This window comes from Delphinapterus leucas, chromosome 14, assembly GCF_059928025.1.
Source record: "Delphinapterus leucas isolate spDelLeu-1000000601 "Yukka" chromosome 14, BTC_Dleu_Yukka2, whole genome shotgun sequence".
NCBI lineage: Eukaryota > Metazoa > Chordata > Mammalia > Artiodactyla > Monodontidae > Delphinapterus > Delphinapterus leucas.
This window is the reverse complement of record NC_143142.1, coordinates 27,094,295-27,216,766: the sequence shown is the minus strand read 5'-3', so window position 1 is coordinate 27,216,766 and position 122,472 is coordinate 27,094,295. Positions and strand designations below refer to the sequence as shown.

Sequence of the window (122,472 nt, the reverse complement as noted above, 5' to 3'; positions counted from 1 at the left end):
TAGCCACCTCGCCACGCTTTGTTGCTTGGTGAGGTGGGGGCCCCGCCTACCCCAGTCAGACCTGAAACCTCAGCCCTGCACACTACAGCCAACTTCCACTCGGCCTAGCACCAACTGGGTGATGGACAAGGACCTTACCACGGGACCGCCCCACCATCCCCACCTGGCTCCAGCCTTGGAGTCACAAAGATCAACACCTGGAAGTTGGAACTCCAGCCCAAGCTGGGGGAGGAAACCTTTCCCTCTGGAGAGCCTGGATGATGCCATCTGCTGGCAGATGAGACCAAAAGATGGGATGATGGGGGGGTGGGGGGGCGGTCTCTGTGGGCAGAAGGCCAGGAGCCCAGGCCCGATGGGATTAGACCCAAGGTCTCCTGTGTCCCTAGGCTGGCCATGTGTGCTCGTAGACATGCCTCTGCCTCGCTCAGCTCCACGCCTCCAGCCTCTGTGCCTGCACACCTCCGCTTGGCCATCCTGGAGCCGGAGAACAGAAGCAGCTCATCTGGGAAGGGGCAGAGTCTCTGCCCAGGAGAAGAGACCCATGTTGGGGACTCAGGGATCAGATGCATCTGGTGACAAGTACAGAGGCCTTTCTGGGCATGTCAAAAGCAATTCTAGGAGACAGCTTCCCAGGGTCCCAAACCCACCTACAGCACCGACCTCACTTCCAGACACTGGCCTGAGCCAATGGGGCCTGGGAAGGGCCAGCACTGTCATCCTCAGCTCTAACATCTACCTGGCCTGGGCATCAGGATACAGGGGTAGACAAGAGAGGAAAGGTCCCGACTTCCTGGAGCTCTTGTTCCGACAGGAAGACACACAAGAAACAGTCAATCAAAATGCACAGCACATCAGACAGCGCTTTCTGTTACAGAGCAATGCAGAGCAGGGACCAAGGGAGGGAAGACTGCCTTAGACAGGTCGACTGCCCGGGATTTCAGCAAAGACCTGCGGGACACGAGGGGGAGTGCGGTTTGGGTGTCTGGGGAAGGAGCCCTTCAGGCAGAGGGGACAGCGAGAGCAAAGGCCCTGGAGCAGGAGCAGTGGCAAGAGCCAGGGCAAGTGAGGCGAAGGCAGGGGTGCCAGGCAGCAGGGTGAGCCGGGTGTGGCAGGACCCTGAGGACCACCTCACCCTCATCCTCTTCCGGCCTTGTGGCTCTGCCTCCCCACCCACCTGGGGACTGAGGGGCTGTTACTGTGTCTCCCCAAGCCTCAGCTTCCTTGTGTGTAAAGCAAGGTCACAATTTTTTAATCTTGCTTGGGCTGCCATAACAAAGTACGACAAGTGAGGGGCTTAAACAACAGAAATTTATTCTCACAGTTCTGGAGGCTGGACGTCTGAGAGCAGGGTGTCACAGGGCCCTGCTCCCTCTGAGGGCTCCAGGGGAGGACGTGCCCCGGCCTCTCTCCCAGCTTCTGGGGTTCCTTGGCGTGAGGCAGCCCAGCTCCAGTCTTCACAGACGTCTGCCTGGGTGCCTGTCTGTCCCTGTGTCCACGTTTCCCCCTTTTTATAAGGACACCACTCATATTGGATTAGGGCCACCCTAACGATCCCATTTTATTGATTACCTCAGGAAAGACCCTAACAAGATCACATTCTGAGGTATTGGTTGCTGGGGTCCAACATATCCTTTGGAGGGCACACAACTCAGCCCATAACAATAGAAACAAGTCTTGGGCTGCCCCTTCCTCAGGGGCTCCAAGCTGCTAGGGAGCCCAGGGCAGGCAGGGGCAGAGGGGACCATGACAAGTGTGGGGAAGCTCTTCCTGTGCAGGCCAGGGCAGGCAGGGGCAGAGGGGACCATGACAAGTGTGGGGAAGCTTTTCCTGTGCAGGCCCGTCCCTGGGGCAGCGGCAAATATCTGAAAGGCTCTTCAGATGGCTTTGTACCCAGTCCAGCGGCGCCCCACGAGGGCAGACCTGCCTGGCCAGGGCAGGCGCTGATGTGGGGACCCGGTCCATTCCATGGTGCGGGGTGGCCTGCTGAAGCAGACAGAGGGTGTTGGCAGTGCTGGAGCTGGGAGCCTGGCTAGCCATGGCTCAGCTGGACACGTGGGTGGGGGGCACAGGCTGCATCATACTGGGAGCCCCTTCATGCCTGGCTGTGGGGTGGTGAGCAGGAAGGGAGAAGGGACGGAGAGGCAGGTTGGGCCCAGTCAAGGTCTACAGCCCACCCGAGCTGTCACTGCACTGAGAAGGCCAAGTTGGGTCGACCGCCGAGGCGGAGGGAAGCCTGAGTGTCAGCACTGGACACAGGACCCCCGAATGCCCGGCCCCAGCTGGGGACAGGAGCTCCAGGTGCTTGCCCAAAACAAGGGCCCTGGGGTAGGACAGACTCCACCTGCTCTGTTACCTGAAGCCCAGCCCTTCCTGCCATCCCCTGGCCTCCACGGTCCAGCCCGTGTGCACGGCTCCCCGGGGCTCCCACCTGCACCCGGATGAACTCCTGGCTTCCGCCACAGTGCTCAGGAGGCCATGAGCAAAAGGGAAATGTGGAAGAGCCCTGCACCGAGGTCTGGGCCCCAGGAGCTCCTGGGGGCTCCCGCACAGCAGCTCTGGTCATCCTGTCACAGAGTCAAGGGCCTGGAATGCACTGGCTCACCACGGCCTCAGTTTTATTATCAGCATCTCACATTCAAGTACAGAGTCTTATTATGAAGTTTAACTCCCTAGGAGAAGGGAAATGGCAGGGGCAACTGTGTCCCCTCCCTGAGATGGGCCTGCCCGGAACCCATGACCCCCCTGCACAGGTGGAGGCCTGAGAGCCTGCCGAGGCGGCCCATTGCACATGGATGCTCCCTCACAGGATAGCTCCACGCACAGGACCCCTCAGCACCCACAGAACCACCGGACCCACCCAGCAGCCTGTGCCTCTGCTATGGAGGAGGTTTTCCTCATTCAAATGTGGCCTGTGTCCTCTCCAAGAGCAGGGCTGGTGGTCAGGAACTGGCTAGGCCCAGGAGAGGAGGGGCCGCTTTGAAACAGACATCCACTCTTGTTGTCGGGATCACAGCAAGACTCACTGGCCAGAAGCACGTGTGGGTGTTGAGAGGCACAGCTCTGCGTGTCTGGCTCGCATGGGGGGTGCATGCCTGGAGCGTGTGCGTGTCTGAGCATGTGTGCACACATCTACTGCCTGTAACGTGTGCGCGCATGCATGATGGGTGTCACGTGTGCCTTGTGTGAGCTTCTGTGCATGGGCCGGGGGAGGCACAGCACACCTGGGCCTGCCGCACACCTGGCCATGGGCCTCTGTCATGAGGCTGGACCCCGAGCTTGACATGGGGATGCAAACAGTTCACACACATCAGAGGGCTCTGGCCCTGGGGGACGCTGGCCGAGTCACAGGCAGTACCTGTGACAGGGCCTCCCGGAAGCCCCGGCCACACCCAGGTGGGGGTTAGCTCTGCAGCCTGAACTCGTGGGTGCTGGTCTCCCAGCAAGAGGGGTCCGTGCCCAGCATGCTTCGCTCTGTGAAGGTCACGTGCCCATCTGCATCCACAAGGATGACCGTGTTGGTTCTGAAAGAGAGCATGGGGCCTGTGTTCAGCCCGCTGCCCCTGGACCCCTGCACGCCAGTCAGAGCCCCAAATGGATCAGACCAGAGGTGCGAGGGGCCTTGCTGGGCACTGGCCTGGCTCGAGATGGGTCACAAAGAGCAGCAGCCTCTGTCTCGGCGAGCAAAGGGTCCCCTGTGAGGCATCAGGGCCTTGAGCCGCAGGTCCTGCAGGCCCCTGCCCACAAGTCCTATCACCTCCCCTCCGAAACACCCCCAGGCCGCCCTGCCCACCCTCTGCAGCACGAGCCCTGATCGCCCACCACTCTCAGCAGGGTAGGCCCTGGGCTGATCAGGCACTTCCCTGCTCAGAACCCCCAGGGCTCCCAGCACCACCACCGGGGACTGCCCAGACACCTGCAGTGGCTTCTAGACAGGGTGGACGTGGGGAGGAGCTGGGGAAGGTGGGCTCCTCCAGGGACAGGAGGGCGCACCAGCAGCCCATCCGTCATACCTGGTGCCGTAGTCCGGGCAGCGCACACACACAGCTGCGTACTTGCTAAGTATGGGCTGCACGTACTCCCTGCCCTGGTCCTCAATGGCTGGGTCTGGCAGCTGCCTGAAGGACAGAGGAGGGGTCACCACTGGCCGCCCCAAACCTATCCCCGCCGACGCTCAGCCACAGCCCTGCAGCGCCTGAGGAGCCCACCAGCCTCAGAGAGAGGCTGGGGGAACCACAGGGGTCGTTCCGGGCACTTTCCAGGTCAAGGCCTCGAACCTCCATCTAGCCTTTCACTCAGGGCTCCATTGTGGGGGCCAGTCCCTGTGCTGGGGCCACCAGGAGCTTCCCAAGGCCCAGGGACACGAGCTCATGGGCTCTGTCCGGTCAGAGCCGTGCAGGCCCTGTGGAAGGACAGTAGCCGCCTCTCAGAGCTGGGGGGGGGGGGGGTGGGGGCGGGCGGGTGTGTGTGTGTGTGTGTGTGTGTGTGTGTGTGTGTGTGTGTGTGTGGCACAGCACTCACGCCTCTTCGTTGTTGAGCACGTCCAGAAGCTGGGCGGCCAGGGCGTCCTTGGGGAGCGCCTGGCCCCGCTCCACGGCCTCCAGGAAGAGCCGCTTTCCGAAGCACAGCTTCCTCCAGGGCGTCTCCAGCAGCGCGTTGCTTAGCCCGTAGGTCCCTGCAGGAGGGGTTGGCTCGGCCAGGCCAGCGTGGGAGGTGGGGGGGACTGTGGCTGGAACTCCACCCACCCGCCCCTTCTCTACATGCGTCCAGGAACTCGCCAGGCCTTGGGGGTGGGTGATCGGAATCAACAGCAGAGGAAGGTCCGTCCATAAGTGGGGGAGCCCGACGTGGGGGTCCACCTGAGAAGGTCAAGGCTGGGAGCACCACAGCCTGAGGCCAGGAGGCGGCCCACCAGGGTCAGCCGGGGTCAGGGAGCCCACTGACCTTGGCAGGCCCGAGGCGTAGGCCACGTCCCTGGCTGGGGGCGCTGTAGGGGCTTAGAGCAAGTTTCTCAGGACAAGTTCTCAAGAAGAGGCCCAGTCTCAAGGTGGAAAGGCCCCCAGAGCCTCTTCTCGAAAGAGGCAGCAGGGGCAGCCAACCCAGAGCCATGCGGCCTGAAAAGATGCACCAAAGACAGAGAGCCACCACCCTCTGCTGCTACCGGACTCTGGGCCAACTCTGACACGACTACTGCCACTTGGCACTGTGGGGCCCATAGTCACACCGCCAGCCACGGCATCACCGCACTGTATCCATCAGGCACCTGGCAGCCACATGCAAAGAACAGAGCAGGACCCCCACTGCGCACCACACACAAGAGTCCATTGAAAACGTCTCAAAGACCTGAACATGAGAGCTAAAACCAAATAGGGGAAAAGCTACACAACCTTAGATTAGGAAATGACTTCCTAGATGTGACACCAAAAGCATGAGCAACAACAAAAAACCCCCATAAAACTGGACTTCATCAAAATTTAAAATGATGTACTTCAAAAGAGACCAACGAGAAAGGGGAAAAACCCACAGGATGGGAGAAAATATTTGCAAATCATGTAACTGATGAGAGACTTGTATTTAGAATATATAAAACAATTCTTACAATTCAATAACAAAAACACAACCCAATTTAAAAACAAGCATAGGACTTGAACAGACATTTCTCCAAACAAGATACACAAATGACCAACAAGCACATGAAAAGCTGCTCAACGTCATTAACCATCAGGGAAATGCAAATCAAGGCCACAGTGAGACTGCATCATACCCCAGAACAGCTGCGATCAAAAAGTCAGACAGTAACAAGTCTTGGCGAGGGTGGGGAGAGACTGGAACCTCATAAGTTGCTGCTGGGAATATAAAATGGCACAGCTGCTTCGGAAAACAGTCTGGCAATTCCTCAAAAGGTTAAATAGTTACCTTATGATCCAGCAACTCCACTCCTAGGTCCACACACAAGAGAAATGAAAACGTTTCCCCACAAAAACATATAACAAACGTTCACAGCAGCATTTTCCACAATAGCCAAAAGGTGGATACAACCAAGTGTCCTTCAGTGGATGATGGATAAACAAAAGGCAGAAAATCCACACGATGGAATATTATTCAGCCATAAAAAGGAATGGAGCCCTCACTCACGCTACAGCATGGATGAACCTTGAAAACATTACACAAAGGGAAAGAAACCAGACACAAGAGGCCACATATTGTCTGCATCTGTTTATGTAAAACGTGCAGGATGGGCAAATCCACAGAGACAGAAAGGAGACTAGTGGTTGCTAGGGGCCGGGGACAAGGCCAGTGGGTGTGGTTTCTTGGTGAGGTGATGAAAATGTTCTGGAGTTAGCTTCTGGTGATGGTTGCACCACTTTGTAGATAGAGTAAAAACAACTGAAGGCACACTCTAATGAGTGAACTGTATGACATGCGGTTATGTCTCAATGGAGCTGTTGTTTATTTTTTTAAGGGACATGGATCAGGCGCGGCTGGCTCAGGGATGAAATAGGACGGAGTTCAAAAGAATTCCTTCTAAGCAGCAATTTAGCAGAAAAGAAGCATCTCTAGTCACAGTTGAGGGCATCATGGTGTGGTTTCCAGATGCTTTCACAAAGGCCACAGAATTGCGGGGGAAGGTCTCTGCGTCCTTTTGTGCCTTTTAGCTTCCAATTCTCTCCAGACAGCCAGGGACTCGGTACAGGGGGAAGGCAACCTAACCTGTGTGCAGCCTCATGTGGACCGGGTGAGGCCATGGCCACTACTGGGCACAAGGTACACGAACGGCCGAAAAACAGCACCAGGAGGGAAATCAGCAGGGACCCGGTTCCTGAAAGTACTGGGGTCCCCACAGGAGCAGCCCCACCCTGTGCCACCCGCCAGAGCAGCCTCACCTGGTGCCAGGGCAACAGGCTCACGCTCCCCCCGGTTTCCATAGTAGCAAATGACATCTCCCTTCTCTGTGCTGCAGACCAGAGGGGAGACAGGGTCAGACAGGAGCCACAGGGCGTCCCCAACCCTCGCCGCCTGGCAAACCCCACAGCCCGGGCCCCAGCATTCGGGTGGCACCATCCGTGCAGGCACCGCTGTTGCTGAGCTATCTGCCCCCCACCCTGCCCAGCATCTCTGTGTGTGCCAACATGGGCCTGGCCACACCCCAACTGCCACTTCCCCACGTGGCCCCAGCCTCCTGCAGAGCCCCAGCAACCTGACTCCTGAATCTCACAGCCAGCGCAGGCGCCCTAGACTCGAGGGCCTGCACCTCCCTGGGCGACCTGCTCCTCCCGCCTCTAGGACAGGCCCCTCTGCCCCTGCTCCTGCCCTGCTCCCAGCTGGTCTGCCCCACCCCGGGTGGAGAAAGCTCCCGGCCACCATATCCTCTGGCGACAGGGCCCATGGGTGGCATGGACAGTGTCATTGCCCCAGGAGCCGTCTGCTGAGCCCCTTGCAGAACCCGACGTGAGCCTTGCCACCCACTCTGCCCAGCACTTGGCAGTGCCCGACAACCATGGGGCCCGGGGTCTCTGTACCCAGCTGTGCCTGCACCGCCTTCTCCACCGGGGCACCTCTGCCACCAGACCACAGGGCAAGTGAGGTATGGCTCAAAAACGGGCTCCTCAGCCACAGAAGTGGGGAGGAGACGAGACGGAGGGGCCGATCTGGCCCGTGTGCACCCCCGGCCCTACTCCAGCTCCCACAGCAGGAGCTGGCGGCCCTCACACTGCCCCAGCTTGGATCCCTGAGTCCCCAGGACAGTGGATCTGGGAGGGGCTCGGCCCTCAGGACGCTCCCTGAGCCCACCAGGTGTAATATCCCCAGAGAGGCTGCCACAGATGCCCCGGCTCCCGCTGCCTGCCAAGCCTGCAACCCAGCCCTGTGCGGCGCCTGGGGGCTGCGTCCCCAGCCGGTAGACCCACCTTAGGTCGGCCGCTATGAGGTTGAAGCCGTTGTACAGGTGGCCCTCTGCGGAGACCTTCTTCAGGTAGGACAAGCTATCCACGTCTGAGGTCAGAAACTGAGCCACGAGTTCACCTGCGTCAGGGGACACACGCCCATGGCCGGGGCGGTAGGACTGAGCCCCTCTCCTGGGGAGACTGACGGTCCCCCACGGGACGGCCACACCTCAGCGACCCGGCAGCCAAGGAGGTCGGCACCAAGAACTCTGATTTTGAAACTTTTTCCTGTTGTGCCCCGATGTGGAAGTCCAGCACGAGGGGAAACGTCTTCAGTGGGGACAGTATATGTCCACCAGATGGGCAGTGACAACACGGCAGTCGGGAGCCATGCCATGGCCACAAGTGGGAGCCATATGGCCAGGCCGAGGGTGGCTCCCGGCATTGCCAGCCAGGGGGCTTCAGGGCCCCTCCTTTCGTCACTCCTCCCGTCCCTCCAGGTGCCCAGGAAGCCCTGCCCCCCGCCCCGTACCTCGGCCCCGGGCGTCCCGGTCCAGCCGTGGCTGCAGGTAGTTGGTAAGTGCCGCCAGCTTGCCCCGCGTGTTGATGCCCAGCCACGTGCCGCCTTCCTTGCCTTCCTCCATGTCCAGCCCTGCAGCAACAACAGTGTCACCACCAGCCCAGCAGCCCTTGTGGTGAAACGGGGGCTGGAACACAGCAGTCTGAGGCAGCCCCTGGGGACCATGGGTATGTGGGAGAGACCCTCGCCCGGGACAACACCTGACGCCCCTGGGAACCCCCGGCCCCTGCACAACACATCCTGGTGCCTGGGTGGGCATCAGGCTGGGGGCACAGCACCAGCTCCATCGCAGAAATTGCGCCAGGCCCCAGCCCCGCATCCCGATTAGGTATAGGGACACTGGCTGTCCTCCCTAGGCAGGACCCAGCCCTCGGCGGGCCCTTCACTAGGAGCCCCGCAGGCTGCAACCCTTCATAACCGTGGGCCCTGCCACAGGGCCAGCAAGGCCACTACAGCCCCAGGAGAGTGTCTTCCCAGGCCAGAGGGGCATTTCACTTGACAACTGGAGTGAAAATAGCTAAATCATTAACATATTATTATTATAACAGTAATAAGTTATAATAGTAGAAGAACTAAAAGCTGCAAAGATCTGAAAGAAGCAAAACTGTCCTTATTTGTACAAGATAGGATCATATGTGAAGAAGATCCAAAAGGATCTACAAAAAAAACCTACTGGAGTAAGTGAATACTTGGCACGAACTGGAAAATGAAAATTCAATTAATCATTTACAACAGCACTGAAAGATTTTCAAAACACTTAGGAAAACGTTACAGGAAAGACGTGTGTGCTGAGGGATGGACGTCAGGCAGACCTAGTTAAAGGAGGAGTCTTGTTCCTTGCCCGGGAAGCTCACATGGTTAAGAGGACAGTTCTCCCAGAGTATGGAGAAAAGGGAGCCTCCTACACTGTTGGTGGGAATGTAAATTGGTGAAGCCACCGTGAAGAACAGTATGGAGGTTCCTGAAAAAACTAAAAATAGAGCTACCATATGATCCTGCAATCACACTCCTAGGCGTATACCCAGAGAAAACTAATTCGAAAAGATACATGCACCCCAATGTTCATAGCAGCACTATTCACAATGGCCACGACATAGAAACAACCTAAATGTCCACTGACAGATGAATGGATAAAGAAGATGTAGTACATATATACAATGGAATATTACTCAGCTATAAAAAAACAAAATAATGTCATTTGCAGCAACATGGATGGAAATTATCGTACTAAGTAAAATAAGTCAGAAAGAGAAAGACAAATATAATATGATATCACTTGTATGTGTCATCTGAAATATGACACAAATGAACATATCTATGAAACAGACTCATAGACATAGAGAACAGACTTGTGGATGCCAAGGGGGGGGGAGGGGAGGGATGGAGTGGGAGTTTGGGATTAGCAGATACAAACTATTACATATAGGATGGATAAACAACAAGGTCCTACCGTACAGCACAGGGAACTATATTCAGTATCCTATAATGAACCATAATGGAAAAGAATATACACATATGTATGTATAACTGAATCACTGTGCTGAACAGCAGAAATTAAGACAACCTTGTAAATCAATTGTACTTCAATAAAAAAATAATAAAACAAAAAAAGGATGACAGTTCTCCCCAAATGACCAAGAGGGTGACCATGATCCCAGTGAAGACCCTGTGGGCTGGTGTTTATAGAAATTCATAAGCTGGCCCTGAAGTTCAGGACGTCCACAGAAGTCCCAACAAGCAGCAAAGCCACAGGGCTCACCTCAGCTGGTTCCCAGACTTGCTCAGAGGCTGCAGCACCCGAGCCATGTCAGTGGGACACAAGAGTCCACAACGGCCCCACACGGATGTGATCAACTGACTTTCAGTCAGTTTGCCGTAGTCATGCACAGGCCAGAGGAGGCCCACTGGTCGGTGCTGTGGGGACAGCCGGAGAGGTGGGCGTGGCTCAGTCCCTGCTTTGCACCGCACGCAAAGTTTAATTTGAGACACATCACAGACCTAAGCATAAACCCAAATCAGGAGGCTTCCAGAAGCACACAGAGGAAAATATCTTTACGACCTCATGACAGGCAAAGACTTTGTGGGTAAGACACAAAAAGAACAAGTCACAAAACAGAAGATAAACAGCACTTCATTAAAATAAAATATTCTGCTCACCAAAGGACATCATGAAGAAAATGAGACAGTGACACAATTATCCAGCAAAGGATCCACATCCAGAGCACAGAGGCCTCTGACAAACCAACAACTAGAAAGTGAATGAAGCCTCCAGATCTGGCCAAACAACACAGTCCAGACAAGGAAGATACCACGGTGGAATTTCTGGAGATAAAAACTACAGTGTGTGAGATGAAAAATATGCAGAATGGGATTAAAAGCAGATTAGACACTAAGGAAGAAAAGGTTAGTGAACATGAGTAAAGGATATGGCGATAGAAACCACCTAAAAAGGAGCAGGGACAACAGAGGGCTTTTAAGTGAACCAAGCATAACCGAAGGGCACTGACCACTTCAGATAAACTGACACACGTGTGACTGGGGGGCTGAGGAGAGACAGCAGGAGACGGAGGACTTGAAGAAACAGAACCCAGAGGTTCCTGAACGCCTAACAAGTCCCCAGCAATGCTGACGCTGCTGCTACAATTCTGTGCACGCTGGGCGACGCCAGACAGAGGGAGGGGGTGGACCTTGGGGTCTCCCAGGCCTGAGCCGGGCGTGGTGGCCACGGGCCCACCCAGCACTGCGGTGCAGCAGGGCCACCCTCCCGCTTGGCAGGACGCGTAGCAACGTGCCAGGGGCCGCCTCCAAACCACTGCAAAGGGTGAAGGACTTGAGTGGCTGGGGCTCCCCAGCGGGATGGGCACTGACCAGGGCAGGAAGCGCGGAGCCCAGGGGCCAGGACGGCCAAGGGGCCCAGGCAGGCTCACCCTTCGTCTGAGCCTCCATGTCTTCATCGACAAAGTGCCCCAGCAGTGCCTCCTGCCTCCCTCCCGAAGGATCAGCTCCTCACCCTTCACCTCACCCATCCTGAGCAGCCCCCACTTCAGCCTCCCATGCGTGCCCTGCAGCAGTGACACACACGGCCTGCCCTCTCCCCACGATCCCTTTGTTCCGTCCTAGCCCAGGATGGTCCTGGCCATGCCCACAGGCTCCCCTCGGACCCCCTCCCGTGGCCCAGCAGGCCTGCCACTGGACCTCTGGGGGAGCCATGGCCAGCCTGGCTGAAGTCCCCACACACATGACCGCTGTGCCCAGAGCTCAGGCAGCGGGGGCCTCCCCGCCAGCCCCACCCCGCACTCCCGAGCAAGCAGGTATCCAAGGTCTCCTGAGCAGCTTCTGGTGAGGCCGAGACCCAGCCTCATCCTCCTGCACTCCCACCCTCCTGCACTCCCACCCTGAGGGCCCCACTCACAGCTCTCCCCACCTCCTTTCAGACCCCCACTTTGGTCTCCCCACTCCCATCCTCCTCCCATGCAGCACCACTGCCCGACCCCAGTCCACACTGGAGGCCTTCGTGGATGCTCCAGACGAGCTTCCAGGCTCCGCAGGCAGAGGGTCCTTGGCCCGGCCGACACCTGTCTGCACGTCCTCCGAGTGGCCCCTGCCTGCAGGAATAGGAGCTGCTCCCTCCAAGGGGCCCGCGGAAGCCACCGGCAGGGCAGGCAGGGTGCGGTCACCTCCACTCCACCCCATGGGCTCCTCATTGGCTCCCCCAGCCCTGCCAGCCGGGCCTCTGCCCCCCAAACTCAGGCCACTCTCCCTGGGGCAAGGGGTGCATGTGTCTAACAGGATCACATGCACATACACATGCATGTACACACACATGCGTGCACGCATAACCATGATGCTCCGAGGTGACCGGTCTGAAATCATGCCTCACACGAGACCAACCGCAGCGGATGGTGGATCCAAATACAACCCCCACCTTCCAGCTGCTTCCCCCGGGGATCCGGGCACGTGAAGCTGAGTGGACAGTGCTGGGTGGACAGCGGGGACACTCACCACTGAGGACCTCGTTGTTGTTCCCCCAGAAGTCTGCAGCCCTGGAAGGCCGGTGGTAGAACTCATCCCTGTTGGCGGCCAGGATGAGCCTGAGGAGAGAGCACGGCTGAGGGTCTCGCGTGAATGTGGAAGAGTCACGTGTTTCCTCTCGTTACCAAGACAAAGCACCTTGGTAGGCAGCAACCTGGGCAAGTCCCAGAGAGGATGGGAACCCACTGGGAGGAGGAGATGGGCAGCTGCCGGCTCAGCCCTGCCCGCTCCGCCATGCTGGCTGGGCGGGTGTGTCTTCCTGCCCTTTGGTCCCTCCCCTGAGGACACCCTGTAAGCCTCCCACCAGCGCTCAGGGACTCCGAGGGCTGCTCCATCCCGCGCTTTGGGGTGTCTTTGGGAGGGAGCGAGTGAGGACTTTTCTGTGTTTCACTAGTGTTTTGTATTATGAATCAAATAAGTATTTCTCTGGCCATTAGCAAAGACATCGATGTTTTCAGGGCCCTGGTTTTGAGGTAAGAAAACAAAGTTTTCGGTCAGCTTTGCCATTTAAAATAACTATGAACACAGACGGCGACTGAGTGGGCAGGGTCACCCCACAGGGTCCCGAAGACCCCGGGGTCTAAGAGTGGCCACCGAAGGACCCTCCAAGCACCGCAGGTGGGCACAGCACCTGGGGCCACAGTGGGTCTGAAACCAAGTTCGCTGAGTCAGGGGTTAAATCCTCAGAAGTCTTCAGAAGTACTGTTTGCATCGACTCATTGATTTCATGAATATCGGCTTGTGGTAAAATGTGAATTAACAAAGACACTCACAAAATTGAAGGCAAAACCAGTGCTGGCACCCCAGGGCCCTGGAAGTCTCTCACCTGTGTGCACGTCACCCCCCACTTGTGCCTCCCACGCCACCTTGGCCACAGGCGCTGGCACTGCCAGGGACCACCCTGGAAGCCTCACCACCCTCAGGATGCCTGTCTAGCCTGTGACCTGGCTCTCCCTCCACACAGCTGGCTCTAGGGCTGCGCCAGGTTCAGGTGCAGGGGGCGGGGGGGTTCACTGTCCCTGACACAAGCTGCAGCCGCTCACAGAAGGATCCTCTGCAGCTCCAGCTGCCAGGCCCTGACCTGGACCCCATCCCCTGCCCCTTGCCACGTCTGCCCTGTCCCCCTGGGACCCAGTCCGGGACCCATCCTGGCAGAAGCTGGCTAAGCAGCAGTCAGGAGAAGGACAGCGCAATGCCCCCCCTCCCCGCATGGGGAGACTTGGCTGCGGGGCCTGGGCCCCCCAGAGGGTGCAGTGGCTCCTGTGCCAGGATCAAGCGTCCTCCTTCAGGTGCCCAGCGCCCCTCACCTGCCCGCTCGCCTGACCCCTGCAGTCGCAGGGGACGGGAGGCTGAGCCCGAACCAGGCCAGTGCCGTGGCTTCTGGTTCCCATTCTTGTGAAGACTCCAGAAAGGAAAACTTAGGGAAAAGAACAAAGCGAAAGAGCAGTGCCTCTGTCCTTTTACTCCAACTGCCCATTCGTAGACAAGAAGCGAGATGTTTGCTAATCGCTAGGAGCCTGAAGCGCTGGGTTGCTTTCATCAGAGTCACTGTTTAGCCGAACTGCTGGTGGGCATGATGGTACCACGTGGAGGCTCCAAGCGAGAGGAAGCCCCTCACTCCTCACTTCCGAGTCCCACTCAGCACAGTCATGGAAAGGGTCTGTCACCATTTGAGGGGTGGGTCTGGGCACAGTCAGGGGAGGGATCTGCACACCGCCGGGGGAAGTTTGGCAGCAGTGACGGGTGCACAGGCCAGGGTCCAGTGAAGTGTCCAGTAGTGACGACCTCCATGGAAGCCACCCCAAAGGGCAAGAGCTGGCCCAGCAGTCCCTCCAGGTGGAACCAGTAAAAGCATCAACCTGTGGGTCTAAATGACATTTTGACAAAGAGGGTGGTGACGTGACAGCCATGACAGCACCATACTGACGGGAGTATGCTGGTCTTCTATGCAGCCAAACATCTACACAAATGCGGCAGCTTAAAGCAACGCCCACCCATCATCTTGGCCAGGTGCTCAGCCCCGGGGTGACACAGGTGCTGGTCGGCAGGGTCTCCGCTGTTGCAGGGGTCAGTTCCTTGAAGCCATGTGACTGGGGGCCCTGGTCTCGCCTGCCGTGCGCCGAGGTCACTCGCCTCCTGGAGGCCGCCCTCAAGCTCTGGCCACGGGCCCCTCCAAGGGCAGCAGCTTACTCCCTGAGGAGGGGCTGGTCCCTCTGCGGGCCACCCCGATGAGATCAGGCCCACCCAGGACATCCCCATCCCATGAACTCGGGGTCCCCTGATTTGGAACTTTCATCGCATCGGCAAAATATGGAGGTTCCAAGTGCTGGGCAACCTCAGGCATGATGGGGGGTGCGGTGCAGAGGCCGGGACCCCCTAGGGGCGACCCCAGGAGGGCGCAGCACCTGTGGGTGGGCAGGTATGCAGCCTGGAAGGCAGTTCAAACACAAGGGCGCCTGGGGGATCATGCTGGGCAGTGTCTGGGAGGACATGGCAGTGGGATATGATGGGGGAGGGCTGCCATGTCTGGAGGGATGGGCGCCCCAATATGGAGGGCAGTGGGCTGGTGACATGGGGGTGGGGTGCAGACGAGGGGTCCATGACAGTCACGGCCCAGCCCAACATCAGGCCTGGAGCTGCTCTGCAGAGGCAGTTCACATGTACTCCCGGCCGCACTGGGCTGTCTCCCCTCCCTTCCCACACCCACGAAGGCACTTGGCTGGATAGCCCACAGGACACACGCTCTAAATCGGCTGCAGCCCAAGGAGGGGAGAGAGGCTTCAAGAACCCCACAGGCACAGTGGGGCTGGCCTCATCTTTCAGGAACTAATTCTAGGGAGGCCAGAAAACAGGTTCCCGTGAGACTGGAAAGGACAAAGCCAGGAGCAGCACCGCCCACAGCATCAGAGTGAGGATGTCCCACTCTGTCCTTCAGGGCAGAGGTGATCTGTGTAGATCAATGCTTACACACGGCAGGGATGGCCACAGACCCAGATGGAAGAGTCCTCTGCAATCAGCTGACCCTGGAGCATTACTGACACGGGTGACCTTAGCTCACAAACACAGGTGAAAACAGGTGTGATGTCGAAGGTGCCGGAGCAGGGGACTGTGTGGGTCCCAGGCCCCGGACAGGCTTTGTGGGCAGCGGTGTCCAAATGGACGGCGGCCCTGGGTCTGGGCCTTTCCGGCTGTAGGGAGAGGACCTAGTCTCAATGATGCATGACGACGAAGCGCCACAAAGACCCACTCCACCACCCAACATGAGGACACGGACCAACGCTGCAGGGAGCCTCTGGCACAGCCATCAGAAGACACACGAGGAAATCAACTTGGCGGATCCGTGTGATCCAGGATTTTCTGATTCTGGGTATATACCCAAAAGGACTGAAAGGAGGGCTGGGACAGGTACTTGTACACTAATGTCCACAGCAGCCGAGAAGCAGGAACAGTACAGGTGTCCGCTGACAGGATGGACGCAGACGCAAAATGTAGTCCATCCACGCAAAGGAACATTATCCAGCCTTAAAAAGGAAGGAAATCCTGACACATGTTACAATGTGGATGAACCTTGAGGACATTATGTTGAGTGAAAAAAAGCCAGACACAAAAAGAAAACATATGATGCTACTTCCATGAGGGACTTAGAAGAGCCAAGGTCATAGAGACAAAAAGAAGGAGGGTGGGTGCCAGGGGCTGGGGAGGGGGATGGGGAGTCAGTGTTTGTTGAGGACAGAGTGTCAGTTTGGGAAGATGAGAAAGTTCTGGTGACGGTTACATGACAGTGTGAATGCTTAATGCCGCTGAGCCCTGCGATTAAAAATGGTAAATTTGGGCTTCCCTGGTGGCACAGTGGTTGAGAGTCTGCCTGCCGATGCAGGGGACACGGGTTCGTGCCCCAGTCTGGGAAGATCCCATGTGCCGCGGAGCAGCTGGGCCCGTGAGCCGTGGCCGCTGAGCCTGCACGTCCGGAGCCTGTGCTCCGCAACGGGAGAAGCCACAGCAGTGAGAGGCCCGCGTACGGCAAAAAAAAAAAAAAAAAAAAAAAGGTAAATTTATGTCATGTATACTTAACCACAAACACACACACACACAAAGTACAAATCTTCTCCTGACATCACTGGGTGGGGGGCCGGCAGTGAACTCAGTGATGGGCACTGGGGTGGGGGCAGAAGCTGCTGCATTGCCAGCCAGGGCAGTGACAGCTTAGGTGGGAGGGAGCCCAGGTGAGGACATCCAGGCCTCCTGGCTCTGAGCCTGCCCCCCCGACTCCAGGAGCTGGGGGCCCCTCCTTGGTCTCCGATGGGCCCAGGGTCAGCTCACCAGGCTCTCCTCACGGCCCTGCTGCAGTGTCCCTCCCACAGCAGCCCCACCCCCACTCCTCCCATCCTAGTCCCACATCACATGTGAGAGCTGCCCACCCCGGAGCCAGAAGCCCCTCTCAACCTCCAACGCCATCAGGCTAGGACAACATTTGAGATCAATGCTGAGACCGAGTCCCAGCCCTGGAGCTGTCAGAGGCAGGTCGTGGCAGGACGCAGGCTCCCCTCCTCGTCCCTTCCGTTCCTTCTCACTCCCAGGAGAACAGGGGTGACCTCAGGGCTTGGCTGAATCCGTGAGTAAGAACCAAGGCAGCCATGGACTCGGTGGCCATCAGGCCGCGTGTCCTCACTTGTCAGGAGGAAGGAGTGCCACTCTCAGCGCAGGAGGCGACAGCGCCAGTGATCCATCCACCTGTTGCCTCAGCCCCACTCCCGCCCTTCCCGGGGGCTCTGCAGTGGCTGCGGGTCCAGTTCTGTCAGCAGAGGGCGCTGGAGGGACGCTGCAGGGGGAGAGGCTTCTCTCCCAGGCTCTGGGTGCGGCTTCCCCAGCAACAAGCGCCCGACAGCAGCCAGCACGAGCAGAGCGGGCAGACTTCCAGCAAGTGCCCAGAGAGCTCCCGGCCGCCCAGTATGCCATGGCTGTGCCCCCAGCAAGGTCTGGGTCTCAGCCCAAGGATGAAGGACAGGCTTTGCCTCGGGCACCCTGATCCCACAACAGTTTATATTTCCACGAGTTAGACATTCCCTGCTCGAATCACTGCTCCGGGGTTCTGTCCCCTGGCTGGATCCCGACTCACACGGCATGCTCTGTCGGGGGCTGTTCAGGGCCAACTCCCGGCCCCCAGCATGGCCCTGCTGCCCACTCCCCTGCAGGAAGGGGACACTGGGCACCCCTTGCTCCCCATTTCCCAGCCTGGAATGAGTTACTTCAGCCACACATCAGGTAGCACGGAATCCCAGAAGCCAGTTGAAATGTTCCAGATCTTGAGATGATGTAAACTTCTTAAGCAGTCGCACTAGTGCCTCATCTGTGATTGAGGGTCACATCCCAGCCTCATTCTCCATGTGGATAAATGTCGGTGGATTCCCACCAGGTTGCCGGGGAATGGAGGGGCGCCGTCCAGAGCCAGGGGTCATGGGGAGGAGAGGAAACCAGACCATGTGTGGCCCCTCCCTGGCCTCAGCCTCCTGACTCCTCCAGCTGGTCCCCCAGCTTCCCTGACCCACCCCCCGCACTCTGCCCTCACCACCCAGACTGCTCACTGGTCACAGGCTCGAGCCCCACAAGCCAGGTCTCGCTCCCTGTCACTGTTCTGTTGCCACCTGATCCCCAGTCAGAGGTGCAGGGCTGTGCTGTACCCACGTCATTCCCCCATCCTGCCCACATGGCCACCTTCAGCGGCTCAGTCTTAGCATCTCTGCACATCGACTCAGGGTCCCTGCCCACACTGAGTGGCCACTGTGGGAGAGGGCAGGGCAGGGCCCGGGCAGTGTGTCCCAGGGCCTGGCCTCTGCCCCCGACCCCGCACATGGAGCCCAAACAGGCACTGAGGATGGCGTGTTCCCAAGGCCGAGCAGGATAGCAGATGCAGCACGAGGGGGTTACCTGTACGCATTTTTGGAAACGGGGCGAGGATCGAACTTAAAGAAGATGATGCACATGGGTCCCCAAGGGGTGGCTTGGCTCACACGGGGTAACGAGGTCTGCGGGAGAAGGAAAAATGAGTTGAGTAAATGGCAGACGACAGAACTGCCTCCCAAACCTGCAAAGCTCCCTTACCCAAATGGAACGGGCTCACGACACCCAGACCCTCGCTGGACGAGGAGACCGTGTGTCGGCTGCCCTGACACTCGCCCACCCCTGTAAATACGCTCCTGGGCACTGGTCAGACATTCCCCTGACGCCTGTGACCTCGTTGGCCCTGGATTGTTGGCAATTGCTTCTGGTTCTGGGGTCTGAAACGGAACACTTCCCACCTTGCGATTCACAGGAGGATGTTCCCACCACACTGACCCCGGCTTCAAAGCCATGCCAGCATCGCGTGGTGGGTGGGCGGGTGTGGTGGCTCTGGCCACCATGCAAAGAGAAGCCGAGGAGGGGCCGGAGCCCAAGGCCAGCACCACAGACACAACCGTGGCTTAGAGCCATGCAGTAGCTGCCCAGCGCACAAGGCCTTTGGGCATCCCACCCTCCTCTCACTCGTGCTCACTGGTCTGGCTGGCGCGGGTGGCAGGGTCAGGGTTCACCCCACTATTTTCCCTGTCAGCCCCCACGGGCCCTGCAGGGACCCCCAGGATTCAGCCCTGTGTTCCTCCAGGCACAGATGTGGTGACAGCCTCAGAGGACCAATTTTTGTGGCTGTGCAGCTGAGGCGCTGCCGCGGTGACAAGCGCCATCTGCAGCAGCCCGGGGCGCTAGGGGACACGCACCATGTGAGATGGGCTGCCAGCCGCTGCCCCCCACCAGGGACGCTGGGCCACATGCAGTGCTGATGCCGAAGGGCCCTGTGCAGAAGGGCTCCCCAAGGTGACGGGAACAGGCTGGGTTCCCGCCAGGGCGGCCTGGTAGTGTCCACTGGTGGCCATCATCCCAGGAGTGCCTGATGAGCCCAATACTGGTAGGCAGACTGTTGGGACCAACCTCCCTGGTAAAAGCAACTCCAAACGCTTGAAAGAAGGTGAAAAATCTTAAAAGCAACCAAGAGCTGACAAGGTGGTGCAGGATTTAGCCAACATCTCAGAGAACACAGGAACCCAGAGAGGAAAGAGAGCCTCAGGGCACTGGCCCATGGGGCAAACCGGGCTCTGGTGGCCTCAGGGGTGAGGGAGACAGAAGACACGGCCCAGGGCCGCCCCAGGACAGGGACCTAGGGTGGGGGGGTTGTATCCACAGCCACACCAGGACCGCAGGGGAGGTGCACAGAAGTGGGGGTGGTCCATGAGAAGCTCCATGTGCAGAGCTAGGCCACACCGGGGGTCCAGGGACTTGGTCTGATGGGTGCTTGCACTGGCAGTGCCCCTGGGCACCAGGCAAACCAAAGTTTTCCTCTTCATCACACACTTCCGAGAAGTCTCACAAATAATTTCAAGAACAAAAAGCAGTACAATAGAAAGAACCACATAAAACAAAGCACCACAGCAAGAACCAGCAGTAGTCCCCACACGTCCCAAAAACCAGCCACTGAGTGCAGGAGAAAGGAGCTCAGGAATATCTGCAGGGAAAGGACATGATAAAGAGAAAACGAGGGGTCCACCCAGCACCAGAAAGACCCTTTAGAAACAGAAGCCCCAGGAAGTACGACTTAAAACTTGGCAGACAATGTTGGAGCAGATTAGGCACAGAGAATGAGAACCACCCAGAACGCGGTGCAGGGTGATGGGAAGCACCCTGGGCGTCACAGGGCCGGGTCATCCCACCTGTCTCGTGTAGCTGGTGGGGCTCCCAGCACCTGCCACGTGACCAGAGTCCAGCACAGAAGACACAGGTCCCCCACCCTGAGGGGGCTGGTCTCTCCCAGACACAAGGATGCTCCAGGCAAGGTGTCATCTGTGGCAACCAGGCTGGCCAAGGTCAACGGGAGAAGCCCTGCTGAGATCCCACCGACCCCGGCCCCTCCAGGACAGAGGGCTGCCTCACCAGGAACACACTACTCTGGGCCGTCAAAGGAGGCCAGCATGCCTGCCATCCCCCCCACGCCCAGCCCAGGCTGCATGACCGGCACTGGGTGAGGTCGCCGGCCACCGCTGCTCACAGGCCAGATGCAGAGCCCCCCAACTCGGCTGCAGCACCCTGCCACCCTAGCTGGCCCAGGTGGGTGGCAGACAAGCCCTCCAGAAGGTGGTGGCAAGAAGGGCTCCGTGGTCAGAGGAAGGCTGCCGAGAGGTCTCCGGGCAGCTTGCTGCCAGAGGTGTGGGCGCGTAACCCAGGGCTGCGGCCTCAGTGAAGAGTGAAGACGCGGTCATTGGGAGGGAAGGACCAGAGGAAAGCCAGCCCCTGGGGAGGAGACCATCAGGAACTGCCTTTCTCTCCAATCCCTCACCCCCCACTCGAGCCAGGCCCGCTGCCAACTGGCCCCTCCCCTTCCCGCTTCACTCCCACCACCCCCAGCACCCTCCTTCGCAGGTCCTGTGGGTGCAGGGACCTTCTCCCATCCTGCCCCCACGCAGGCCGAACTCCAACACCCTCTTCGGGGCCTGGCGAGTCCTCCCTGACACCCCTGTGACTTTCGGGGCTCCCAGAGCAAGCCCTGGACACACCACTGCCGTCCCACCACTGCACTGCAGCGGGGCACTAACTGGGGTATCCTGCCTGGGGCGCTCTGCTGCTGGGAAACGCTCCCCTCCTGGGAAACGCTCCCCTCCGCTCCCAAGGCCATGGAGTGGGAAGGTGAGGTGGGGGGAGCAGTTCAACAGGTCCCACTGCTCCAGGTAAACTCAGCGCTCCTCCTCACCAGGTGACACCTAAGCCTGTCAGGAGGAAGTCACCCTGAAGAGCACCTGGGCTGGCAGGTGCCGAGGAAGGGGGGTCGACCGGGGCAGAAGCGCGCCGGCTTTCTAACGCCATCCCCGCCCCGCCCGTCTCCACCTGGAGCCCGGGGTGTCCACACGCCGTCAGAGCTCTTTGGCTGCTGGGGCCGCCATGAGGGCCGGGTGGCCAGAGGCAGAGGCAGAGGCAGAGGTGGGCAGGAAGGTCCTGGGGCCTGACGAGGAGTTTCACCCACAGGCCTCAGCGACCACAGGGAGGACGCCGCCTGGAGATGGGCAAAGCCTGCGGCTTCAAGCGATACAGGAAGCAGTGCCGGCCCAACGGGTGTGGAGGCCGCTAAGGTGACGCGCACACCCTGCCAGGTGTGCGGATGGCAGTCGGATGCCACACGCCTGCCCTCTTCAGGTGAGGGGGCTCCCTCCCTCCCCCTCCTTCCCTCCCCCTCGCTTGGCCCCATGGCAAGCAGGATGGCAGTGGGGGACCCAGGTCAGGCGAGCAGGGCCACCACCCGATGGGGCAGGTGACACACTGACCTGGAGGAGGCCAGGCCCCAGTGCCACGGGGCAGGGGAGGGACAGATGGGGACCCACTTCCCAGGTCGGGCACATCCTGGGCAGGCTCCTCTCTCACCAAGAGTTCAGGTGGTGCCATAGGCCACACAGGGGCTCTGGGGGATGGGGGTGCCTGCTGGCTGCACTCGGGGTGATAGTGTGGGCACATGTGGGGTCTCCTGACCCCTGTACATGCTCTCAGGATGCCCCGGGCACTGGACCTGCCCATCTGCACCCCCTGGCACACAAACGAGCTGCTCCAGCCATGCATGGAAATGCTCAGAAGCCAGCGTGCCCCTGAGCATCCCTGCTGACCCTCCCCAGGTGCGAGCAGCCCCCAGGAAAGCTCACAGTGGGGCAACCGGCTCCGTCCTGGCCACAGTCCTGGAATCACTGTGCCCACGTGTATCTCGCTGGGGGGCTGCCTTACAACTGCCTTGCATACAGGGGTGCAGCCAGGCCCCAGACAGGCCCCCACGGAAGGAAGACCCCAGACGGTGGCCTGGGCTGAGGGGAAGCCTCATGGGCAGCAGTCTGAGGGGGCCTCCCGGGACCGCAGCATGCAGGCTGTGAGATGGCCGAACATCCTGACAAATGCCCGGGGTGCCCGCGTGGCGTGGCAGTGGGTCCCTGGGCCTGGTGGCAGAGAGAAGCCATCTTTGTCACCACCAGGGTTGGGGGGCATGTCATTTTGTGCTCACCGCAAGGCCCCGAAGGAAGGCCCCTGCCCATGGCTCCACGTACTCCACAGATGTATGCTCCATCACATGCACAGGACCCCGCCACCCTGTCTTCTTGCCACCTGGCTGTGCAGTTCGCCCATGCCTGGGGTAGCGGCGTCCCCCACCTGCCTGCTGCTGCCCAGGGCATGTGTGCCTTCTATCCACTCCTGCCATCCAGCTTCCACTCATGCAGAGCAACACAGCAGGGCCCGGCACACACGTTCTACAAACAGGCTGAGGACCTTCCCGACAGATGCCTTCCTGTCTCCCAGGCAGACACCCAGGAGGCGGAATCACTGGGCAGGGGGTGACGCTCTTAGATTAGCATGCCTGGCCGACTCCCTCCAATGTCTGGCGCAGGGGCGTCCAGCACGAGGGGACCCGCCACTGCTCCCCCCACCCTCACCGCAGTGGCAGGAGATGCTCAGGTGGTCTGCTGGCATCCCCCAGCAGCCACTGGCACACCGTGCCAGGATGCAGGGCCTCTGTCCCACAGTGCGGTGGCATTGGGGTGGGGTGGCCCATCCCTCTGCCTGTGCTGCCTCCATTGGAACCCATCGTCCTTCCACAGCAAGTCCCCCCACTTGTACTGCATGGCTCTCGCCCTCCTCATCCCAAAGCAAGAGCCCCTTTCTCTTGATTTCCGTGCATGGTTGCGTTTGGGCTTTGTTCTAGGATGTATCCAGGGTCTGCCTATGTGGGAGGTGTGAGCCACGGACCCCCATGCTTCCCAGCAGACAGGCATGCTGTCTGCCACCACCTGGGCCACGCCCTGGACACCCCACCACTCGGCCCCTCAGCCCCTGAGCTTCAGCACATGCTGTGGTATCTGGAAGGTGAGTCTCCCTCTTGGCTTTTCACATAAGCTTCTAAAACTCCGACTGATCAGGGCACATCAGGCACTGTGGGGCACCCGTGTCCATGAAGTGACACAGACGAGGAAGTCCACAGCCTGGAGCTGGAAGCCAGGCTGTCTGTCCATAGCAGTGTCCACCTGCCTGAGCAGCATGGGGCAGAGCGGGACCCCACCCATGAGAGCACACCACTCGGTGCTTGTACGAGGTAAGGAAGAAGCAAGACTCATGCGTGGGTACAGAAGCAGGGCAGGCCACCTGGCCAGGGGACAATGGAGACCTGCAGGGAGACGTCTGGGTGCTAGTGACGGTGTCCACACCCTGATCTGGATGGTGGCTGCATGCTGGGCTCACGCTGCACCATCCCTGGAGCTGGACGCTGCACACTTCCGGTAGGGAAAACAGGATCATCCACCAGGAAAGCTGCCCATGAGGAGAACAGGGACAGACCCTGCCCTCCTTCCCCGCTGGCTTTGAGTGGCTACTCTGGGTGGGGGGCACTGAGGGGCGAGGCAGGAAGAGCAATTCTCGGGAGACCGGGCAAGGCGGATCCAGCCCCAGCTCAGAGCTCCTCAGAACACGATGGAGCGGCCAGGCTGCCCTGAGTTCTGCACAAGGACCCACACACTCAGGTGACCGCCGGGTGGGGTGGGGGCCCGTGCCCTCGGGGAGCACTTCCCTCTGTCAGACAGAGGGAAGCACGCTGGCCAGAGGCAGTGAGGAACGCAGGGACGCATGCGAGCAAGCAGGAACAAGGGGGCCTGGGCCAGCGGGACAGTGAGGCCCCGGGTCCCAGCAATCAGTCTCCTCTGGCTGTTCCTTAGGGCTCTGGGCAGGGGGTGACGGAGCCCTAGAGTCGACGGCCCCACTCCTTATGCCCAGCACCGCACACATGTGGAGGAACGCGGTCAAGGCTAGCCAGCCTGTCCATCTGGCCTTGAGCAGAGGAGCTGGGCACCCCACCCACCCTGCACAGGGCAGAGCAGGACAGCAGGAGCTGCTCTTTACAAGTGATGTGTGACGTCCCCCCAGGCTGCCAGCAGAGGAGGTAAACACATGGGAACACATTGTCGCTGTTCCGGAGCCTTCGCTGAGAAAGCCCTGCCATCCTAATCATTCCAAGCAGCCCGCCGCCACCCCCCAAACACCGCGCCCTCCTCCCCACCCACGACCTAGAACTCCACAATCTACGCTCTGTCATCTGGCTGATAAGTAGCATTTCACCATGACACATTTTCTATGGCGACACTCTTTCCTGAGATCTTCAAGATGTCTTAGGAGCACTAATTCAGCCTCATACCAAGTATCATTGTCCCTTCAAGGTTCAAAACGGCAACACAGATGAGGGATACAGTGAGCCACGGCGAGCTCTGGATGCTCCGCACCCCGGCCCCTCCTGGCAGGAACAGCTTCCCCACAAGGCGGGGTCCAGCCCGGCCTTATGGCGGCCCCTATGGCTCACATGGTTAATAGGGGAGGAAGGGGGCATTCCCACTAGCCCCTTGAAAGAGGGTGGAAGCAAATACTTATAGTAGGCATGGTCCTGAAGACCCAGCAGAGCCGCCCTGAGTACCAGGAGGTGGGGGCTGGCCTCTTTACTTTTAAGCGTGTATCCATTATTTCTGCAACCTAAAAAAAAAATTGAGAGGGAAAAAAAAAAAAAGCCTTCATCGATACCCTGAAAAGGGAATTCAGTGGTCCAGGGGTGACCTCTTTCTCTCACAGCCCATCACCAAACCCCGAGGTCCAGACCAACAAACTGTCCTCAACACCGGCTGACATGGTGCCAAAGGATGGACCCAGTCCTCACACATCTGGGGTGTCAGTGACGAGTGTGGCCCTATTTGTAGCAGCCCGCCTACCTCCCTGCCCTGGGCTACTGACATCCTCAGAAGCAGCAGCATCCACGGACAGGCGAGTGGGACTGGGAGGCGCCTTCTAGAGCAGCAGCCAGCACAGGAATAAGTCCCCACAACGCCACATGTGACTACACCCAGGGTAAACATGATCAAAGTGACAGCCCAGAAATGAAAACACAAAGAAAGCGTGAGGCAGTAATACGGCTCAGGGGCTGGGCAGCAGGGCAGAGCTGACAGCTAGTGGCCTGGTCTGAGGGGCCTGCATTCTGCAGACACACCAGTAACACACAGCCACAGGACTGCAGGACACATGCTTTTGAAGTGAATGGTCAGGGGTCCAAGGGGGTGGGAGCACCAGGGCAACATGCTCCGCCCACTGGAAGCCCTGGGAACCTGGAGAGGGGGGAACAGAAGCTCTGCTGTGTCCACCTGCCAACACAGCCACCCTCCTGCAGCCCCACCCCACACGAAAGGTCACCCGACACAGGAAGGTTCTTGGGAGAGGGGCTCAGGAGGAGAGGCCAACCCTGGCTCTTACTGACCTTGGGAACACCATTGGCCCTCAGCCTGAGTTTTCTTTGCTGTGAACGGTATCTGGCCAACAAACACTTGCCGTGAAAGGGTGCCCAGAAGACTAAGGAACAAGCAGCAAAAAGCGATTCCCAAGAACTACCAGCTGCAGGCGCCCCATACAGCACCATTACTGCACAGCTGCCGCATGGAAACAGCAACAGCAAAACATCAGTAGGCAGGTCCGCAGTAGGATGGCAGCGGCAGGCCTGGCTGACCATGTGACATCCCCAGTGGAGGACAGACGGGGGCTTGAGCCTCAGGGACCGGTCCAAGGCCAGAAGGCCCACGTCAAATCTGTGGCCCAGAGGCAAGCATGGTAGCTGCTGGGCGGGAAGGCATCTTAAAGCCCAGAGGCTACAAGGCCTTGCTCAGCGTGCAGGCCTGACCAGTCCCCTCCCCTGATGCCCTGGGGGGAAGGTCTGAGTACTGAGCCACCCCAGGAAGACCGTGTCCAGACGCACAGGTGACCTGGCACTTGCTGCCTCCCCGGAGAGACATCAGCTGTCACCCGCAGCAGGGCGCAGGGAGGGAGCAGCGTGACTCAGGGCTCTGGGGCCGTCAGCCGCGTAGCCCACCCACCCTCGCCCCGCGGTGACCGCGCAGCTCCCGGCCGGCCAGTCTGCCCCACCGAGGGACACCGGCCCTGCCTGCGGGGCCCACGCCCCACCCAGGCGGGGACACTGGAAACGCCTTCCAGGAATGGGAGGAACGCTCCTTCGGCCGGGGTTGGCTTGGTCTCCCCGGACCGGCCGCTGGATTTGCATTCACCGCCTCGAGAAGGGGAAACTGAGGCAGGGCGGGCTGTACGGCCGCTTCAGACTCCGCGCCCCACTTCCCGAGACCCGCTTCCCGACTCCGAGCCCCGAGCACCGCGGGGAACGCAGCCGGCCACCCGCCGCTGCCCGTAGTCCACCGCGTACTCACCGCCTCCGCCGCCGCCGCCGACTTCCGGGTGCTGCGCCCGCGCGCCGTAGCCACCGCCCAGGCCCCGCCCCCCCACAGTCTGCGCGCTCCCAATGGGCAGCGTGGCTAGGGGCGGGGCGGCGCGCCGCGAGCCGGAGCACAATTGGCTGCGCGTACCATCGCTCCGGGCTGCACCTCCCGGCGCCCCGCCCCCGGGGCTGCGCCAAGCGCCCGGCTGCGCCTCGTGACCCCTGCAGCCTTCGCAGCTCGTGTGGTTCAGACACCGGCCCTGGGCCCTGCCCTCGAGGACACGTCACCTTCCCGCCCAGCGTCCCGCGCTGCACTGGGCCCTGCTGGAGGCTCTGCGGGGATGCACACTGGTGGGGCCCTGCTCGCCCCCTCCATGCCTCTGAACTGGCCATCTTCCTCATTGCACCCCTGACCCCTGACATCCCTGCCAAACTCAGGACAGACCCTGGACCGGCCACTGCAGCCTTTAACCCGCCTCGAGGCTGTTCTGCAGGGCCGGCCCCAGGATGAAGGGCTGCCGGCTTGATCTGCACCGGGTTACAAGTGAGCAAGAGGCTGGGAAGGGGCACTGACCCGGGCCCTTGCAAGAGGACAGAGTCGTTCACTGGGCTCCCTGCGCACATTTGCCTCTGGGCTGTGTCTGGGGTCTGAGTGCAGAGAAAGTGGGGAGTCAGAGGCCCAGGGCTTGCTCCAAAGTGGGCCCTCAGCAAATAGTTATATTAAGGTTAATAACAATGTGCTAAGTGCTCTAAACCCAGAGTTGCAGGACACAGCTCTCATTTATCCCATTTTACAGATGCAAACATCGAGGCTCAGAGCAGTTATGTATGTCACTTGCTTGAAGTCAAAAGAAGGTGGCAAGTAGCGGTGGCTGGATTAGCTCCACAGCCCTGCGTTGAGGTTGTAGGTGCCCTGATCCTTCCTTGGAGCACTGACGCCCTGTGAAAACTGGGGCTCAGAGAGGGCAAGGGCCTGGCTGGTAGTAAACAGACAAGAGTAAAACCCAAACCTGCATGACACCCCCAAAGGCCCATTCCACCCCACTCTCTTGCCATCTCATCTATGTTCCTCCCGGAACTCAACAAAAGCCCTTTACAGGTACGAAAGCCAAGGACTCCCGACGTCCAAGGACTCCTGGCCAGCAGGCAGCAGACCCAGTGAGACACTCAGTCCTCCCTCCTGCCATCTGGCAAGAGAGTCATGCTGGATGGGTGCCAGTGACCCCCTCCTGGCAGCTGGATCATGCAGTCCAGCCAAGAGGTAGTAGTGTTGAATAAGCAGGACCTGGGGGGCTTGGAGGCGAGTGACCATGCCCTGGGGGATGGGGCAGCAGCTACAGTGGTCTGCCCCAAATCACTGGGCCAATGCCTTAGAGGGGTGGGACACAGACTGGTCAAGCCCTCCTGAGCAGTGCCTTCCCATTACCTGCAAAGGGGGATGCAGCCATGCTTGGGTTCCGTGGAGGTTTAAATCCCACTTTGCCATCGCCCAATGAGATGCATTTGGGTGGGGGTGGTCTCAGGACTACAAGGGGTTCACTGCTACCCCACCTCTAAATACATACATCCAGGGGCTTCCCTGGTGGTCCAGTGGTTAAGACTTCACCTTCCAATGCAGGGGGTGCAGGTTCGATCCCTGGTCAGGGAGCTAAGAAATTCAATAAAAACTTTAAAAATGGTCCACGTTAAAAAAAATCTAAAAAAAAACCATAAATACATACATAGATACATCCTTAGATGGGGAGCTCATTACCTTGTGTGGTCACCCTTTTGATCTCATGCATCTGCAACTGTTGGGAAGTTCCTCCTAATATCTGGCTGAAACCTTTTTCTCCCTGCAGCTTTCCTCACATGCCCCAGGTATGTCCCTACAGAGTTGGCCAGAAGCCAGGTAGAGAGGGCAAAATGGAGGAGACCAGGCTACTGGGCCCTGTGGCAGTGGTCTAGGGGTAGAGACCATCTCTTCTGCACTCTGTTTCTGACCCCCATCTGCAGCCTGGGTCATGGTGGGTCCTCGTGGAACTGGCACTGCCTGCCTGCCCCGACCCTCCGTGCAGCTGGTGAGCCAGCTTGACGGCAGACAGGTCTCTGGAAGCCTGTCAGGAGAGGTGGGGGTAGGGATGAGGGGGGATGGAGGGAGTCCTCACTTGGGCCGATTTTGGTACACAATTCTCCCCTTTGCCCTCTCAGCAGAGATCTGTCCAGCCCCTCTTGCCACCATCAGCAAGTGTGTGGGAAAGGGGTGGTACTGGGCCACAAGGTCATTATGAGAGGAGGGGCTGCAGGAGGACCAGGGCCCAATGCCCTTGAAGAGATCCACAGAGAACTTTGGGCTAATTAAATCCACTTCTAAATATAGGAAAGGGTCTGCCATGTTCTGGAGAGGGACCCTTCATTCTGCCCACCCAGAGCTTCAAGCAATATCCCTGTGCCAGGGTGCCAAATGGCTGTCACTTCTAGTGCTGGTGACACCTCCAGTGCCAATTCCAGTCAGTTGGCTGTGGCTGCCTGGCTCTGAGTGGCTGCTGGGGGTTGATTTGTCATGTATGCCAGGGTACAGGGGAACCCAATGTGGTACCAGTGGTGAATTCTAGCCCCAAATCATTTCCATTTCTTCGTTCTGACCAAGGAACTTCTGGGTGAACACAGTGGACCCCTGATGTGGGTGGATAAGACATGAATGTCTCTCCCCCCCCATCCCCCCAATTAGCACTGTGGTGGGCCATGTGGCTCTGTGCAGCCTTGGGGAATACGGTGAGCTGAGGATCTGGTCATCTCCAGGTGCAACCAGAGCAAGAACGGCTTAGAACCACGCACGAGCCAGGGTCACTGGACAGGGACCCCCTGAAACAAGCCCCACTGGGCAGCATCCACACTGGTGCCCCCTGCACCCCAAAGTTACCTGGAGCTGGCCTAGGGTTGTGGTCCCATTTGTGGTCATGTGTGTGCCCTGTGTCACTGCAGGGACCAGGCGGCTGCTCTCCACCTGGCAGGGAAATGTAATCTGTGCTAAACCCAACTCGGGTGGCTGAGCCCCACAGGGATCCTGCATGACCCCAGGTAGGGTGGAGGAAATGGACACCAGAAAGCGGGGAAAATGCACACACAAACTTCTCCTCCCCAGGCCCAGACCTGTGGCCTTTCGGTGAGCTGCGTGAGGGAGGCCAGTCCCTGGGGCCCTGCAGGATGGGCTGAGCCCACGGTGTCTGTCGAGTTATCCCTGACCGAGGAGGAAAACCGCTGTTCACCGAGGGGTCCCTTTCTACCCTTGAAAAACTGCCAGCCCCACCCACTCCGGCCTCCACAGTGGGAACCCTGGGGCAATGAGGGTGGAAGAGCGCCCGGGCCCCGGAGTCAGATGGACTGCGTTGGAGCCCCGGTGACCTAAAGCTAGTGAGAACCTCTCTGAGCCTCAGTTTCCCGTCTGTAAAATGGGAGGGCAGCAGAACGCTCCCTCGCGGATTGTGGGGAATACACACAACTGACGCTGAAGGGAGGGCGTGGCGCCCAGCGCCGGGCCAACAGCAGGCGCTGGAGCAGGATACCTGGGAACTGGGGGTGGTGATAGAGGCGACCCGGCCCGAGTCCGGCGATGGGGCGTCGGGCCTGCTCCCTTCCCCGCTCGGGCCGGACGGTCCGGGGACGTCCTCCAAGGCGACCGGGAGGGGGCGACCCGCCGGAAGGGGCGGCCCGCGCCCGGGCCTCAGCCGCAGAGGTCCCGGCAGGTGCCCGGGCCTCCGCTACTCCACGAGGGGCCGTGGTCGGCAGAGACGGACATCCAGAGCGCCCAATGGCAAGCCGGTGTCTCCCCGCGCCCGTCCAATCGGTGCTGGCTGCCGGGCCTCCCGACCAATGGAAACACTGGCGGCGGCGGGGCGGGGCGAGGGTCGCCGCGCCGGCAGGCCCTCTTTGCGCACGGGCCGCGAGAGGGGCGGAGGGCTGCCGCGGGCTGCGCTGGCCTCGGGGAGTGAGTCCTGCACCGGTGCGAGCGGAGGCCCCGGGACAGTCACTTGCGCCCGACCGGGGACGCCGCGCGCCGAGGACCCGGGGACGCCCGTCCGGGGCGGGGGCCGCGCTGCGGCGCCGCCCACGCCGCGCTCCAGGTAGGCTCGGGCCGGAGACCGGGGTCGGGGCCGGGATCGGGGCTGCGGGATGGGCAGGGGCCCGAATCGAGGTCCGGGCAGGGGTCAAGGTCGGGGGTCCAGCCCGGCTCTGCTTCACCCGCACCGAGCCCGCGCCGCGGTGCGCAAGACCCCGGACCGACGGGGGCGGGTCCCTTTGTGCGCAGCCTCGGGTTCTGCCTGACCGGCCGTGCGCTTCGGTCCGCGCGCCCCTCAGACCGCGGCCCAACATGAGCCGTGTCCTCCCCCTGCTCGACCGGGCGCCTGGAGCTGGCGCCGCTCAGCCACGGAAACTTTCCATCGGCCGGAGGGGCCCGGGGCAGGGGAACTTTCCTGGGGCGGCGCGCCGCCGGGAAGCACCGGCACGGCCGGGCCGAGAGATGTCCGGGCGCCGCGCTGCTCCCGCCGCCCAGAGGACGAGGGAGGGAACGCTGCCTGGGGTTCCTGCCCGGAGCCCCAATCTGGGTCCCCCTCCTCGCCACCCCTGCGCCCTGTCCCCTGGCTGAGGCGTGTCCCCTCCACTCGTAGTGGGACTCGGCCCAGGCTTGCCGTGGTGTTACCCTGGCCGGGCAACCGGAGATCCCCAACCTTCCTATTTTAATCTTAAATAATTAAATATTGGGTTATTACAGTATGTCACCGTTTCTAACGTCTGTATAACGTGTCCCAGTGGAAACGGAACTTGGGGACTCCAGCGGCCTTTTCCTTTAGACCCAGGTGTGTTTAGGAACAAGGAAAAGAAAAGAACTGCCCCAAGGGTTTCATTCTTTAGGATCGATTCATTTTATAACCTCTCACTCACACCCCTTTCCCGAGTCACCGAGCAGGGCACACGCCGAGTCAGGGTTTATGAACCCAGGGGGTTGGATGGTGACCGGCTTAGCACCTGTGGGGCAGCCTCCCCCGTGAGGACACACACAGGGCTGCACTGGGAACCTCCACTCCCAGGTCCAGGCTGCCAGAGGTCTGCACACCCCAAGCAGGTCCCACCTGTCCTGGGCTCAGTGTATCTGGATCTGGGACAGTGCTGGACCCACAGCAGTTCCCGAGCTGGACCTGGGGTCTGGCCACAGCGTGTGGGGCTGTGAATTGGGCACTCGTGCTTTCCCCCAGCCTTGCCCTGTCCCATCCACAGCACTCTGTCTGTTCCCTGCCGCCCCATACCCCCAACTCTGAGGTCCACTGGCACCTAGCACAGGGCTGGGCACAGAGCACTTGCTGTGCTCAGGACTCTGGTCCTGGCCTGGGGAGGAGGTCACATAAGCACAACCCGGCCAGCCGTCACCCCATTCTCCTCATGGGCACAAGTGCCTGTTGACCAGGTGCCTCCTGTGTGAGCTGGGCCAGCCCTCAGTCCTGCCAGGTTAGAGATGCCCCCCAATCTGGGCTGTGTGCCTCCCCCAGGGTGGCCCCTCAGGGCTCCCTTTGCATCTCCCAGTTTCCATGGGGGCTGCACCTCCATCCTTCTTTGTGCTGCACAAGGATTCAGGTGGGTTCACTCCCCTTCATCCCAGGAGACAGGCCTGGGACCACGAGCAGTGGGATCCTGCACTTCCAAGAGGAGCCAAGAACTGTAGCGCAGAGGGGGGTGGGGACACCAGGCCCAACAGAGCCTCGGCCAGCCCCTAGCATGTGCCCTGGGCTGGCGTCAGCAGAGGGAGGGAGGGGGCAGAGCTGGGGTGCTGTGGGATGCCAGGGAGGCAGCGAGGGGTTCTGGGACCTTCCCCAGCAGTGGCTCGGGTCGGGGAAGACATCTGTTCCCTTGCTGCCAGCTTCCATCAAGACTAGGATGAGGTCTCAGCCGCTCTGCAGGAGCCCCAGAATCAGAGAGTAACCAAGAGAGACTCGGGGTCAGGAATTCCTTCCTGGGGCTTCCCGAATGGGAGAGCTGCACAGCTCAGCCTATTTCACAGGTCGGAAAGAAGAGCCCAGAGCTGGTGGACATCTACATCACCTACAGGGCCCCCAGCCCGGGCTGTGTGTGTGTGAGGCACAGCGCTTACCACTGCCCCAGTGGACCCTGAGGGGCCAGCGGCCTCTAGCAAAGCAGCAACAAGCTGAGTGCAGCCACCAGAGGGCACCCAGGACTGCCATGGCCAGCAAGACTGGCTCCACCCAGCTTCCCCCAGAGGTGGGACCCTTCCCAAGGCACCCGCCAAGGCATCCGCTGGGAGGCTGGAGTTCTGCTTTCTCCAGGCCCCCTGTTCAGGGTGGGGAGCTGGAGAGGGGCAAGGACCCTGGGCAACGCCCCTCAGTACCCTGTGCCCTCACCGCCTCAGTACAGCAGAGGGAGGCCGAGGGCTGGGTGACGGGGTTGTTGAGCACAGGCTCCAGCAAGGACCGTGGAGGTGGGGTCCTCCTTCGGGCGTGTGCCCTAGGCACCTCCCTGGCCCCCATAGGCCATCTTACCACTGCCCAGTGGTCCGGGCAAGGTCTCTGCGTCTGCCACTCAGCGCAGGGCTGTGCCTCTCTCTGCCTCAGTGTCCTCTGTAAAACAAGGGTGCAGCCAAAGTGGTGCCTTTTCAAGATGTGCACAGAGTGACCAGCAGCCTGGAAGGGCACATCAGGATTTGCTGTGGTGGAGCAGGACTCAAGGCTCGAGTGCAGAGCGAGCTCTCAGTCAGGCCGGCCTGACCCTCACCCGGGCTCCTCACCACCCACTGCGGCCCTGAGCTGCCTGCCCAGCATCCCCCCAGCCTGGGCCCTGTCCCTCCGCTGGACTTGGTTTGTGCACATGGGGGCTGCCTCATGCTGTCAGACATCTGTGGTGTGTGCTGTTCTGGCTCTTGGCCAGCCCTTGCAGAGGCCTCCTGCCCCAGTCGGGGACACAGCAGGCCTTTTCAAGGCTGGGGGTGGGTCCCTTGGCCCCGAGGCTCTTGGTGCAGGGTCCTTGGCCAGGACCAGCTCTGAGGGATGCTAGAAAGGGCTCCCTGAGACAGGTACCCCCACCCTCTCGGCACAAATCCCATCAATGCTTCTACCTTCGTATCTCAGACCTGTCCGTCTGTCTATCCATGGCTCCAGGGCTCTTATGAGGTTCTGTTCCCCGCACACCCCATCTGTACAGTGCTGCTGAGATGAGGCACCCTGGGGACACAGACTCCACCTCAGGTCCCACCGCCACCCTGCATCCCCAGACCCTCCCTGCCCCCCTGCTCCCACCGTCCTGCAGGAAGCTCCCTCGGGCCCCCTCCCCACCTGCAGCCCTGCAGATGCCCTCCCGCCCCCCACACTGGCATTGACTCCCGGCCCTCCTCTGCATTTGTGGAGTTATTGGCCTGCTGGAGTCCCACGAGGCGGGAACCACGTTCTTCCTGTGGCTGGATTGGGGGGAGTGTGTCCTAGGGGCAGGAAGACCTGAGTTCAAATCCTGGCCCAGCACTGCCTTGCCTGGACCTGGTTTCCCCATCTGTAAAATGGTGTCCTGGGCTGACCCCAGGCCCCTAGTGAGAGTCACCGAGATGATGGGGCACAGCCAGCACTGGGGAGAGGCTGGCGGTTATCAGGACTGATAAGAAAAGCACGTGGTTTTCCATGGAACAAGGTCTATGTGAACATTTAAGCCAAAAGCAGACGTGCCCCAGAAGCATCACATTCTAAGCAAAAGCTGATCCCTGAGCCTCAGACCTCAGGGTGGGAGCAGCAGGTCCTGCTGTGGGTGGGGAGGGTGCAGCGGGTGGGTAGACTCCCAACCACGCTTCCCCTCCCAGGTGCTCGCTCACACACGTGTACACGCATGCACACACACGCCTGGCTTGAGCTCCCTGTTCTTCCTTGCCTCTGGCCCTGGCATCTTGATCTCCCCCCATGATCCCACCCTGACTTGAAGCCCCTCCCCGTGATGAAGGGGCTACTGTGAGGCAGAGAGACCCACCCGCAGGCCCGCAAATGAGCCATGTCCACAAAGGAAGGTTGGACAGAAGCTTGGAACAACCTGGTAAACACTGCAGAGCCAAGGGGAGAGAGCTTCTGCCACTGTGATCTCCCGGATGTGGCCTCCAGCCTGTCTGTGGTGCCCTGTTTTCCATTTTTACAACACAAACACTTTGGCAACATCCCCAGACCTAGACACAAGGAGAGGGAACATGTCCCCAGACCACTGGCCGAGACAGGAAGCTGCATGGTCCTTGGTCCAGGACTGGGAGGCTGGCTGCTGGCCTAGGAGGGACATGGATGGGGGCTGGCCTCGGGGAGCTTCAGGAGAGGCAGGCAGCCTGTGTCCCAGGGCAAGTGAAGGGGGCAGACCCCTGGGGGCCATGACCCCCTGAACAGGCCAGTGGGATCCTGGTGTGGGAGTTTATCACAGCAGAGCACACCCAACCTCTGGAGAAGGGAGGCGTTATCATCGGCTCAAAATGGCCAGGGTTCTGAAGGATCGTTAACAGCGTAAGCAACGCCCAGGAGGGACCGTGGCAGCCGATGCAAACTGTAGACGTGACAGTCCCAGTGGGGTGGGGGTGAGAACACACACGGTCATGTGCGAGCGGGTCTGTGTTGGAGCACCACCAGACGCCCTTGGGTCAGGGATGACAGTGTCCAGCTGGGGCTCTGGCCCCATGCAGAAGGGACTTAACCCCGCCGGTTGGCTTCACCAGGCGCCCTCTGGTTCCCTGCAGGATGTGGAGCCAGCCGGATGGGTGTCTGAACATGCTGACCTCCTCCAGGGACGTCCCCTCCTCACACGGGTGGTGGGCCGGTGGGTGTGGTCCATGGAGGGATGGACTGTGGCCTGAGTGGTGTGTGCTTCCGGCCAGCCTCAACCCGGGTGGGCACAGGGCCCTGGGCTGGACAAGGCTGGACGTGGGGCCTCCTGCCACCCCTACTTGAGTTCACCGATGGCCTGGGTATGGACCACAGATACCGGCTTGAGGGACGTCTGGCTTGAGGGACAAGCGTGCACTGGGGACAGCCCACCAGGACATTAGCTGGACTGGTCCACACCCTCCTTGACTTGGATGCCTGGCACGGCAGTGTCTGGTGTCGCACAGGCCGTCAGATTCGCTCCCGGCTCAGGGTAGTCCCTGCTGCACCAGGGAGGTTGGAGCTGCCAGCCAGGACAGGCAATGGGCCCACATGCTGCGGCTCCTGGAGGAGGGCACTGAGGCCGGGAGGAGGCTTTGTCTGAAAGGGCCAGATGGCCTCTGGCACACACAGCCACCCTGGGCCACCGTTGGAGTGGGGAGGGGCCGTGACTGCTGTGATCATGGCGAGGGCGCTGGTGCTGGCCCTGCTGCGTGGGCTTCTCTGCTCATCACAGCTCCAGGGGCACGAGGCATGGTGCCCAGGAAGTATAGGAGGGACGGAGGCTGAGCGGTCCCTGTGGCCCCCAGGACCCTGTGTGGTGGGAAGTGAGCCCTGCTGGTACCACTCTGTCAGTTTGCTGTGTTGCCTGATTTGCAGAGTGTGGTGGCCACTTGTGCTGCCCCAGTGCGGGAGCCCAGGCCCCAGCCCGGCCCTCTGCCCCTGCCCCGCCCAGCCCCGTCTCCGTGGGAGGCTCAGCCCACCCAGCCCTGTGGATTCTCAGTGTCCCTGGGTGTCCAGCGCGGATGGCCTGGCCCAGCCAGCACCTTACTTGGGTGGTGGTGAGAAGGCAGTGGCTACAGACTCAGGAGCCTCCAGACGCCTGAGTGTCCTTTGCTGAGGGCTGTAAGACAGGAGAGGGCAGGGGACCTGCTCCTTCCTCTTGTGTTCCACAGGACCTCGGGTGTGGCAACCTGCCAGCCAGGCAGGTGGGAGGACCAAGGTCTGGCCAAGCATCTCAGTGGCCAGGCTGCTGGGCCACACGGGGGCTTGTGGATTGGGATGAAGAGGCTCAGCCTGTGTCCAGGGCTTGCTGGGCCAGAGCACCAGGCCTTGGGACGTGGTGTTGCTGGTGGCACAGGTGGCATGGCATCTGGGGCTTAGGGTGGTAGGTGCTTGCCCCCACCCCCCTAAACTTGTGATGGACCACCGTGCCTCAGATTGGCAGGCCAACCAGACACCAAATGGCAGGTAATGGGGTCTGTGGGAGGCTGCCCACCGCCTCGCCTGCTGTGCCTGCCCTTGCTGCTCTTTTCCTGTCCCTGTTTCTCCCTCCTCCCTCGTGCTCCTCGTTTTCTCCCTGTTTCTCTCTGTCCCTCTCTCTCTGCCTCTTCCTGTTACCCCATCTCCTGCGCTTCTCGAGTCTGGTAACGGACTCTTCGTGTCTGCCGCAGGCACTTACGCACAGCCTCGCGGGCACTGGTTCCACCAGCCTCACCCGGGCTGAGGGAGGCTGGGCCTCTGTGGCCGCGGCCCCCCTGGGCCTCTTGGGGTCGCAGTTGCGCACAGAGTGGGTCCTGCCTTCATCCGTCTTTCTTCAGCCTTTTAATTTTTGCTTATGATGGCTTTCGTGTTCAAAAATTGTTCAAATTTTTCACGTTTTGTGTGGAATCTGTGGAATTCTTCCTCCTTCAATCCTTCTGTTGTTCCATGCGTTGTCTAGCACGTGGCCAGATAAACACACATCTGTCTTCTGTCGGTGTTTCCAGGTCAGCGTCTACACTTGAGATTTCATCCATCTAGAATTTACTGTGACATAAATGTGAGGCAAGGGCTGAACTGTGTTGATATGGTTGTATCTGAACAGTTTCTTGACTGATGTTTTCTATCACCAGAAACTATAAATGTGACATACCGCATCCTCAGGTTCGAGGTGCCTGTGGCCCTGTTAGAAGATCAGGTCAGGGCCTCCCCTTGACCAGCCTCTGTTCTGAAAAGTCACGGGCGGCCTCGCGCTTGCCCTGCAGATGCAAGTTGGTCCATGCAGTTGGGGCCTCCTCCCTGGGACCCCCGGTGTGCTGGCCTGTGCACGTGTGCATCCCGCTCTGGTTTCCCCAGGTCTCCAGCCCCCCTGAGCCTCCTTGGTTACTGAGAACAGGTCCCTGCTGTGGGAAGGCCCCTCAGAAGCCCCCACAGTGATCTGGGCCCCTTTGCAGCATCCGGCCTGTGAATGTGTGACTCCCTGTGGCTGGGAGGGCATGGGCTGTCCCATGCCCGAGTGGCTTTGTCATGCTGTGGGGGGTGAACGGACCTCTTCCTCTAGGGTCACGGGCTTGGCACCCCCAGGGCCTCCAGTGGCAGCACCACTGGGCCAGGCACACACATGCCTGTTTGTGTCTCAGTTCAGGTTGGGTCGGCCGGTCCACCTGCCTCGCAAGCATCTTGCCTGCGTTGCCAGAGAGCGAGGTGCTGGCCCTCGCCTGTGGGCGGCTCTCAGCCAGGCATCCAGGGGTCTCTGTGATTGGACTCGTGGGTCATTCCCTGGGTGGGGGGGCTCAATATGAGAGGCAGGAGTGAAGACCACGGCCCCAGGGATGCCCCCAGCCCCTTCCCACTCTGGAGCACATGCTTCTCAGCAATAACATTCTACGAGGCGGAACTTGGGTTCAGACCTGGCTCTGCACGCCCTGTGGGGCTCAGCACAGGTGGCACTTCGCGCTGGCCGCTGTGTTATTGTGCAAGAGCCATGCCAGCTTCTGGCTGTGCCATTCCTTGCTCAGGGTGTCTCCCAGCTGGTGGTGTGACTGCGCTGCGGGGCCCAGGCCACCAGGAGGGACAGTGCCACGCCAGCCGTGCTGGGTGGTCTGTGCAAGCCTGAGGTGGCCACTGGCCTAGTGGCTCTTGGAGCAGCCCCTGCCCCTCAGCTCACCCCTGGGGCCTCTCCCTGCCACGCCAGCCACAGTCAGCTTCTGGCTGTTCCCTGGCTTGCTGTGCTTTGTTCTGCTGCCTGGACTGGACTGTCAGGCCGCTGAGGGGGCTTTCTTCCCCAGGCCCTGGGCGTCCGTCTCCGTCCCTGCGTGACCTTCCACCGGGGCACCCAGAGTCGTCAGTTCCGCCCTGAGTTAGGTCTTGTTCTGTGGGGACACCCCCCTGCAGCTCTGATTTGGGTAGGCTGAGGCCCAGTTTCTTTCGCCCACAGGGAAGGCTGCCCATTGTCAGGTGGGGAGAAGGAGACACCCCGCCCCCCTGGCACATCTTGCCAGGTTGTCGTTTGCAATTGATGAGTTTGGTATTTCAAATATGCCTTTAGTTAAACTTTTTCTTTTCAAAATATTTTCACTCTCCGTGAAATCCTAATTAGGCCATTCATTCATCTGAATGTACTTGCTGCTCTCTGCATTTTGCAAGATAACGAGGCTTCCAGCGGGCTGCCAGCCAGTCCTCTGGGGCCTTTGCTGTGTGCCCTGCAGGGAGAGGCTGGCGCCCTGTGACACCTGCACCCATGAGCCCTGGGCCGCAGTGCCTGCGGGACACCGAGTGTGCAGATGGGGACACTGAGGCCTGGGGTGGCAAATCGTCTCTGACAGCCCGGGAACTTTGCACGATGTTTCCTTAAGGAAGTAGAGCTGGGTTTACTCTTTCAAGATCCCAAGTTAAGGAAGAAAGGGAAGCACCCTGTTAACAAAGCTGTCAGCTGGTCCTCGCCTGTAGAAGAGCTTCTGCAAACAAGAGACGATAGCTGGGCAGCAGGGTCCTGCAGCTGACATCTGTGCATGGATGACGTCCAGCCCCTCTGGGATGTGGGCAGCTTGGTGGCAGCGTGGACCCTCCTCAGTGCCGCCTTGGGTGTGTCCGGTGAGGGCCAGGCCAGGCGGCCTCCTTCCTGCCCTGTGGAGGGACAGCAGCCTGGAGGCTGGGGCACAGAGCCCAGGGAGAGTGAGTCGTAAAGGCTAGGGTTGACATGACTACAGTCTGCTCAGCTTCTTTCTGGGCAGAAAGCTCAGACCCCAACCCGACCCCGACAGCCCTGCTGGAGCCCTCTGTTGGGGGTGGCTCCTGGCCATTTGTGGGGTCCCTCGGGGACCTCCTGTGCCAGGGGAATTTGTTCCCAGGATCCATTTTCCACCACTCCTGTCTTCCCTCTTGACAACTTTGTGTCCTTTTCTGCCCGTTTGGCAGGTCTGCCTTGGGTTTGCATCCTGCAGCCTGGGGACAGCGTCCCAGCTGCTGTTTAGCTTCCGCCATGTTTTTCTTCAAATCCCCACAGGATCCTCATCACCCATGATCGGTCCTTCTTATAGTTTGTTTCCAGCTCATCAGTTCAAGGCCATCTTTAACCTTTTGAGGGCACATCAGCTGTTCCCTGATGTTTGTGCTGGTAAACGGCAGCTCTCCTGGGTCCCCGGGAGGCAGCAGGGTCTGCCCTGGGCCCTGGGGGCTGGGGCAGGTCTGTGCAGCCTCAGTGTTTCTGTCCAGGGTCCTGGCCCGGCCATGGTCCCCACTCCTGTCACAGAGACACTTTGGTGTGGACTGAGGCTGGGCACCTTCAGGCTGTGGAGCCAGGGCAGGCCCGGCCTCACAGGTCTTGGTGGGGGCAGCCTTGCCAGGTGTTCAGGACAGGAATGCAGTCTGCCCAGAACGCTGACCCCCAGGAGCCTGAGTCCTACCTCCCCCAGCACAAGGACCTGTCAGTAGTGTCAGGTCACCTACCATCCATTTTCTGGGGCAGGTGAGGCCCCACAGGGCAGCCTGGGTGCCTCTGGGGGTGTGTGTGCATGACTTTGTGGGTGGCTGCATGCGTGAGCCTGCGGGTGGATTTAAGGAGGTCCCCAAATTGTCAGCATACCAGCTGCAGTGTTCTGCGTCCTGGCGGGGGCAGGGCACACAGACAAGTCCGATTCCCAGCAGGCTGTCATGGTATGTGGTGTGGGGGGGTGGGGAGCCAGGCAGGGACACTGTGGGGCCCAGAGCCTGCACTGGGTAGGGGTGGGGTGAAGCCCCCTGCCCAGTTCCACTGGGTCATCATTTGCATATAAAAGGCAGGACTTTGCTGTCTGATGGAGGCTGGTGGTGTCTGGACCTGTGTGCCATGGGCACTCCCGGGCTTCAGGAGCACTGAGTTGGCTCCCAGGCAGGTGAGGTGTTCTGGAGCAGAGAGACTGGCATCCAGCTCAGCTTCTGGGAGAGAATGGGAGTTCCCAGGGGCCCTGGGAGGAGCCAGTGCTGGAGGCCACACAGGACCCTGGGCAAGGGCAGACCAGAGGGGACCTGGCTCTTTGATGCTGTGGCTCAGGAGCAACGATGGAACCTCCCTCCACAGGGCATGCTCTGGTCTCTTCCCTGCACTCCCCTTTGATCCATCCAGGGCCAGGTGGCCACAGCTGCCCTGCCTCTACCCTTGACAGCTGGAGGGTCTTCCTGACACCTGTCACCCCCTGGGCTGTGGGTACTGTGCCTGCAGGGCCTGGAGTCTCCCTGCTGGACCCCGGTGTTCCCGATGACGGAACAAGGGACCAGTTTCTCACTCTCACACTTCCCAGGGAACCTCCTTCTGGAAGCTGAGCCCTAGGCCCCATCTTCCTGGATGGCGAAGGCCCAGGCTGGGCTCTGTGGGGAGGTGGACCTGGTATTGCTGACGATAGTCTGTGCAGGCCCGTCCCAGTGCCCAGAAGTGTCAGCAGCTTGCAGGAATGCTGGCGGGGAGGCAGGCGGGCGGGGTGTGGGGGTGTGAGACGGGGCCTCCGTGGGGTGCAGGGGTATCTCATCTGCTGACCATGAGGGGCACTGCCATGTCAGGGTTGGCCCCTTGGCAGCCCCCCACCCCCGGGCCCTGTGTGGATCTGCCCACAAAGGGGCAGATCTCTCCTGGGGCCTGCTGTGCCTCGTGCTGCCACCCGGGGGCTGTGACCCCCAGCCTGGGGGCTTAGTTAGCAAAGCCGCAGTGGGTCACATTGAGGTCACTTGGGGAGGGCTGCCCGGCAGGGCGCCCAGCATGTGAGGGCACTGCAACGTGCCTGGTCAGCAGTGGCCAGGGTGGCATGGGCCCGCAGACTGGGACAGGGAGGGGCTCCATGGCTGCGGTGAGCCTCCCTGACTGCAGGGCCGGGGCACAGATAGGGCAACACTCTGCGGTGGGGGCAGGGAGCTCTGCGCTCGGTCCCTGTCACTGTGCCCTGGACCCACATTGCCCTCAGGGTCCCATCTCCCAACCCCTGGAGTGAGCCCAGCCACAGCGAGGCTCCTTCTTGCCCAAACCTGTCCTGAGGTCCTGGCTGCAGCAAGGCTACCCCAGGCCACCCAGCTGGCTGGCTGTGTTCCCCCAGGGCAGGCAGGCGAAGATGGGGGGCCCTGCAGCAGGGCAAGGCAGGCCCGGATACATGGGCAGCCCCTCAGCAGGCCTGATGCCAGGCCGCGCCATCTGACCCGCTTGCCTCCTGAGGGCTCCCTGTGCCTGCTTCCCACCCAGTCCTGAGTCTGGTTTCCCGTCTGGCAGGGAGTTTCCCCACTGCCAGTGCCTCTTCCACTTATCCAGGGAGAGCATGTTTCTTGTCAAATGGCGGAAAGGCCGTGGGAAGTCCTCAGGCCCCCACAGAGAGCCTCTGCTGGGGCCCTGGGGCTCATCCCAGAGACCCTTCCATGGGCAGCTGGGCAGGTGGTGCTGGGGTGGGTGTCTCAGCCCCTAACCACCAGGCTCTCCTGCTTCATCTTTCTTGGCTCTGCAACCTTGGTGGGGGCTGGGCTGACGAGCCACGTCTTGCCCCCCAGAGACTTACTGGCCACAGGCTCCCAGGGGCTGAACCCCCACTGCCCCTCAAAGGGGCTTTGTGCCACCACAAAGAGGCTCTGTCCCTCAGAGAAGCTTGGGTGTTACCATGGTGACAGAGGGGGCCTGGGAAGAAGGGGTCCAGCGTCTTGAGGGAGAAAGGGTGTTCCAGGCACACGGCACTGGTGCACACAGGCCACCGGCCCTCAGCCTGACCGGACAGCTGCCCCACCTGTGCCTTCGGTGGGGGGGTGGTCCTCGGGGTCTCATGGACCCCTTGGCCCCTGGGTAGGAGCTGGGCTCCCAGGCCCCGGTGCCAGTTGGATCCGTCGGGTTTGGTCCCAGCCTGGCTGTGAGCCTCAGGCTCCGCCTCAGGAACGCCTTGGCTCCTGTGCCCACCCCAGAGCACGGTGGGGTGGGGCTCTGAGCCTGGGCCCTCAGAACTGCCCCCTCGCTGCTCTGCTCTCCCTGAGATGGAGTGGGGGGTTGGGGGAGCCACCTCCCAAAGGGACCCTAGTGGGAGGTATGGAGGCAACAGGCCAGCCCACCCCACACAGTGGGGCACCTTGGGGTTCCCCAGCCTTATGCCCGGGCTCCCCTATTGTGGCCAGGCTGGAGTGGGTAGGCTGCTGGTGTAGGCAGAGGGACCACCAGCCCCAGCCCTCCCTGCCCTGCCCTTGGGGTGCCCCTGGGCTGGCTGCTGCTGTAGAGACTGTGGAGGAGGTGGGTCCTCGCTGCCCAGACCCCACACTTGGAGCCTGTCAGGCATTGCCCTCTGGCTGCAGCTGCAGCTGGAATCTGGGTCAGGTGCAGGAGGGGCAGCCTAGGGCTGGGGGACTGCTGTCCATTGCCATCCCACAAGTCCACCCAGAGAGGCAGGGAACCCGGAGACTTGGAGCAAGTGTCTGTGACCTGCCCTGGCAGGAATCTCAGACTGAGACCCTTTGGTGGCCTCTGGTGGGGGCTCCCTGTGGCTCAACCCCTCCAATGAGGAGGGGCAGCAGCTGGATGCTCACCTACACCTGGCCCACCCTCCTGCCAGGGTGAGGCCTCCTCTGCCATGTCCAGCCTGTAGTTACCTGGCCGTTTCCCAGCCCTGGCCCTGGGCCCAGCCCCAGGCCCTTAGCTCCCAAGACCTCAGGCTCCGTGGGCTCCCAGAAGTGTCCCTGCCTTGACCTGGCTCCGAGCCTCCTGCATCAGCCTCCCCATAGCCCCTGGTCCTCCTGGACCACCAGTCCAGCGGCTCCTGCCCTGGGGCTGACCAGTGCTGCCAGGGACCTGGCTCTCCCTTAGCCCAGGGCGCCCCATCAGTGCAGGGCACGAGCCCCTTGGGAAGAACCGCCCAGACCGTTCCCCCTGCACAGAGCAGTTGTACTCTGTGTGGTCAGTGGGTGCTGCTGGGTGTCCACAGGGACGGTTTGGGGGCAGGAGGAGGTCACTGAGGGGCCATCCCTGTCCACCTCCCACCCCCATGGTGTTGGGTCCAGGTGGCGATAGGGTCACCTCCTCTGCTAGGGAAACCCAATTTCCAGGCTGAATTCTGTTACAGTTCTCCCAGCTCCCTGAAAACCTAGCTGCTTCCCTCAGGTGGCGGGCGGCAACGCCCAAGCCCCTGGGGAGAGTTCCCTGGCCTCGCGCTCACTTGCCTGGCCTGCTGGGGTGGGGGAGGGGCACCTGCTTTCCCATTTCTTACTTGCCTCTCGAGAAGGCAGTAGCTCTGAGAACATGGGTGCGTGCAGAACTTTGGACCTGCTGCAACCTGCGGGCCAGGAGCCCTCCACCCAGAGCACCGCTGCAGCCGACATGCCCTCTTTCCAGTGCGTGTGTATATGTGTGTGTGTGCGCGCGCACGCGTGACCATTTCCACACTCATCCTTCGCACCTCATCTCTGGGCCACATGCCTTGTTGATGACCTTTTCCCACCTCGAGTTGGGGTTCGGTTTTTCCTACTGACTTATATAGTCACCGTATAGATGAAGGATATCACTTTTCTACTGGATGTTGTGAAGACGATCCCAGTATTTTGTTTTCTTTGTTGTTTTCTCCCACTTCCCATATCATGGAAAATTGCAAACACAACAGTGGAGAGTAGTGTGTCGTGTCCCCACGTGCCCGCGCATCTTCCGCAGCAGTGGAGCCGTGTCTACGTGTACAGTCCCACTTGTCTGTCTGAAACGCTCGCTACACTTGAAAAGCAAGCCACAACCACAGCACGTGGCACTCTTTCTGGATGTTTAGAAATGTTTCATTCTCACAAAGACAAGCTGGTCCTTTTTCCTTGGCAGTTCCTTCCACTGCTTTAAGGTCAAGAACGGACTCTTCCCATCCAAGCCCCCCCTCACCCTGCGACCCCCGCATTACACCAACTACGGGTGACCCTGTGGTCCTGGCCGTGGCACAGTGCCCGTCCTCGTGGGCTTGGCCAGAAGCTGTCCCTGTGGCTGTGGGCACCATCCAACCACAGCAGGGGCGGTAGGGTAAAGATGGGCACTTGCAAGGCCTGAACAGTGCTGGGAGCATGGGGGGGACACCGTGCACTCCCAGGTGGGTGGCCTTCAGCACCCCTGCTGCCTACTTTCCTCCCCATCAAGTGGGTGGGGCCAGGGGTGTGAAAGGAGGCCTCCACCCATAGCCAGTCCCCTACCTCCCCTTGTGAAGGTTGGGGCAGTGGGCAGTGTACCAACAAATGGCCGGTGAGGGGTCAGCACTGGAGCCCAGGCCTCCTGCCAGCCTGACCCGTAGGAAATTCCTCTAATTCCTCAACCCAGATTGGACTCTGTCCCATAATTTGATTTCTGGAGCAGGGTTTAGCTGGACTCCTTCTGAGGAGGAGCGGCTGATTTAGCAGGAAGACGCTGAGTGTGGGCATGGTTTCAGGGGAGGGTGGGCATCTCCTCAGTTCCTCCATATGCCTGCACCCTCATGGGGGAGCGGGCGCTGGTCACAGTGGCGCCCCAGCGGGTTTGGGGGCCCCTTCCCAGGAGTGTTTCTCAGCCTCACCCTTGCTCACCCATTCATCCACCCAACTACCCATCCACTCATTCCTCCTGCCCGCCTCCCATTTTCCCCCCACCCTGCTGCCTCCGTACCCACCCACCCTCCCATGCAGCCCCCTCCTGGCAGCCTCCATACGTCCCCTCACTGTTCATCTGTGTCCCTTTCCACCTGGTCTCCTGCCCTTCCATCCCTCCAACCACCCAACATCCGCCCACCTGGGGCCACTCCTGGGGTGCCTAGGCCTGGACACGTGCCCCAGGACAGGCTGCCTGTGTCTGCATGGCACATTTGTCCCTGTCCTCTTCCTAAATCCACCCCATGGGTGACGGGCAAGCGTGGTGAGGAGCGGCCTCCACCGAGGACTCAGGAAGCTGGTGGCTTGGTCTGGGCAGGGGCGGGAGGGGCCTGCCCAGCAGGCAGTGTGGGGCCCTCGCAGGGGAACAGAGGCTGGGAAGGCATTGGCCAGAGAGGAGAGTGAGGGTCACTGAGGTCCCGCACATGGCACTTCCCTGGCGGCCCCCAGGCCTCCCGGGACAGCAGAGGAAGCAAGTCTGGAGCCGACCTCTACCCAGGATCAGCTGGGTAAAGCGTCTTTGAAGTCTCATGGTCCATCTTAAAAATTCATGCATATTTTGCCTTCCGTGTTATCACGTGGGTCTGCAGCCAGCCCACCACCCCCGTGCTGACCACCACCTCTCCCAGCAGGAATTCAGTTCGTTGCTGTTTGATTTGTGTGACAGGTGCTGGGGAAGTGGAGCCCAGCCCTGGACCCACGCTGGTCTCTTCCCTCGATGGGCCTTGATTTCCCCAGCTGTCGCGGGTGCTGAGGGAGTCTCTGTGCTGTCCTTTCACCTTGAAGTGCACCCGCACCCTGGCCCAGCTGGCACTGGTATGGCCAAGCCCAGCGCTGACCCTTCCTTTCCAGGGCTCTGTCCTTGCAGCCGGTTCCCCAGGGGCCCATGAGCAGCAGAGCTGACCCTTCAGGGGTACTGCCAGCCATGCCCAGGCCCCATGTTGGTATGGCCTTGGCGGGCTGGCCTGGGTCAGGCTTTGTGCTGCACATGGAGCCCCCGCGTGGCCTGCGCCCCACCCGCTGCCGTGCGCCTGGGTCTGAGCACACATACTTCTGCTGCTCTTTGCCCACAAAAAGCAAACATGCTGGTCAGCCAGGGAGCAAGTGGTAAGGAAAAGCGCTGGCTCTGGCTCGTCTTTGCAGCTGCCAAGCCCCCACTGCCCCCACCCGCTCCCCGGGGGCCCACAGGGGCAGCGCTGGGCTGGGGCCCGGGCAGGCCTGACTCTCTCCAGACGCTGGGCCTCGGGCGCCCAGGCCCCTGCCCTCAGCCTCCTTCGGGGTCAGGCGTCAGGCACATGGGCCACTTCTGGACACGGAATCTCAGCCAGGCTGTATGCATGGGGTAGACACCGCCCTTGCTCCCAGCCAGCGTGGCTGGAAGTGGAGGTGGGACCACTGGTCTGCAGGCCCGCGTCATCCCCGCACCTGCCTAGGTGGCCCAGAGGCTGCGGAGCAACTTCTCACTCCCTGCCAACTAGTGTGCCAGCTCTGCCGTGCGAGCTGTGTGGCTACAGACAGGTCCCCCACCCTCTCTGGGCCCCAGCGCCCACCTCAGTGAGATGGGCCTGTGCTGGTGCCATGAGGGTGGGGTGAACTGGCATGTGCTTTGGACAGCAGAGGGCCTGGGAGGTCTGAGAGCTGGTCACACCAGCTCTTTCTTTCCTTCCCTTCCCTCCCCTTCCCTTCCCTCCCCAGCAGGCTCTGGGACACCCATGGTCCGAGGTTCTGCTGGGCCTGGCAGGAAGCAGGGAGCCCGGGTCAGAGCCCCACACACCACAGGGAGGGAGCCGGCTGCTTCCGGCCAGCCTTGGATTAATGGCTTTTAATTTAGAATTTAATCAATGTGGCTTCTCTCCAGAGAGCTGGATGCTGTGGTCTGGGAGTGAGTCATGTGATCTGTGAGTGGGGTGGGCAGGGGGCCCACGACGGCCTCTCCAGGCCCCCGCCCTGGCCCCACCCTGACTTGCTCTGCTTTGCCTGCAGTCAGCCAGCATCCTGGTCATGGAGGACTGCAACGTGCACTCGGCTGCCAGCATCCTGGCCTCAGTGAAGGAGCAGGAGGCCCGCTTCGAGCGGCTGACACGGGCATTGGAGCAGGAACGGCGCCATGTTGCCCTGCAGCTGGAGCGTGCCCAGCAGCCTGGCATGGGCAGCAGTGGTGTGGGCAGTGGGCAGCCCTTGTCGATGGCCTGGCAACAGCTTGTCCTGCAGGTAACAGCCCAGGGACTCAGGAAGGGTGAAAATGGCCAAGTGGGGAAAAAATCAAGGGGCCTAGGTGGACCACAAGCCAGCATGCAGTGGCTTACTGCACGACCTGGGGCCTTTGGGGAGGGAAAGAAAGTGGGATTCCAACCCCCTTGGGTATGCAGGGCATCATGTGACAAATGGGCAGGACACAGCCCAACCCTCAGAACAGCACTTTCCACTTGTGTGAGCCCTCAGGGCCCAGACAGCTGGGCAGGGTCTGTTCTGGGCAGCTCAGCAGTCAGCCTGGTGACACTGAGGGTTTTGCTTCCATGGAGTCTCTCTGCCTTCGTTGCCTGCATCAGTCAGTGGGTCAGCGCCGGGGGAGGCTTGAGCAGGGCTGAGGCTCTGCCTGCAGCCCAGCAGGTGACTGGCCATTGCCCCTGCTCAGCCCCAGGAGGTGTAGAGCCCAGTCTGCTCTTGGCCAGGCCCTGAGAACTCTGAAGTTGGGATGTACAGTCAGGTCAGGAGGCCTCATGGGGTCCTCTCGACACGAGCTGTGCCCCAGTACCGAACCTTCAGATGGGGCAATAGCGCCTGGCTCCTGGGGTGCTGGTGGGGGAGGAGGGAGTTTGCTGTGATTGTTGCAGTTCCTGTGATTGACTGAGATGCAGGGCAGGGCACGGGCAGAGCTCCAGGGAGCCAGATGGGCTGCTGGCTGTGGGGGCCCGGCACATATGTGCTGGTGGCTTGGGGTGGCCTGGACCTCTGTGGCTGGAGAGAAAAGGAGGGGGTTACGGGTCTTGGTGGAGACTGGCCCAGTGCACTAGCTTCATCTAGCCTGGGCGTTTGGGGCTCAGAAGCAGTGGTCTGTGTCAGGCTGGGGGACCTGGCCAGTAACTGCCCCCAAGCCTTAATGTCCTCATCTACCAGTGGGTGATCCATACGCACGGCCCAGCATGGTCCACAGTCAGAGCTGAAGACACATCTTCAGTGGGCCCATACACACTGGGTAGCTGTCTTTCCAAGCCAGCTGGTGCTGAGGTGGCTGCACGGCCAGTTTATGGGAGGCTGGAACTGAGGCCAGGTGGGTCTACGTATGAGGGCCACCCCTGTGGCCCCCTGGACCCCAGGCATTCCAAAGGGTGAGGCCTGCACCCCCAAATTTGGGGAGCAGAACAGCCCGCTGGGCCACACAGGGACAGTGGCAGCCCATGACCCCAAGGCCACTCTTTAGGCTCCAGGCCCTCTTTCCAGCCCTCCCAGGCCAGAAAGGGCTCTGGCCTCCAGCCCAGAGGGTGCTGCTGAGGGTCAATGCCCCTGTGGGAAGACATTCCCATAGCCTGGAGCTGCCCTGGCCTCCTGAGGGCTGCAGCCTGAAGATCAGGCCACCACCCTCCCTGCCCACTACCCCTCCCCACCCAAGGCCCTCCAAGACCTGCCCTTGGTTTTCTCTCTTGGGAGGAGATGGTTTCTCAGGCTGAGATCAGAGAGAGTGTGTTCCCAGGGCTGTGGCTGGACAAGCAGGGCTGATGGGGAGGCAGCCACATCCAGCGGGCCAGGCCTGGCAGCCTCCATGCCAAACCTGCTTCCCAGACCCACCTCAGCAGGAGGTGCCTAGTGACCCACCTGTGAGCCACGGCTGCCTGGACCTGGTCCTAAGTGTCAGAGCCCGGATCTGTGCAGCTTGGAGGCTGGTGGCAAGGCAGGTAGCTGGGGCTGGGGAGTCGAGAGTCTCGGGGTGCTGCTCCACAGTGCTGGCTGCCTGCCCTTCATCCTCTAGCAGAAAGGGTCGCCTCCTCCAGACACCTGGAGCAGGCTGGCTGGAGCAGGACTGGCCCTCAAGCAATGTGTGTGTGTGTGGAGGCAGGGGACACCTTTAGGGACCTGGCCAACTTTGGGCTGGGCCAAGAGGGGGATGAGGCTAGGGCAGTAACAGATGGTGAAATTTAGGAGAAGACAGAAATGACTCACATGTAAGCATCCAGGCCAAGTTCTCTCAGGGCAGTGGTACAGTCTTCTGCTCCTGCCCCAGGTAGCTCCACGGATGGAAGTTACAGGGGGTCCAGTGGTAAGGACAACTCAAGGGAAACTGAGACTCAGAGGAACATGCAGTGGACACCCAGAGTGCTTGAGCATGCTGGTTGCATGGCCTATGTGCATGGAGTGTCCTAGAAGAGGAGTGGGGTCTGGGGAGAGGCAGGTGGGAAGCAGAAAGCCAAGGCTAAGGCCCCCTCTCTTGCCCAGCCTGCTGAACCTTTGTGGGCCGGCCCAGCTCTGTTCAACCCAGAGCATAAGTCTCTTGTTCTTGGTGTGAGAGCCGTTGCCTTGCGTTTGCGGGGTATGACCCGAGAGGGCCCCAGCCCAGACCCTTTCTTGTGTCTACGCTTCCCTTTGGCCAAGCCAGACCCCCAGGGTGGCTGCACCTCCATGCCAGGCTGCTGGGGGTGGGGAGTGCACCATAGTAGGAGAAGCCCTGATTAACCGTCCCTTCTAGCTACCACTTCCCAATAGGTCAAAGACATGGAAGGGAGAGGATCTGAGGCCAGCTGGCCCCACAAGCTTTCGCCCAGGGTCACCCAAGAGTTGTGCTCCCTCCCCTCCCTTTGATCTGCTCTGACACCTCTCAGAGGATGGGGGACCCCTGGGCCTCTGTGACTTGACGGGGAGAATCCAAGACAAAGTGGGTCAGTGCAGGCCCGGGTTGAGCTCTGTGGGGACGCTTACTGGGGAGGTGCTGGAGGGTTGGCAAGAGCCTGGAGCCAGATCTAGGAAACCTGAGCGACATCGCCGTCAATACTCTTATAGGCCACCATTTCACAGCTAGGGGAAACTGAGTCGCAGCCGGGATGGGCAGCTTGTGCCAGGAGGGTGGTCTTGCAGGATGCCTTAGCCACACTGGCCCCTGCATTGCCAGAACTGTTTCCTCAACTGCAGGGGTAGGGCTGTGGGCTCTTTTACTGGGGGTAAACCGAGGCCTGGGAAGGAGGACTCGGCGGGAAAATGCTACCTCCGCGGTACGGGGGTGGGGAAGGGGAGCCCTGACTGACCTGACCGCAGGGGCAGAGGGCGACCCCGGCCCAAGGCTGCAGGCAAGACCCGCTCCGCGCCAGTCGGGGCGGGGCTTCGCCCCGCCCAATTGGCCGCCCGCCGCCCCGCCCCTCCCGGGTGAGACCCCAGCCGATTGGCTGCTATCCTCCCCGCCCCAGCTTGGCCCCTCCCGATTGGCTGCTCGCCTCACCGTCCCGCCCCTCCCGGTTGGCCGCTGGTCGCGCCTAGCCAGGTCGGCCCCGCGGGGAGCGAGTCCGCCTAACCCGAGCTGAGCGGCCGAGGCATCGCAGCTGAACCCAGTCCAGCCGCCGCCACCGCCGGCTCGCGTCCCCCGCGCCCGGCCCGATGCCGGCCGAACTCAGACAGGTTGGAGGGAACTTGGTCCCGGGCGGGGGCACTGTCCCGGGGGCTGGTGGCGGAGGGCGGGGCGCCGGCCCTCCGGGAGGACCCGCTTTTGTTCGTGGAGCCGCCGGCCGGAGGTGGCTATTGTCTGCGCCCCCGGGCCGCGGCCGGGCGGGGCGGCGAAGTGAGCGCGCCACCGGGGGTGCGGGGAGCGGGTGGAGGGGTGGGAGCGGGCGCACCCGGGCCAGCGCCCGGGACAGGTGCCTGGGACGGGGTGGTGGGCAGGGCCTTCCCGAGCAGACCCTCTGCGCGGGTGGGAGGCCGAATCTGGAGAGGTTGGCGCGACTAGGCCTCCCCCAAATTCACAGGGCCCCGGCTCTGGGGGCCGCGCAGGAGCTTCGGAGCTTTAATGCAAGCCGGGTCTGCCGCGGCAGCGCACGTGGAGAGACGGCTGGGGGACTGCCCTGCCCACGTGCGGAGGCGGAGGGGGGCTTCCTCCCAGCACCAGCATGGGGGAAGGCTTGCGGGCAGCCTGCACTCTTGCTCAGAAGAGCGGGGTCCCCTAACAGGTGGGGAAACTGAGGCAGAGTGGAGGAGCAAGAGATAGGTCTCCTACACACCTGCTCACCTGGACAGCTAGGTGCCTGCCTGCCCCAGAGATGGAGAGGCCAGTTCAGGGGAGCTGGGGGAATGTGGGGCCACTGTGTGCCTGATGGGTGTGGGCTGGGCTTGGGAAAGCTAGGGTGGGTGATGGCCCACCTTGCCGTCGCCCACAAGCTTGCTCCCCCAGTCTGCTGGGCACCTACTACCCCTTGGCCTCTTGGCCATTCATCCTGGGCCTGCGCCCTTGCAGGTGGACTGCTGCTGTGGAGCGGGGAGCTCCCGGTCAGCCAGGGCTGGGTTTGCCACTGTGGACACCAAGGGAGAGGACGTCTGTAATGGCCAAGGACTTGCTCCCTGGTGGGAGATGCTTGCCTGTCTTGGCCTGGACTTCATCCAGGATGGCCGCTCTGGATGGGGGGCTGGTATTCCTCCAACCCTCGGTTCATCATCCAGCAGCAGCCGTCTCGTGCTCTCTGAGAGCCTCGACAGGGGGTTGTGGGAGCCAGGGGTGGGATCCCACCTTATTCTATCCCTTGCGTGTGCTGGTGGGGCTGTGGACAGGGTGGGACAACCACCCCACATCCTGTTCTTCATGATCCAGACCATGGGTGCTCATCTCTCAAGGGCAGACATTGCAGGTGGATCCGTGCCTCTGGGACCCCAGTCCAGCTCACCACCAGTGGTGACTTGGCTTGTTTCCTCTGTCCCCTCCTTCCGCCATTCCCACATGCGCCCCCAGAGGCTGCTGTGGGCTTTTGCCCAGGGGTGGCCCCTCTGTGTCTTGTCCCATGTCTCATTTTTCTGAGCCTCACACACCTTAGATCTGGTCACAAAGTCAGGACTGGCACTACCCCACCTGTCCTGTGGCCTGGACACCCCGGGTCCTTCTTGTTTTCATACAAGAAAGCTGAGCCCAGGTGTGTGACAGGGCCAGAGCCCTCCAGCTCTGGGCCTCTGGAGACCCTCTTGAGAGCAGTGGTTGGGTCCACCTTTCTGGGATACTGGTCACTCCCGCCCCTGCTTGGAGTCCTGGGCTCGGCCCCTCCCACAAGTTCACAGGAGCTCATGGGAAACTCCAGAAGTGTACAGCAGCCCCTTGCTGGTCCAGGCCCAGGGCCCCTGGACCAAGTGGACCATGGATGGGAGGACCATGGGACAGATTTGGGCCGTGGGGAGAGCTGATGGGAGGCTGGACAGTCATCCCAGCGAGAGAGGCAAGGATGATGCCAGGGCAGAGGGAGGGTGAGGCAGTTGACAGGACTTGGCGGAATTTGGGGTGTGGGGAGGCTGCAGGTGTTGTTCATGTCTAGGGTATGAGGGAAATCTGGGGCTGCAGGGCTGGGGGTTCCTGAGGTGGGCCAGCCTGGGTAGGTGGCCATGGGACATGGGGCCCTAGAGCAGGGCCTTGAGGCCAGACGAGGATCCAGGCAGCCTGGTCAGCAGCCTCTGTTGAGAGCTGACTGTGTCCTGGTCAGTCAGTCTGTGACCCCATGTTCTCACCCCAAAGACATTTCAGAGGCCCAAGCCAGGGGTCGACCTTGGGCTCCTTCTACCCTAGGCCCTGGATCCCCCACCTGCCAGCTCTGAGACTCCCATGGTAGATGCTGCATAGGTGGTTGAGAAAATCTGGACACGCAGGTAGAAGGCAGGAGGGGATGTCGGTGCTGGGTGCTGTTGGGAGAGCCTGCGAACTGACGTGCCTGGGCCGGGGAGCTGGGATGGGTGTTCGTGCACATGTGTGTCCAGGTCCCTTTCTGCATGTGTGTGCCCAGGCGTGTGTAACGGGGGCCGGGCCTCCCTGTGATCACCGGCTGACTCACGCTCCCGCCTCCCTGCCCACCGGGGTGAAGTCATCACCATTTTTAGCTCCCTGAGGTCATTTGCCAGTCAGGGCTCTTGGGGCCTTGGGATCCCGCTGCCGGGCTGCCCGGGCTGGGTGTTGGTGGCTGATGCTGCAGGGTTGCCAGGCCTTGTTGGGCCCCTGGCTCTCCTGGACCCCCATCTCCTCTTCCCCCCAATTCTCTATTGTGTTTGCAGGCTGGAGTGAGAAGCAGCAGCCAGGCCCCCCTGGCACTGAGGTCCAAGATGTGCACCCCCTGTGCCACCCTCTAGCAGCCCAAGCCTGGCCAGGGGGTAGTGGCTCTTCTCGGAGAGGATTAAATATATGCAAATGTATGCATACCTACTAAGGGGTTCGTACTCCTGGCAGTGTCCTGGACAACCTGGTCCCCTCCTGTCAGTCCTGCTCCCTGCATTCCCTGTTCCCTGTGCTTTGTAGCCATGGGGCCTTGCTGCTCCCCCGCTTCCCCGGCTGAGCAGAGAGCTGACTGCCAGCCACACTTTTGCTCCCACAGTTGCCAAGTGCAGATGGGGCGGCCGAGGCCCCAGCAGGGACATGCTGTCCCTGAACCTCTGCTCCAGAACCGCCCCAGCTCCCCAGTACCCTCAGAGAAGAGCCAGGCCACCCTGCCCAGCCGCATACCAGTGTGTCCCCACCCCAGGCCTCAGTTTACTTCTCTTTCCCAAGGAACAGCATCCTTCCTTCCTGGCCAGGTCCCTGACAGGCATACTACTTGCATTCTAGGACTGAGAAGGCGGCAGCCAAGGCTGTCGCCCCAGAGGGGTGACATGTGACTGAAAGCCCTTCCCTGTGGATGCCTGAAATCCCCCGTTAGCAGTTTGTGCAGTTCTGGGTAGTCCTTTCTCCTCTGTCAGGCCTCAGTTTCTCTTTTTCATAAAATCACATATTGTCCTCCGAAGCCCTGCTTCTGGGGGAGGGGACACATTCTGTGACCTCTTCCTCTGTCACCAGAGCCTGAGGGATGCTCCCAGCAGGTTGGTGCAGGCTTCTCCTGCGACCCCTGAAGAGGCTGCAGGGGCCCAGAACCTTAGCACTGTGTGTATTTGGGGGGACATGCATTCCTTTAGGACAGGACCCCAACCTGGGGAGACTTCACACCCAAGGCCCTCGGGAGGTAGGCCCCGAGGGCAACCCTGGGCACCTTGCCTTGCATGCTCCTGGGCCCGGGGACGGAAAGGTGGCCCTGGGAGCCTTGCCTTGCATGTTCCGGTCCCAGGGACGGGAGCAGAGCAGGGCTCTCTGGTGCCAGGCAGATGCAGGTTGAGCTGCTGGCCTTTCCTGGGCCTCAGCTCCCTGTCTGTGCAGGCCTCAGGGGCCTGGGGCCCAGGCGGGGACCCATCCCACAAGGCACGGGCCTGGGCCCTGGAGCAGGACCTGTCCTCCTGCTGACCCGGCCCTGGCTGCCCGGGAATGTGCTCCCCCGCGCCCGCCCACTGCAGCTTGGGTTTCAGCTCCTACCCGTCCTGGCCAGACACTGATCCTGGGATGTTGGCATGGTGGGGGGGACCCAGGTGGTCAGAGGCCTGGGGTCCCCATGCCACTCAGCATAGCAGGGGTCCAGCCCAGCTGTGCTGTGGGCTGGCCTGTCCTCTCTGAGCCTCAGTTTCCCCACTGGTGAATCTGGCCAGTAGGCCTGTGGGCTTTAGAAGAGCCTCTCTCCAGCACCATCTTGCCTGTGGGGATGTTGGCAAGGGGGGCTGAGAGCTGAGGGCCAAGGCCGGGGAGACCCGGGGGTGTGTGGGGAGGGGACACCAGGGTTCCCATCAAGGATCAGCTGGGCCCACATTGGCCTGAATCTACCCTCTCTGGGCTCTCTGATATGACACCCAGGGCCTCAGTGAGGGGTACCAGCCACTGGCCCGAGTGAGGTAGGGCCAGGCCCTGCCCACTCAGCACCCCAAGAGTATCTGGGCCGGAAGGGGCAAGGGTATTTTGGTGTTCTGAGTGCGCAGGGCATTCTGGGAGTTGGGTATTTCTGTCCTGCGAGGGCGTCTAGCTGGCCTTGGGGATGGCTGGAGCCTGGGTGTGGCCACAGGGAGTCGGTGAACAATGCTGAAATTGCCACCCCCTGCACTCAAGGTTTCTGGGGTGGGCAGGGAGGAGGCACAGGAAAGAGCCATCCTTTAGGGAGGGCACAGGCAGGGGTGATGAGTGACGTCAGGAGAGCGTCCTGTGGGTGCTTGGGCCTCCAGGAGCTGTGGCAGCTGGGCTTACAGCTTAGACAGGGCTGCCCAAGTCTGCGCCGCTGGGCCCAAGGCCTTATCCACTAGATCAGCCCGAGGAGGACCTGGGGTGGGGACCAGCCCCTTGGCTTTCAGAGGCAAGAATGTGCTGCTGTCCTCACCAGCCGGGGCTGAGACAGGCCCTGGGGCAGGGGAAGAAGGCCCTCCTGGCATCCAGGCCAGCATGAGCGTCCTTGCCCCAGGGCTGCTGAGCACGGGGTCCTCCCACCAACACCTGCCCCCTTGCCCAGGAGCAGAGCCCGGGCAGCCAGGCCTCTTTGGCCATGATGCCGGAGGCACCTGAGGTGCTGGAGGAGACAGTGACGGTGGAGGAGGACCCTGGCACCCCCACCTCCCATGTGTCCATCGTCACATCGGAAGATGGCACCACTCGTCGCACTGAGACCAAGGTACACCTCGCCCTGGCCTCCTGCGGGCCACCCATTATTCAGGTGGAGGGCTGAGGCCACCCTGGCCTTTCAGGCTGCCAGCCCACAGGCTGCCCCCTCACCCACCAGGTCACCAAGACAGTCAAGACGGTGACCACTCGAACAGTGCGCCAGGTGCCCGTGGGCCCCGATGGCCTCCCCCTGCTGGACGGTGGCCACCCACTGGGCCCCTTCACCGATGGCCCCCTGGACCGACACTTCCTGCTGCGCGGGGGTGGCCCGGCGGCCACACTCTCCCGCACCTGCCTTGGCAGCGGAGGCGGCTTTCCTGACGAGCCCCGCGACGTCCCCAGCTATGGCAGCCTGTCCCGCGGGCTGGGTGTGCGGCCTCCGCGCGGAGGCCCCCTGGGCCCAGGCCCTGGTGATGGCTGCTTCACGCTGCCCAGCCGCCGGGAGGCCTTCCCCGCGGGCCCTGAGCCTGGTCCACCAGCTGGCCGCTCCCAGCCCGAGCGGTTCCAGGCAGAGCCATATGGCTTGGAGGACGACACTCGCAGCCTGGCTGCTGAGGACGAGGGGGGCCCGGAGCTGGAGCCTGACTGTGGCACAGCCGCACGGAGGAGGCCAGACTGTGGGCGGGGCCTGCGCACCAGGTGAGCCCCCATGCGCTGTCACTGCCTCCGGGAAGCCTGCCTTCCACTCCTTGCAGAGTACCACACGGGTAGTCTCGCTGCGGTGCTGTGTTAATAACGCACACGTTAGTTTGAATTGGCCTTGGCTCTTCTCAGGGACAGCGGCAAGGGCGGGCTCTGGGCTGTGGGATTGCACTGGGCACCCTCCCTGTGGGTCTGGAGCAAGAGAAGCTGGTGACGCGCCCATGCCTGCTGCCCCTGCTCCAGCCAGATGGCCCGGAAGACACAAGCCCAAGGGACCCAGGGCATTTTTCTGAGCTTGGGCCCCAGCCCCTCCCCCATCACAGGAGCACCCAGAACCCAGGCCCTCGGTCCTTCCCTTCTCTCTGCAGCCTTTGGTTCTGTCTCCCCTGCCCTCAGCTTCTCTGTCTGTCAGGTGGGAACATGACCACTGCCTGGGTCTGGATTATGCTTTGTGGCCACAGGCGAGACACTCGCCCACCCCCAGCCCCAATCCCTCACCTAGGAAGTGGGTTTGACATCTTGTGCCCTGGAGAACTGGTGGCCTGAGGCCCTCAGATGGTCCTACCAGGCTGGCTATGTGCAAGGGGTGCACTAGCCAGACATGGCCTCATGGGGAGGTGGGACCCCAGTCACAGACAGATGTTTCGTAGAAACACATTTAGCTGGGAGTCAGGGAAACTGCCTGGTAATGGGAGTGAGTGAGCTCCCATCTGGGAGGGATACAAGTTCTGATGACATTGGCTGGGGTTTGGCTCTATCACTGGCTGTGAGTTAGTTCTTGCTGGGTCGGGTATGACCCGCAGCACCGACGATGCTCTAGGCTCAGCCCTGTCCCATGGGTTCATGGTCCCCTGGAGAATGTGTGATGGGGCCGCTTGGGGGCAAGGCCAGGCAGCAGCCGCGAGAGGACGGTCATGCACCGTGCTCACCTGCACAGGGCCTACGAGGACGTGGCGGACGATGGCGGTGAGCTGATGGAGGAGCGGCCCCCCTTCCCAGCCACGACGGCGCCCCTGGCCCAGCCGGAACATGGCAGCCTGGGCAGCCTGGACCGGGCAGTGCGGCGCTCACCCTCGGTGGACAGTGCCCGCAAGGAGCCGCGCTGGCGGGACCCCGAGCTGCCCGAGGTGCTGGCCATGCTGCGGCACCCCGTGGACCCCGTGAAGGCCAACGCGGCCGCCTACCTGCAGCACCTGTGCTTTGAGAACGAGGGTGTCAAGCGCCGCGTGCGGCAGCTGCGGGGGCTGCCGCTGCTTGTGGCCCTGCTGGACCACCCGCGGGCGGAGGTGCGGCGCCGGGCCTGTGGGGCACTGCGGAACCTCTCGTATGGCAGGGATGCTGACAACAAGGCCGCCATCCGGGACTGCGGCGGTGTGCCTGCCCTGGTGCGCCTGCTGCGGGCTGCCCGGGACAGCGAGGTCCGCGAGCTCGTCACAGGTGAGGCGCCAGGCCGCCTGCGTCGCGGTTCAGTCGGGAGTCAGGTTTAGGTACTGTGTCAGGTCTCTACCGCTGGACTTGGCCGCCACAGGTGGGGCTGGCGCTGGCCCCCTCCCCGCCAGCTCCCATGTCCCCACCATGACTACTCTGGGTCCTGCCTCTCTGGCTCTCTGGCCCCCCCAGCAGGGCAGTCGTGGGGACCATGGCTGGTCAGGGTCATGTGATGATCCCCTCTTGGCGTGGCCCCAGGAGCATAGTCCCACCTGCCTGGGTGGCTGGGAAGGGGTGGGGAAAAGGCACATGCCAGCTCCAGGCTCCCTGCCAGCCCCTCCTGTGTCCTGGCCTCTAGGGGGCTCCTTCCCCCCCCTGGGGAGCCCCCTCTCGGTGTGGCATGTGCATCTCACCCACACCAGAGCAGCACCCAGGGCCTCTTGTGGCTTTTGTCACTCCTGTCTTCCGGCGTGAGCTGGGGCCTGAAGAGGGCGGGGTGGATCCTGAGCTGGTCCTGTGGGGACAGTGCCTGTGGTCAGCACTGGCGGGTCGATGGCACCCTGCAGGCACACTCTGGAACCTGTCGTCCTACGAACCCCTGAAGATGGTCATCATTGACCACGGCCTGCAGACGCTGACCCATGAGGTCATTGTGCCACACTCGGGCTGGGAGCCAGAGCCCAACGAAGACTCCAAGCCACGGGATGCTGAGTGGACGACTGTCTTCAAGAACACATCAGGCTGCTTGAGGTGTGCGTGGGGCCTTGCTCAGGTGCCCCTCGAAGCCTCCCAGGGCTGTTCCCACCCAAGGAGGCAGGAGCCTTGCACCAGAGCCTGCATGCACACCTGCATGCACATCCACACCTGCATGCACAGCTGTCCTAGGAATAGCCACGTCCCTGTGTCCCAGATAACATGGAAGACAGCTAGCCACCCAGGCCTCGGCGTCAGAGCCAGGTCACAGTTTCTGCCCGAGTCCCGAGAATGTGCCTGATGGGGCTGTACTCACCCCCACAGGCAGCCTCTAGATGTCTGCCACCCTCCCATGTACCCCTGCTCCATCCCTGCCCAGCTTCGACCCATCCCTGTGACACCCAGGGAAGGGGAGCTAGGATCCTCCTCTCCAGTCTGCCTCAGAGGCCTCATCCCACCTCCTTGTGACCCCTGCCCACCTCCCACCACCCTTGGAGGCCCTGCAGAGACCCCACAGGCAGTCCTGCGTCCCCTCGGTCCTGTCTGTCCATCAGGATATCCCCCCATGGCCCTCTGGGGTCCTTAGCACAGGGTGGAGCCCTGAACAGCACAGATTCAGGCGTCTGGATCCACTTCTGTCCCTTTGCAGTTCAGCTGGGAGTCAGGGGAGCCCCCCACCCCACACAGATGCCAGGCCAGGGCCCCCTCCTGGGGTCTTAGCAGTCAGGCCATTGCTGCTTCACCTTCACTGCTAGCCTCTTGTCATCTGCTAGCAGCCCTGACGGCATGGCACAGAGCACGTTCTGCAGATAAGATGAGACCCCGGAGCTGGAGCTGGGGTCACAGGGCTTGCTCTTGGCCACACAGGAATGTGAGCTCAGATGGTGCAGAGGCCCGGCGGCGACTCCGTGAGTGTGAGGGGCTGGTGGACGCACTCCTGCACGCCCTGCAGTCGGCCGTGGGCAGGAAGGACACGGACAACAAGGTAGGCGGGGAGGCCCTGGCAGGCCCCAGGCAGGGTCAGTATCGCAGCCTCCCATGAAGGGTCGGGGAACGGAGCAGGAGCCCTGGACTATCCAGGCGGCACAGGGGACGGGTGTGTGGTGCGGGGCAGCAGGTGTGCCCTGAAGCCCTGGACCAGGTCCCGCGTGTGGTAGGTGCTCCCCCCTCCTTCCTCAGCCCCTCCCTGGGTTTCGCCCGAGTGGGCCCCTAACCCAGGCCTCCCCATCCTACACCCGGTCCCTTCTGCACTCACGAGCTGTGGCATCTTCCCTGGGGGAGCGGTCAGTGTCCCGTGCCCCCCAGCGGTACCCTAGCCCCCTCTCCCTGCAGTCAGTGGAGAACTGCGTGTGCATCGTGCGGAACCTCTCCTACCACGTGCACAAGGAGGTGCCGGGGGCTGACAGGTACCAGGAGGCCGAGCCCAGGCCCCCGGGCAGTGCCATGGGTGCCCAGCGCCGGAGGAGGGAGGACGCCGGCTGCTTTGGTGGCAAGAAGGCCAAAGGTGTGTGGGTGGGACTGGGGTACTGCTCTAGGACCCCCGACCCTGCCAAGCCGAAGGCCCTCCACACCCACCGGGGACACATTCAGGGAGCCAAGGAGGGTGCCCAGGACCACCTGTGCAGTGGTCCCCCCTGGTGCCTGGACCCAGGCCCTCAGCTCCAGGAAGGGCCTGGGGGCCCAAGTTTGGAAGTGCCGAGGACAGCGCCGCCTCCTGGCATTGGCAGGACACCCGAGGACCCTGGGGAGCCCAGGGGGCAGCACCCCACCTGCCTCACCCCGTCCCTACCTCGGGTGTAGCTGCCAGGGGTCTGTACACTGCCTTCACCTGCCCCACTGCGTTGGCCTTTTCTGATCCCCGTCCCACTTGTGGGCACTCAGCCCCCAAAAGTAATCGGGGTGAGAGTCCCCGTCCCTCTGTCCTACACTTCCTGGGAGGGAATGGGGGTGCTGCCCGCTCAGGCTCCTCTCCTCTCTCCTGTGCTTCCTCCGGCCGCCCAGAAGAGTGGTTCCATGAAGGTAAGTCCCTGTTTGTCCTGCCATGCAGGCCTGGCGGGTGCAGTGGGCACCAGGGACCCCTCCCCGCCCCCATTGCTCAGGCAGCCATCTCTATGACAACTGCAGGACCTTTCATCCTTGGGAAGTCCTGATCCCAGTTCCTTCTCCAGGCAGCCATCTCCATGGCAACTGTGTGGACATGACAACTGCAGGAATGTCAGCCTGGGGCTGTTTGGGAGGCCGAGGGGCTGTCCCTCTGTAACCTCAGAGCCGAGGGTGGATAGGGCCTGGGCATGTCCATTCCCAGGGGCACTGGGGAGCAGGGTCTGCCCCTCTGATGGGATGGGCCAGGTGTGGCTCAGATGGAGGGACCATGCAAATGCCCCAGGAGGCTGGGTAGGGCAGGCCCCTGATTGTCTGAACTCAGCTCTGCCTTCCAGGAAGGGGAAGGTTCCTCATCTGAGCGGGAGGGCAGCCGGGAGGTGGTGAGCTGGCTCTCACAGAGGTGTGCAGGCCGAGGCTGACGGGTGTTAGGTGGGGCTGCTGCAGGGGCCTGCGAGTGGGGGGTCTCCTGGCCAGCAGAGCCCAGGCCTGGGTCCTGGCCCCAGACAGGGGCAAGTTTCCCCATGAGTGGGATTCTTGGCTCCAGCCCTGCCTCACTGTGCAGCCAGGCAAGTCCTGTCCCTGCCAGCCCTTGGCTTCCCTGTCTGCACCTCCCTGCCCCAGTCTGGGCTCCTGGGCCCCTCAGTTCACACACATGGTGGGCCCAAGGAGCCCATCGGGAGGATCTGCAGTGCAGCTCCCAGCACCCGATGGAGGATGAGCCCTGGCAGCTCAGGCAGGGCTCGGACCTCCCTAGGCCTAACTGCTACCACCGCCCTTTGGGCAGAGCTGCCTGCCTGGACTCAGAGCAGTGCTCTGTTCTCAGGCCTCTTGGTGCCCAGTCTTGGATGTGGGGGTGCTGTCCCCGCCCCTCCTGACACATACCTGCACCCTGCAGGGTCCACCTCACCTCCCACTGCTCTTCTGTTCCAGGAAAGAGGGATGGTGAGATGGACCGGAACTTTGACACTCTGGACCTACCCAAGCGGACTGAGGCTGCCAAAGGTGAGCAGTGGGAGGTGGAATCCAGGCCCAGGCCTGTCCAGGAGTTAAGCTTTGTACCACCAAACGGCTGAAGGGCCTTGGGGATCTCATGGGGAAACTGAGGCCTACAGGTGTGGGGTTCCTCGGAGGACTGTGCAGTCCCTGGGCACCTGCTCAGGGCTCAGAATCAGGGTCTGTGCCACAGGTCATTTCAGGCAGGGTGTGGGCGCAGAGGCAGGGAGGAGCCAGGCACTTGCCAGGTCACATAGCACATGAGAGGCTGGCAGGGATTGGAGTGAGGGCTAGCTGGGCAGGGCCTCCTGTGCCAGCCGAGGAGCCCGGGTTCACTCCTAGGGATTTTGGAGCCCCGAGGTGCAGTCAGATCCAGTTGGGAGGCTGGGCAAGATCACTCAGATCATGTGGGGGAGTGGTTCAAGCTTCTCGCTCCCTGTGTCCATCGGAGCCCCACTCTGTGTGGCACTTCTCTGTGCACTGGGAATCCAGCCTGGGCGAGAGAGGTCTGCCCTGCAAGCCCAGATGCCCAAGAGCAGGGTACAGCAGCGCAACCGTGGGAGGTCTGGGGGGAAGCATCACAGGCAGAGGGACCAGCCCATGCAAATGCCCTGCAGGGGCAAGTGCTTGGAGCATTTGGGGGACAGGAGGCTGGAGTGGAGGGAGTATGGGACATGAGAACTGGAGAAGGGGTGATGACATGTGGGGCGTGCGGGGGAGGGGAGGAAATGTCCAGGGACACAGAAGCCTAAATGTGGGGGCAGACTTGGAAGGCTGCTCCGCCCTCCTCTCTGGAGCACTGTGGGGTGGCTCTGCTGCCAGGCTGGAGCCTCAATTGACGAGGGACGAGGAGTGGTTGAGTGGCTCTGACAGGGAGGGTGGGCCTTATATACGGGTGGGGGGGCTGTTGCTAGGGAGTCTGAGTCCTGTTGCTAGGGGAGCAGCTGTGGTTACTGCCTCCCTCCCCACCCCAGGCCTCCCGGAGCTCCAGCATCAGGCAGGTCCCATTTCTTTGGCAGTGGGGTCAAGGAAGAATGACCTCGCCTAAACCCACTGCTACCTCAGAGCTTGGGTTGATTGCCTTGTGAAGTGGGAAGGCTTTTTACTCTTCGGTGGCTAAGGGGTGAACATGTTGCTGCTAAACATTCCTGATGATGCCACAGCCATACTGGGCCACAGCTCGCCCTTCCCTGGGAGGGCTGAGGAGGGGGTAGGGGGTGATGGGGCGGCCTGGGTGACTGTGGGCTGCGGGTGCTCCGTGCACAGGCTTCGAGCTGCTGTACCAGCCCGAGGTAGTGCGTCTCTACCTGTCCCTCCTGACGGAGAGTCGGAACTTCAACACTCTGGAGGCCGCAGCCGGTGCCCTGCAGAACCTCAGTGCTGGCAACTGGGTGGTGAGAGGCCAAGCCTGGCAGGGAGGAGGCCGAGGGAATCCCAGGAGCATTCCCGGTGGAGATGGTGGGGGAGCTGCTGGGGGAGGGCTTTGTCAGGCGGGGGAGAAGAACAGTCCAGCCGGAGGAGCGGTCAGGGCTCAGGTAGGCGAGTGTCTTGGTGTGTGCGGCGCGGCCAGCACTGAGCACACCTTGCACCCCCGCCGCAGTGGGCCACGTACATCCGCGCCACTGTGCGCAAGGAGCGTGGGCTGCCGGTGCTGGTGGAGCTGCTGCAGTCGGAGACCGACAAGGTGGTGCGCGCCGTCGCCATCGCCCTGCGCAACCTCTCGCTGGACCGGCGCAACAAGGACCTCATCGGTGAGGGCGGGGACGGGGGTCTGGGGCCCGGGCCACCCGCTCCTCGCGGCCCCCCTCCTGCCGGCACCGGAGTGTCCTTACAGCCCCTGCCTGCAGGGAGCTACGCCATGGCCGAGCTCGTGCGAAATGTGCGCAGCGCGCAGGCACCCACACGGCCCGGGGCCTGTCTGGAGGAGGACACAGTGGTGGCCGTGCTCAACACCATCCACGAGATCGTGTCTGACAGCCTGGACAACGCGCGCTCGCTGCTGCAGGCCCGCGGCGTGCCTGCGCTGGTGGCACTTGGCGCCTCCAGGTGGGTGGGTGGGGCTTAGGTGGGCAGGAGGTGCCCCCAGGTGGGCGGGGCCTAGGTGGGGGCAGAGCAGGGCCGTCTTGGCCAGACACTGACCCCAGCCCGGACCGCAGCCAATCGGTGCGCGAGGCGAAGGCCGCATCCCATGTGCTGCAGACGGTGTGGAGTTACAAGGAGCTACGTGGTGCTCTGCAGAGGGACGGCTGGACCAAGGCGCGCTTCCAGGTTCGGCCCACCCAGCCCTTCTCTCTCACTTCACCCAGGCTGGGTACCCCGTGGGAGCACCCCGACCCACCCCGTCTGTTATGTGCCCTCCTCCCCCTAGTCGGGTTCTGCTAATGCCAAGGGCCCCAAGGCACCACCGAGTCCCGGAGGCTTGGACGATAGCACACTGCCACTGGTGGATAAGAGCCTGGGTGAGTATGAGGCAGGGGTCCATCCTGAGGTTCAGGAATGTCCTTCCACCCTGCTGAGGGGTAGAGGGAGGCCGACCTTCTTCCAGGAAGATGGCCCCCTCCCTTCCCCTCCCCAATCCTCTCCACCCGTGGTGTTCACCTTGGCACCAGGCTGAGGCCAGCCCTGGTCCCCTGCCACCGCTGCAACCAGCCAGCCACCCGCTCGTACCTTGCAGACGGCGAGAAGGCAGGCAGCCGGGACGTGATCCCCATGGAGGCACTTGGCCCAGGTGAGGGCAGGTGCAGGTACAGGCTGCTTATACTCTGTGTGGGGAGGACCTTCCGGGGAGGTGTCGTTGGAAAAAAGATTTGGTTTAGGGGTGCTCAGGGGTGAGGGGTGGGGCAGCCAGGGAGGGGTCACTGCCCAGCCAGGGTGTCCTGTCTGGCAGCTGAGGGGGCAGCTGGAGGGTTCTGAGTTACTGGTGGGGAACAGGGGAGAGGCTGCAAGGCCCACCGCACGGGAGGGGCCGTGAGAAGGCCTGGCTCAGAGCGGGCTAGGTGGGGGCCCTCTCCAGATGCATCCTGGGCTGAGAGGGAGATCCATGCCTGGTGCCTGCCTCAGAGTCCTCTCCTGCCTCCATCCCACAGATGGATACTCCGCCGTTGACCGGAGGGAGTGCAGGGCTCGAGGCAGTGACCCTGCAGGGGAGGCCTCTGAGAAGGAATCGTTGAAAGTGAGTGGCTGTGGGCAGGTGTCCAGGGAGGTGGTGTGTCCGGGGGTCACCTGGAGAGGGGCCCAGGCAAGGTTTGGTCTGGGGCCTGGGGTGGGGCTCACCTGCAGGGCAGTTGGGCTAGGAGACCCGTTCGGGATGTGGCCCTTCTGCCTCGGGAACCTCACGTCAGAGCCAGCCTGTGGGTGCAGGTGGTTAAAAACTCGCACCCGCTGGGAGGGAGGGGCCGGGACAGAGGGCGCATCTGCACCCTCCTCTGCATGGTCTTGCCTCCAGGGCAGCCCCTGCCATCTGCTCTGTGCCAACCCTGCCTCTCCGAGCCCCGCTGGTTCGGCTCCCCCGGCCCTCAGGCCTCTCCTCGCGTGCACCCCGGCTCTCACCCTGCCCTGCTGACCAGCCCAGCCCCAACTTGCCAGCTCGGACTAACCTGCTCTGTTCTGCCTCTAACGCCCTCCTGCCCACCGCCCTGCAGCCCGACCCCGGCAGGAAGGTTCCTCCTCCCGGGCCCAGCAGACCCGCGGTCAGGCTGGTGGACGCCGTGGGGGATGCTAAGCCTCAGCCTGTTGACTCCTGGGTCTAGCTTGCATGCCTGGTACGTTCTTGTTCTCATCTGGTGTTCGTCCTCTGGGCGGGGCCTTCTCTCCATCCGGTCTGCCTGCCTGTCTGCTCCACTCTCTGCATGCTCCCCGCAGGGCCACCTCGAGCTCAGCAGGCCTGAAGGCCCAGCGGAGGGAAGCCCAGGCTGGGGGCTGAGGGAGGGGCTCCCTGGCCTGCAGCCTGGCTCAGGCCCTGTGCCATCAGGGCCTGGAGGTCACGGGGTGAGAACAGGGGTGGTCCACACCTTCCAATGCCCCCAGCACAGGGCCCCCCGAGGACCACCCGAGGCAGCCGCCTTCACCCACGCGTCCATCGCCCTGCTACCAGGCCTGCTCAGCCTTCCCCTCTTCCTCCTCAGGGCCTGGGCCCAGCCGTTTGCTCTTAGGGTCGGATCTCGGAAGAAGGGACCTCGGGGAAAGGACCTCCAGGCGGCCTGCGCAGACCCCGCCGTGGAGCTGGGAGCCCCTGGCGGCGGGGGTAGGCAGCTCCTCTTTCCCTGGAGCTGTGGGTTCTGGACACGCCTGCCCTCCCGCCCTCGCTTCCCCCTTCTAACTCCCAGGCGAGTTAGTTTACTGATATGGTGCTGTGTGCCAGTGGGAGCCCGGTGGGGCCCAAGGCCGGGCACCTGGCTTTGCTTTGGGGCTGGCGGGGCCCCTGAGGAGCTGGGTGGGGGTGGGCCCCTGGGGCCCCGCAGCCAGGCAGGGAGGGGGCTCAGTGAAGGGAGTCTGAACCCAAGGGTGGAGGGGCTTCCCTGGGCCCTGAGTGGGAGGCGACCTACAGAGAGGCTTTGGAGGGCCCCGCCCACCCCCGGATGCCTGGAGCGCCTTCCCTGCTCGGCTCTGGCCCCTGAGTAGCGCCTCTGGGACTGACCTTTGGCAGCAGCAGTGGGGGACTGCTGTTCAGTGCCTGCTGTTTGTGACTTAAAAACAAGAAAAACACTAATGAAAACGATTAAAAACAAAACCAAAATAAGACTATGGGTAAACATCTAAATTTTTGTAAGAAAAATTAAAAATTAAAAAAACAACAAAGGAACCTCCTGTCTTCCGAGGCTCAGCTCTCTCCGTGAGCTGCTCCCATCGTTTGCTGGGTGTCAGAGGTGGCCCTCGGTGTGTGTCTGCTGTGTCCAGCAGGGTTTCAGCTCCGAGTCCCCAGGGTTGTTTTCCCACATGCGTCCTCTTTCTACACACAAAGAGGAGTGGGCTTGATCCTGGGTGGTTAGCTGGGTCCTGAGGCCTGGGGTGGAGTCCTGGCCAGTGGCTGGTCTTGGGCACAGGTGGGCCTCAACCAGGAGGGGTGATCCTGGGGTCTAGGACCCCACCCTCTGCTGGGGCCCAAGGGAGCCTCCGAGGTGGCCAGAGGCCCAACCACTTGGGGGCCTTGGGGCTGGAGCACCAGCTCAGAGCTGGGGGCACCTGTGGATTTAGGTGGATGCAAACCAACTCTGCTTCATCCCTTGCCAGCTGGGCACATGCAGAAGTGCTGCAGCTGGTCTGAGTCTACTCTCTCTTCCCCAAACAAGGCCGAGTGGGACTGGGGACGGTGCTTCCCCTCAGAGCCACACACGGGCCCCAAAAGGCTGGGCACTGGACAGACCACATCTGGCACTGCTGTAGGGCCGTGTCCACCTTCCCCAGCACCTGCTTGGTCGGAGATGGACCTGCAGGCTGGCTGACTGCCTTGTTCCGGTTTCCCAGGTGGGGCTCACCCCAGCCTGCAGACATCCCCATGGGGCTGTAACAGGTGCCCTCGGCCTGGCCACGGGAGCAGTACTGAGCAAGGCCGACCTCCGGCACTGCTGCGGCCAGTCTGCAGTGTTAGCATCTGGCCAAGGGGAGCAGCTTGTGTTTGGTGCAAAGCTGAAGGACACCAGGGGAAAGCAGCATCATCACAGTGGCTGAAAAGAAGCACTCAGTTCATCTCTTACCTAAATATTTAGATCTTTAATTTCTATTTTACTATCTTTTAAACATGATATTGGTATATAAGATTGTTAACAGATGATTTTAGTAAAGAAGTGGCATTTCATTCTTAAAAAGGAAGTGAAAGAACTCAGGAGTCCGAAGTGTGGGGTGAGTTGTTGGTTATGGTGCCATCACTGAGGCATTGCTGCCACCTGGTGACGGCAGACCTCAAGGGCAGGCTGTGTGAGTGCACAGCCCCAGTTCCCTGACTTCTGACTTCCTGAATCAGAAGACTGATGAATGCTGGGGGGTGGGGGTGGGGGTGTGACACTGTCATGGACACCACCTGCCTGAGCTGGCCTTTACAATCAGATACTTTTCCAGATTTACTGTAGTGATTTTGCAAGGTGAGCTGGTCGCGCTTGGGGTGGACCCCACACGCAGGGGCCAGCGCGGGCAGGCCTGGGCCTCGCAGGCCTTGAGGGTGTTGCACTGAAGACAGATGCACACACTGCAGACACGGGGCAGCTAGGAGTAGGGCCACCACACCCTTCAGAATCCAGCTTGGCCAGGGAGCTGGGGCAGGGTGGGCGGTCAAGGCTGTGCAGGGCTGCCCGGGCCCTTGTAGACGACCTTCTCCAGGCCATCCACCACCTGTGAGTACTCAAGGAACGAGCTGAAGTGCGTGCACTCGAAGCGGCTGTTCCCACGCACGTACTCCAGGAACTCTGGTGTCCCCGGACAGATGACGTTGTCGGCCAACAACACTGTCCCCTCCCGCAGCAGGCCACACTCCTGCAGGGACAGACGGACGGTTGGAGGAGGTGAGGGTGGCCTAACCTTGGGTCAGCCCTGCGCCAGCTCCTCACTGGCAGCAGCCACAGCAGGAAAGGGCTGTGCTGGGCCGGGGTCTCCTTGCTCCTCCTGCATCCTCAGTACAGCAGGTGCTTACTAAGCACTAGCTGGAAGTGTGAGTGGAGGAGGTGACGGGGCCAGGATTGGGAAAGCCACAGTGGTGACTAAGGCCAGTGGGTCCCTTGGTCACCGGGTGCCAGGAACACGGGGCTCCTCCAGGTCAGATGCCTGGTGCCCAGTGTGTGGGCTGCTGTCAGCGGTCACTGGAGGTTCAATCCGGCCTGACCAGGGTGACTGTTGGGGTGCAGAGATGGGGCACACCTCCCTACCCACCCACAAGCCTGGCCTGTGGGTCCACTCTGAGGCACCCCATTTCCACCAGCGCCTGGGCCCTGGGCAGCTGGCCAGTGTTCCGGGCCTGGGCTCTGCAGAGGGAGGAGCGGCTGGACCTCCTGGGTCCCTCTGCAGTCTCTCTAAGCTGGGGGAGGAGACGCTTAGATTACATCAAACATCAAGAGGAAATACCTCAAGAGGAAATGTTTGTCTGGGGGAGGGGGTGAAGGGACAGCCCAGTTCTGTTGGTAGCTCAGAGTTTTCTTTACATGATCATTAAATAAAAGTGAGGAAAAAAAAAAAGCAATCCCAAACACAGAAAGCAAAATCAAGCAAGGGCCCCAGGCGTTTCTTCAGTTGCCAGTTGCCAGCCGGACCACAGGGACAGACGGGCACCCCCTGGTGACTTAGGAATGCAAGGTCCACCGTGCAGCCCTCGAGTCTCCCTGGTGGTGACTGCCTCCCTTCCGGCCCATGGGCTGAGGGGGAGGCCAAGGTCCCTCAGGCCAGAGTGGAAAACACAGCTGTGAGATCAGTGAGGCTGGGACAACCCATGAGCCAGAATTTGAACAAAGTACCTCTATTGAATCATGGAGCGTTTCTCTTAGAAAAAGAAAAGGAACTTCCCAGCAATCTTGATGAGAAAGGGCAGCCTGGGAGCAGGCGCCCCCCCACCCCCGCCCTGCCCAGCCCCAGGAGGGCATCTCAGGTCTGGGCAGGAAACGCCCAAGGCGAGCTGGAGCTCATTCTGAAGAACGCAGGTGGACAAGGTGGGCTCAACAAGTCAGGCACTAAACCCACAAGTTACAGAGGAGGGATGCAAAAGCCGGGCCGCCCGCCCGGGGACAGAGCCCTGGAGAGTTCTGGCCAGAAGCCCACGTCCGAGTAAGACTGTGTGCTGGCGGCAGGGAGGGAACAGCATTCAGAGGACCAGAGCCGGGTCCACTGTTCCCTGACCCTCCCTCCTTCCGCCCAGGGTGTGGGCTGGGCTGAGACTCTGGCCACTGTGTGGCTTCTGTCTGTCTCTGGCTCTGGGGGAAGCCAGCTGCCCTGCTGGGAGGACACCCAAGCAGCGTGTGGAGAGGCCCGAGCAATGGGGGACCAGGGCCGCCTCGAAGCAGCTCCTGGTCTGAACGGCCACCTTCCCTGCCAGCCCCTCACCCCAACCCAGGGGGAGCAGCCAGGCCCAAGAAGAGCCCAGCTGCAGGGCTTCAGAGTGCACGTTCCCAGTTCACAACTTTTCTTCTTTTGAGATAATTACCAGCTTTGAACAAGTGGCACTGAGAAAACTATTAGTTTCTTAGTTACTAAGGGCAATATTTGCTGCTTTTCTATCAATGCAGGCCCCGTAATTATCACACACCCCAAAGCTGCTGAAACCTCCCCTCCCGGTGACGCAGGCCCAGCTGCTCAGTTGCCCAGATGTGCTCCCTGCAGCCGCCCCCGCTCTGGCTCGAGGGCCTCTGTGCCAGCCCCCCACTGCCACCCGTCTCAGCCAGCACAGGTCCCCGTGCAGCTCCTGGTCTGGGTCCCCTGCACCGCCACCCCTCCCCACTCCACACAGCCAACAGGATCCCTCCGGAAGACAGGTCTAGCCTGCCCTCACCTGCCTGAAGCCCTCCTCCGTGCCCTGCCTGTGCGGTCAAGCCCTCCACACACAGCCCTGGCCCACTGTCCCCACCCTGCCCAGTCCCAGACCATCCTGCACCCTCTCACACACACCCAGCCAGGGCTGGTTCCTTCTCGCCACGTCCAGGCACCAGGCCCACGACACCCACGCCAACACCACTGGTGCAAGGTCCTGCCCGGCCCCAGCTATGGCTCAAGCAGCCGTGCCCCCCACGTCCACAGTCCCCCTGTGCCGGGTGATGCCCGGCCTGTGGGGGAGCTGAGGTGGGCGAGCAGGGGACTGACAACGGTCAGCCCCATGTGGCTGCCAGGCTGGAGGCCGTGGTGGGGCAGAGCGTCCCCAGCTGCTGTGTCCCCTTGACCGCCCGGGAGGGACAAGGTGGTGGTCATCAATATTGAGCTCCACTCACCTGGGCGCGAGGCAGCCCCCTGGCTACCACGTGGTGCCGGAGGAGCAGCTGGCACTGAGGCTGGACAGCCTGGGGGTGGGCACGGGGGCGGGGCGCAGGGGGCGTACAACAAGGAGTCTGGGGAGGAAGGCGGGCAGGAGACGCGTCTTTCCCTGGCCAGCACCTGCCACCCAGTCAGGAGAGCCACGTGGCCACTAGGCTGCCTCCCTCTTGCCTCCCCAGCCCAAGCCCTTGCAGCCCCAGGTGTTCACCCCTCCCAGCCACCCTGGCACAGGCTGCCCTGCGCAGGGATCCCCCTTCCTCCAGTCTCCACCCCACCCAGGGCCCCGCACTCCCCTCCATGTCCTAAATGCAGGCAGGCTGGCCCAAGCCTCCCGGGCCCCCAGGGCCGCCCTCGGCAGGGCCCACTCCGGCCAGGCGGGCGCAAGGCTCCTGTCAACTATGAATTGGCATTTTCCATCGGCACTTACCATCTGCCTCTACAAGGATTAAGTCATTTACTGCTGCAGCTGCTGGTCAACACCCCCTGGAAGGAGCTCAGGTAGAGAGCTAAGGTAAGGCCCTCTGTGCTCTGGGAAAAACTGGCAGAACAGGTCTTCAGATAGATATTTTCAGGAGAAGATTTTATGAGCCCAATTCTTGTATCTCCTTGTATCTAGAAAAACACTAGTCATCCTTCATGGTGATGACTGCTCCTCGTGACTAGCAGAAACATTTGGCAAAAAAATATGCACTCGATTGCATGTACTCCCCCTTCACCAAAATCACATACATACTGACCTTCCCCCCCTACCTCTTTGGAACAGTTTCTCAGAGCTATCGGGGGTCCTGTCTCCCAGGCTGCAGCTCTCATGTGGCCCCAAATGAAGCTTAACTTGCTACTCTCACATTGTGCAATTTTTTTAAAGTAGACACTCACCTCCAGGAGGAGCATGTCTGGCAGGTACCGGTCCTTCCAGTGATCGAGGAAGACCATGTCCACAGTGTCCACGTCATATTTCTTCTTCAGTTGGGGGATGATGTCCTCGGATGCCCCGACGACAATGGTCACCTGGAACAACAGACCCCCACCCGGACCCCTGAGAGTCCAAGTGGCTTCTGGGAGACAGGTTCCTGCTCTGCCCCTCCCTCTGGGGGCCTTGGGGTCTCCTGCTCTGTGGACCGGGGCTGTGGGCCAGCTGGGTAAATGTGGCCTTGAGCCGCCAGGTTGTGGCCCAGGCCCTTCCTGCCCTCCTGGCCCCTGGAGCCTGTGTCCACATCTGTCACCCTAGGAATGGAGCCGCACCCTGTCCTGCAGGCCTGCGAAGTCCACCATCTGCTGGGTGATGGCGGCGTAGTCAGGGTTGAGCTCAATGGTGAGCAGCCGGGCACCGGGCAGCAGCAGGCGGGCCATTCGCACGGCCGAGTAGCCACAGTAGGCACCCAGCTCCAGCAGCACCGAGGGACGCTGCTCCCTCAACACGGCGTCCACGATCTGGCCTACGGAGGGGAGTGGGGTGAGCAGGCAGGGGGTGACCCACCCCAGTCCTGGCCCATCTCCTTCCTGACTGAGCAGCAGCCCCTCCCAGTGCCTGGCCTCTCAGGCCTCTGCTTTTGTACACGTTGCTCCCTCTCTTTTCCACCATTCCTCCCTGCCCCCAACTCGTCCTAACCCAGAGCTGCCCCCTGTGGAAGCCCCCAGACGTGACAACCACTGTCCAGCCCCCACTCTGCCCCCAGGCTGCACCCAGAGCCTCCCTGGCTCCCTTGAGCTGGACACTGTCAGAAGGTTCAAGGGGGCTGGACAGTGGCTGTCATGTCTGTCCCCAGGGCCTGACTCCAGGGGGTGTAGTGTGGCACTTGCCTGTGCCCCAGGCTGGAGTCCAAAGGTCAGGAGGCAGCCCAGGGGGCCTGATGCCTGTGCCTGGCAGAGTCCAAGAGTCTCCATACACCGTCAGGCCCAGCCAGGACAGCCAGGGACCCACTGCCCACCCTGTGCTGACACCTGGCTCTGCCTGACGGCCTGCGAGTGCAGGGCCCACGTGGAGACTCTGCTCTTGCCTCTGACTGGTGATGGGCCTGGTGATGGCAAGGGGCCCCCTGAACAGCACCTCCTGGAGGGGGTGTTTATCAAATGTCCCACCCTCCCGTGGGGACAGTGACGTGGGCATCGGGGCTCTGCACAGCCCCTGACCCTCACCTGTGCCGGTCGCACTGCCCACCTTTCTTGTCGCCCACGTTCATAGCCCACTCCTTCTGCGAGCAGTAGGCGTCGATGGCGTCCAGCACGCTCTGCGGGTCCCCGGCCACAGCGTGCTGCAGCACATGGCGCAGAATGCGCTGCTCCTTGCTGTTGCCCATGAGGAGGTTGCGGACGGGGTGCAGGACAAGCTCGTTCCAGCCAATGATGAACAGGCCCCAGAGTCGCAAGGCCTGCAGCAGCCACAGCAGCGCCAGCAGCACCAGGCCAAGGGCGCCAGCTGCCAGCAGCAGGGATGGGGCCTCCAGCATCTGTGATGGGGCAATGGGCGGGGTTCTACCCGGCGGGACTCCTGGGAGCACGTGGTCACCACGGTGTTAGTAACCTGCCCTCCTGGCTGACCCACGCTCTCAGTCTGGGGGTGCTGCCACTGCCACCCCCCCGCCACCCCCCTGTGCTGATGGGGGTACAAGGTTCAAGAGGCCAGCCACATGCCTGGTGGCCAGCTCCAGGTGAGCACAGCCACAGCCCTGCCCACCTGCAAACCACTTCCTGCTGGGGCTGCGTCCTGGGGTCGGGAGCGGGTGTGTCTGGCTTCCCCCAGCCCCGTGGCTTCCCAGACAGCCCTGACAAGGGACACAGCTGGCCTGAGGCTTGTTTACACAGCACAGGGAAAGCCAGCCTCATGCACAGCCCCCTTGGGCACTCACACTCGGGACAGTCCAGGAGCTCGTGTGGCCCTGTGAGTTTCCAGAGAAGGACACAGGGAGCCCCCAAGTCAGGCACACAGGGCACAGCCCATTGGCTCTTCCGTAGGGGACAACCACACAGGGCCAGTCTGTCCCCTCTTCCCCTTTGAGGAGGAAGGCCACCCTGCCACCCACACCACAGTGGGAGCGAGACAGGCCTCCCCCTGGCAAGTGACCCTTTGGGCAGGTAGCTGGGGTCCCAGTCAGATGAGGGGCCCGGGGCCCCTGAGACACAGCAAGGCTGAGCTGGCACAGAGCAGAGACCTTAAAATGGAAAAGGATGAAAGACAGAGGAAGGTGGGAAGCTTCCATCGGGGCTTGCAGTCGCGCAAGGGTCATGCACAGGAAGGGGCCACACAGGACCCCGCTCCCCGAGAAGCTCCCATTGGGAAAGGCACATGGGAAAGCGGGCAGGCCAAGGATCTTGGAGGGGAGACCCCTCGAGGACAGCTCAGGGCTCCAAACCCCAACGCCCTGGACCACGAGGAGGGGGCCTGGTGGGCAGAGCAGGGATGAATAGGGGAGCATGGACACCCAGATGTCTGAGTGGTCTCAGGCCACATGGCCTATTTACACCAGGCACAGTGGGCACGTGGTCAGCAGGTCAGAGTCTGCACACACAAAGACCCAGGTGGGGCCCACGCCCTGCTCTGCTCCCAGGCCACTGACCAGACCTGCCTCCTCAGACGGCTCTGCCCCCCACGCCCCTCCTCTGAGCTCAGCAGCAAAGCAGATGGAATTTGTGTGGGGTTCTCCTGCCTTTAGGTAATTTAAGCAGGAACCATAACCTGAAGGTGACCAGAGTCCTGGCACGTGGGCCCCTCCCGGAGGCCGGCCTGGCCCTCAAGTGAGAGCAGAGAGGCAGTGAGACATAGCCTGGAGTATCCCCCAGTCCGGACACCAGGGACAGCCTCCCTGGTTTCCCTGGTCCTGGCACTGCCCTGCAGGCTAAGGAGGCACATGCCCCATGGGGCAGGACGCACCACCACCCAGGAGGCAGGTGGGGGAATCACAGGGGAGGCGCCGTGGGTTAAGGCACAGCGCTTTCTTCCAGGGACAGGTGACAGGACTCAACAAGGAGGGGCCGAGTGGCCTGAAGTGACCAGAACGGCTCACTGTGCTCCTTTCTGCGGGCTTAGGAGCCCCTAACCACACCTGTGTTGCTTTATGTATCATGACTATCTTCACTAGTGGTGGTGAGATGTTGGATCATTTTGATTTATTCTCTGGGTTGATGAAAAAAACTAATAAATGTTACACATAAATATCAAAAATAAGAAGGAATATTCCGGGGACTTCTCTGGAAGTGGCTAAGAATCTGCCGGCCAATGCAGGGGACACAGGTTTGTGCCCTGGTCTGGGAAGATCCCACATGCCGCGGAGCAACTAAGCCCGTGCGCCACAACTACTGAGCCTGTGTTCTAGAGCCCGCAAGCCACAACTACTGAGCCCATGTGCCACAGCTACTGAACCCCACGTGCCTAGAGCCCGTGCTCCGCAACAAGAGAAGCCACCGCAATGAGAAGCCCACGCCCAGCAACGAAGACACAACGTGGCCAAAAATAAATAAATTTATTTTAAAAAAATAAAAAGAATAAAGCCACTGAAGGAAGCCACACTTGGAGGAAGCGCTTCAGGGCCGTGGAGAACCCTCTGTGGGGAAACAAAACATGGAGGGCCCCTCTTGTTTCAGGTCTTCGTACCCAAGTGTCTTCTGCTCTGCCCTTCCAAAGAGCCACGGTGAGGTCACTCGGTATACCCAGCGGTGGCCTTGGGACCCTAGGATCCCAACACCCTGCTTGGCTCTGGGCCCAGGGTGGGAGATAAAGAGCCCCAGTTACCCTGAGAGGAGGACAAAGGGGCCGTTGGCCAGAAGGTAAGAGCCGATGACCGAGGGGCACCCTCGAACCCTCTGTTTCTGTGTGTCCTAAACATGCATGATGGAAGGTTTTAAGGGGCTTGCAAAGTGCACTTTCCAAACATGGTTCCCGACCGCAGTGAGGGGAAGGGGCAAAGCTCTGTGCAGGATGCTGTGTCCTGTTCCTGGTGGCTCTCGCCTCAGGACAGGGGCAGTCCTGGGAGAGGCTGCCGTGGAGATCCGGTTTTGCTGAGGAGGCTGGACCTTCATGAGGCCTCCACAGGTGACACATTGAGCATCATGATAGCGAGAGGGAAGTTGAGGGAGACACAGATAAATGAAAAGACATCCCATGTCCATGGACTGGAGACTTGACATTGTCAGGATGTAAACAGTGCTCAGCGTGACCCTCACATACAATGCCACTCTCACCAAAAAAGTCCAATAGCATTTTTGCAGAAATAGAAAAATCCATCCTAAAAGTCATATGGAATCTCAAGGGACCTACAATAGCCAAAACAATCTTGGAAGAGAACAAAGTTGGAGAACTCACACTTCCTAATTTCAAAACTTGCTGCAAAGCTATAGTAATTAACACACTGTGGTACAGACACATAGAACAAACGGACAGCACTGAGAGGCGGGAAACAAACCTTCACGTCTATGATCAAATGATTGTTTTACAAGGTGCCAAGACCACTCCATAGGAAATGGTTCTGAGACAACTAGGGTTCCACCTGTGAAAGAATGAACTTGGACCCTTACCTCACACCATATACAAAACTAACTCAAAATGCATCCAAAACCTAATTTTAAGAGATAAAACCATAAAACTCGTAGAAGAAAACGTAGGAGTAAATCTTCATGACCTTGAATTTGGCAATGGATTCTTTGATATGACACCAAAACCACAGGTAACAAAAGAAAAACAGATAGACTTTCATTAAAATTAAAAACTTTGTGCATCTAAGGACACTATCTAGAGAGCAAAGGACAACCCAGGGGATGGGAGAAAATATTTGCAAACCACATATCTGATGAGGGTTTAAAATGCTGAATATATATAAGAATTCCTACAACTCAAAGACAACAACCCAGTTAGAAAATGGGCAAAGGACATGAATAGACATTTCTCTAAAAAAGATACACCAACAACCAATAAGCACACAAAAAGGTGCCCAACATCACTAGTCACTAAGGAAATGTAGATCAAAGCCACAAGGTACGACTTCACACCAATTAGGATGACTTCCCCAAAAAAAGGGAACATAATGAGTGTCGGCGGGGATGTGGAGAAATCGGAAACTCGTGCACGGCTGATGGGAACGTAAGACGGAGCAGCTGCTGTGGAAAAAAGCTGGTCGTTCCTCAAAATGTTAAATATAGAGTCACCATATGACCCAGCAATTCCACTTCTGGGAGTGGACCCAAGAGAAGTAGGAGCAGGGACTGGAACCTGCACTTGTCCACCCACGTTCTGAGCAATGTGAGTCACAGCAGCCGAGGGACGAACGAATGGAAACGGACGAACGGACAAAGTGTGGTCTATCTGCACACTGGGGCATCACTTGGCTATTAAGATGAATTCAGCCCTGATTCATATCCCACAAGGAAGGAAGTGCTGACAGCCTGCTACATCACGGATGGACCTAGAGGACATTATGCTCAGTGATATAAGCCAGACACAAGGGGATAAATACTGAATGTTTCCACTCATATGAAATACCTACAAGAAGCAAATCCACAGAGACAGAAAGCAGAACAGAAGTTGCCAGGGGCTGGGGAGGAGGAGGGTAATTACTGCTGAAGGGGGACAGAGCTTCTGCCTGGGATGATGAGAAAGTGCTGAAAATAGCGGCAATGGTTACACAACTATGTGAATGCACTTAATGCCACCAAACTGTATGCTTAGAAATGGTTAAAATGGTAAATTTTAACTTATGTATGTTTTACTACAGTAAAAACAGTGGAAAACCAAGAAAACAAGCCACCTTGTTTCTGGTCCTCCCTATTCCAAAAAGAAAAAGGGACACACCACTCCTCACTAGGAAGCAGGATCCAGAAAAAACAGCCCAGCTCCCAGTCTCTCTGTCCTCTGGCCACCTGCCCCCTGAGACTGGGTACCTGGGGGCAGCCTGCTGCCCGCCCACAGTGCACACTCACCCCCTTCTGGGAGGAGGGGAAGGCCTTCTTGTCCTGAGCTTCCTCCGACACTTCCAGTGTATGTACATACCCTGCATCCATCTCCCCAGAGACAGCACGTGGACCCGGGTGAGGGGCAGGCCCTCTCTCCCAAAACCACTACAGCAACAGCCCACCCCGCAAACCTTCCTTATTATAAGCCCGTTATTTTTATGGCTGCGTTGGGTCTTTATTGCTGCTCACAGGCTTTCTCTAGTTGCAGTGAGCAGAGGCTACCCTTCGTTGCGGTGTGCAGGCTTCTCATTGGGTGGCTTCTCTTGTTGCGGGGCCCGGGCTCTAGGCACATGGGCTTCAGTAGTTGTGGCTCGCGGGCTCTAGAGCGCAGGCTCAGTAGTTATGGCACACAGGCTTAGTTGCTCCGCGGCATGTGGGATCTTCCTGGACCAGGGCTCGAACCCATGTCCCCTGCATTGGCAGGGTGCTTCTTAACCACTGCACCACCAGGGAAGTCCCAAGCCCGTTCTTAAGTGTTCTCCCTGCAACCCCCAAACCACGCCCTCCCTCATCTCCTATCACCACTTATCCTCCTGGAGATAATCCCCCTAAGGGCCCAATGCAGACACTGGCCAGGGCCCTGGCCCCCCTCAGACCCAGGTGGGGACCGGTATTCAGGGCACGGACAACCAGAGCCATGGGATCTTCAGTCCCGGGGTTCCAAGGCTTGTCTGAAAGGTCCATCAAGACACTGGGAATGCCTCTGGCCCCTCTGCAAAGAGCTGAATGTGCTGTGGCACCCGGGTGGCCCTCCCCGTCTGGAGAGCAGCAGACGCCTGGGCCTCAGCCACACTCGTGGGGAAGCCGGGGGAGGGCCATATGGCACTTGTGTGGGGGCTCCAGGAGCCACACAGGGCCGGCCAGCCTCCCGGAGAAAGGGCTTGAGGGGCGCAGCGTCCCCAGAAGGCAGGCCTCAGAGCACAGGCAACAGTTGGGGACAAAAGGGTGGGTTGGCCAGGGTCCTTGTGAACGGGGTCCAGGGGCTGGCTGCCCAAGCTGGGGGTCTGCCGGGGACACGCAAAGCTGTGCGCTCAGGCACTGCCCGTGTACACCCCGTGGGACGCGGAGGCCCAGGGACCACAGGCTCATCTCCCTTCCTTGTGATTCTGGCTCCAGACATGTCCGCAGACCACAGTGAGGACAGGTGCTGCCCCTGAAGCAGGGGGCAGGGGAAGGCCAGGGCACCTCCTGGGCTGGAGTCCCTCCTGGCCCTTGGGGGCCACTCTGCTCCTCCCTGGGGACTCCCTGCAGCCCCGCTGACGGAGCAGCACTCGGGCTGCCTCTGCCCACTTCCTCCTGGTCGACACAGCATCCTTGCTAAGGATAAGGTGGTCTTGAGTGGCTCCCCTTCCCACTCCCTCCTCCCCCAGCCCCTGCCTCCTCTGCCCTCTGTCCCTTCCCAGCATTTTCCCTACCCTCAGCCCCTAAAATCCCCCAGCCCCTGAAACCTTGGGCCCTGCCCCACTGGGGGCTCTCAAGGGACTCAGGGACCCTGGAAAGCAATCACTTGAGGCTGAAAAGGAAAAAAAAGTGAATTGGAAACATTTAGTCTACGCCTCCCTACGTATATATCAGTGAAGAAAAAGTCTTAAAGGTGTCCCCACAGATGCTGGTGGGAAGCTTTAAGGCCTCATGTGGAACAGGTAATTAGCCTGCCCCACCTGCCACAACATGATTCAGATAAAAATATAAAACGAAGCAAAGACAAGGTCCAACTCTTATATAAACTAGTGAGTTTTATATAATTGTATTTATGCTTGACGCATAGCTAAAATTTTTTTTAAAGAAAACCATCTCTGTTTGCATCTGTCTGTATGTTTATGTAAGATTGTATGTTTTTATATATATATATGATATTTCCCTACCTCCAGATGGTATTACCAAATCAGGTTATAAAATTCCTTAAAGGAGTTCTATCCTAATTGGCTTCGAGAGGAACAAGCACTTACATAAATTAAATCTTCCTAAAACTCCCGAAATATAAGAACCAACTCAACTGTTTTTCCCGTAATTTGGTAAATCTTTGCTAAATAAAGTTCCCGTAATTTGGTAAATCTTTGCTAAATAAAACTAGTTTAATATTGTTCATTTCATAAAACAGGTGTATCTTTAGAGTTGTCAACATTAAACATAGTGCAAATATACATTTTTATTCTACTTGGTTTACTGGTCAAATAGCTAATATTTTATCCACTAGACATTTAAGATTCTACACATAAGTTTGATTTTAATCAAATCTAGTCACTATTCTGACAAACTTTATTTCAATAATAATTGTGTTTTATAATGTGTCTGCCTAAAAACAGTTTCCAAAATCTTTTTGGTAACTTGCAACCTTAGAGTTATGCCAAGTTAAGTTAAATAACAGATATTCATCGAATATCTAAATAATTTCTAAATAAGATAAAGTGTTGAGGATTTCCCTGGTGGTGCAGTGGTTAAGAATCCGCCTGCCAATGCAGGGGACATGGGTTCAAACCCTGGTCCAGGAAGATCTCACATGCCGCGCAGCAACTAAGCCTGTGCACCACAACTACTGAAGCCCGCGCGCCTAGAGCCTGTGCTCAGCAACAAGGGAAGCCACCGCAATGAGAAGCCCACGCACCGCAGCGAAGAGTCGCCCCCACTCGCCGCAACTAGAGAAAGCCTGCACACAGCAACAAAGGCCAAACACAGCCAAAAATAATTAATCAATCAATTAATTAATTAAAAAAGATAAAGTGCTGAAACATTCATTATTAGGCATAAGTTTATATACTTTTGGCTTCTCATGTTTGTATGATACAAAGAAGCTAAAGACATTTGGGTGTGTTAATAAACATATTCTTGCCACAGTTAAACAATTTGTACTGTCAAAAGCATCTACGTCCAGATTACGAGATGTTATATTCATAAAATTTGCTAATCTGCTACAGAATACTGGGATATGACAGACAATTTGCAATTGCCTACTTCCTAGTTTTCTCTGTAAAATAAAGGTTGCTAATGGTTAAAAATTATAATCAATGTGTGAGAATAAAACTACTACTAGATACAAAGCAAAGGGAAACAACTTGGTACACAAAGTTGGAAAATAGGATATGTTCTTCTGTGAAAAGTATGCAGAGAATGTCGGATGTGTTTTTGTTAGGGAAGGAGAGTCGTTTTGTCCTCAAGTAAAATAAAAAAGAGGGAAACAAACCTGAATGGACATAGAAAGTGGTGGAAGCTTTGTGGAAAAGGAATTTTGTGTTGTGAGGTTACAGCTGGCTAAGGTTAAATGGATTTGTATACAAAGTTTTCTTAAATGAGCTTTACCATCAATAGCATACTGATACAAAACTAGAGCTTGGTTTCCTCTCTGTTAAAATGAGATTTCTTGGATTATTGGTCTGCTTTTAATAAGAGATTGTAAAAGGTTTCTCTCTACCTTTTGAATAATCTTCCTAGGAAAAAAAGCTGTGTCTTAAAATAATTCCCTGTACCCCTAGTTGCCACTCGGGAGAACTGAGTGTCCCCCTGGTCAAAATCCCAGGTCTGCAGTCCTGTTTCCTCCTGTTCCTACTTGTGAGCTCCCGTATTGTCACTTGGTTAAGGAGATAACTGAGTCTTGTTCTGCAGTGAGCTGGGATCCTATTTAATCAAGTGTTCAAACCTCCTGACATTTGGGACAACTCCGTCTTCCCCAAATCAATCCTAAATGAAGTCTGGATCTCAAAATGGCTTTGGGATTTCCCAGAGGGTCCTTGGAAAATCTCAGCGGTTTGTACTTTTACCTTGTAAAAGAAGGGATGTTAAAAATAATTAGGTCTGTCTGTTATGGTAAACTGCATGGGAAGCACTGTCAAATAAGAAGAGAATCTTAACTTTCCATATGTTATATTTGTACAGGTAAACGCTATTAATATAAATATTTTAGAAATTTTGCTTGCTTTCCATATGTTCTGGTATAATGTTATCACTCATAATTATAGTTAATATTTAAAATGGTGTGTATGTTACAGAAACACCCAAATTTCCTTGTCAATTGTGTTTTTATGATGACCTCTCGTCAGTTTTTTTTTTTTGGTTTTTAGTTTTGGGTGTGTTGGGTCTTTGTTGCTGTGCATGAGCATTCTCTGGTTGCGGCGAGCGGGGGCTACTCTTTGCTGCAGTGCACGGGCTTCTCATTGCAGTGGCTTCTCTTGTTGCGAAGCACAGGCTCAAGGCGTGCGGGCTTCAGTAGTTGTGGCATGCGGGCTCAGTAGTTGTGGCACGCAAGCTCTAGAATGCAGGCTCAGTAGTTGTGGCGCACAGGCTTAGCTGCTCCATGGCATGTGAGATCTTCCCGGACCAGGGCTCGAACCCATGTCCCCTGCACTGGCAGCCGGATTCTTACTGCACCACCAGGGGAAGCCCCTCTCATCAGTTCTTTAACCACAGCCATTTTAAGTCTTTTGTCAGCTGCAGGTAACTTTGTTTCACTCTGATGTTTCTCCAAAGCATTTGTAATCAGCTACAGGCCAGGGGGCTTCATCCTCAACCAAAAGGGCCTGCCTCAGAGACCTGCGGAAGGACTGGGCAGGGACCTCGGGCAGCGCCATCCCTCTGGACTAAGGATCAGAACCCAGAACCCAGAACTCTAGTGGAGAAACCCATGGGCCCAGGAACTGCTCTCCCAAGATCAAGCAGAACGAAAACTAACTACATGACACAATGTTCATTGCAGCTCTATTTACAATAGCCAGGACATGGAAGCAACCTAAGTGCCATGGACAGATGAATGGATAAAGAAGATGTGGCACATATATACAATGGAATATTACTCAGCCATAAAAAGAAACGAAATTGAGTTATTTGTAATGAGGTGGATGGACCTAGAGTCTGTCATACAGAGTGAAGTCAGAAAGAGAAAAACAAATACTGTATGCTAACACATATATATGGAATCTAAAAAAAAAAAAAAAAAAGGTTCTGAAGAACCTAGGGGCAGGACAGGAATAAAGACACAGACGTAGAGAATGGACTTGAGGACACGGGAAGTGGGAAGGGTAAGCTGGGACGAAGTGAGAGGGTGGCATGGACATATATACACTACCAAATGTAAAACAGATAGCTAGTGGGAAGCAGCCACGTAGCACAGGGAGATCAGCTCGGTGCTCTGTGACCACCTAGAGGGGTGGGATAGGGAGGGTGGGAGGGAAATGCAAGAGGGAGGAGATACGGGGATGTATGTATATGTATGACTGATTCACTTTGTTATAAAGCAGAAACTAACACACCATTGTGAAGTAGTTATACTCCAATAAAGATGTTAAAAAAAAAACAACTAACTACATGAGACTAAGTAAACTGACAAAGCATGATTATAATTTTTATGGCTTCTGTTTAGAATACTGTAGGCTCTTTTCTTTTTTACGAGTTATTTATTTTTTAAATTATTATTAACTTGGTTGTGCCAGGTCCTAGTTGTGGCAGGCCAGCTCCTTAGTTGCAGCTCGAGGGATCCTTAGTTGCGGCTCACTGGCTCCTTAGTTGTGGCATGAGAACTCTTAGTTGCAGCATGCATGTGGGATCTAGTTCCCTGACCAGGGATCGAACGCAGGCCCCCTGCATTGGGAGTGCTGAGCCTTATTCACTGCACCACCAGGGAAGTCCCTTGTTGGCTTTTTAATGTCCCATTTTCTGGATATTAGAGAAAAAAAAAAAAAAACTTTCCCTTTTCTCTTAAGCTGTCTATGACTCATAACAATCTAGTAAGTTATACTTCTGTAAACAAAATTGAAGCATTTGTTTTTCTCTGCACCTGATCCCTCCAAAAATCAGAAACTATTATTGGGTATCCTTATTTTCATGGCAATATAGTTATTTGCATAGGTTTAATAAGACTCTGTCTTCTTTGTGATAGGACATAACTGAAAACGTTGGTTGTATTACCAAGGAATGTCATGTTTGAAAATGACACATGGATTCAGCTATGACCAGACGGTTCTAAGGAACTGCAGTCACTTTATGGAACCAAGGCTTAAAAAGCCCTCTGGGAAAACCCAGCCTGGTGCTGGGCATCCAGGGTCCCCAGTCTCCCAGGGAGCGAGGAAGGTCGCCTCCTACAGGCCTAGGAACCCTGGGATATTGGGGGAACCTTGAGCAGAGAGGAGTTCACTCGAGTCTACAGGTGAATTCTGCTGGCACTTTCTTGACTTCCTAGTCTTGGAAGCTTTTAAATGTCCAATCTGAGATTCCCTGCAAAAAATTCCACGAGGCAAACTTTAAAAGGGCTGTGTGTCAACCATTATTCTTGCTGCACTTACATAAAGAATCAGCCCAAATCTAGTGAGACCGGAGCTGTTTTGTAAACAAGAATAATCTTACTTTATCTTTGATTAAAAATGGAAGTGACTACAGACAGAAATTTTGTCTCAGTGGAGAAAATAATACACCTTGTGGGTCATCAGAGTCCAGTCCTGTCTGTTGCCTTTGAGGTTTTATTATCCACCTGTTCGCTGGACTGCACTGCCAACCTACACATTTGTTAGCATTCAGCAGATCCCCAGGCCTTTCCATTTCCTTCAATATCTGATACACCTCTCCAAATATCAATTTTTCCCATTTTCCTCCCTCTCTCCTGGTGTGACTGCCCAGACCCATCCTGGTACTCAGGTGTCGTGTAGCTGCCCTTTTCCTCCAGGGTCTGAAAAAGCCCTGGAAGTTGAAGGGAGATAAGGTGGCAGGAACTTCAGAGAACCGGTCACCACTGCCCATCACATGTGGGCCACTGCGTGAGCCCACTGGGATGCCCACGTCTCCCGGGCTCTGCTGCGGATGGAAGTAGCCTTGCCTGCGACTCTGAGGTCTCCACGTCACCACAAACATTCACAGGCAAACCAGGAAATCTAGTGGACTGCCACCACAGCCTCACTCCGCCACCTAGAGACTTGAGAGCTCAACGTCTAAAATCTTCTCAACTGGCCGGCCTCAGGACTCGAAACCCGGGTTTACTGTTGGCTCCGACCATTCACTAAGGAGACGCTCCCTGACAGAACCCAGCCAGGCCCCTCTGAGCCCTCTTCTCCAAGAGGCCTCCTGTAAAGACTGGTACAAACACTGACTGCGTTTCACAGCTAGAGGCCACTTCCCTACAATGCCCTGGCCCCCCACGGTGCCCACCTGACAAGCTCATCGCTTCTAGCAACACCGCCCAGCTTCTGCAGGAGGGCAGGAGTCCAAATCCAGTTGGCAAGCTCAGGTGGGAATCACATGGACCCACGCCTCTTCGCACTTTTTGTATTTTCCACCCCCTGAGTCTCGAGCCCCGATGCCCCCCCACCCACACTTAAAAGGCCCAGTTGCCTCTGAGCAAGTTTGGAGGGTGCTGGGGTCTTTCCCCAACTGTGCCATTACCAATGTCCTCTGTGTTTATCTGACCCACTCTCCTGGCAAGCCCCTCGGACCCCTCCAGTAGTGGAGGCAGCAGCGTGCAGGAATCCCACTGTTCAAAACTCAAAGGCTGGTCTGGGGCAGGTCGGGGCCCAGGCTTCCCCTTCCTGGTAGGGCCACCATTCCCACAAAAGGTAAGGCCCCAGGGCACCCCGGGGCCTGCCAGAGCTGCCAGTTGGCTGAGCCCCTCGCCCAGGCCCCCACAGTTCTCCCTCTCCGAGGGCCCAAGGACAGTCAGACCCTGACTCTGCAACCCATTCCCATGGCCAAGCCCTCCCAGAAACCACCACGCCTGGGGTCGGGGTCTCCAAGCCCTGTGGTGGCCTCTGTGCCCAAGTGGACTTTCTCTCTGCAGCACGACTCCCCCTTCCTCCACCAGCCTGGTGCCACCGCCCCCACCCATGTCAGGAGACCCCACCCCTTGTCCAGAGAGCCCCTCACCCCAGGTCCTGGGACCCAGCCCCCCAACACCCACCCCCCCAACACCCACCCCACCTAAGGTCTAGAGACTCCACCTCATGTCCGGAGACCCACTCCAGATCCGGGGACCTCGCCACCCTAGGTCCCGGGACCCCACCCCAGGTTGAAGGCCCCCTCCATATCCGGAGACCCCGCCCCAGATCCGGGGACCTGCCCCCCTATTTAGGGTCCGGAGACCCCCCCCCCACCTCACCTCCGGAGACCCACCCCATGTCCAGGGACATTCCCCGCCCAGGTCGGAGCCCCCCGGATCCGCCCCCCATTCGAGGCTCCTCGCCCCGGGTCGGAGCCCCTCTCCCCGTCCGGACCCCGCCGCCGGGTGGGCCCCTAGCCGCGCGCACCAACCTCTCGCGTCTCCGTCGGTCGTCGGCGCAGGCAGCGCGGCGGGCAGCCCGACCCGGCCGAGGCCCCACGCGGCGGCGGCGGCTATGGCGGCGCTGCTGGGACCTGCTGGGCGCTTCCGGTGGCGCGTGCGGGCGGTGCCGGGCGGAGCGCGGGGCGCGGCAGGTCTGCGGGGCGCGGGCTGGCGGGCGCGGGATCGGGGTCCGCGCGGGGAGGCGGGGCGGGGGGCAGGGGCCGGAGGGGTCCGCGCCGGCGCCCTTTCCCCGCGGGGAACAGCGCGGGGAGAGTGGCCGCCTCCCGATCCCCCGGCCCAGCATTACCTGTGGTCCCGACGGTGGCTCATCTCCCGAGGTCACCAGGTTTCGCGCCCTGCGCACCCCACTAGCCAGACCTCCCACCTCCTCCCCAAGGCCCCGTGGGCGCACACAGCAGGTGCTCAATAGACGCACGTGCAGGGAATCAAGGAGGGGACGCTGAGTCCGGCGGTCTGCGCTCTGGGTGCCATGGGGGAGCGGAGCACACTGCTGGTCCTCCTGGAGCCACCAAGGGTCATGGACCAAACCGGACAGCAATCCGATGACCGCAAGTGCTGGGCCTGCTAGGGTCCTGAGCACCGGCTGGGCACACAGGGCGTGTGTGGGGTGGGGTGGGGTGGTGGTTCCCGGTTGGGGGGCTCCCTCAGAGCTGGCCACAGTGCCACCATATCTGCCACCATAGTGTGGCCGGTCCCACGCATGACAACATGCTCCCCACCACATCCCTGCAGGGACCATCCCCCAGACCCTACCCCTGGACTGCCCCACAGGGAGTGAGTGCTGAGGTGCTGGAGCAGGGACAGGGGGAGGGCTCCTTCACGGATAGGGTGCTGTGGGAGGAATATTGGCAGCCCTGGCCAGCTGTGTGCCACCCTGGCCTTGGGGAGCAGGGCTAGGTAGCCCTGCGGAGTCTGGGGAGGCGGTCACCAGCTCCTGAGGTGGGGACGGAGGGCTGCTCTTGGTGGCTTTGCTGGCCCCTGGGCCCCCCTTGCTGCACGTGTCAGGCAGGACCTTCACGATTAAAGCCCTCAGCCCTCATGCTGCAGCTGCTGTGACAGCCCAGACCATGCAGGCTGGCAGAGGCCATGCACCCAGAGTTCTGCCCCCACGCTCAAGGGCAGAAGGGGGACCCCCAGGGCCAGGGTGAGGAGGAGCCAGTAGGGCCTGGGGACGGTGCCAACACCTAGTCAGCAGGGTCTGATTTTGAGCCTCAGCCTCCACTTCAGCCCCGGAGCTCCTGATAGGAACATGCCTGCCCCATCCAGGCAGGGGGGTGGCAGAAGTGGCCCCTGAACAGGAGCCAGAGTGACCATGATGCTGGTGTCACCTGTCCCCTAACCCCTGCTGCCAGCAGAGAGCGAGCAGGGGGGACAGCTATGCGGACGCTCCCCCAGGTGGCTCCCGAGGTGGCCAGCGGCCTGTGGGTTCACGGGGGCCTCCACCTCCCCAGAACGCTGTTCCCGAGGCCTCGCCGTCCTGGCGGGGCTCCGCTATTTTCAGGCCCCGTACCAGCCGCTGAGTTCAGGGAGGAGCAGAAAAGCAGAAGAGGGTGGGCTCAGGACACAGGGGCAGACACACCTTCCCGGCTGAGCCCCTGCATGCGGGGAAGGGAGCCAGGCTGTGAGGTGCCCCAGGGTACCCCATAGAGTGCACGGGTGCGTCCCCAGCTGACACCCTAAGGGCAGCAGCCGCCCTGCCCGTCTTGGGGTCCTTCAGAGTCCTTCCTCCTCCACAGGCTACCCAGACCCCCCAGGTGTTTAAAGGCAGATATCCTGCAGTGGAGCCTACAGAGGCCCCATGGAGGCCTCTGCCAAGTGCTTATCAGACAGAGAGGGCTGCTGGGCGTGCACGTGGGGAGAGCCCACCGCCAAAGATAAGCCCACAATCCACGCGGCCAGCTGCTCGCGCTGCCCTCTGCCTGATAGAGTGGGGCTGTGGGGTGACACAGCCGAGACCCTGTAGTGGCGGCAGGAGGGATGGGCATCTGCCATGGAAGGTAGGGATATTCTCCTGGTCAGAGCCTCCCTGAGCAGCGGATATGAGAGAGCACCTGGATGCAGCCCCTAGCTGCCTTGACCTCCCCGCCTCCCTCCCCACGTCCTGATGATCTTCTGTTATTTCTTCCTCCCTCCACGGGGAGCAGGCCGGAGCCTGGTGCTGAGGGTCCCCAGCTCGGGGCTCTCACAGGTTGGCCACACCTAAGGACACACCTGCCCTTGCCGTCCCCCTGCTTCAGTCGTCTCTGGCCTGCCTTCTGTGCCAGCATTTACAGGAGACGGATAGCGGCTTCTGCAGGGAGGAAGGACTCCAGCGGCCTGTATGCCGGGGGCAGGGGTGGAGGGTGCAAATGGCCTCCAAGGAACCCAGAGGCGTTTCAGAGCCGCTGTTCTGCCAGGCCCTGCCGGGCAGTGAGAGAGGCCAGGCCGTGTTGCCCAATGCAGGGGCCTCCCTTGTTCTCCCTCACTGGTGACAGAGGGTGACCTTTACAACGGAAAGACAGGTGGAGTCAAGACAAACGTTTTAATCCCGTGTCTACTAGAACGTTGGGTGAAGTTGAGTTCAGGGCAGTCCTGCCAGTTCAATTACCTTCCTGATGTGGGGAGGTGGGGACTACACCCCTGCCAGCCTCACCTGCTTAGTCTCGGGATCTGGGCAGACAACATGCACCCCGTCATTGCCTCCTGCCTGCTGGGGGATGTGTGGTCACCCCATACCATCACAGGACGGGACTTCGTCCTGGACCCTGTACCACATTGGAAACTGTGGCCTCCTGGGATCGCGCCCCAGGCTGCTCCTGGTCCTTCCTTCTCAACGTCTCCCCCTCACCCCTGCAGGGCGGCAATGCTATGACCTCCTGGTGATTGGCGGGGGATCCGGCGGCCTAGCCTGTGCCAAGGAAGGTACGTGTCCTGTGTCCTGCATCCCGCCAGCATGGCAGGGCCTCCGGGCTTCCGGGTCCCCTGGGGAGGGCAGTGGTGCTCTCCGGGCTGGGTGGGGATCCCCCTGAGCAGCCACGAGCTGAATGCATTGTCTCTGCAGTTGGCCCACTCCTCCCCGCTGCAACCCCAGACAACCACTGATCTGCCTTCTCTCATTGTAGATTAGTTTGCATTTTCTAAAATTCTGTCTAAGTGAAATCATGCTGTGTGTATTCTTACTTTCCGAGCTTCTCCCACCAAGCACAATTATTTGGAGATTCATCTGTGTTGCTGTGTGTATCTAGAGTTCACGCCTTTTCATTACTGATAAGTATTCCACTGTATGTCTAGACCACGTTTGGTTGGTTCATTCGCCTGTGGATTGGGTTGTTCCAGTTTTTGGCTGTCGTGAACAGTGCTGCTATGAACATTCATGTGTGTGTGTGTGTGTGTGTGTGTGTGTGTGTGTGTGTCTTTGTGTCTTTGTGTGGATGTGTGTTTTAAATCTCTTGGATAATCTCCTAAAAGTGGAACAGCTGGGTCATGTGGTGTATCTCTCATTTAGGTATTTTTTCATTTCTTTCAGCAATATTTTGTCATTTCAATATACAGGTCTTCCACATCTTATGTCAGATTTATCCCTAGTGTTTCATATTTTTAAAACAGCTTTACTGGGCTTCCCTGGTGGTGCAGTGGCTGAGAGTCCGCCTGCCAATGCAGGGGACACGGGTTCGTGCCCCGGTCCGGGAAGATCCCACATACCGCGGAGTGGCTGGGCCCGTGAGCCATGGCCACTGAGCCTGCACGTCCGGAGCCTGTGCTCCGCAATGGGAGAGGCCACAACAGTGAGAGGCTGCATACCGCAAACAAACAAACAAACAAACAAAAAAAACCCAGCTTTACAGAGGTACAAATCACACACCATACAGATCATTCATTTAAACTGCCTATCTCGGTGGATTTTATATTCACAGTTGTGCAACCATCACCACCACCAATTTCAGAACATCTCATCACCCCCAGGTACTCTGTACCCACTGGTAGTCACCTGTCTCCCTCCCCTCCTCAGCACCAGGCTACCACTAGTTTCCTTTCCGCCTCTATGGACTGGCCTGTGTTCTGGATGTTTCATAGAAACGTGTGGTTTTGCTCTCCCTCAGCATGATGTTTTTAGTGTTCATCTGTGATACAGCGTGTGTTAGTACTTCGTTCCTTTTTTAGGGCTGAATAGTGTGGATGAACCACATTTTGTTTATCCACTTGTCCGCTGGTGGATGTTTGGGTTATTTCTGCTTGGGGCAGTTATGAGTAATGCTGCTCTGAACATTCCTGCAGGTTTTGTATGGACGTGTGCTTTTATTTCCCTTGGGCAGATTCCCAGGAGTGGAATTGCTGGGTGATAGGGTAGCTCAAGGTTTAACCTTTGGAGGAGCTGCCAGACTATTTTCCAAAGTGTCTGCACCATTTTATATTCCCACTAGGAAGTGTGGGGTTCGAATTTCTCCACATCCTCGCCAGCACCTGTTACTGTCTTTTCTATCGTAGCCCATCCTAAGTAGGTGGGAAGTAAGTAGTATCTCATTGTGGTTGACTTATATTTCCCTCATGGTTAATGGAGCATCTTTTCATGTGTTTATTGGCCATTTCTATATTTATGGAGAAATGTCTATTTAGAACCTTTGCCCATTTTTAAGTTCGGTTGTCTTTTCATTATTGAGTTATGAGAATACACACACACGTATATTCTGGATATTAGATCCGTATCAGATGCATAATTCTAAATTACTTTCTCCCATCCTGGGGGTTATCTTGTCACTTTCTTGATGGTGTCCTTTGCAGCACAAAAGTGTTTAATTTTGATGAAGTCAGTTGATCTGTTGTTTCTTGTGCTTTTGGTGTCACATCCAAGAAACAGCATCCCAATCCAAGGTCACAAAGACTTAGGCCTGTTTTCTTCTGAGAGCCTCACAGCTTCAGTTCTTACATTTAGGCCTTTGGTACATTGTGGATTAACGTGCAGACGTGGTGAGGTCATTGCCTCCGGGTTTGAGACATGCACCTTTCCATGTCACGGTCCCCCTTCAGGTGACACTCTCCCACCAGTCACGTTCCACTTCTACATGTTACAAACCCCACAGCACATTGTACAATTTTTGTTTAAACAGTGATCTTTTTTTTTATACTGATTTTTTTTGTTTGTTTTTATTTTTATATATTTATTTATTTCGTTGCATTGGGTCTTAGTTGTGGCAGGAGGGCTCCTTAGTTGTGGCTCGCCGGCTCCCTAGTTGTGGCACGCAAACTCTTAGTTGCAGCATGCACGTGGGATCTAGTTCCCCGACCAGGGAACGAACCTGGGCCCCTTGCATTGGGAGCGCAGAGTCTTAACCACCGCGCCACCAGGGAAGTCCCTAAATATTGACCTTCTGAAGAGATTTCAGTGATAAGGAAAAAGCTAACACATCTGCCCATGTGGTTGTCATTTCTGGGGCTTCCGTTCCTTTCTGTGGATCTGAATTTCCACCCGGCATCATTTTCCTCCTACTGGAAGGACGTCCGTGAACATTTCTTGTCGTGTGGCTCTAGGGGTTATAAATTCTTTCAGCTTTTGTGAGTCTGAAGACATCTTTACTCTGCCTTCATTTTAAAAAGATATTTTCTCTGAGTATAGAATTCAAGGGAACAGTACAGCTGGCCCTCTGTATCCACAGGCTCCACATTCACAGATTCAACCAACCACAGATCAAAAAAATATTTTTTAAAAAATTCCAGAAAATTCCAAAAAGCAAAACTTGAACTTGCCGCATACTGGCAACTATTTATCATTTACACTGTATTTACAACTACTTACACAGTGTTAACGTTGTATTAGGTGTTATAATCTAGAGATGATTTAAGGTAAAGGTTACTGCAGATGCCGCACCGTTTTCTATAAGGGACTTGAGCATCTGGCAGCTCCGGGTTGTCCCAGAGCTCATGAGAGCTCTTGCCATTGTGGATAGTTTCTATTCCTGTTTTCAAATTCACTAATAAAAGAGTGTGCGATGTCTACTTGACCATGAACCCCACTCGGTGCAGTATTCATCTCTACAGTTCACCTTGGGTCCTTTTTTCTATCTTCCATGTTACTTCTTGACTTTTTGAACATGTGGAATACAGTTAAAACACCTGTTTTACTTTTTTCCCCACTAATTCTGACGTTGATGTCAGTTCTTGGTCAGTTTCCATTGACTATTTTTCCCTTTAAGGGCTGTATTTTCCTGCTTCTTGGCGTGCCTGGTAATTTTTGTTTGAGTGCCAGACACTTTGGACTTTACCTTGCTGGTTTCTGGATATTTTTATCTTCCTAGAAATATTTCTGAGCACGTTCTGGGATGTAGCTACAGACAGTTTGATCTTTTTGAGACTTCTGCTTACAATTTGGTAGGCGCTCTGGCGCTGTGCCCAGTCTGGGGCTAATTATTCTCAACTGCTGAGGCATGACCTTCCTAATGCTCACCCAGTGCTCCAGGAGTTAACGTTTCTCCAGGCTGGCTTCTGGGAGCAGCACTGTCCCGGCCTTAGGTACTTTCCCCTCTCTCTCCTCTGTCCCAGGAACTCTCAGCCCGAGAGCCTGCTGGGCCCCCTCCATGCTGTGTCCTGCAGACTCTCTGGTCGCGGGGCTCACTTCGTCCCTTTCCTGTCTCTCAGAGATCGCTGGCCTTTGTTTTCGTTTATTCAGTTTCTTGAAACCATTATTTCGCGTATTTTGTCAGGATTTTTGGTTATTTTGAGCAGGAGGCTAACTCTGGTCCCTGTTGCTCCATCCTGATCAGACCTGGGAGCCGGGCGTTGGTATGTCTGAGGTGTCCCCTTGGCCGGAGACTTCAAATCAAGCACTGGGATCCCATCTTGATTCAGTTGAATGAAATGGTTTTGTTAATGAAGACTTCTAAAATTTGGTTCTAATCTTGGTAGCTGGTAGCCATGAATCAAGCATGTTCTGTAGTGTTTCAAACACTCGTGGGCTCGTGACATACAAGTGGGGCGTGCCCTCGGGGCCGTCACGGCCAGGGACCAGGGCTGGCTGACGCAGTGCCACAGGCAAGCCAGCAGGAAGCCCGTGGTTAGTCCTGGCCTCAGAACCTGGGGCTTGTGGCTGGGGGAGCCTGCTGATAGCTGGGGGCTCCAGGCAGGGGTGCAGTTTGGAGCCCTGGTCTTGGGGCCTGGCTGACCTGAACCTGCCATTTGACCTCCGAGCTTCCATTTCCTCACCCTGAGAGGAGGCAGCAAACGTCCACCTGGGGGCTCTGACCAGTGTAGACTGAGGGCCACCCCACATGGTGTCTGGGGAAGAGAGGAGTAAGGGAGGGCCTGGGGAGCGAGCCAGGGGCCTCCCTGTGATGCCTCCAGGGAGTGTGCTTGGGGTGGGCCCTGGGCCTGTGCTGGACCTGCAACCAGGTTGCGGGGTGGGGGGGGCACATCCCAGCACTGCTCTGGTGGGTGGTGCAGAGCCTGCGGTCAGGAAGAGGTCGGGGTGCCCATCTAGGGGCAGCATAGCTGGGAGCAGAGGCAGTGGGAGACCCGGCTGCATAACTCATGGGCGGCTGCTGGCCTGGTCCTTCCCCAGCCTCCTCTGGGCCTCATGGGCTCCTGGGGTCCCCGACCCTGAATCAGTCCCTGGTTGTACTCACCTGCCTGTTTCTCTGGTCCTTCCAGCCGCTCAGCTGGGGAAGAAGGTGGCCGTGGTGGACTACGTGGAGCCTTCCCCCCGAGGTAGGCAGCCCCTGCCGGGAGCCACGTGTCCTGGGGAAGGTGGGGGGTCACATACAGAGGGTGGCTGAGCCCTGGACTGCTGCCCAGTCTCCGGACAGCGTCCTGCTTCTCGGGGAAGCTGCCATCACTGTAGGTTCCTCATCCTCCTCATTTAAACCAAGTCTGAATGCAACCGCAGCCGGCGCGTCCACACGGCAGGTTCACCTGGGCCGCGTTGGAGTTAAAGCAACTAAAGGAATTGGAAACAGCTATAGAGCAGGGCTGGCCTGGCTCACCTGAACCCTGTGTACTCTTCCCACCTCCCCAGGCACCCGGTGGGGCCTTGGCGGCACCTGCGTGAACGTCGGCTGCATCCCCAAGAAGCTGATGCACCAGGCGGCGCTGCTAGGGGGCATGATCCACGACGCCTCCCACTACGGCTGGAAGGTGGCCCAGCCCCTGCACGACTGGTGAGGGCGCGTGGGGGACGGCCGATCCCATCAGCCTCACAGGAGCTGTGGGCGCGATTCTCACCTGGGGGCACCTCTGGGCCCCCAGCAGTGGGCAAAGTCTAGAGACGTTTTTGGTGATCTCCACAGTGGGGGCTGCACATCCCCTGGGTGGAGCCTGAGATGCTGCCACTTGCCCCACGGCGCCCAGGACACCCCTGGAAGGACGCTCGGCCCAAAGGCTGCAGTGCTTCAGGCCTGGCGGGTGGTGCATGGTCCGCTTGGAGCCCCTCGGTCTGAAGCCCCAAACCTGGCCCAGGGGTGGCAGCCGTGGGGACAGACATCACCTTTACCACCTTGAGAAACCCCTCTGCCTCTGGGCATTTCTGTTAAGGGCTGTTTGCCTCTAATAATCTGTGGCGGGACCCGCAGCTGACACTTGTGTGGTGGCTTTAAGCATCGTGCTTTGTGTCAACAGGGGGAAAATGGCAGAAGCCGTTCAAAACCACGTGAAGTCCCTGAACTGGGGGCACCGGGTCCAGCTGCAGGACAGGTATTGACGCCGCGCTAGGCTCTGGGCGGGTCCTGGGGCACATGAGGACTCCCCAGGAGGAGGAGGCATGAGACCCGGGTTAGAAAGCCCGGCCACCCTCGCCCCTCGCAGTGCCTGTTATCCTCACTGTCCCCTCCCTGCTGGGCACCCCCCTCACCAGCAGGAGGTCCATGGGTGTTTTGGGGGGAGGGTAACTGGGTGCATGTGGGGGCCTCCCCTTCCTTGTGGAGGGTGTCCAGGTGACAGGACTGACCTCGGGGGAGGCCCGGCCACCTCCGTCCTCACACACCAGGGCTGAGCTTGGGCCCTTAAGACGCCCCTGCATGGCAGCTGTGGTCACCACGTACCGAGGAACCCTGGGGAGACAGCAGCCGCGCCCCATGCAGGTCCGCACACTCCTTTTGCCCCTCGTGAGCCGTGGGTGGCCCGAGCTCACATTGTAGCCATCTGCCTAGTGCTCCCCATTTAATCCTGAGGTGATGCCTCATTTGCAGAGGAAATGTTTGAACATCCTATTTTTATTTTGCAGAAAAGTGAAGTACTTTAACTTCAAGGCCAGCTTTGTCAACCCACACATGGTTTGTGGTGTCTCAAAAGGTGGGGAAGAGGTGAGCGCCCTCCTCCCGGGGCCCCTGGGGCAGCACTGGCCAGTCTGTGGGTCAGTCTGTGGCCCAGGCGGGTGGACCTCAGCTCTGCTCAGTCTCAGTGCTGTCCTTGGAGATCAGCGCTGCTGGGATTGATACGACGTTCCTCTGGGCTGAGGCCAGTCTAGTTCTTTGTGAAGGAGGAAGTGACCACGCCAGGCTGCCCGCTGCTTGGGCGGCTGCAGCCCTGCAGGGGTTTGCGGGGATTCCAGGAGACCTTACCACCCGTGCAGTGCTGTGTAAACTGTGAAGTGCTTGGACTTAGAGGCTCTCCTGCCAGTGTCTGGGGCTGCTGCCACAGGGTCCACACTGCAGGGCAGAGGCTGTGATGGGGAAGCTGGTGGAGCCCTCGAATGGGGACTGCAGGTGACCTGGGTGACTGTGGCTTTCTCGGTTTCTTCTCAGACTCTGCTTTCGGCTGACCACATTGTCATCGCCACCGGAGGGCGGCCGAGGTACCCCACGCACGTGAGTGTCCTCAGGAGCCCCCAACCCCCCACCCCGTTCATGGTCTGGTGACGTGCACCTCCCACTCGCCCCTGTCCTCCAAGTGGCCCTGTGCTCACAGCTGCCACTTTCCACTGCCCGTGCTCTCGAGTGCCCTCTGCTGAGCCAGGTTCCCACATCCCCACTTGGCTGAGTCCCGAGAGAGACTCAGCTGCTGGGCCGGCCCCCGCCTGCCCTCTTCCTGTCCCCACATCACTTCTCCTCTATCTCCCTTGTTGATTCCTCCTTTTTAGCCTCAGAATGTTGGAGCCTTTGGGACTTAAGCCTGGTTCCTCCTCCCCCAAACCCAAATCTTGTTCTTTAGTTGATGTGAAACTCACATACCATAAAATGCACCCTTTCAAAGGGTACAGTCCAGTGAGTTCCAGTTTATTCAGAGTCGTTCACCCGTCGGTCCCACTACTGAATCTCAGAATGTTTCATTCGCCCAGAACGAAACCCTGGCCCCATCAGCCGTCGCTCCCGCCCCCCTCCCCCGGCCCCAGCAGCCTGCTCTCTGTCTCTGTGGATTTGCCTGTTCTGGACGTTTCACATCAGTGGGATGAGATGCATGGCCTCTTTGACCAGCTTACGGCTGAGTGATGTTCCGCGGTGGGTGTGACATTCTGTTGTCCGCTTGCGTGGTGGACCTCTGGGTTGTTTCCACTTTGTTATGAGTGATGCTGCTGGGAGCCCATGTGGATGCGAGTTGTCCCTTCTCCTGGGCAGACACCTGGGGGTGGAGGTCCCAGGCCCCCGGGGCGGGGGGGCAGCCTCACCGTTTACATCCCCACCTGCAGTGCGTGGGGTTCATCCTTTTTGGTTTCTTCTCGTGTCTTGTGATGTTTTACTGAAAAGTGATCATTTCAAATAAAATGACATGTTCACTCTGGAAGCTAGGATCTCCCTCCACTTTGGGATTTCGTTTATTGCTGCTTGTCTGTTGGGTGATTTTTCTGGACCAATTTTGTAAACTTTTTATTCTGTGTCCTGTGAGGCTACTGAGGTCTCTGCTCAGTGGCCAGCTAGTGACTGGGCAGAGATGTGCTTAAACACCAGACCCAGGAAGTCTCCCCGTCTTTGCGAGGCTCCCCATCCTCAGTGCTCAGCCTGGTGGGGGGCGCTCTGCCTTCGCCCCCACCACCTGCTTCTGCGGGGCCTGGAGGCCAGTGCTCAAGGCTGCCCCAGACCCAGACATAGGCCCAGACAGGTGGATGGGGAGGACCAAGGGCGTGGTTCTGCCTCCTCGCAGACTCTTAAATCTGAACCTCCGTCCAGTTCTGTGCTTCCACTGGAAACAGGAGCTGGGAGGGTGCCAAGGCAAGTGCCCACTCCAGTCCTCAGGACCGTGACGTGGCCCCTGCCGCTGTCAGCCCAGCAAGAGCAGCCTCCAGAGGGGACCAGACAGCTGTGCCAGGTGGCCCTGGGCAGGATGTGTGCCTCCGTAGGAGGGGAGGGCTCTTGTTCCAGTAGCCACACAGACAGGGGCCAAGTGGTGACCATTAGTGATCCCTCACCCATAGCTGGGCCCACATTGGCTCCACTCAAAGCCCCTGATGGCCGTGGTCAGTTCCTGGGACCCAGAGATCAGCTCAGCTCCACCCTGCACGTGGCTGCCAGAGTGTCTGCGAGGAGACTGGCCCGGCCTCTCCCTGCTGTCCGCTTGCCTGAGGGGTGGGGGGCGGTGGGGGGTGGGTGAAGTGGGAGCCTCGGGTCCTGGGGAAGCCGCTCAGTGGCCACTCTGCTCTTGGCTGCCCGCCCCGGAGCCTGCCAACACTTGTTGTGTTTTAGTCCCTTTGATATCCAGACCTTTCGATCTTCTTGAGCAAACTTAAGAAATTCCTGACTTTATTTTTTTTGCCAATTGGAACCGTAAACTGTTTGAAATCCGTTTCCTCTCTCCCAGCACATCTGACTCTCAGGGGCCATAGAGAGGACGTGTCCTGTGTCCCCCACCTGCTGGGGTATGGGGTGACCTGGACAACTCCCGGGCACAGGGCCCACCATGCTGTCCCTCAAGGGCCCCCGGTTGGTCGCATCCAGCCTCCAGCCTGGCGCCCTGGGAGCCGGCCCGCCCCGCTTCACCCCTTGCTCCCCACAGCCCTGGGTCTGGATCTGGAGGGAGTCCTGGAGAGCGAGAGGAAGGAGCCGCTGCCCCGGGCCCCCAAGGGAGCGGCCGTATCCCCTGTCCCAGAGGCCGCACCCGAGGAGGTGCAGCCACATGTGGGTGGGTGGTTCTGGCCCAGTTGTGTCTACAAACTGGGCGTCCTCGGAGGGAGCCCCGGGGGCAGCCGGGGACGCGGGCCTCACATTGACCCTTTTCCCGGATAGATCGAAGGTGCCTTGGAATACGGGATTACGAGTGATGACATCTTCTGGCTGAAGGAGTCCCCTGGAAAAACGTAAGGCCTGGGGGTGCCCAAGGGGCCCCACTCCCCTGTGCACACAGCCAGGCGGGGAGGACATGCTGCTGCCCCTCTGTAGCGTATTCTTTCCCACCTACTTGAGGGAAGGGCAAAAAGCCTGGCCCTGTGCCCATTTGGGGCTGACACTCTCCCAGGACTGAGTCACAGTGTGTGGCCGTTATTGTCTGGGGCGCAGGTTTTCACCAGGGTTCCCAGGAGCCGCAGGTCCCAGTGGGTCCTCAGGGCCATCTGGGTATGCGGGTAGGTGGGTGGGCCCTGGGGGAAAGCCCTGGTCCCCCTCCGGCTCCAATCGAACGTCCCCGTTTTCATCTGTTTGTCACCTGGGCTTCCCTGAAATCAGCAAAGGCTCGGGCTGCCAGAAACCAGAGCCCAGCTGTGAAGCCAGGCCTGCAGCGTGACTGGCACCCCCGTGGCCAAGGGCTGGGTTCACTCCTGGCATGGGGTCCGGGTCTGGGTGCTGCTGCCAGGGCACTGAGGAGACCTCATGCTTGCAGGGACCATAGAGGCCACCAGAGGGCGACAGAGGCTCGGCTGTCACAGTGCTGGGCTGCGGGGGACCAGCTGCTGATGGCCCGAGGGCATGCCCCGGGGTGGGCAGGCGTGTGCAAGTGTGCATGTGTCAGCATGGGTGAGGGCATGTATGTGTACATGTGAGCACGTGTGTGAACACGTGAGCACACGTGTGAGAGCTTGCGTGTGTGCTCGTGCCGCGCCCTGCTTGTCCCTGCTATCCCAGCCTCACGAGGTGTCCTTTTTCAGGGCTGGGCACGGCCCCTGGCATGGGGGTGTCTTGGTGTGACCTCCCACCACTCGCGGCCACCTCTTTGTGAAAGGCTGCAGTGAAAACCCCGACGTGCGTCTTCTTGTTGTCTCAGTGTTTCTTATGTGTCGTGTGCGCGGTCAGGGCTGTGTCCACAGTAGAGAACTGCGGTCCCGGCTGGGCGCCTGTGCTGCTCTCCCTGCCTGATGCTGCCTCGGCATTTCCATGGGGCCTGAAGGGAAGGGAGCCTCTCCTGCTCCCTGTGGGGGGGTGGAGGGAGCACAGCCACTTCCATCTGCGGTCAGGCTCCTGGCCCTGGCCACCGCCTCGCCTCCCACAGGGCCCCCAGGCTGTGGTTGGTGCTTCGACTTGGCAGTAGTTGTTAATTTTTCTGATGTCACATTTATCACGTTTTCGCTTTACGCCATAGTATCTGGGTTATTTGTTGTTTTGTCTCTGACTAGTAGGTTAAATGTGGCCTGGTTTCATTTGCATTTGCTATTATGTGGTCTTTTGTGTAATTATTGGCCGTTTAAAATTGAGTGTGTAAGTTGTGAGTGTGTGTCTGTGACTGAGCGTGTGTCTATGTCTGTGAGTGTGAGTGTGTGTGGCTGTGAATGGGGGCTGCTCGCTCCTGGGCCTTCTCTCTGGCTTTTCTCTTTCTTATCTTCCCGCGGGTTTGCTGTCAGGGCTGAGATCCCGTGTTGTTTACAATTGCAGATTTTCTCAGCTTGTCCTTTTAACTCATGTAACATACAAATGTGACATACAAATGTTTTGGTCTTATTTTTTTTAAGTGTAGCTTAGGCTCTTTTACACTTAATGGCTGTTAGATTTATTGCATGTTCAGGAGGGCCTTTCCCCACCAAAATCTTTTTTGACAAAAGCCCTGGATTTCCTGTGGGTCCCAGGGCCTTGGGGCGTCTGCAGCACATCTGTGGCAGAGACGGGGTCCCATGCGTCCACCACCAGCCCCTCCCACCAGCCTGGAAGCTCCTCCAAGCAGAGCCCAGTCCTGCTCTGGCCCTGATTTGGGGTCCCTACCGCTGCGCAAGTGCCCAGCGTGGTCTTCAGACCTGCGTAGTTTTCTTGCGCATTGATTTCTCTGGGTCACTGAGGCACTTTGCCAGCCTCTCCGAGGTGGACTGTGGAGACCGTGGTGCCGACGGCCTTCAACCTGCGGCCGCCTGGACACTGGCTCCCCACTCAGTGCTTCTGGCCTGGCCGAGGCCACCCGTGTGGCCCGGTCATCTCCGCCCATCACCAAAGACCAGCAGTTTCTGAATCCTGGTCTTTTCTTAAATTAGCTCCTGTGTGTTTTATTTTCTCTTGTTTGCTATTTCCCCATTACATTTTGAGAGCCAAGTCCACCTCCAGGGGGGCCGATGTCTGGCGGCTCTCACTGCCCACTGCTCACCGGAGGCTGGTGTGCGGAGAGGACGCAGAGGCCGGAAGGAGGCCCGGGCGCAGGGGCCCCGCGCAGCTGCCCCCAGTGACCACGTGCTGGGGCAGCGGCCTGCGCGGCCAGGAAGACAGCCCCAGATATTGGGGTCAGGAAAGTGTTTATTTTCTTCAGAAAAAAAAACGTTTAGGAGACTTTTTTTAAAAAAGCTCTTTCGTTTAGAAGGAATCTAGGTATGTTATTGTTTAAGGAAAAAAGTGTTTGCAATGTATCAGTCACCCGTTCCATTCTGAGCATGATTTATGTGAGGAAATGGTTTTTTTAAAAATTAAGCTGGAGATATATCCCTGTACGATGCTTCTGTGAAACGCAGCTTTTGTGCGGAGCTGTGGATGCAAGTTGTAACAGTGTGATACGGGAGTCAGTGTTTACTCCTTACATTCCTGCCCGCAGTCAAAATAAGCCCGAGGGTCTACAGTAGCATTTCTGTATTTTATCAGCTTGGGCTGGGCTGGGGGGGCCTCTGCTCACACTCTGAGGGGCTGTTTCTGCCAGATTTATTTGCCTTATAAATATTCCCCGTGTTTATTTTAACTCGCCTTTAAAATGGAGCTGAAATGAATATGGACCCGAGGGCTGCCCCCGGCCCTGGAGGCCTCCCGAAGCCGGCCAGGACCTTCCCACTTGGCCCCGGCCAGGAGGCCAGCCAGCGGCTGAGGGTGCCCAGTGTGCCTGGCCTCGGCCTGCAGCGGTGGAGCCTCCACTAGCCGGCTCCCAAGGGCCCATGGGCTCCGTGGCGTCCTGTCTTCCTCCCCACGATAGGGTGCGGGCCGCGGCTGGTGGCTCAGGGGCATCTGCATGAGGCTGGGTGGCCAGCAGCTCAGGCCTGGAGAGCCGGCCCTCAGCCTCCGCTGTTGCCCCACCCGCCTTTGCCCCCGAGGGTCTTGGTGCTTTCTGGACATCCTGTGTCCAGCTGCTCCTGGGGGCCCCGAGCTCTGTGGCCCCAGCATTTCCTGTGCTGGCGGGACAGCTGCAGGACCCCCACGCTGTGTGGGTGCACCCCCGGGGAGCGGATTGGGGCCTTCAGACTCAAGAGGCAGGTGGAGAGCTCTTTAAGCTGGGGCTCCAAGGCCTGAAGGAAGGCTTTGTTTCTGCTTCCTCCCCCTTCAGACTTTAAGGAGAGAGCCAGCCCTGTGATCAGGCTAATCCCACGGCAGTTACACCTTGGAGTACAGTGTTTGCAGCACCGAAGGGCACACAGGGGGGCTCCCCGAACACACACACAGCTGAGTGGGGCTCTGGGTGCAGGTGGAGCCCCCGTGGGGTGTCCTGCTGCAGTGTGAGGCCGTGTGTCCAGTCCTCAGAGGCCCCGCCGCCCCAGGTCCTCCCTTTGCCGGCAGGGCCTGCCGTGGGCGCTGTGCCTTGGCACCAGCCTCAGCCCCACCCAGGCTGGGGTCTCCTAGGTGGTCGGCAAAGCCCATCTGCAGCTTCAAACCTGCCAATAAAAACGCAGCGTCCCTTCAGGGCTGCCTGCACCCCACCTGCAGGCACCAGCTCCATTTTTGCTGTTTTCTTACTCCAGTCCATTTGAAGGGAGTTCTCTGGTTGAGACCTTGAATCCTGCATTTTTCGAAGAATAATACTTATTTGATGAATTGGGGGCAGGGTGGAGTGAAAACCAACACTGTTGACCGTCTTTCCTCTTGGAGACAAGATGAGGCCCAAGGTGACCATCAGGGCCAGTGGATGCCTGCCCGCTCTGAGGTTTCAGCCACCCATGCTTGGTCAAGGACGCCCACTGAGGCCCGGCCTGGCTGGTGCCTCTCCCCCAGATGTGCCCTCTGTTGGCGGCTCGGAACCAGTAGCCTGGGGCTGGGGGTACCATGACCTGGAGGTGGGAGTGGGAGGCCACCCCGCCACCCTACCCTGCTCCCTGCAGGGCTTGAGGAGGTGCCCAGGGGCTGCAGGAGCAAAACGCTTTTGCCAAAATCAGGAGACCATGTTGCTGCGTTGCCTGGAGCTGGGCTGTGGGCTTCAGGCTGCAGCCACCGCCCCACCCCCCCAAGAGGGTCTGCTCTACGGAGACAGGAAGGCTCGGACGAGCAGGACAGCCCAGCAGGCGGGCAGTGGGCTCCCCGGCACCTGCATGTCACGGTTGCCCAGGCCATGGCCACCCTGAGTGGGAGCACAGGGCACTGTGAGGTCCACACGGATGCTCTTCATTGGTCCTTGCATTGGGGCAGGATGTTCAAAGCAGCTCAAGCCTGTTTGCATTTTAAGTAACTCGTAGTTTCATATTTTAAAGAAAGGCTTGTCCCCTTCCCCACACACATCGAGACTGAGAGAGGGCAGAGTGTGTAACGTTGAGTGTACCCACACGCAGACATGTACATTGTGCCTGTGTGTGTGCCTCACATGCCGAGCTCTCCCCACTCACCCTGCACAGGGTGCCAGCACTCCTGTCCCAGCTCCTGAGAGGAAGCCGTATGCCAGTTGCTTCCCCCAGGGCACTGGCAACAGTATTCCCAGAGACGTGCTGCTGTTTGAAATGGAATTATATCATTAGTACCTGCTGGGATCAGAGCTGACATTTGCTTATCCATCCTTGCATCACCTCCTCTCGTTCAAAGGCTGAGGGGTGATCTGACAAGCCCACCCACACGCTGCCCGGGCTGGGAGTCTCCACTCTGTGTTCAGTTCTGTTCATGTGTACACGTGTGCAAGTGTGTGTGTGTGTGTGTGTGCACGTGTATGCATGCAGGGTGTGTGCAGCTGAATAACAGGAGAGGATCTGCTGGGTCCCAGCATCCTGTGTCCCTCTCCCAGGCTGCCCTTGCTCGGGGAGCTGACTCTCCCAGCCACAGGCCTATGTGCAGTGGGGCTGGGTGGGCATGGGGTGGGCCGTCTGCCTGGGCCCCGTGGTCCCAGAGTGTTCTGCCCACAGACAGGGCTCCCAGGAGCCGCCCCACGTCTGGTGCCTCCCCGTCTGTTTCCAGCCTGGCTGCAGGAGGTCCAGAGGAACCCAAGGCAGAACTTTCCTTAGGAGAGAACGAAAATCCTCCTGCTTCTTCTGACTGGGCTTCGTCCATGTTTGTCCCGCCTCCAGTCCCATCCCCGGGACGTGCTGTTTTGTCCCTGGCCACTCATTCCTTCGCCACCAGGCAATTTCCCAAACCAGCAGCTCTGTTTGTCATTCACAGCTGGAGCTCTGGGAAGTGGGTTTTGTACATTGGGACAGCCTGTTTGGACAGTTAGCCGCAGGGACTCCGCAATAGTGACATGTCAGCTGACAGGCACCCTGCATGAAGGCTGCAGGGCCCCGTCCCCCTCAGAGCCCCACCAGGGACGGCCGCGTGCATCATGGCGGCCACGTGTGAGACTCAATTTCTCTCTCTCTGTCCATCTCTCTTACAGGTTGGTGGTTGGGGCCAGCTGTATCCTTTGCTGCGTGCAGGTGACAGACAGATAGACAGCTGTGTTCACCATCCTGAGAGTGGAAGCTTGGGCCCCAGGCCCACCTCCCCCCCTCACTGCACTCTCTCCCATGGGGCTTGCCCTCTGCCACCTGGAACCAGGCACTTACAGGCACTTACAGGCCCACTCAGGGCGGATGACCTGTGCTCGAGGGACAATTTGAGGTTGACCTTTGAGGCTGGGGCTTCCTGGAGGCTCTTCCTGAGTCACTCGCTGGCTGGGCAGCTGGACACAGCCGTGAGGCAGACGGTCCTCCCTGGAGAGCAGCCCCACTCAGGCCGGTTCCTTAAGAGGGAGCAGTAACACCAGGGAGGGTGGAGGGTGTGTCTGCAGGAAAATGGAGACACTGAGGTCTGGGCACGTCTCCTGTCCTTCACCACACAGGCCCCTTGGTTAACCTCCAGGGAGTCTGGACAGAGGCCCCGTGGAGGCAGAACCCGCCTGGCCTGTGGGTGCTGAAGGGAGCCTCCACCTTGCCCTGGACGTGTGTTTGAGAGATGGGGGCGGTGGGGAGAGTGTCTCTGTGGCCAGTGTTGGAGACTCTTCTGGGCTGCTGGGGACTGGTGGAGATGAGGGCTGCTGGCGGGGGCACCGGGGGTCTTGCTGCCTAGCTTCCGTTAGCGTTCCTTAGCCTGCTCTGGCAGACGTGGCCCTGGAGTGTGCTGGCTTCCTCACTGGGCTCGGCCTGGATACCACTGTCATGATACGCAGTGTCCCTCTCCGGGCCTTCGACCAGGTAATGCCGGGCCGGTGTCCCCTCCACCTGTGGCCCACATGGGCAGGTGCAGGTGTGGGCTGGGAGCGAGGTCTCAGTCTTTAGAAACTGGCCCTTGAGTCGAATGAGGAGATTGTTGGCAAAATAAACACCTGCCAGCGTATTGCAGCAAGGGTCAGCACGTGGGGAGCGTGGCAGGGACCAGAGGGACACTGTGGGCACGTTGGCCAGCTCACGGGCCGTGAGGTCAGGTCACCCAATAGTAAGCGGCCGGCGTGTGTGGGCAGAAGTGCTGTCCTGGCTTCCTCGCTGAGCCCCCTGAGGTCTGAGGAGCTCCACTATCCAAGGGTAGCATGGACAGGGAGCAGGCGGCAGCTGGTGAGGCCCTGGGTGACCGTCACGGGAGATGGTGGCCCGGCCACCATGGACTGGAAAGACGTGATGCTGAGCCAGGCCACTGCAGCCTCGCCACCTCCCCGTCCACCGCACGGGGCAGCACTGGCCCTGGGGCGCAGACTCTCTCCCTGATGGTGGACGTGCCCACATAACGAGCGCGTGGAATTTTTTTTAAACCAAAAACCCTCCGAGGAGATGTCACTTTAAAATCCAGGTCTGGGTTGTCATTGTCAAGACACCAGGCTCCCGATGCCCTGCAGAGATGAGCACTGTCCATTGCACAGCTCTGGGGCAGTGCACCCCTCGGTCCTGTCACCTGCTCAGTACACACGTCCAAGCACCTGTCACGGGGACACATGTCCAGGGAAGGCCTCAAGCCTCATGCTGGACGCAGGTGGAGATGGGGCCTGAGAGGCAGAGGCCCGCAGGGACGTGGAGAAGGGGGCCGATGAGGCTGAGCTGGAGAGCCCGGTTGGCGGGTGGTCATGGTAGCAAGAGAGGGAGAATCTGCATGTGGCTGGCACACAGAGACGGTGGGGTCACCAGGCTGGAGTCGGGGGAGCGGGGGGAGAGCAGGCTCCAGGTGAGGCCTTGTAGCCTGCCCACCTGTTCCTGGGGCACAGACAAAGCTCCTCATGCTGGGGTGGCCCCTGAGTCAGGGGAGTTAAACAGTGACTTGTATTTTCTCTTGATGGCTTGTTCGAGCCCCCACCGTGGCCCTGGGGGCACAGCTGCCTGGGCTGGGAGGGAGGAACCCCCTGCAGCGCCTCCTCATGCCGTGCCACCTCCCCTAGCAGTTCTTGGTGGGAAGCGGAGGTGCCCACCTCCACTCCCAGCTACCCCACTGCTGACCCCAGCCGGGGGGCCAGGCAGGCAGAGCCTGGGAGAAGGGGTGCATCTCTGCCATTTCAGTGAAGACTCAGTTAACTAACATCTAAAGAGGGTCCAGAGATCACGTGCACCCTAACCGAGGGGCTTGGGTCCTCAGATTTGGAGGGGGTCGGGGCGCCAGAGGCTCTCCCGGCTCGGCCCTCAGCTCCGTGGAAAGCAGGGCACTCGGAGCGGGGCGGCCTGTGTGAGGCGTCCTGGAAGAAGGCGTGGGGCCCTGACCTCTTCCATTGGACAGACTCCCCTGGGGCCCCGGGCCTTTTCAGGCTGTAGGCCCAGGTCCTCTCCACAGGCCTCAGCAGTGACACTCCCACTGCTGCCCGGTCCTCAAGGCATGTCCTCTTGTGCTTTGCAGCAAATGGCTTCCTTGGTCACAGAGCACATGGCTGTTCACGGCACCCGAATCCTGAGGGGCTGCACCCCCTTGAGGGTGGAGAAGCTCTCAGATGGGCGACTCCAGGTCACCTGGGTGGACCTTGCCTCCGACAAGAAGGACACAGGCACCTTTGACACCGTCCTGTGGGCCATAGGTAAGGATGCTCAGGACCCCGTGCTCCTGCGTGCACTTGGGACCAGGTGCTCCTATGCACACTCGGGGGACAAGGCATACCGCCTTCCCCTCCATTGGGCATCTTGGCCCCCTTCTCGCCACTCCTGGCACTCGTCACCCTGCTGGCTCTGGGGTGGGGGCTGGATAAAGGCCATGAGGTGGCCCTGACCAGCCTCGCTCCTCCTCCGTCCGAGCACACTGTGCTCTCCTGGTCTTTCTTCCCCAGCGCTCCTCGTACTGGAAATGAAAACCAAGGAAGAGCTGTGGATGGTGGGTCGCAGGCAGCTGGGTTTTCATCGGGGAGACTAGTTAGTCCTATGGGTGGTTTATTGAGGCCTCGCGTACATTTCCTACTAACTTTAAACCTTGGTGTAGATGTGTTTTTTTAGTAAATTAGACTTGTTTTCCACTGTAGCTTCAAGATAGCTGTTTATAACATACAAACGATAACGGAGTTTTTACCTTTTTTTAACTGTTTTAACGTGTGAGTAACATAAAATTTACTATCTTGGGCTTTCCTGGTGGTGCAGTGGTTGAGAGTCCGCCTGCCGATGCAGGGGACACGGGTTTGTGCCCCAGTCCGGGAAGATCCCACATGCCGCGGAGCGGCTGGGCCCGTGAGCCATGGCCGCTGAGCCTGCGCGTCCGGAGCCTGTGCTTCGCAACGGGAGAGGCCACAGCGGTGAGAGGCCCGCGTACCGCAAAAAAAAAAAAAAAAAAAAATTTACTATCTTAACCATTTTTAAGTGCTCAGTTCAGTGACATTAAGTACATTCACACACCACCCTCCATCTCCAGAACTTTTCATCGTCTCAAATGGAAACTCTGTCCCCATCAGATAACCCCCCACCCCCTCCCAGGGCCTGGCCCTCACCCTCCTACTTTCTGTCTCTGTGACTCTGATGACCAGGTCCCTCAAGTGAGTGGGACCCTACAGTGTTTCCCTTTTTGTGTCTGACTTACTTCACTGGCATTGTGTCCTGGAGGTTGTCCGTGTCATAACCTGTGAAGGTGGGCAGTGCTGCATATGGCACCCTAGGCTCATCCGGGCATTTGCCAGTGGACACTTGGGTTGCTTCTATCTTCTGGGTGTCTTGGAAAATGCTGCTGTGGACAGTGGCATGCAGAAGCCAGCTGCTGTTAATACGTGAACGTAATGGAGATGCGAACGTAATGGAGACGTGTAGCTTCTAGCCAGCTTATTGTTGCTTCTGACGCGTCCCCCTGGCCGCCTTCAGCTCTGTGGGTCATCTCGTGTTGGGAGTGGGTGTCCTCCCGGCCTTGCCAGAAATCACACTTTGCAGATTTGCAAAGGCAGGGTCTAGTGATAGGGCAGAGGCCCCGGGCCTTTCCCAGCAGGCGTGGGCTGGCCGCCAGCCTGCCTCCCGTGCCCCAAGAGGCATGGGTCCACCTGTTTGTGGGGGTGAAGGCCGAGCAAGCGTGGCCATGCAGAAACAGCTTGTTAGTGACCTTGTCGGGCACACTCCCTCCCAGGCTGGGCCCTCCCTGCACCCGGCTGCCCCCACGGAGAAGGGGAGAGTGGATTTGGGGGGCCCCTGCCAGGGCTGGGACGGTCAGCCTGGAGAGGAATGGGCTTTGAGGGTGGAGCAGAGAGCGCAGGCGCTGCGAGGGGCTCCCCACAGAGGGGCTGCGGGTCCTGCTCCCGAGGGCGTGTGGGCTCACCTGCCGGGACACCCACCTGCCTTGGTGCCTGTGGCCTGTGGGCTTGGGACCCTTTTTCCTGATCTGTCAACTTGCATTTTAAACGTAGGGACGGTCAGTGTCTTCGTTCTCCCGTGTTTCCAGCCCGTGGGTCTCTTCGTGCTGAGCCCCGTCACTCGTCCCCCGTCTGGGCCTGGGCTCTGAGTCCGTGTGGTCGTCAGACTTGTCCGGCTCCACAGCACTCGGCGAGCGTGCCGAGCCCTCAGAGGGCCTGTCCCCCAGCGTTTGTCCATCCCGGCTTCCCAGGCCCCCACGTCCCCGGAGGTAGGCCCGGGCAGCAGTGCCCTTCTGAGAAGCTGAGGTGCTCAGAGTAGTGGGAAATCAGAAAATGAAATAAACCCCGGAGGAGTCAGCGATTCACTTCTGAGGAACAAGGCAAAGATCTGAAATGCCCCGGAGTGAACTTACTGCCTCTTGACCAAGATCCGCTAAATTACCAGAGGAAATGTTCTTGACCAAACTGTAAAAGTAAATCTTACGTAGGTTTATTTTGATGAACGCTACTCAGACCCAGAAACATAAACTGATTGTTATTAATTTAAAATCCGTTCTAACTGGCGAGGTGGCTGGTTCCCCCTCCCACTCGCACCCAGTCCTCCCGCTTGGTCCCCAACGCCTTTGTACTGAGGCGCGGGCCTGCACCCAGATGCCATCAGCTGAGCCCACGCTGCTGGCAGCAGCCAGAGGGTGAGGGGCCGGGCCCTCGGAAAGCCTCAGGGTCCTCCCAGTGTCCAGACGACCCTGGTGGGTGGCAGGCAAGGCCCCGGGAGCCCTCCCCAACTGGTTTTGTTTTCTGTATTTTCAAAAAGAGCATCCCCCAGACAGTCTGCCGGGCGTGATTGATGCTGGGGGTGGAAGCTTTTCACAGTCCTTGGCCTCTGACCTTGCTTTCCGAGGCGGCGCTGCGGTGGCGGGTTCCTGGCACGCCTCCTGGGTCTGCACGGGCAAGTGCTGGCGGGGCCACTGCTCCCGCCGGGTTTTGTAAACATTCAGGAACCATTTCCCAGTTTAACAACCGGGAATGTTCTCCGCCTGTTTACCAGGTAAGCCTTGAACCAAGCGTTATTTCTACTTGCAACAAAGGGTGATCCTGGAGGTCAAAATACAACGACCTGAGTGGCACGGCCGAGGAGGCAAAGAGCTCGCAGACTGTAGGTCTGCCCAGACGCCAGTGCTGCATCCACACCGGCTGGACTTGACGTGTTAAAAATGAAAAGGGAAAGATGCGCCTCGTGCCCTGTGGACTGTCCACGTGGACGGCCTTGGCCACAGCCGACGAGACTCACAGATGCGGGGATGGGACGTGGGCCCTGCAGTCTGCCAGCCTCTTCCTCGGTGCAGCCTTGATCTCCACGTGGTGGATTAAACACATTAGCAGCTAAAGCAGTTAATTGCTGTGCAGGGGGCCGGCTCATTGTTTGTCTGTGAATCACCCACCCACACCAGGTGTCTTAGATAACAGGCTGGGAGCTCGCAGGAGGAGGATTTCCTGTCTGCAGATGTGCCGATTATGGTGCTGAGTGAAGACAGTCAGCCCGCCTGCCGCAGGCTCGTGTTCACCCGCACAGTTAACCACTTGTGGCCTGGAGCCTGGCTGTGGTGGTGGTGGTGGTGGGGGGGGCGGGGCAGGAGCAGGACTGGCTGGCCCTGAGTGGACACCTCCGAGCAGGAACCCTCAGCTTCCTTGTAGCTTCCTCTTATTTTAAAGAATGGCTGGAGCACCATGACCTCGGAAAAACCAGGAGCTGAAACGGTCCCGGGCCCCTCAGCATCTCCAGCCTCCAGGGAAGGATGAAGGCTCTGGCACGTCCATCCCTGGGCCACAGGAGCCCTGCCCAAGTTGGAAGAGCCCACCCAGGTGGCCACTGTTAGGGGGCCCAGAGTGCCTGCCTCGAGACAAGGCAGGGGGAGTCAGCCCCTGAAGCCATCTCCTCTTCTTCAGGCTTTGTCTTAGCAAAAAGCCATTGCCGTTTACCTGTGTCACGTTTGAGCCTCAAACGTGGGAAAAGGGAGCTCGTGAGATCTGACTCAGGACTGGAGGCCAGCTTCCCAACAGCACCCAACGACCACACTGAAGCCCTTGGGCCCGATGACGCAGTGATGGGGGCCCGAGGTGCCCAGGATGCCTGCAGCCGGGGTCCCTTCTCCGTCCAGGGCCGCCTCTTGGAGGTTGGGGAGGAGCTGGTAGTCTGAGCACAGATGCAGCCTGGTTCGGCCAGCTTCGGGCCAAGGCTACCAGGCCTGTTCCCTGGGACCGTGTCTTGCTGTGGCTGCGGGAGACCCTTGTGTGGCTGTGTTCTCTTAGGTGGGGACCCACAGTGGCCTGGCTGTGCACCCTGGGAGGGTCGCCCAGGGTGGGTCCCTGCCTCCCGGCACTTTGCCCGGGCTGCCTGTGCACCCTCGCTGCGGTCTGTCTGACCACAGCCTGTGCTCACCATCCACACTCCTGCCGGCACTTAAATCTTCCCTCGTTACACGATCCCCCTGCTCTTCGGGAAGTGTGCTCCAAGGAGGCATGAAGTTGGAGGGAATGCCCGTCTTCCTGTAACGGGAGGCAAGGGGCACGTGCGAGGACGTGTATCTGGTTGTCTGCGTCCCCATGTGCTGAGGAGCAAGTAGCCATGACCAGCTGGTGGTTCTCCCAGTGCAACCAGAGGAGGCTGGACTGGCCCGGCTGCATCGAGCGCTCTCGGGCGCAATGCTGCCCTGGGTGTCCTGGGCAGTCGGCGCTGGGAGGGAGGGCCATCCCAGCTTCGAGGCACCGGAGCTCACACAGTCCCCCCGAGGGACTCCGGCCAGCAGGCGAGGGGCAGCTCCAAGGGCAGGGTGTGTGGACATCGCCTCCAAGGAGGAAGCTGGGTGTCTGCTCGTATGTGGAGTTCTAGTGCTCTCGTCATTTGTAATAAGCATGGCAGCGAGTCACGTGGGTTTTAAGGAAGAAACTCTTACAAGGGAAGAGAATCACGAGGATGCGTATAAATGAATGAAAAGGGCAGTATCGGACATTCTCAAGAGGAGATACAGCTAATTTAACATGTGGCCAAAATAACACCGAATTTTACTAGTAGTCAAAGAAGCGCAAATTCAATCCTCACAGTCCCCCCTCCACCGCCCTGCAAATGAGCAGAGCCCACTGCCACTGAGGAGGGGGCAGCCCTGCCTGCGCCCCGAAACCCCCCTGAGGATGCCATCCTCATCCTGGGGGCCCACCAACCCCGTGCAGGGCGAGGAGCAGGCAGCCCGCGTGCCGGACAGGGCAGTGTGTGACCGTGACATGCAGGGTGACCGGGACGGGCCTCCACCAGTCGTGGGAGGAGCACCACCTGCACACAAGGTGCGAGGGAGGCAGTCGGAGAACGACGTGACCGTTGCCAGGTAAGCCCAGCCTGGGCCTGAGCTGGCGCCCGAGCAATCAGCCACTGGGTAGCCCCCCGGACCCCACACCCGTTCTCCATCTTCCTCTGGGGCTCTGGGCCTGAGCTGAAAGGGAGGGCATGACCCCCTGCTCTGAGCATGAGGGGGCAGCGCGGCAGAGGGCGTGGGCCTGTCCCTCCCTGTGTGACCCCTGTCGAGGGCTTGCCCACCCCAGGCCTCACCCGCAAGGCCCAGCTTCCAAGCCCTGAGGTGCCCGCGGCTGCCCCTGGGGCTTCGCCTGCTCCAGCCCCTCCCTTCCTTCACTCTTCATTCTGGAGGCGTCAGTGGAGTGCCTGCTGCATGCGGCCTGTTCTTCACTGTACTGCCCCCCACCCCCCATCAACCATCCATTTATTCTTTTTACCAGTGGCCTGGCTCACACATCCCACATACTTTCCAAGTTCATGTATGCAGAACGTCCTAAAAAATCCTGGCTTCAAAATGGACTGCAGAGGCCACCTAACTCCAGCATATGTTACCGTCTCCTGTTACTACTTTCAAATTTATCTTTATTTCCTTTGGGATCTGGGATATGGTTTGCTGGCATCTGCAAGGTGTGTAGTTACCATGGTTACCACAGGCGCAGGAGGAAGCACTCTTGACCTCCTGTGACCAGCCAGGCAGGGGTGCAAGGGAGAGCCTGGGACAGCATGGCCGGCGTCAGAGCAGCTGGTCCAAGTGCTGCCGGCTTTGCCCTCGGACTCTCCAGCCCCAGCCCAGAGTGTCACCGGGAGGCGCAGGGCCCGGGGGCCTGGGGAGGAACCTGAGGACTGAGCTATGAGCCTCTGCATAAGGGACTGTCGCCCACTAAGCCCATGCCCTCCAGTCCTGCCTGTGGGGCCAGCTCCCTCCTCTCTGGGAGCACAGTCCAGTCCCCTCCCAGGTGCCCATTGGGTCCCCAGGCACCTTGGCAGGATGCTGGGCAGGCGGCAGGTCCCACTCTGCACTCATGGGTCTCCATCAGGACCATAGGGCCAGTACTGGTGCCGTCAGAAGGTGGGGCCCTCCTGGCCTTGCAGTACCCGTGTCCAATCTGACGGCGAAGGGCGCCAGCCCTCAGCCCCCGATTCCTGGGGCCGAGCCGAATGCAGAGGCCGGAGCCATCCGCTCAAGAAGCAGGCTTAGCTGAGCCTGTGTTTTGACTTCCCGCCAGGAGAGCAGCTGGAGACTTAAGGCTCCCCTCCCCGGGCTCCACCAGCCACCACCCGACCTCTGGGGCCTGAGCCATGGAAGCTGTGGGAACTGTGCCTTTGAAGCCATGCATCCTGCCGTCGGGATCCCCCAGCCACGGTGACGGGGGCCACCCGCTGCCCCCCTGGGGTCGGGCAGGAAGAGTGGCCCTTGCCGCCCTGGCTCGACGAGGCCACATCGTCTGAACTGGGAGAGAAAGGGTGGTGAGGCAGCTCAGCTGTGACGGGGCCCAGGCTGTGAGCACACGGAGCCGGCAGTGCCTGGCACTTCCCCTCCTGGCCTCTCCCCCAAGAGCAGGGTTCGTGCGCTGACTGCCTGCAAGGATGGGTGGGTGTGCAGTGCAGGCCCTGGAGGTCTCGGAGCTGGGGCTGCCCGGGGAGTGGGGGGGTGAGGTTGTGCGCACTGTCTGCCTCCTTTGGGTCAGCTCTTGCGCCACGGGTGCCGGGGGAACGGCCGCTGCCAGATGTGGGGACACGAGGCCACAGCCTGGTGGCAGAAAGAGGTAAACCCACGTGGAGCACCGTCCTGCCTCGCACAAGCTGCAGGAGGGGTGTCTTGGTGGGGGCGGAGGCCAGCCTGGGGGGCCACGTGAGGACCCTGAGACAACCCTGCCGGGAAATGCACACAGGGGATGGGGCCCCAGTGTCTGTGAGGCCTGGGTCCTGTTTCCGACTTCCTCTTGGGCTGATGCCTTCAGAGGCTGCAAGGTCCTGTTGGGCTGAGCCTGCGGCCATGCTGATCCTTCCTGTCCATCACTCCACCATGTGGCCTGGGGCACCTGGCCCCTCGGAGTCCGGCCCCTTCCGCGGGGAGGGGCTTAGGGATCACAGTCTGGGGCTGGGGGCACATCGCCCTTGGTTGCTGCTGCTTTTACACCGTTTCTGTGGTCAGAGCCAGGAGCCTTGTATTTTTTAAAAATCATGAATTTCCAATTCAAAGTTGACGTTACGGAGTTTGAACCATCCTCTTTGAGTGACACGTAGGACCTGTTAGTATCTTCACTTGTGGGGACATGACCCTCAGAGGTACAGTTCCAATGTGGGTTCGCAGGGTCTCCCGAGTTGTCTTTCCACGTGTTCTGTTACAATAGGCCCCTTTGTTTTAGGTTGTTTACAGGTTATAGGGATTTTTTTCCATGTTTAATTTTACTTTTTGAATATGTATACGTATAAACTGTGTATATGATTTAAAGAAACAAAATTGTATCATAGGATGTGTTTAGGAGGGTCTTGTTGCTGACTCTCCATCCACCCCATTTCCTCCCCATTCCTGCTCCGTCCTTTCATTGAGTCTATGCAGGTGTTTGTGTGTGCACATGTATACACACGTGTGTGTGTACGTACATACATGTGTGAGCGCGTGTTTCAGGCCCTTGGTGCTGTTGGTGCTTGATGTCTTACCAATTCTAAGCGGACATTCTGAGAAGGGTTTTAAATAAAGCAAGGAATCTCGGTCAGAACCACTAACGAAAACCTCCCAGCCTTGCTCTTTGTGTCCTTCAGGCCGAGTTCCAGAAACCAGAGGTCTGAATTTGGAGAAGGCTGGTGTGCGTACCAACCCCAACACTCAGAAGATCCTGGTTGACGCCCAGGAAGCCACCTCCGTCCCCCACATCTATGCCATCGGAGACGTGGCGGAGGTACGGCCTGCGCCACTGCCTGCCCCCACCCCGTCCCCCGACCCTGTACCCCCGCCGTGTGGCTCACAGGGGCTCTGCGCTGAGCCCCAGGAGGACTTGGCATCACCCCCGCCTCCATGCTCCTCCTCTCTGTGGACGGGTGGGCGGACAAGGGGGCACCGTCCACAGATCCTGCCGTGAAGCTCCTCACGGGTCAGCTCTGAGGGATGGTGTCTGTTTGCACACCATGGAGTGGCCTCGACCCACTGGCCTCGGTTTACCTCTGATCTTGGGCGGTCTGCACCCCCATGAGCCCGGCTTGGGAGGCATCGGTCAGTAGCCCCCCTTAAGGGCCCAGCAACACCGGGGGCTGCTCAGCTATGAGCCCTGGCGCCTCAGGATCAGTCGACCTGTCCTGAACACGTGCATCACGTCCCGAGGAGGGCAGCCAGGGCAGGGTCCCAATCATAGGCTGGGCCCCCAGACCTAGCAGGCCTCTCCACGGTGCCGCCACAAAGCGCCACGAACTGGGTGGTCAGAACAGCAGAATTTGTTCCTTCCTGTTCTGGAGGCCCAAAACGCGAGGTCAAGGCATCAGGGCTGTGCTCCCTCCTCTGGGGAGGACCCTCCTCGCCAGGTCCAGCTTCTGAGGCCCCAGGTATCTTCACAAGCATCTCCTCCGGGGCCTGCCTGTCCCTGGATTTGGGGCCACCTGAATCCAGGCTGACCTCATGTCAATCCTCACTTTAATTATCCCTGCCAAGACCCCAACTTCCCAGGAGGGCACAGTCTGAGGTTCTGGGGGGATATGAGTTTGGGGGTGCTGTGAAACCCACCGTGGTGTTAGTTTATGTTTATTCTTCACACATTGAGCACCAGGCACTTTTCTGGGTTCTGGGGTCACTGCAGGAACAGACAGAAGTCCCAGCCCTCGTGGAGGTGATGTTCTGTCACAGTCACAGATGACAAGCAAATGAGCTATTTCAGGTGTCAGGAGATGCTCAGTGTGGGGGTCAGAAAGGTGGCGGTCGTCATCGATGCTGTGGGACAGCCCCTCCCTCCGCCTCCCCAGCCTCCGCTGCAGCTTGTGATAGGTGGGGGGCTTCCAGAGAGCCTGGCACACACGTGGAGACGGGGGAGGGGCGTGGGGAGGCCATGCACGGCTGGGCCTCCCTTTGTTCCCGAAGGGCCAGCCTGCTCATCTGGAGACAGTCTGTCCTGCACTACAGCCTGGCCCCGGTGTCCCCATTGTACCAGAGGGGCCGCCCCCGCCGTGGCCAGTGCTCAGATGGGAGCCAGTTGGCTGCCGCTTGAGCCTCGAGCCCCCCCATGAACCCAGGCTCATGAGATGCTGTGTGGGAAACAGCCCCCTGTGTCGCGACCACGGGGACAGCCCGCTGGGTGCGTCAGAGCTCCAGCCGCTCTCCCCGCTGGGTCATCTGGCTACCTAGTTGACCCATTGGTGTGGACGAGGCTTCATGCTTGCTCACTGCCCTGGGGACCTGGCCACTTAGCTGGGCAGTGCTGTGTCTTAAAACACTCAGCCTGCTCCCTCAGAAAGGTCACTCTGAGCAGCAAGAAGCGTTAACCCCCAGGGGTCTGGCGAGGGGAGGCCGTAGTTCAGGGAGACCTCATGTGGGCTGTGTCCCCGTTAGTCAGGCCGGTGGAATGCACGGGCTGCCTACACGGCTTTATCGCTGCCGATCTCCATTCATTTCTGGAATGTCAAACAACATCTGCATTTCCTGCTGCTGCAGGGGTGATTGGCAGCCAGCCCCAGGCCGATGCGTGTGGGGACACGGGGGCTGTGCCACCCCCTGCTCCCCGGCAGGACACACCCTGGGGCAGAGGCCTCCATGAAACGGCGTCCGATCTGGGCTCGGTAATGGGCTTGACGTGCCAGACAAGCTGCGTGTCAGAGCCCACTGCTGCTCCCAGGGCCTGTCTTAGCCCGAATCCGTTAGTGCGAATGGGTAAATGGTGGCTGGGTCCCTTTTGAGCTTTGTTGTGGGGGCAGCTCTGCAAAGGCACTGACGTGAAGAAGGGGTCCTGAGAGAAGTCACAAGTGGGTATGGGCGGTGTGGCCAGGCTTGTTAGCGGCTCACCCCCTTTTCCAGGGAAGGGGCCGTGACCACAGCTGTCTCCCCCCAAGCAGGACAGAGGGGAGCATGCGGGAACAAGTAGAGGCAAAATGCGTCTGCGGGAGACGCCCCACTGGGAAGGCGGTACCCCCACTGAGGGTCAAGCTGAAGTAACCCCGTGCTCCCACCTCCCAGGGACGGCCAGAGCTGACGCCCACGGCTATCATGGCCGGGAGGCTCTTAGCCCAGCGGCTCTGCAGTCGGTCCTCAGACCTGATGGACTACGACAACGTGAGTGCCCCGCCTCTTCAGACGCCACTTCCAGCCTGCGGGAGCTGCAGCTCGTTCTGGGGGTGCACGTGTGTCTGTGCATGCAAGCATGTGCGTGTGCGTCTGCAACTGTGTGTGAGGTGCAGCCCGGGAACAAGAGAGGGGGTTGCCTGTCCAGGGACTAGCCTGCAACTACCGCTCTCGGTGTACCCCAGTGGGGTCTTCAATCCCGGTCCACCCTCCAGGTCCCCACGACGGTCTTCACACCGCTGGAGTATGGCTGTGTGGGGCTGTCAGAGGAGGAGGCCGTGGCTCGCCATGGAGAGGAGCGTGTGGAGGTGAGTCAGGGCCCCAGGGAGGGGGCTGCCAGGACACAGGCCTGTGTGGCCCTCCACCCCATCATGGCCGCCCCCCACAGAGGCCTGCGGCAAGCGGGAGTGTTGGCGTTCTGCTTCCCGGGGCCTGCAGCTTAGCAGGGCGGGGCGTGGGGCCCGGAACGATGGCTGTGATGGGCTGGCGGTGCTGGCGGGCAGCCCCGGGAATGACGGGGCCTTTGGGCTGCGGCCCACCTCAGGGGGGTGCATGTCTGCCTTGGCCTGAAAGGCTCCTCCTGCCCTCCGACCTCTGCTCACCTCCACCCCTGCCCTTCTGCCCCCGCCTGGCCCTGTGCCTCCTCCACGAGTCTGGTCCTCATGGGCCTCTGTCAGCCCAGACCCAGGCACCCACCCCGGAGGGAGGGGTTTGTCATCAGATGGGGGTTTCTCTGGGGTCTGCTTTGGCCACAGCGTGTGCCCCAGGTAGCCTGGTGGGCTGTGGGTGCTGTGGCAGCTTGCAGGCGGGCTGGGAGAAACCGGACCCATGTGGCCACCAGAGCGGCCGGGGGCCCTTTGGGAATGAGCGCCCCGGGCTCCAGTGCCTGCCCTGCATCCCTGCGCCCCGGTTCCCTCCATCAACGGCACTTTATTTGCTGTTTTTGTTCGATTCATCACAAGTGCCCTGGGACATGTGTCCATGGCATTCCGTGATGTTGTTTTATGTTTCACAATGTTGAATGGCCAAATGCCCTTTGTTTGTTTTCTTTTCAATTCTGTCTTCGTTAGAACAATATTCTCTGAAGCTGCATTAATTAATAATGGCTGTGCAGCACATGTGAGGGCTCTGCTCATTTTTTACTCGGCCGCAGCCCCGAATGCGCTATCGGCCCTTCTCAGGCGCTGAAAGCCTTTGTCCAGCAGCTCCGGTGGGGGCCGCGCCTGCCCCGCCTCCTGGCTCGAGTGAGGGCCCGGCAAGCACCGAGGTGCCCGAGGGAGGCCAGATGGGCGGCCGGGCCCCCCTTCCACTGCCCGCGGTCACCCCGTCCATTCTCTGCAGCGTCCACCTGGGCTGTGCTCCTGGGCGGTGCCCGTGCCTGCACTGAGCCTCGGGCTCTGGGGCAAGTCAGAGGGTGGCCAGTCTGGCACCCGTTCCGCTGCTGTAGTTTTTGGGGGTCTTGGGCCTGGTGGGAGAGTGTCTGTCTGCAGGCTGCCGTGCCGGGAGGAGAGGGGTGCCTCCGAGGCCAGCCGAGCCTTGTCCTTGCCCCAGACCACAACCTGCGGGCTGAGCGGGCAGTTCTGGCCCACCCCCCCACTGTGCCCACAGCCTGTCGAGCTGTAAAATGCCCCCGGGGCTTATTTTGCTGCAGCCGCTGACCCAGGAATCCGTGTCTTGTCACCCAGGTTTATCACGCGTATTATAAACCACTGGAGTTCGTGGTGCCTGAACGGGATGCGTCCCAGTGTTACATAAAGGTGAGCATCCCTGTGGGCCTGGCCGGGATGAGAGAGAGCCCCCACGGCCGCGCACGCCCCTGCTGACCGTGTGCCTTTCAGATGGTGTGTCTGCGGGAGCCCCCACAGCTGGTGCTGGGCCTGCACTTCCTTGGCCCCAATGCTGGCGAAGTTACTCAAGGATTTGCTCTGGGGATCAAGTAAGTCCACAGGAATGTGGGCCGTTACGTGACACTCAGGCTGGGGTCCCCCAAAAGTCAGCGGCACCACTGTCGGAAGTCTGCCACATCAGGGTCACTCGTGGTCATGTTTTCAGAGAGTGTCTGCCCAATGGGACGGGTCCGGTCGGTCACCTGAGAGGTGGCCATGTCCATCTCTGGCTGGGCCAGCCGGGGGGAACAGGCTCATGTCCCCAGCCAGGCCTGAGGGGCACAGTGGGTCTTCTCTGCTCAGAATGAGGGTTGGGGGCTGAGTGCCCAGTCAGTCAGGAGCAGGGCCTCAGCATCAAGTGTGCTGGGAGGGCCTCCTGGGGGGTACGTGTCCTGTGGGGCCGGTCCCAGCTGCAGGCTGTGCACGGCGGGGCCCCGGGGCCCATGCTGTGGAAGCTCTGGTGGGGGTGGGTTTCTGGGTATGAAGAGGCCAGGCAGCTGGTGAGGGGCTGTCAGAGGCAGGAGGGCTGGGGTGAAGCAGAGGGAGGGGGCTGAACTCAGAGAGGAGGGCGAGTGGGCCTGTGCCTGGTGGGCTGGGGGCAGCAGGAGGCCAGGCCAGGCAGGTGGGAGGTGGGCCCCAAGGTGGGGCTGCCTGGCTGCTGCAGGCTCGGGGTGTTTGCTCCAAGGGAGGTGGGGCGGGGCCAGCATAGGTGTTGGCAGGTGTTCCTGGCTGCCAGCTGGAGAAGAGAGGATGGGGGCCAGGGCTGGGGGACGGTGAGGAGACCGTGACCTCCCAACTCTCCCCCGTGTGCTACCACCTGAGGATGGAGGCGGGGGGGACTGGAACACGCCTCCCTGCACTGACTCGTCCCCCGAATCCCCTGTCCCCGGCGTGCAGGTGTGGGGCCTCCTACCAGCACGTGATGCGGACGGTGGGCATCCACCCAACCTGTGCCGAGGAGGTGGCCAAGCTGCGCATCTCCAAGCGCTCGGGCCTGGACCCCACCGTGACCGGCTGCTGAGGCTAAGCGGCCATCCCTAGACCCAGGGTGCTCAGCATGACCTCTGCCCCCACGGCCAGGCTCAGCAGAGGCTCAGAGCCAGGTACGCATGCCGGGTAGGTCCTATGTTTAAGGGGAGTAGGGTGCCACTGTGAATTGCTCTCCAGGTGCAGGAGAAGCTGCACCTGCCGAGAGGGCCCCACCCCTCACAGGGCACTCCAGACCCCAGCCGGGTTGCTGCTGCTTCTCATGTACAGGCGGTGTCTGGAGGCCGGGGTCACCCCGTAGCGCCTGTCCTGGGGGCGGGGGGGTTGGGGATTCAGGGTGTGGAATGTTTAGTGGGCCTCCCTACCACCTGCCCCACTCAGAACAGCCCAGCTCCTTTCTCTCTTGCCCAGAAGGTGGAGACGCAGCCTCGTGCTCAGAGCCGCCCGCAGTCTGGTTCTGTTAGACTTTGCAAAGCCAGGCTGAGTGGGCTGCCAGAAGCCCCGGGGTGTGATGTTTGTCCTGAGACTCATCTAGGAGGAAATAAGCAAGTCCCTACCTGACCCCAGCCAGGGGGATGCCTGTGGTTGGGGCCTTCCCGCCTGTCAGCCTGAGAGGGGCAACCCCTGGCCGTCAGCCCCTCCTGGGTTGGGGTCCCGAGGCCCCGGGGGACTGTGGACAGAGCAGTGAGCACCCACGGGATGCCCACAGGTGGGCGTGAGGGGCCAAGCCACGGCAGAGGATCAGTGGGCAGTGGGCCAGGCCCAGAGCCTCTCCTGGGGCACCCAGGGCACTGGCTCCTCCACAGCTCCTGGACAGGGCTGCCTCTGATGAGCTTTATCATTTCAGGGTGTTTCTAACAGTTATGCACGACCTGGTGGGGCAGGGCCACCCCTTGGCTGGTTTCTCCTCTGTCCCCCGAGAGTCCCTGTGTGCGGGCGGGTGTGGGGACGTGGGGCCACCCCATGCTGACCCCCATCCTCGGCAGGCAGGATGCTGGAGGCCGAGCCCAGGTGAGCCTCGCCCCTGCCCAGTGCATCTGGACCAACCGCCGAGCACCCTGCAGGGATGGCCCAGGCCTGCATCTCGCACCCCCGGCCCATGCCAGATGATGACGACTTGCTCAGAAACCCCCTGCGGGCTGCCCACGTCTGAGTTCACTGGCGTTTCCAGGGCACAAATAAAGAGGGTGTTTTCCGGAAGCGTGCCCTGCCCATGATGTCCCTGACGCGCCCGGGGTGGCCGCCCATCCGTCACCATGGGGAAATCCCTTCCGAGTCATGCTGTGCTGGGGTCAGCGTGCGGGGGGTCCCCATCACCCCGCCCTGGAGGACCCTGCCTTTCCTCCTGGAGCAGAGCCTCCTGGGAACGCAGGCTGTGTTCCAGAGCCACCTGCCAGTGTCATGGCCGGTGACAGGAGTGGGATGATGCTGAGGCCCTGTCCCCCGAATGTTCCGCTTTCCCGGGGCCCCATCCAGCTTGTCGGCTGGGCTCAGGCTAATCCCGCACATGGAGGCTGACGGGGAGGGAGGCCCCCCGCACCTGTCAGTCACCGCGGAGAGGTGGCGCTGACAGCGACGGGCAGGGCCCGGTATTGTACTGGGGCTTTAGCGGCGGTTAATCTCGTGTCTTCCCTAAGAAAACATCACTTAGTCTGCCGCCCGGGAGCCCTGGGTGGGACCCTGCTTGTCAGCGAACAAAGGAATGTCTTTGCGCCTTAATGGGCCTGCGGGAACTCAGACGCCGCTCGCGTGAAGCGTGTGCAGCGGCCCTCAGACGCCCCATTGAGACGCCAAGTGCCGGGAGGGGCCAGGCCTCTTGACAAATGCAGCGCGATCAGCAGTGTCCCGTTTAACGCCCGGGTGGTGGCCCCGCGAGGAGGTTCCGTCTGCGCTGGGCATGGCCTCCCAGCCTTGGAGGCAGGGGGCGGGCTTTGCGGGGTCAGCTGACCGGGATGGAAGGGGGGCCCTGGACACTGGGGTGGCCGCATGGGGCCAAAGAGGGACCTGGCGCGGCCTCGCGGCTTACTGTGATGCCGGGTGATGCAGTCGGGCTGGGAGCCCCACGTACCTGCCAGGCGGCCGCCCCACGTCAGTGTCCCTGCAGCCCCTTTCCCAGGGCAGCGTCGATCCAGCTGTGTCTGCGACATCCTCTCTCTGGCCAGTTCACGCAGCCTGTGTGGCCACCGAAGGGAGAACAAAGCCCCCACGGTGCTCGGGACAGCCCTGGGGCGCCGCCAGTGTGGAGGCCCCTCCCCCATGCGGGGCTCACCCCCTCCCTGTCCCAGGCAGGGGCCTGGCCCCGTTCCCAAACATCAGGAGCTGCATAAGGGCCCAGCCATGTCCCCCATCCCCCTGCCCTGGGGGCTCCAGTGGGGTGGTGTGTGCAGACCCAGGCTTCCCTCGCTGACCCCCAGTCCCCTGCCCTGCACTTGGGGAGGCACCCGCTGTACTCTTGGGTCTCAGGCCGGAGCTGGGCACAGGGCATTCTGTCCTGCTTGTGTGTCCCTCGGGCCTGCCTGGCTCCAGGGTCGCTCACTGCGTGGCCTGAGACCCCTCCCTGGGCAAAGCCCGGCTCCAGTCCCTCCTCCCAGGGAGCGTAGGGAGGGGCCAGAACCCCACAGGCCAGGTGCTCTCCACCTGGGCCCAGGGCCGCCTCCTGCACATTGGCATGTTTTTATGGTGCAATGAAAACAGGACTTTAATTCCTCGGACTGTCTGTGTAACCTACAGTGGCCCCGCGAT

General features: G+C 59.7%; 4 protein-coding genes across 21 annotated transcripts; 2 read left to right on the top strand and 2 right to left on the bottom strand.

The window, feature by feature from the left end:
- Window positions 1-2,598: 2,598 nt before the first annotated feature.
- TANGO2 (transport and golgi organization 2 homolog) lies at window positions 2,599-26,828 on the bottom strand. 6 transcript variants are annotated; one of them, XM_022551220.3, is made up of 9 exons: window positions 26,781-26,828; window positions 18,418-18,515; window positions 12,463-12,551; window positions 8,413-8,532; window positions 7,905-8,019; window positions 6,882-6,952; window positions 4,519-4,780; window positions 4,011-4,115; window positions 2,599-3,521 (listed from the first exon to the last, which is right to left on the bottom strand). In XM_022551220.3, exons 2-9 carry the CDS (start codon window positions 18,471-18,473, stop codon window positions 3,401-3,403), a joined length of 939 nt encoding a protein of 312 aa, XP_022406928.2. In that variant the 5' UTR covers window positions 18,474-18,515; window positions 26,781-26,828; the 3' UTR covers window positions 2,599-3,400. The 6 variants fall into 6 exon arrangements, 5 of the variants coding, with proteins under 5 accessions (XP_022406928.2, XP_022406929.2, XP_022406927.2 ...); XM_022551221.3 differs by having other exon boundaries at window positions 4,519-4,672; XM_022551219.3 differs by lacking the exons at window positions 18,418-18,515; window positions 26,781-26,828 and adding an exon at window positions 13,800-18,398.
- A 3,454-nt stretch (window positions 26,829-30,282) lies between these two features.
- On the top strand, window positions 30,283-66,941 carry ARVCF (ARVCF delta catenin family member). The gene is made up of 18 exons (XM_022551459.2): window positions 30,283-30,891; window positions 47,467-47,694; window positions 55,998-56,156; window positions 56,265-56,785; window positions 57,726-58,225; window positions 58,783-58,966; window positions 59,777-59,894; window positions 60,242-60,413; window positions 61,943-62,014; window positions 63,272-63,399; window positions 63,606-63,756; window positions 63,853-64,051; window positions 64,162-64,273; window positions 64,374-64,464; window positions 64,680-64,733; window positions 65,092-65,177; window positions 65,647-65,766; window positions 66,130-66,941. The coding sequence occupies exons 2-17, from the start codon at window positions 47,485-47,487 to the stop codon at window positions 65,752-65,754; spliced, it is 2,865 nt and encodes a 954-aa protein (XP_022407167.1). The 5' UTR covers window positions 30,283-30,891; window positions 47,467-47,484; the 3' UTR covers window positions 65,755-65,766; window positions 66,130-66,941.
- On the bottom strand, window positions 66,317-86,232 carry COMT (catechol-O-methyltransferase). Of its 9 annotated transcripts, none has more exons than XM_089894855.1 (5): window positions 73,104-85,678; window positions 72,188-72,381; window positions 71,822-71,953; window positions 71,373-71,557; window positions 66,317-66,953 (listed from the first exon to the last, which is right to left on the bottom strand). In XM_089894855.1, exons 1-4 carry the CDS (start codon window positions 73,390-73,392, stop codon window positions 71,396-71,398), a joined length of 777 nt encoding a protein of 258 aa, XP_089750981.1. In that variant the 5' UTR covers window positions 73,393-85,678; the 3' UTR covers window positions 66,317-66,953; window positions 71,373-71,395. The 9 variants fall into 9 exon arrangements, with proteins under 9 accessions (XP_089750981.1, XP_089750983.1, XP_089750984.1 ...); XM_089894857.1 differs by having other exon boundaries at window positions 71,373-71,483; window positions 73,104-85,675; XM_022551476.3 differs by lacking the exons at window positions 66,317-66,953; window positions 71,373-71,557 and adding exons at window positions 68,152-68,470; window positions 86,105-86,232 and having other exon boundaries at window positions 73,104-73,392.
- Window positions 86,173-120,930, top strand: TXNRD2 (thioredoxin reductase 2). Of its 5 annotated transcripts, XM_030764300.2 has the most exons (18): window positions 86,173-86,266; window positions 88,971-89,036; window positions 93,753-93,809; window positions 94,117-94,258; window positions 94,716-94,790; window positions 95,320-95,398; window positions 95,840-95,902; window positions 98,252-98,322; window positions 103,923-103,942; window positions 104,627-104,718; window positions 106,337-106,511; window positions 114,361-114,497; window positions 116,753-116,848; window positions 117,073-117,165; window positions 118,543-118,614; window positions 118,696-118,793; window positions 119,641-119,846; window positions 120,717-120,930. In XM_030764300.2, the coding sequence occupies exons 1-17, from the start codon at window positions 86,188-86,190 to the stop codon at window positions 119,768-119,770; spliced, it is 1,545 nt and encodes a 514-aa protein (XP_030620160.2). In that variant the 5' UTR covers window positions 86,173-86,187; the 3' UTR covers window positions 119,771-119,846; window positions 120,717-120,930. The 5 variants fall into 5 exon arrangements, with proteins under 5 accessions (XP_030620160.2, XP_022407175.2, XP_022407177.2 ...); XM_022551467.3 differs by lacking the exon at window positions 86,173-86,266 and having other exon boundaries at window positions 86,516-89,036; window positions 120,721-120,930; XM_022551469.3 differs by lacking the exon at window positions 86,173-86,266 and having other exon boundaries at window positions 86,516-89,036; window positions 119,641-119,859; window positions 120,721-120,930.
- Window positions 120,931-122,472: the final 1,542 nt, after the last annotated feature.

What these genes read in the sequence shown, in the direction of transcription:
- TANGO2 (XM_022551219.3), bottom strand. Translation starts at nt 14,032, where the DNA reads ATGAAAGCAACCCAGCGCTTCAGGCTCCTAGCGATTAGCAAACATCTC. An exon ending in CCGGGACGCCCGGGGCCGAG is followed by an intron (nt 8,020 to 8,412) that starts GTACGGGGCGGG and finishes CCCCTGACGCAG; the next exon opens with GTGAACTCGTGGCTCAGTTT. An exon ending in GTGCTCAACAACGAAGAGGC is followed by an intron (nt 4,116 to 4,518) that starts GTGAGTGCTGTG and finishes TCTGTCCTTCAG; the next exon opens with GCAGCTGCCAGACCCAGCCA.
- ARVCF (XM_022551459.2), top strand. Translation starts at nt 47,485, where the DNA reads ATGGAGGACTGCAACGTGCACTCGGCTGCCAGCATCCTGGCCTCAGTG. An exon ending in CTCGTCGCACTGAGACCAAG is followed by an intron (nt 56,157 to 56,264) that starts GTACACCTCGCC and finishes CTCACCCACCAG; the next exon opens with GTCACCAAGACAGTCAAGAC. An exon ending in AACACATCAGGCTGCTTGAG is followed by an intron (nt 58,967 to 59,776) that starts GTGTGCGTGGGG and finishes TTGGCCACACAG; the next exon opens with GAATGTGAGCTCAGATGGTG.
- COMT (XM_022551476.3), bottom strand. Translation starts at nt 73,392, where the DNA reads ATGCTGGAGGCCCCATCCCTGCTGCTGGCAGCTGGCGCCCTTGGCCTG. An exon ending in GAACGTGGGCGACAAGAAAG is followed by an intron (nt 72,382 to 73,103) that starts GTGGGCAGTGCG and finishes TCCCCTCCGTAG; the next exon opens with GCCAGATCGTGGACGCCGTG. An exon ending in TCGCAGGCCTGCAGGACAGG is followed by an intron (nt 71,954 to 72,187) that starts GTGCGGCTCCAT and finishes CTGTTGTTCCAG; the next exon opens with GTGACCATTGTCGTCGGGGC.